Raw genomic sequence first — 127,795 nt, 5'->3', positions numbered from 1 at the left:
AAGAATGCACCTATTTCAACCTCCTTCTGTTTCAGCCTTTTTGTAGGTCTCTTTACCACATGATGGTAGAAGGGCTAGAGTTTGGAATGACAGTACTGAAAAGTGAAAGCTTCTATAAAAGAGGAATCTTAACTTTTTCCCAAAAAAATCCTATGTAATCTTTGCTTTCGTTTTGTTGAATCCCATGACAAGAAACTATCCAGTAAACAGTTTACTATTGCTAAATGTCAGGACTAAATAACAAGAGCCATGGAGAAGATAACCACCATCATAAAGGTTGACTAAAGCCATATATTAACAAAGGCTTCTCAGACAACCTGCATATTTTTGTACGTGTCCCATCAGCAAAAAAAGCCATGGCATGGCTGCAGTCCTCAAGTTCAGTACAGCTGCTAAACTGTAATTGGTTATGAACCTGTGTAAGAAGCTGTCCCACCCTGGTGAATAATCATCTCATCTCACTCACTGGTAACTCAGTTGGGTTAGAGTGAAGGGGATATGGTAACATGCACAGCAGTAATTTTGGCACTGAAGACTTGCAGCATAGACAGGAGAATGCTGTGTATTCTCAGAGATGGAGGATACAGCTCATCTGATCTTCTGCGTCTTCTGTTCTTTGCTCTACCTATTCAAAGAATAATAAATTGGTATCAGTATTCTGCTCTATTTTCTCTAGGCACTCCAAGAATGAGATTTGAAGTACTTAAGATATCTACTAAAGCTCAGAAATAAAACATAGGTTATCTAGACCAATGGGTCTTTCTGCAGTAAGAGCAAATCTTAACCATGACAGTGTTTTCTTTGGAAACAGTTCAGCCCTGTCTCAGAAACCACAGATAAAGAACATAAGTATCCATATTTGTGTGCATGTGTGTGTAAACCAAAATAAAAATGCCAAAACAAAGCAAGTTGACTTGCTTCTTCCCAGCTCCACATAGAATCATAGAACTACATGGATAGCAGTTGTGTTGCTTTGTGCATGCCTGAGGTGTGGTCAGGAATCAATATAGAAATGCATTAAAATAGAATGGAAAAAAGAAACTAATGTGCAGAAATGTCTTGCTGCTATTTTGTTTGCCTCTAAATGTTGTTGTAAATAAATGAGTATGTGCCGTTGGTCATGGATTATCCTTTATACTAAAAACTCAATTTGGAACAAGTTTTAAAGCAGACTTCATAACTTCTTTGGATTTTTAAAACTTTTTAATAACTTGGCATATGAATTTATGAGTGTACTGTCGTACTGTCATCAAAAAGAAGATCAAAATAGTGACTAGAATAAGTGAAAAGGAGATAGAACTGGCACAAAATCTGTACGGAACAAAGAAGTTACATTTATTATTCAAAGTACAACTCCCGTTGGGAACTTGCCTAGGTATCATATAAATCATGATGGAATAGGTCCTCTAATGAAGGACCATTATGATGGGAAGCAGGTAGTCTCCATTTGAAATAAAAAGCTAGGCACAATTATACTGGTTGTTAGCGAGCAAGCAGCTAAAAGAGCCCTGTGTGGTATTAGGCACTTACCCTTACTACCTGAAGTGGAATTGTCTGATAGGAAAATTGGGTGGGACTTTCTGAAGAAAAAAATGCAAATTGTGTACAAAGTTGTCTGTATGAGTCTTACGACTGATTTTAGTGGTTTAAGGTTAAGTTTTCTTGGTAATGAAAGAAGTATTTTGGCTCTTCCTGAGGACTGTAAACTTTATTAAGCGCATGCATGACAAGTACTCTGATAGCAAACTATGTCTTCTTTGCCTCCCTAGTCCCTTAAACGTTGGCTGAATCCCTTCATCTGAGACAGGCATTGCTTTTACTGTTGTTGCTATGACGGATGAATATGAATGGTGAATCTATCTTTGGAAGGCAGAAGATGAGATGCATTGTCTTTTAGCGGTCAAGTCTGATAGACATGCATTTTTATGTGTCAGTATTGAGTCTTAGAAAAGATTTTTCAAAGGGAAAATAAGTTTTCCTGAGAGAGAAAGATAAGAAATAAAGGATTAGTAACTCCTACTGTGAAAGTCTAGCCCTATTTCTAATGCTAGGTTAATAGTTGGTATTTGTGATCCTAAAGGCCTCTGATTCTAATGAGAGATTTGCTCCTGACTTCAGGATGATCACAGTTTTACTCCTATGGAGCAGTTGGCCTTTCCTAGGAAAGCTAATGTATAAAATACAGCCTCTGCCAGCACATCATGAATGCAACATGACGGGAAGAGGATAACATTGAATGACGTCCATAACCAATAATAGCTGCTGTGATCATCCTGTCAATGGGTGTACTAATGTTAGTCACCAGCTTGATTAATGACATGGAAACACTCACTCTTTTCTCTGAATAATGTCTGAGTGCCTCCTGCCAGAGCAGTGGAGATCACCTTCTGCTGAGCTTATACATGTGTGCAGGAATAGAGCCATTATGGGTGCTTCAGTGCATTGTGTAATAGCCTCTTCCAAATGAAGGGGGCTCTGAGGCACCATTCAGTTTGTACCTGCCTGTATTTGTTTGCACGTGTAAAATCAGCTGACTCTCAGACCAAGTGGTGCCTTGTAGTTTTAAGCTCAGCAGTGGCTGTAGTCTGTGTTAGGGAGTTTTTCTGTCTCTATGAAAGAGAAAGCAAGACTCATACTAAAGATGGCCCCAGAATTTCTTTGCAATGATCCTCCCTGAGAAACTTGAAGTTTCTTGATCAAAAATGGGAAAACACTTGAAGAAATGTGTGTACGTGGTAGAGAGAACTTGAGAAGGCAAGAAAAGGATTTCATTGAATAATTTACAAAAAGTAAAAAAGAATTATTTATATCAAACCAGAGGGAAACAGAACAGTAGTGTGAGGGGACAGAGTCCTTTTACTGTCTGAAAGTACTGGAAATTTTACTCAAGACTGGGCAAAGTTCTGCATTGTGGTATTAGATGTCAACATTCTGAGATACTCAGCTTGGCACAGTGAGACCACTTCATTGCCTCATTTCATGCTAGTGTGTTTCAGGATGTGTGCTAAATATGTCCAGAACTTGGCTTTTTATTCTATGTGCAATAGATTAAATTCTCCTGTTTTGACAGGGAATATCTTTAACAGTATGCCCTGAAATGCCTTAGGGATTCAAGCTGTCCCTTAATCAATGCTGCAGATGAAGCAGTTTTGATTTTTTTTTTTCTCTAATATATGAACTATGACACTAGTTTCATCCTGGCATACATCTGTCAGACAGACTGAAAGCATTCAGTTAGAGCCACTTCATTACCAGCACAGAGCCAACAAATAGGGGACAATCTAAAAAAGGGGAATTGAAATATAGCATAGATGAGAAATATATCTCAAAATAAGGTCATAATGGAGGATATGAATTGCACAGCAATCCAGACAGCAACAGGACATCCTCAAAACAGGCTACAGCATCTGCATACTGATACTGACTTTTACAAATATGCAACAAATACAGATTGTTTGTGAAATGAACAGCTATAGGTCAAGATGTAACATAACAGAAAAAACAACTTTGCAAATATAAATATTTATTATTAGTGGACAATAATTGCTTCCTGCTAAAATTGGCAAGAATTATGAACCCAACCCCCTTTAGTACTTATTAGAGAATTAGAAGGCTAATGAGAAAATGTAGCAAAAAAACCTCTTCTGCCTTCTAGAAAAATCAGCAAAGCTAGACCATAATGAAGAATACTCTAGTGTATTGAGAGCTACTGGGCTGCAGATCCACCACTAAAAATCTCCGGTGCTTGATACTGAACGAAGAAAAGAAAAATACAAAACGAAAAATCCTGCATTGGCTGAAGGACGTGCAGAATTCTTTCCCATCTCTATTTGTTGTGATTGTTAATACTTGTGTGAAACACTGCTGGACTGCCATACAGCAAATTACCAGCAAGAGATTAACGTGTCTGGTTTGATCTTCGGGCTTCTTTGATAAGATGCAGGTAAGAGTTAATGTCATCTCTATATATTGTGGCATGTTTAACATCTGCTATTCCTTTCTGGGTTTGCTTGCTGTTTCACTCCTTAACTTATGACCTTGTCTTTTTTTAATTTAGCCATTGATTACACCCCAGGATATGTGATTCATTTCAACTGCAAAATCCGTATTTCTTGTGGTACTAATAAGCATTGTGCCTAGTGAAAGCTGTAGCAGAAGAGAAAGGGAGAAGGCCTAACAGGCTTGACACTGCCTTTTGTCTGTGTTGCAGCAAGGGGAGAAGGAAAGATGTATAGGAATTGTCTTATCATCATGCACATATATACATGTACATAAGCATTTTTAGTTGTTTATCTAATCTCTTGGATGCTTTTTCAATGCCTGTCTTAACCCTTTGTTCTTGAAGTAAGCAAGGAAAAACTATTTGACAGGCATTTAATTTTTTTCTTTCCCAAGAACAGCTAGTGTCCCTTGTGCTGAGAAGAAAATGGGACTATGTGGAAAGCTAAATTTCAATTAACACATCAAAGGGCAGTTTGTGGTGGTTTGCCTATAACTAGGGTTTAACTGAGTTGCAGGACTCTGGGAATTTTGTGTTTTCCTGTAGGCTCACTTACTGCATTCTTAACTCTCCTACTTTTCTGCTCTTCCTCTGCTTCTCTGAAGGGGACAGATGAAAGCAGTATAATCTTGTTGAATATGGTTCTTGCTGATGAATTAGATGAACAGCTGCTGGGAACAGTCTAGGAATACAATTTGGTAAAAAAAAGAGATGAGATACAAAAAAAATCCCTTATGATACCATTCATTCTTTATTCAGTATTATACCATATTGGTGGAAAAATGGGAAGGCCTAAAACTCAATTTCATTTCAAGCTGGTTTAAAAAGAAGCAATTCTACATACATTGTAGCCACAAAAACATATATTTATAAGTACAGACTTTTACTTTGTAGGTAGCAACTGCACAGCTGTATACATTTGATTTTTTGCATGCATAAGAACTTTTAGAGGCAAACTATTGTACTTTCTTCTCAGTATTACCCAAACAGTTATGCTAATTCTTACATTAAGTAGTTCATCTTTTTTCTTTGTGCTTTAAACCAGCTTGGGAAGGAGGAAAAAATCCTACATTTTGGCATGCAGGACAATCAAAAATTCAATCCAGAAAATGGAAAAGTCATTGGTGTGTCAGTGTTCCTGCAATATCCTCCAGCTCCCATTTTTGTATTGTAAAAACCCAGCATGCAAATGTGTGTTAAGGTTGGAAATTAGAGCTAATCTCCTCAGTTGCCTTATGAATGTTATACACCAAGTGAAGTGATAGCATTCTGCTTTCTTGTCTTGCTAGTTTAGCGAATTCTTTCAAAGTTCTTTTTCACCTAGCAGAGTCTGGGAAACACGCAAAGAATTCAACACACCTGTCTGCAGAAATGGGAAAGAATTATATTGATCTTGGATCAATTACCATTTAGTGTCGTTCTAATAATTCGCATATTTTGGAAAGGTTGATGAGGATCTTGGTAATAGGGAACCTGCTAAAGCCTTTGGCCATGCATCCCATATTTTGAACCAGATGTCTGTGGTTTACTGACTTGTTTTCTTTCATCCCACTGCAGGCCAGTGGTAGGAGTTGGATTCTTTTCTTGATTGGTGAGTTTAAAACAACTGAAAACCTTCTTATGCTATGTACATTTTGTAAACTGCAAGCTTGGTCTGAAAACATAACCATTTTAGAGTTTTAGGCAAGTAATTTTAAATAAATAATTTAAAATGTTATTCTGGAACAGAATCTTTTTCATGCTTAGAAAAATGGAAGAGGTCTTCTCGATAGTTACAAAAAATTGAAAAAGAAACATGCATTTTTTAAAAAATTAACTCTTAGAAATATCTAAAAGTTTAATAGTAGTCATGAAGATTTCAACATAAGTGATGTTTTGGGGTTTTTTTACCAGGGATTGCATGCATTCTTGGGATGGGATTGCCATCAGATCAACTGTAACTATAGCTTGACACTCTGTGTGTCTGTGCATGTGCATAGCTTGATTTGATCTAAGGAGCAGTAACAGTGATACCTAAAGCTACTGTGGATAAACACAGGTTTCTGGTGACAGCATCTTAAGTACAGGAGAAAAGCTCTTGTGCAGGTTATGTTTATAATACCATCATATCCCTTAGGTTCTGACAGAGCTTCATTCACAGTTTTTCTGTGCATTGTTTTTCTGTGTTTCACATTTCACTTCTCTTTCCTGATGAAAATCATTGATATTCCTTTGCTTTAAATAATGACATTAAGAATTAACATAATAATAACTTTTAGTACCCTGGTTATTTTAAAAGAATTCAAAATCTCAATTTGACTTCTTAATGGTTGTAAAAGGTATGTTTTGGACAATAGAATTGTATTTTAAGAAATAATGTAATTAATACATAATAATTATTTGTGACACGTATATGTATAAAAAGTGCTAAAGCTAGTTTTCTTTTTTTTTTTATTTTCTGAATTTTTATCTTATTGGGAGGTTTGTTTTATTTTACTAAGGCCTTGCCTCCCCAGTTGTAACAGTTGTACTGCTTGATCTGTAGCAACCAAGTTAAATGAAACAGGTTCTCCAGTCATGAAATCATTACAGTGGGAAAACAGAAACAAAAACGAAAACAAAACAAAACAAAAAAAACCAACAACAAAAAAAAGAAGGTCCAGTCTATCCCTGTTGTGGCAGGAAATGGGTAAATAGGTCATCCGTGACAGATGTTTGTATAGGCTGCTGTTAAAAACCACAAATGAAGGGGATTCCACAACCTCATAAATCTATTCCATCTAATCTAGACTTTAGGTTAAAAGGATTTTTTTTTGTTGCTGTTGTTTCATTTTTTTGTATCTAGACTACTCTTCTTTGATACAAATTAAGCAGTTACTTGTTATAATTCAGGTGTGTACAAAGATCTGTTCACCATGACTTTCTGTATGCAACCTTTTATGCATTTTACACCAAGTCTTCCTTTTTCTGAGGAAGCAAAGCCGCATTTCTTCAACCTTTCCTTGAAAGTCATATACTCAAAATATCATTCTTGTTGATTTCATTTCAACTCCCTCCAAATTGTTGAAATTGTTCTTGGAGTGCATTGCCCAAAATTGCACAGAATGCTCCAGCTGAGACCTCAGCAGCACTGAAGATTGCAAAATAATTAGGTTCTGCATCTCACATACTGCACACTTCCTAATACATCTTGGAACGTGAAATGCCTTTCTGCAACATCATCATGTTGACTCATATTTAGTTTGAAATGCACTTGAATCTTCCTATCCTTCTTTGCAATCCTGTTGCCTTGTTAAAGCATCATCAGGTTATATTAATATACTCTGTCTTATTTTTCTCAATTTCAGCCTGTCTAGTATGAGCTTATTGCAGTTGTAGTTTCTCACAGTATCTATAAATATTTTGGATTCTGATCTGCTTACCTGTGTTTGCAACCCCCCTCCAGATTTTTTGCAAATCTTACAAGTTTACTCCCTTTTCTATTTTCCAGACTGTTCAATGAAAATTTGAGTAGAATAGGATGGATGAGAAGTCCCTGAAGGATGTTACTGCAGTGCCATCCTACTCTGTCAGAAAACCGTTAAATAAATACTTTTTGGAAGAAATACTTAACTACTTGTGTGTCAACTGTTACTTGACTTCGTCTACACCATTTTTTGTATTGCAGGCAAAATTAGAGAGGACCCAAATAAAGACTTTGTTAAAGTACAGACAGGACATTTACTGCTTCCTTCTTATTCAATAGGCCTGCTGCCCTTTCTAGGAAGGAAATTGGAGAGGTTTGACACAATAATGATCCTAAGATTAGATTTTAAAGTCTTACTACCTAATTGTTTTCTATCATATTGTTCTCTTCATGCCTATACTAACTGCCTAATAACCTATGACAGTATCTCTCAGAGATGCATTGTTATTTATGAGAGGCCAATGGCATTTTATTTCCTAAGCCAGTATTTTCATCATTTCTAGTCTTCTTGGACCTTTCTTGCACTTCATGAATTCTCAAAAAACCCAAACCAAAACAAAAACCCCCTCCAGAACACTCGCCCCCTGCTCCCATTCCAGAATCATGATACAGAGATTATTTTATCATTTAAGTGCTCCAGGCTAATTTTTAGCACATTTTCCTACAGAAACACAGTTTATACGATCCCACATATGACCAGTCAGGCCACATCATGCCTTTTGAACTTGTTGCTTACTCTTCAGCTGAAGTGGACCAAGTAGTTGTGGTCTCAGAGATATCACATTTCTAATATCTATTTCTTATTTTGTGAAAATAAGCAGGTAAATAGAGAGCCTTCCATGGCAACAAGGAATTCATTGTAAATGAAACCCTGATATCAGGTACTAGAAAACTCACAGAAGAATGTTATGAATATTCCAGCCATAAATTTCAGTCATAGTTTTTGCTCTGGGCTAATGCAATCAGGAGACACAAGGATACAGGGAGGCTGGCTTTATCCATTGCTTTCTGAACTACATGTTTAAGTCAGCAGGATTGGAAACTGGCATTTCTTGATATTGCTTAACACATTCCTTCCCTTTTCTGGTCTGCGTGTCTTAGACCTTTGTTGAAATTAATTGCTTTGCATGTCTGACACTAAGGTATTTTGTAGACACATTAGGCAAATAAGCTTTGAATATTTCAGAATTCTTCATGTCACATTATTTGCTGTCTTTTACTTCGATAGTCTTTTACTTAGATCCTTTCCTAGATTAACTCATATAGCCTCTTAGCCTTCATCCTTTGTTCCTTGTGTGAGTTTTCTATTCTTTTAAACTCATTTTTAGTAATCAGTTCTTGTTTTCACTGTTTTGTGTGATTCCTTCCTGTTTTTCAGTTAACCAAATAGCTCCTGATGAAGCCTTGCTGCTCTCTTTCAGTGCTTACTTTACATCAGGGTAGTCTGCTGTTGTGCCTTTAATACACTTCTTTCAGTAACTGTTGGCTCTCCTGTGCTCCTGTTTCCTTGTGACTTTCTTCCAAAAGATCTACCCACCTGTTCATTCCGTAAGCCAAGAAAAATCCACTTTTGGAAAGCCATACTCTTTCCATCACTCTATGCTTTCTTTGGCATCATTAATTTTATTGTTTTGCGATCAGTTTCGTATTTATATCTTCCACCTTTGTCTCATTAGGAAGCATTAACTGATGAGCTAAATATGCAAAGTAGCCTTTCCTCTCTTATCTTTTTAACTGTCTCAGTACCCTGAAAGAAAGGTTGCTCAAAATCTGCTGACTATGGCTGTTATCTTTTTCTGGAGGTGTGCTTGGACAGAGTAAAGGGTAGGACACTGAACTGAGTGGGTGGAGCAAAGCAGCTCCCCTATTCCCAGCACAGGGGGCATTGCAGAACGATGCAGCAGACCAGCTCATCTGGAGCTGGAAGGGAACAGAGGCAGAGAATCTGGAATTAAAATACTGTTATTTTAGCATCTAATATTTAATTATCTGTCAGGCTTATTGTTGGTGTTTTGTGGCCAAAATTTGAAGGCCTTATTCAACAATTACAAAAAAACCCCAAACCAACAACCCTAAACTGGTAAGCCTGTTGCCTGAAAAAAGCATCAAGACATGCCCCATTGCTATTGGAAACCATATACAGACATGGCTCTCTGCAAACACTGTCTGTCTCTAATGGCTTAAAATCAAAGGCAACAAAATAAGCTCCAGGCAAGACAGATACTTCAGGAAAGAAGATATAAGGTGTAAAGAGTGAGACAGAACTATGAAAGACGTGTGGGAAAGCATGAGCTTAAAAAAAACATAGAGAGGAAGCCTGACAGATAAGAGGGGCCTGTTTACCTGAGAGCAGCATTGTAAAAGGAATAGTCTGAGTGTAGAAAAAAATTACAGGGAAGAGCAGACAAGTGGATTGCAAGGGACATGGGAAGGAAAGTAATATAATAGAATGAAAACAGACAGATGGGGAGAAAGAAAATGAATGTAGCATCCATCCAGACTTTTTTTTATTTCTTCACCAGGGAACATTTAAAACCAAATTATTTTTTATTAAAATGACATAAACAAGAAGATTGCAAAACTGTCCGAGATTCTGACTGGAATGTAGCTAATAATCAAAGTAGCTAGAGCTGGAGTAAAAAAGGAACATTTTCATGGCAAAAAAAAAAAAATCCCCCAATTTCCATTTAATTTTTGTGTTTGGATTGACAGGAAATTGTTTGCAGGCTTCTTGGAGATTTGGAACAAAAATCATTATAGCAGAGGTGGATCGCTGGATCTGACTAATGGTGATGATATTAAAGGTATAATAATTGCAGTTTATGACAATTACATAAATGATAAAAATATAGCTGTGTTTACACAGTGTTTGTGTCTAGTTCTTAAATGTAGGCCTAATGTGATAACATTGTTTTCATTTTAGCTTCTCTGCATCCTGATAAGCTGGTAGGGAAGATATTTTTGCTAGTGTATTATTTAAGCATGTTTTTGCTACCTTGCAACTCAGAGTTTCCAGCAAGTGCCATATTAAAAAAATTGTAAAGCAGGTAGTGCAGTATATGGCTTAAGAATACAGCTCTAATTCAGTGAGTCTCAGAATTGATTTGAGTTCCAAATAACTTTTTCCTATAAAGTGTTATTTCACTGAACCAGTTTTAGAAAACTTCAACTAAACTTTAAAATCAATGTTAGTACAATTGCAACATTCCTATTTGCTCATAAATAGAAATGCTTTGTGAGAAACAGGTGCAGAAGCTGTTTCAATCTGAGATGGTGTTGTATCACAGCAATGCACTTGCTGCTACAGTCACGTGGCATTTTACATTGCAGTTGTGCCATAATTGCATTCTGAATCTTCTGACCTACAGAACACAGACTGGAAGATTGTAGTCATTATCCCAACCCAGCCTGGCCAGGAGCATGTTGCTCTGATCCAGGGAGGGTCCATACATGTGCTCAGCTGTGTTAGCAGGAGGAAGGACAGAGTGTTTGAGCTAAAATTTCCAGCATTCACCAAGATAGAAGACAGTATTTTTTCTCTTATGTTTTTGCAGCATATTGCATTACATCTAACCTAGAACTGTCATAAATACATCATTTTGATGATGAAATAATTTCAGCATTTTCTACACAAGGTGCTATACCAGCGTGTCTCTTTAGTTGCAATAATATTTTTCTACTACGTTAGTTAAATCAGATTGGTGCTGGTGTTGGCATAGTTATAGGATGTGTGTAGGTCTTTCTATATATGGGGTAGGTGAGTGCATGTGTATGCATATTTTTATGTATAAAATTCATAAATATTGGCAAATATGCAGTGAGGCATACTGTAAAAGCTTATGCTTTAAAAAAATAGTGGCTGACAAGGAACTAACAAAGAATTTGACACCTCCATTTCACTGGTATTACAAATAATTGAGGAGATAAATCAAAGGATACTAAGTCTTGGTTGCTCTACTGTCTTGTGCCAAGTCCAAGGAGATGGCAGAAGAGATATGTAAAATATGTAAAAAAGCATCAGAGGTAAAGACCCTAATGATCTCTGACTCCTGGCATTTCCCTGATTTGTAGCTGACAGAGACTGATTTCAGTTTGGAAGCATATGGTTTAGCATGTAGTTTCGAGCACATAGTTTACTACTTTCCAAGGATATTGTAATTTCTTGTAACACTTCACTGTCCTTCCTAAAAGAACCAGCCTGCTAAATCAATTTCCTCTTCTATCTCTACTTCCAATCATCTCTTGAATTGGAGGCCTTCCTTCTAATTATTGACATAATTTTTAAATGGTCCTATTTGGAACCTATATGTAAACATACTTTGTTCATATAATCAGTTACCTGGTGTGGTCAGTCGTTACACTTTGGTATTGCAGTATCTGCTGCTTGCATGAAACCTAAGCCAGCTAATAGCAAACTGACTTTGGTGGGAAAAACAGAAGATATATGCAGTTATTAACAACGTGTGATATTTGATGTTATTAGATACAAATCTTTCATGAGGACACCAAAATGTATTTGGTGCCTGTGAACAATGAAGGTGAAGGTCTCGGAACAGGGAAAGAACTGCTGTATCTCTGTAACTTGCCCCACAGTCACAGCATATTCTTCCTTAAGAACATGTGGGATAAACTCTGGATTTTAAGTGTAATGTTTGAAATTATGTCTCTTTGTTCTCTAAAGGATGTATGTGGAAATTTTGTAATGGACATTTGACCTGAGCGCACAATAATCTTTATAGATGCAAGGTAGATGTCTCCAAAAACTCGTTCCTGCTGTAATCTTCCTTATTGTCACTATTCAGACCATTAATTCTTTCCTTTAAGGACCTTCCTTTGCTGTCTGCCAGTTAACTTCTCTTACTTCCTAGAGACTGTGAACTTACTGTGATAAAAGTTTCTTGCATAGATAATACCAGTGACAAAATTGAAAGCTCTTAGAATTTTAATGCTTTTCGGGATTTTGTTGCTTACATTTTTTTCATCTTTGGAATAAGGAAAATTCCTTATGCTTTTCTGTTCTTCAACTGTCCTCAAATAGTTACTACTGCCATAAATGTTGCTAACTTTCATTTGACACATTCTTATGAGAAAAACAGCACACAGGCTTCTTACTCCTCTCTGTTCTGATCTGAGTTTTGAGGCCCACTTCCTAAGGAATTAGCAAAACTAAATCAGTTTTCTGGGACTTCACCTGGAATCGAGTTTTCCCATGTAGGTAGGTATGTGGGACCTTATTCATTGTTATTCAGAGCAATCCCACTAAAAGTTGATTCCCTCTATCTACTACCTCAAGTTATGCCTGATGTTAATGGTATGCAGTGTTCACATAAACCTTGATAGAAGACTATTCTGTTCCTAAAAACTAGAAGGCAAAGAGAAAGATTTAATATTTATTATATTTTAAAAAACAATTAGTAATACTTAGTACTATTTGAGTTGGATTTCATATTTATTATTCATATTTATTATTTTGGGCAGGTGATGCTGACTGACTGCTCACCACTGTGAGAGAAAGGCCATCTCTCTGGCCACTGGATCATAAAGTTTTATTGGAAAATAAAGACAGGGCATTCAAGGAAAAGCATTATGTACATTTACAATGCTATTTGATACGGGAAGTCTTTTGAAATTTCTGAAAAGTACTAAGGAAGGTGTTCTCTCCTGCCATGATACTATTAAATTCATAACACTGAAGCAATGTGGCTTTACAAATAAAGAGGTACATTAAAATCAGTGTCAGCTCTAACTCAGTAAGAAAGTAGGTTTTCTGTAAACTAAAGAGAGGAATATACCCAGTTTCATGTATTCTTGAAGTTATATATGTTGTCTCATCTGGAGATGATCTATATAACTCACACTCTGCTTTCAATCTCTACATCAACAACTCATGAAACCAATATATACAGCTCTACTATATTACAAAATGCAGACTCAACCCATATTTTGCAGCAGGTACTGTGCTCTGCTGGGAAGTTCTGCAGTATGTGCCCACTTACTCCTGGTCCCTCAATGAGGTGTTGTCTAACACATTATGAGATGGCAAAGATCTGATTATTTTTCATAGTGTTAATGTTTGAAAATATAAAAGACACTTCAGCATTTTTATAATATTTAATCTGCATGTCTTATAGAGGAAGTAATGAATTGGAACTTCTTTATGATGTCCTGTTCCCCCTAATCAAAGCAAATAATGCTTTATTTGAACAAGTCTCAGCTGTGTCAGTGGAATGATTTGTAGGCAACAGTTTGTAAGCAAAACTGGAAGAAAGAATGCTTGCTTATGTATAGTTTTGTAAGGATAGCAGGGGTTTGTATTAAGTGGATGCAAAGGGCTATAAATGAAGAGACACTTTCTTTCACTTACTGCTTTTTACTTGGCAGATTTTAAAAGCAGCATGCTGCAGCATGATATATTCATCAGGAAACCAGGTGCATGTTCACTTATGCTATCATATGGATTGTGGGATTATGAGTATGTTTTAGTTTTTAGCTAGCAAGAATATTCTATACCTGCTGATAAGTATTAATGCAGTCAGAGTGAACTAGCACTGTTTTACTTCATTCCCAAGTATTGGAAATTTCCTGATGTACTTTGCTTACATAAAGTCTGAAAAGTCTTTAAGATCAAGTCCTTGTTGAAATATCAGATCACATCTTAAAAAAAAAAAAAAGAAGAAGATATAATATGATATATATTAGCTGTTACTAGATATATGCCTTGGAACAGACTTGTTTAACAAGTAAACATACTAATTTTTACTTTAAGTTAATACCAAACTGCAAGGAAACTTCCAGCTATGCTGTATACTTGTGGGAGGTGAAGATCTTAGATAATTTCACAGATGTCACTTTAAAAGGAAGAGACAGAATTAGTAATGTGTGTGTTGTGCAGAGAGCTGCAATCCAACATTAGTAATCTATTCCTGTCATTCTCAAATAGAGGGGAAAGTAGGTTAGTAAAGATGGACAGGATGTCTCCACACAACAACCACAAAATAAGCGCCATGCCTGAACGATGAAGATACTCTTCATGTACACAAAGTGCAATATATCTGCAACCCGAGATCTTTTGTAAGTAGCCAAAGTCATTGTTATCCCTGTTATATACATAAATATATATAAAATATATTTACTAGTTGCACTGGTAAGTTAAAAGCCTATGTTTCAGAAGTGACTTTCCATATATCTCACATTCTCAGTCATGATTATGTTAATTTTAAGGAAGGAATAACTGAAAAATTCGGCTAAGTTTGCACTTTAGTCTCTAAACTCAAGGCAGAGAGGGACGTTTTGAAATTTGTCAGGTCGGCGTTGGTGCCCACCTGGGAGCCCCAGCCTGGTGGTTGAAGCGGGTGAGGTGGTGGGCCTGGTAAATGGCTCCTGCCCGACTTCCAGTTCATCCGATGGGAGCTCCCGCTCCTCAGCGAAGCGGGTTGCGGCTGGCGGCCAAAGCCTTCTCCCTCCGGACATCAGCTTCTCCCGGGTGCCCCCGAGTCTCTGCTGCCACACCGTCCCGTCCGGGAAAAGAACGCTGAGAAGCGGCAGGAGCCCAAGAGCCCCCGGAGATGCTGCCTGAACAACGTTCACCTGGACCGCGCTGGGAAGAGCCCGCTCAGCCCCGCCGCTGCCGCCCGCACTCTCGCAGCAGCGGGCTGGGCTCGCCCTGCGCGGCCGCACGCCGGGGAGGTGCCGGGCGGCGCGGCTCCGGCTCCGGCCGCGGCAGCCGCGCGTACCGTCTCCGCCGCCGCTCCCGCCCCCGCCGCCCCGCCCCGACACCACCATGGCCGTGGCGGCGGGGAGCGGGGGAAGGCGCGGCGGCACGGGCGGACCGCGCCGCCGAGGAAACCGAGACGGAGGGGAACGCCGCGGCCTCAGGGGACCTAGCTCCAGCCGGGCCGGGGCGGCCAACGGAGGGCCGCCCGCGGCGCGGAAGGTGCGCGCTTGGGCAAGGCAGGGGGGTATCGCCGCGGGACGGGCGTGCACGGGGAGAAGGGTCAGCCGGCGGGCGGCTGCGAGCCGGCCCGGGGTCGGAGCCCGGAGGCGGGAGCAGCCGGCGCGCTCGGGCCGCGCGGCGCAGCGGTGCTGGGGGCAGGTGCGCGCGCGGCTGGCGCCGCTCCCGCCGGCCGCCCCTGGGCGGCTCCGGCTCGGCGGGGCTCGGCTGGGCGCCGGCGGAGCGCGGCGCTCGCTCGGCTCGCGATCGTGTTTGCGCATGACCCCTCCCCGCCTGCGCCCTCCCCTCCCCTCCCCGGCGGCAGCGGCGGCGGCGGCGGCGGGGAAGGTTGGCCTCAGACACAGGCGGCTGCTCGGCGGCGGCGGCGACGCAGTGCAGAGGTGCGGGCAGGTTGCGCTGGCCCCGCGCCCCGTCTCTCCCGCGCCCCGCCTGCCTCCGGAGCTCGCTCCCAGCCGGCGGCCTCCCCGCGCCGGTGTCGGGCCGGCCCCCCGGCCATGAGCGCGGCGCTGGGTGTCCCCCCGCCGCGCCGCCTTCCCCGCCGCCCCCGGCGGCTGCCGGGCTCCAGGAAAGTAGCTTGATGAGTGTCCAAAGTAGCAGTGGAAGTTTGGAGGGGCCGCCATCTTGGTCCCGGCTCTCCACGTCCCCACCGAGCCTGCAGGGCTGCTCCGCGGCGGCGGCGGCCTCCCAGCTGCACGGCGCGCCGCCCGGCAAGCCGCCCAAGGAAGGTAACCAGCGCGCCGCGGGACTGCGCGGGGGGCCCGGCCCTTGGGGAGGGGCCCAGCCGCCGCCGCCGGAGGCCGGTCCCGGGCCGCTGGGAAGCGGCGGCGGGAGAGGCCGGTGCCCCCGGCGGCGGCGCGGGGTCAGCGCTGGGCCCGGTGGTGGTGAGCGGAACCTCGGTCGCTGGGCGAGCGGGGCCCCGCCGCCCCCGCCCGCTCGTCAGCGCGGCGGCGCTTCGTTGTTACCCCCCGCGCCGGGCCGCGGAGGGGGACCCGCCGTGCTCCCTCCGTCCCCGGGCCGTCCGCCTGCCGCAGCCGCTCGCGTCTCATCGGGCGGCCGCTCGCCGCGTCCTCCCCGAAATAGGCTCCCCTCCGCCAGCGGCTAAGTAGAAGTGCTGCGCCGGAGGATGCGGCCGCTGTTGCGGGAGGGAGTTGGACACTTTTGGCATCATGGAGGTGGGAAGAGAGGGGCCGGAGGTTCGTCCCCGTGGGGCAAGCGCCCTGGGGGGCGGCCGGTTTTGCGGCCAGAAGTGACAGGGCGCCTTGCGGCCGCCACGGAATGACTGCAACTTTCTCCTGTCCTCCATCACGCCTTCGATGATAATATTTTTCTCCTCCCTCCCCTGCTCCTCCCCTCTTGTGTTACACCGACAGCGACAGCAGGGTGTTGTGGGTGTTTGCAGGGAATATCTGTATGAAGGTTATGAGCAAACAAGTCCCTTCGCTGTTCCCTTTCGGGTATTGTCTGCTTTTCCTCCTTGTGTTGTGTTGCCACAAGATGTAGCAGTTATACAGCTAGTGAGTTGCTCGGCGCTTTTAGCTAAAATAACTACTTGCTGAACGCCAGTTAGTGGCGGAGGAGAACTTTTATGCACAGATACTTGCATACCGAACAGTTGTATAATTTTAATTGATTTGCCCCAGATTAATGAATACCATGTAGCATTTCTTGTAGCATCTGCAAAACGTCATCGCCCAAGCAGGAAACTTGCTAACTTAAAATAGAAATAGTTGCGAAGATGGAGAGTCTTTGTTTTTTAGGTCTTCCTGTGGTTGCTTGCTTGCTTTTTGGGTTTTTTTTTTATTTGGTTGATAAGCAATGTAGGGACTTAGTAACAGGGATTCGACATCCTGAAAATGTATAATGCAGTCTGGTTTCTCCATTTTCCACACCAGTAGTTGTCAGACTTGTATCACTCTGTGTCACTTTTGCACACGCTCCTGCAGGTAGATTGACATGAAATGCTCTAGAAAATACCTGGGAAGGAATTATGGTATATGTTAAAGATGCTGAGTAAAGTGGCAGGCATTTTGTGCTCGTCTTCTCTGGGAAGCCAAAGCTGTTAGAAAAACCACTAGCAGCAGCCAAATTCATAGTTTTAAGTTTATTGAGAGCAGGTTTCTTTACTGTTGCAACTCTTGTTATGAATATGCATGCAGGTAATATGTATATGTAGGATATTTTTGGATGTATTTCACATACCTACCATACAAGTTTGAAATTATTATTGCAATATAAATCATGTATCTATTTTAACAAAAAATGGTGGTCCTTGGGTAGCTCTGTTGAGACAAGAGAAATATTTTTGGGAAGCTCATTTTTAATATGATGATTATGCTATTTACATTTTTCTTTCTTAAAACTCACGCTGTTGGATTTTCTGTAATTTGCATCCTCTAATACAGATTGTGGGTTAAAAATAATCAAAACCTTGGTGTTTGCTTGGCACTGTAATGTGTTGTATTTGCATGGTGTTCCTGGGTTGTGTTTAAATTGCGTGTCCTCGCTAGGTAGCTCTCTTTGAAAACGAGCATAAGCTGCCATGCTTGGGTTATGTTTTGCCTTCATGCTTATGGGATGTTGTCAAGGCATCTTACTTTATGTATATATGTTTTACAAAGAAATATCTTGCCAGAAATCAATAGGCCCTGAAATAAAAATACATTTCTATGTTCATAGACATTGGCTTATGTGTATGAAAGATTGATGCCAGCTCAAACTGATAAGCAAAGAATATTTGCAGTGCAGTGTGTTTATGGGAGCCTGGGCCATTGTCAATTCTAAACTTGTGATACCTGGTGATGTTAATGGAGCTTGTGAGTTTTGGAGCAGTGCACGAGGCTGCCGGCCCATACTGGATCACAGCTGCATTGCTGCTGGTGCCAGTTTTGAGTGGGTAATATTTACCGATACTGCACATTTGGCACTTGTGCAGAGCCTCTTTCCCAGCCTGGCCTTCTTGTTTGTGGATTAAAATCCCTTTGGTTGGCTCCCGTGAGAATAATGTCCCTGTTGCCTTTGGAAGTGCAGACCTTCGCAGAGTGTGCCACATGTGCTGTGGTTGATCTGACCTCACCTGTGAAGGTCTGGTATCAGCTCACATGTCTCACATGGGCGTTTGAAGATTCTGGTTTATTGAGAACAGAGACCCTCAGTACCTTGATTTAGGAAGTTCTAAAAATACTTTTGGAATCTCTAATAAGAAAAAAGCAGAAAAGGAAAGCTCTGGCAAGTATAACAACTGCACAAACATGTTTTAAGAAAATGGCAATATCTTATCAGTATCAAGAGACTACTTGGAAAATATGGGTGAAATTAGAGGAAATAATATTTTAAAAATATTTTAATCTTTCAAAATGCGCTGCAACATTGCAGCAACATGTTCCATTGGATGCTATCTTCTATATCTTGATCTAGAGTGGCCTCATGGCTTCACTGTATTGACTTGAATTTATGTTTTGAGGTTTTGAAATTAAAAGACTGGGATGGACTTGAATACAGTTGCAGCTGTACACTTTTACTGTATAAGAACTATCTCTTGTTTGCATTTTAGTGTAGCTTGTAAATGTCTGTCATTCTGTCAGCTGTTTTATATTCCCATAACTTATGTGTGGTATATGTGGTCACTTAAGAGCTCTGCAGTAGATGTTATCAGGAATTTAGGAGGACTGTTATGCGGTATTGTTTTACATACTGTATGTGTGGTTGTGTGACTAAATCTTGTGCCATAGCTCACATAATTGCAGTCACACAATTTCCTGTTTGAAGTTTCTTTACTTTTATCTGCTTTATGTGTGTAGCTAAAAATATTAAACACATACCTGCAAAGTGCTGTTTTGCAAATGGAGGATGTTGAGGCCAGTGCTGACAAGGCAGAGTCAGAAGAGATTCTATGGACTGCCTTGCCTTGGAAGAGACTGTAGAGATCATCTAGTTCCAAGCCCCTGCCATGGGCAAGGACACCTCCTACTAGACCAGGTAGCCCCATTCAGCTTGGCCTTGAACACTTCCAGGCATGTGGCAGGTGCAACTCCACAGCTACTGGAGGGTCAGCCTGTTCTAGAGTCTCACCACCCCCAAGAAAATAAATTATTCCTAATACCTAATCTAAATCTACTCTGTATCCATTTAAAGCTGTTGTCCCTTGTCATGTCCCTTCATGCTCTTGTAAAAAGTCTCTGTCCAACTTTCTTATAGGCCCCCTTTAGGTACTGGAAGGTGCTGTATGGTCTCCTCAGAGCCTTCTCTTCTCCAGGCTGAACAGCACCAGCGCTCTTAGCCTGTCTCCATAGCAGAGATGCTCCAGCCCTCTGATCATTTTTGTGGCCTTTCTCTGGGTTCTTCTAGCAGTTCTATGTCTTTCATTGCTCTCCAGGTGGGGTCTCAGCAGAGTGGAGTAGAGGGGCAGAATCCCCTCCCTTCACATTGGCGACATGCTGCTTTTGGTGCAGCCCAGGACATGGTTGGCTCACTGGGTGGTGCTGCAGTGTCTGGTAATTAAGCATAATGCTTTGTAAGTTATTTTTTGTGTGTGCTGTTGGCTTTCAATACTCTGCTAAAAGCAAAATAGAATGCCAAATAGAACTCTGAATTAACACAACAGAAATGCAAATTTCAGTCCAAATTTATATATGATGGCAAAATGGTAAATAAACTTATGCCATGTATTTGACAGTCTTTGAAGAAGTTACGTTGTACGGGTAGTGAATTGTTTTGGTGATGTTTTTACTAAAATTTGATAAATGTGTATTGTTTGTATTTATTGTCACCTAAAATGTGATGGTAGTTGTGTGTCTAAGCACAAAGGTACAGTTTATTTCCTCCTTAAGTTTCCAGTCTAGAAAATGCTTCTAGATGCCAGGCTATATCTGTATGCTACATACAATAGATTAGTCCATGAGCATGAAAGGAACCTGAATCTTATTAAAACTTCCAGGGTTGTTGTTTTCTGTTTGCATGTAGTAAAACCTCAGCTACTTTATTTGCTTTAACAGGAAGTTCTCAGTAAGTTTGTTGGCTTTTATCATTCAACTGTAGATTTAAAATTCTATGGATTTGGCCAATTTATATGGGGGCAGAGAAGAACAGGAACACTTTTTGTATTTAAAAATGATGGCGTATTTTTACTCAGAATGAGCACAGCAATCATAAAAGGTTATTTAGGCTGGCTGTAGCTTGAGAAGGTGATGTCTGAGATTAATGTTGTGCCAGTGATACACACAAATTCTAGCTTGTGATATTATTGCTGGTTTTGTTGAAGATGTGATTCTCATAGTAAGCTGATGCTTATGCCAAATTCTTTGGAGATCTTGTAGCATGTCCAAATGAGAAATGGGAAGGGAAACCTTTTTTAATACAAATCCTTTTTTGAATCTGGTTTTCTAAAATGCAACTGCTGTAGCAAATAGTGTAAATTAGTTCTTGGCCAACTGTTGTGTTTTAATTCTGTTTTATTCTGCCTGGAATGGAATTTCCCATTAACCTATTCCATTTTAAATCGAGAGAGGGAATCGACATAGGGACAGGATGTTTATATTTATTATCTCCATTCAAGTAAAAAACTTGTTGTTTCTCTCATTCTTTTTTTCCCCTCTATGTTTTTTCTTGTTTGCTTTTTCTTTCAGGAAGTGTTTTTTTCCTCCACCAAGCTGAAGTAAACTTGCTTGTTAGTGATAACTGTAGTCTGCAGTTAGTATTGACATTTCTTTGGATTTTCTTAGAGCCTGATAATCCTAAATGATTGCAAAATACTGTTGTGACTGCTGGGAAACACTACCATGTATATGTGCATCATGATCTAAGTTAGTTCTATAGAATTTTGCTACCTTAAGAATTGAGATTATGGACACATGACAGGCTTAAATAGTCCTTTATGCTTTTTATGTTCTTGGTATAAGGTTGTGTTTTGTAGTAGTTGCTCCAAATCCATTTACTCCCATACTAAATTTTTTGCTTCCATGCTGAGCTTTTTTTCACAAGAAAAAATATTGAAGTTAGTAAATTGTTTTTATGCAGTAGAGTAGTTCTTGAATTGTAGCTAAAAAGCATAAAAGCACACAAGTGGGAGGAAGAAAAGCTTTATGAACTTCTTTCTGTTTGGCTTGGTGTGTTTCAGTTATAAAAGAGGAAAAGACAGATTGGGGTTGCCAAATTGCTCTTAGTGGATATGAAGGTGGGTAGAGGAAGAAGAGTGGTCGGGGTTTCTGTTGAAAATGCCAGTACTTCAGTTATGATCGTTGGAGAGCGGTTAAACAGAAGCTGGCCACCATAATATAACCCAGTTTTTCAGGTGTTGCAAGTGGAAAACTTCTAATAGTTGCTGAAAATAACAAGAAACAAGTACTGCACTTTAGGTTCAGTACTTAAGGACAAAGTTCTCTGGGAGTAGGGAAGCATTAGGGAGCATCAGAAGGTATTTTGGATCCTACATTTCCCATCATCTTGACTCCATCCTTATTGAGATGCTTTGTTTGGGGTAGGAAGTAAGGGTCTGCTTCCTTCCCAGGCACCTTCTCTCTGGAGGTCTTACTCCTTGCTTTCATTCCTGAGCAGAGCAATGGGATATACTAGCAGAAAAATCTTGGCACCTCGGCTTTTCCTGGGGAGGATGTGGTAGGTGGCAGGAACATGACTGCTTGTAAGCTTTAATTCATCTCAAGTTTAGTCCTGGAAGAAGGGAACAGAAGGTCTTAAGTCAAGTTGGACATGCTGAAGATGCTAGGGGAAGACTTGGGACTCAGCGACCCTTTGGGATGGGTCTGCTGGAGGGATTGACTGAAATCAGAGTGACTGTATTATTAATCATGACTTAAATCAGTGAGCAGGAAACCCTGATTAAATAATTGTTTTTAATTTTATTTTGCATTTGTGCTTAATTATTTTTCCTAAAGAAAAGTTGATTCTAATTGGTCTAATTTGATCATACCTCTTGCTAGGCAGGAGGGGACATATCTATATGCATTTATTTAAGGAGTTACACTGCTTAGATTCCTAATGTTTAAGAAATGTATTTCCCCATGCTTTAAACAGCTTTTAGCTAACTTTGTTAGTTAAATACAGTGAATTCTAATTGTGATACGTACATAATAAGAAACAAATATATCCAAATGTGCTTTGCATTTTAACCAGATAAAGGAGAATTAGTTTGTGAAATGAGTAAATTATTTCCGGTCACCGTGCCTTGTGAAATTTGGAGTTAATAGATCAAATTCAGTCACCAGTTCTTTGTGTTCATCATTTGGAAGAGAAAGCCAGGCGTTCCTGCTTTCCAGAAAAGTTGTCGGTTGCTCTTCAGCAGTTCTGAGTAAACCAACTGCTGAAGTGGTTGAGCAAACAAAAATGGCCAAAGCAGTTGCTGGTGAAAGCTGATGGAGTGCTTCAGAACTCCAATTCAGGCAGCTCACCCACAGCTTCCAGTGATGTGATGGTCTGTCTGCCAACAGAGCATTCAAGTTTATAATGTTTGAATATTTTTCTCTTTTATGAATTTAATAGATCATAAACTTTAAACCTCACCATAGATTCTTATTGCTCCAAGCTTCGATTAAACATTTGGTGTTGAAGCATATTTTTAAAATACACAAATAAGAAAAATTGCCTGCCCTTGTGGTTAGTAACTTTAGCTGGAAAGGCTCTGAAGCTGACAACTGTCCTCCAAGGATTAGAGGGACAGCTAGTGATTGTGGAGTGACTACACAACCGCAACAGGAATCTGGTCACTTTGGAGTGGGAAAGTTAATTTACTGGAGCTTTTATGTGAACCTGGACATCATGGAGAAGGTTGGTATTCCCTAGGACCACCTCTGCTTGCTGAGAGGTGGCAGCAGGAGCATTAAGCAGTGTATCTCGCCTCGTATCTGCTGTTTTAAGTAGGTGGAAACTTAAGGCTGCAATGCTTTCTTTATAATGTCCTTAAGAACAAAGCAGTCTGACCTTCATATTTTAAGAGATGGGGATGGTGGTAAGAAACTCCAGAGTGCCTTTTACAGGAAATGAAGCCTGACCATAGTTATTTGGGGGATTGAGGTGTACTAGATTCCATTTCTATGGACTTCTAATAGATCTATACCTATAAGAGAAAAATAACTTTTTTTTTTTTTTTGAGGAGTGAAGGAAATCCTGATGCTTTTAGGAAAATCTGTTGTATGATGTCACATACTCCCCGACTTATAGCTATTTAATTTTGTAACTACCTTGAACTGAAAGCATGTAGATACTTCAAACACTGTGTCTTGCAGCTGTAACTTTTGGTGGATTGCTTTTTTTTTTTTTTTTTAATAAGTAAACGAACTTCTGAACTATATGCTGAAGGGCAAGAAATTGGAAAGTAATCTTACAAGTAAATATAGGAGTTTCACAAGTCCTGCAAATCTGAAACAGTATAATTTAGATCCTGATTTTCCCACTGTGGGACTGTGATGCTCTTAGACTGTGTAGACTGACAAACAGGGGTGTTTCCCCTTTCTGTTCTCCACCATGGAACTCTCTGGCCTCTTGGTTCTATGGAGACAAACTCAGATGATGCTACTAGTAGGATTTGTAATACTTCTTTTTTTCGCTCCTGTGGCTTAGACTAATCCAACCTGTACACTGTTTAACTGTATTTGGTAAATACTGTTTTTTGTTCTAGTTAATGCTATGTTCTCATAGGTTCCACAATTTTGTCTTTAATTTTGCAACAGTACTTTAGCCAATTTTAGTGTGTATCCTAATCCCCTCTTGCAAACTACTTTGCTTCTCAAGGATGTTCAAGCCTTTTCTATTTCTTAGATTATTCTTAGTAGAAGTGATGAGAAAAGTAGTGTCCTTTAAGAAGTAGATATTTTCATTGTAAAGCAATCGAAAATAAAATCCACACGTTATCAATATTAATTATTTCAACATCTGTAGAATAGTCAAGAGTGGTGGTGGTCTAGGGAATGTGACTATTTAATAAAGTAAGTTTTTTTTATTTTAACTGTGGTAGCAGTGATTATAAAGAGTGGTTTTATTGGTATTACTAGGGTTTTTTGTTTTTTTTTTTCAGGGTTTTTTGGCAATTCTGTTATTTCTTGGTCTGTTTGGGAGTGGTTGCTGTGTCTTTGATACATGTTTTAGAAGCTTCTTGACTATTAAATTAATGTCATGGTTTAGTTTCAGTAGCTTTAGTCGCAGTACTAAGGTTTGGTAAGAGGCTCTCTTGTAAGCTCTCTACAAGCTTTAACTTTGAATAAAGTGGAGTAATTCTTCTTATAGTACCTGTGTTCTTAGACTTATGAAGGGTCATTATGAGGGGTGGGATTTTAATATTTTAAAGTTACTAGTAGGATTCAAATAGAAGTAATTCCTGAAGATGCAGGTTTAGAATTTCTAAATGAGAGTTTAAAGTACTTTCTGCTGTGCATGTTATGGCCTCAGTTTGCTTTTCTGAAGTTCATTGCTTATTGAATTTACTTATACAATCAGATTGCATATTGCCTCTTTGTAATTAAATTGTATTTTTAAATGCTTGTGATACAAATTATGCTTACACCAGTATTCAAACTCAAAAGCAAATGTCATGTTGGTCTTCCTTGTTAGGTGGTATTTTGTATTCTGCATCTATACATTATTTTTTCTCAGTTGCTGGCTTGATACATGCTACTGTATCCAGACCATGCAAGTGGTTGCTATTAAGGAAGCAGCAGTTTTATATGTCCTGAATTTACACATTTTTATATATACACAAACCATTTTCTCAGTGAACTGTTTTGTCATCAGGAGTACTAATGTTGCTGTTAGGACCCTGCATTTCTCAAAGCAGTCACATAAACAAGCGAAACTTACACAAAGATTTCAGCTGCCTTTTAGTAAAAATGTTCTAAATTCCTATTGTTTATTATTACATACCTCTTAAAAACTTGTTTCATTTTTTCAAATACGTAATTTTGTTAAATTTGAGGATGATTGCAGATGGTACAAAGATTGGCAGCTGGATTAATCATGCTAGTTTTGCCATATCATGAGTTTCAGTTTTTGGTTGCTTTTAAGCAGAGGAACAGAAACGTGTAAAGTTCACAACAGCCCGGTTGTATATTAGATGATACATTAATACTGTGTTTCTTGTATTTTCTCCCTGTTTCTTATACTTGCAACATATATCATAATTTGGGTACAAAATAGTGAAGCCATGACAATGAAATTTCCAGTGAATTACCCTAATAGTGGCAGGGTTTGGCTTTTCTTCTCCCCATGTTGTGTGATTACTAGTTGACCTGATTTGTTCTCTTGGCTAAATCACAACGTGCTGTTCTCTAAGCCTTTCGCTTGTTTTTTCTCTTCCAGAGAAGTGCAAACAACAGGCACCAGTCTCTGCCAGTGTCTGACACCACTTTCCTGCTGTTTCCTTTAAATCTTTCTCTTCAAGTTTGTTCAAACAAAAAAAAAAAAAAAAAAAAAGAAAAAAAAAAAAGAAAAATTTCAGCTATTTTTACTATTTTTTGTATGTTGTTCTTGTGGGTTTAAAATCCCATCTTTCTAAGGGAAACAAGCAATGAGGCAGCAAATACCAGTAACTATCAGAAGTTGCAGAATTTGGTAGTATGCCACCAATCCCTGCTGTCCCTGGATGGGATGTGTGCTCTCTTCTACACCACCAGCACACTCAGCCTGCCTTCTCCCACTGCCAGTTTCCCTTCCTGACTGGTGCTGGACTGCATGGGTGACCTCCAGTCCTATCCTGCTTCTCTGCTTCCCCCGTGCTTCTCTGAGCAGTGCTTCTCCTGCTCAGTTTTCGTCTGTGCGTGCTGTTGATATTGCTGGCGGAGGGCAGTCTTTGGGTGCCAGGAGTGGGTGGGTGCGGTAGAGGCAGGAACCGTCTGGATGTTCCACTTGCCACGCTCGGCTGGAGCTGTGCTCAGTGAGACCGTGGTCCAAGGATGTGCCCTGGAGTCTCCTCCCGTGTCCTGCAGCTCATCACCATCAGGAGCTCTCTTGCTTAGTGTTGGCAGCAAGGGCTTTGTGCACTTAGGATTTTGCAGTCACAGGCACCTTTGTCTAGGAAGACCGAAGAGGAATGCTTGTTTATTTGAGGTGTCAAAGTTCTCACTGACCACAGTTACCACTTGAGAAAAGGTGAAATCCAGTTTTAAGTGGGTAATTACCCAGTTTTTGTGGGTAATAGTCCAAATGAGAAATTTTTGGGAAATAACGGATGTTCTTAGTGTTTTTTCAGTCTTTAATGAGATTGCGCATGATTTTTCAGGTTTAAGTTAAGACAGGTTGTTACAAATGTTTTTTGTTACATCCACTGAGTCGTGGAATTTATTTGGTTCATTGTATCAACATTCTAAAGATAGTGAGTGGAAGTGCTTATTTCTGAAAAAAGAAGCCATTTTTAGTGGAGTTCTTTCAGTTGGTAAGTAATCTTGTTAGTAGGTACTACTCACAGGACAGCATTTTGTTGAGTGAAAGCAGTAGATGAAAGCAGTGACTCAATGTTTCAGGTATAGGTAGCATGACTATCTATTAGGGATGGAAAGGGTTTCATTGGAGATTAGACTGATTTTATTTTAACAGTTAGACCCAAACCTGCCCCATGTACTCACTTATTTGTGTTGAAAGGGACCTAGATGCCAGCTCTGGGGGCATGTGGTGTGTGTTGGCCCTGCCCGCAGTGGTAGCTCCTGCTGGGCACAGGCAGGGCGAGGAGGGCAGCTTCTAGCTCAGGCTGCTTGTTCTTCAGAGAACTGCTGTTGGTGAAACCCCTTTACTGATGTGTTTTTATTCAATGGCTTTGAGTAGTGCTTAAGTTGTTGTCCCTGAGACAGCTCACTAAAACAGCAGTCTGGGGTGGGGAGTGCAGTGCATGTGGCAGATACCCCCATGCACCTGGAGACTTGTCAGGGCCTTGGCTATGTCTGACTGTAGGTAGTGGTCTCATTTGGACTGTTCGTGTTTTCTTACTGATGGAAGTGAGCCTGGTCTGGTTCTGGGTCCTCTCTTAAGTCCATCATCTGTTTGGTGATACATGTATTCAGTTTTAAAGCATTTTCCATGTGGTTAGCTGGTGCTTAGTTACCCCAAAGTGGATCAGTTGTGTTAAATGTGCACCAGATAAAAGGCATCCCAGTTTATCAGATGTTGGGTAGGTGTGCTGCTGCCTCCCAGTAGCATGGTCTGTTCTGTCTCTGTTAAGTTGGCTGCAGGAAGTAGGCTCCACAAAGCCCGCTTTAACCATCCAAGGGATTCATGGTACTTCCCTGTCTCTGGTGTGAGCTATTTGTCGGAGAAATCCTGCTTTATCTCCTGTCAGATGGGGAGGAGAGGTTGGATCATTCTTTCTTTTGCTAAAATTATGCCTGCAGTGGTCCACAGAAGGCAGTGTAACATCCTTATCCCGTGAGAATAAAAGGATAGTAGTACTGTGAGCGTTCAGGTGCTTCTGCGTGGTGGATGATGTTAATTACAGATGAGTATTTTTACTGATGTCTCAAAGTATGTTGTGAACATATACCTGAAAATGTTATTTTGAGTCTCAGTTTGTGGTATCAAAGACTTATAACTCTGCTCTTTCCTAATTTCTGGTTGCCCCTAGGGCTTTAACTGCATTTTTGAAGTTTTATTCATGTGATTGCAGACTGTGTTCCACGAGGTTCGCTTAGCCAGCAAGATGGGCACTTCTTAGGAAGGGACTGTGTTGAAAGGAATGAAAATCCCTTCTGTTTTTTTTCTTCTAAAACTTGAATGAAAGTGATAGTATAGCAGAAAAGAAAGCTGGTTTAAATTTAGGCAATGAGCTTTGGATAGGAGAAATGGCTGTAATGCAAATTTCTTTAATGATAATGCTGAGCAAAACTGAAACTGAATTTTTGACAGATGATTACATAGGATGTTTCTTTGTGTGTGAACTGAGTGGGTTTTAAATTTTTAAAAATGTTCAGTACTCAAAGTTGCAACTGAATTCAGTGTATACTGTTGGTATCAACAGGCTTTGTAGCTGTGCTGTAAGGAGTCAAAGGCTTGAAATATTCACTCCCCCCCATAGCCTTAAACCTAATTTTTTACAGATTCATGTGTCATTTCATGTAAGTCTTTTTTTTCCCCTCTATCTGTAGAATGGGAGCAATGCTACGAGGTCGCACAGAAATGTAGGTGTAGTCATTACCGTGTCAGCTCTGCGTGTGTGTAATTTGTCTAGCCATGTTCTGAGAGTCTCCTCTCTACAAGGGACTTTGAGGAAATGAGTTTCTTCCCGTGTTCAGTGAAACTTGGATTGTTTAAAATGTAAATTTAAGAAAACAAACCAACCAAGGTTTGGTTCCAACCTGATGGAGCAGTAGCTGGTTGCCAGCTTCTCTGAGCACCACCTAGACAGGGTGCCTCCAAGAGAATACAGTGAGCCGTTTCACAGGTAGCACGGCCTGCTCAGCATCCTGCACAGGATCCCTGTTGCACAGGCCCTCTGGTGGTGTGGTGGTTTGTCTGAATCTTGTGGTTCTGCAGTCTAAATATCTTAATATATGTTATTTTTGTTTCTTTTTTGCGGTTTCTGTGCTGTGTGGGGCATACAGGTATTTTGAAAAAGGAGGAAATCAATGGTGTTACTGGAGGTAAATACCTTTTTCTTAAAATGGTATAGTGCAAAAGCCAAAATATTCCATGTATCTTGTAATTACAATTAGTGGTGAGTTTACTGTCCTAGTTTAATCTTAGAGGTGTAATGAGCTTTTTTTTCATGTTGGATGTTAAAATTCTGTGGAGGCTGATGTTCTAGGTGGTCACAATGTAATAAGTGAAATAGATGAATATATTTAGAAATACTTTTGATTTGCTTTTTTATTTAGTTTCTTACTTAAAACATGTCCATGTAACAGCAAAAGCAATAGAGATGGAGAGTTAGGTACTGCGGTCAGCAGTTTGTCCTGTGTGCTCCAGGGAGCAGAGCACTTGCCTTGAGGATCAGTGGGCTGTCTGTTCTTGGGAGATTTTGAAGATCATGAGGGTAGAAATGGCAGTAGGAGCTACAGAAGTAAGGAGATTAGGAAGTTCAAGGAATTAACAACTGAAATACACTTCTCTTGACACAAATGCAGCTTTCAGATACTAAATGATTGGTATTGTAACTCAGAAAAAGAAATTTATTCTATTAAATTGTTGAGGGGTTTTGGCTGCCTCTCTACTTTATGGGTAACTTCAAAAAAATTATTTGGGGAAAAGCTGCAGCATCTTGTATTTCTTCCTTCATAGTTCACTTTTTCTGAGGAGGGTGAGAACCAAAAGCCCTGTGGGAAGAGACATTCCTTGCTCTGTTCCTGCTCAATAGGTGACCTCTGCTTTTAGCTTCCTTTCCACTCCTTCTTCAGATAGCAGAAGCTACTGTTTGTTTTTGATATGTACAAAAGGCTTGTGCCATTTTAAATTCTTGCAGAACAGCCATTTCGTGGACGCAAGTGCTTAGAGCTCTCGGTTTGCCTCCTTATAACTGAAATCTGCAAATAAAATATGCTGTACTTTCTGGTATTTCTCTAGATAGATGTTTCTTCTTCAGGGCCACTCCTGGCTTTTCATCCTTTTCAGCACAGAAATAAATGGAGGGATGGAATGTAGTGAGCCTTTGGTTCAGAGTGGCGTGATTTGAGGGTATCACAGAACTGGTGTTGTCTTGTGACCTGTTAGTCTGCATCACCAACAAGTGACCCATGAACTTGCAGCATGTTTCTCCCTGCTTGCTGCCTCTTCCCCAAGGGGACGGGGAGCGTTTGGTTTTGGCAGCAAATGAAGCTGAAATGGGCAAATTCTGCTGCTCTCTTTCTGTTTTGGATACCTTTTGCAGAGTTGCCTGGAAGCAAGAGAATTGCTGCACATTTCTCTACATAGATGAAGAGGGAGATGTAGAGATAGGCAGGCAGCGCGTCACCTGCACGTGTGCAGCCCAGGCTGTTTGGTTTTATCTCTCTTGACATAATGTTGTGTTCGAGGCAGATGTTTGCTACGTAGCCAGGCAGTCTTTTAGTGTTCTGCCACAGATGTCTTGTTAACTTTGGCCAAGACAATAGGTACTTTCTGAAAAATATAAACAGGTTTTTCTTACCTTATAGAGGGATTGTAAGCGTAAACTTGTCTGTTTGTTGTAGTGGGAGTAGCACAGTGTAATACATCAACATTTATACTGCTCTATAGGACACTAGCAAGGACTTGTTTTACTTTTGATTGACAAAGGCAACCCAAAGGGGTGCCATCATATTTTTTTTTAACTTTTCTTCTAACTTTGTAGCATACAGTCATAAAGTGATGTATTTAGTGGCGTTTTTTCTTAACCAGAACATTGATTTTAAATCTGAAGAAAGAAAAGTTACTGCTTTTGACCTTATAACTGTGTAGTAAATATTCCCTTTCCAGGAAAAAGCTGCATGGAACCTAGATAGGATTGTTTAAGGCCTTTTGGGAGATTTTAGAGAGGTTAGGATCATATTTATGCATGCACAGACTATAGTGGTCGGAGATGACAAGAAACATGAGGTGGATGTGTTAGCTGGCTATCCAGTTGCTGCCAAAACTGACAGTTGTCTGGAACAAAACTTTATTAAAAGCACTTTAAAAGAGAGCTTTGTATCTCTGATTATTCCGTCACTGTAGCAGATGTTCAAATCAGATGCTGTCATTAAAAATGAGTTTTCCTGAAGATGCATTTGTTTTTCAGTATCTATATATTTGTTCTAAATGGGCTAAATGCTTAGAGCAGTGTTTTAGACAGTGAGAGTTGACTAAACCTGGTCTCTATTATCACTTTCTTTAGCAATGAAGAGTGCAAAATTGTCAACGAGGACTGCCTTAACAAACCTATTTTTTTCTGTTTCTTTGTAACATTCAGGCTCTGGCAGCTTGCTATTAAGTGGTGGAAGTTGGCATTGTTGAAAAAACACCAAAATCCTTCTGCCAAATCAGAACTTGCTTTTGGTAGTTCAGAATAATATAGAGAGCAGTTGCAAGTGAGGAATCCAGACCTTTTAAAAAAACAAGTAAATGTGACACTTGGGATGATATAGCAACAAATTTCAAAGAAATGGATGCCATTCTTTGTCATGAACATGTTCAGGATATCACCTGTGTAGTTGGTATATGTTCAGCATGTTGACTTGTCAGGCTTGTTCTGTATGTGGTATTGTAGCCAACAACTCGAAATAGCTGGTTTTAGCAAACTTTTTATTATTTAAACTGTTAATTGTATGAGTTCAGAATAAGCTTTATAAATGAGGGCATTTCCAGAAGGAATATTATTCACTGTTGATACTTTCTCAAGTGGTAATTTTTTTTTTTGTAACAGCTTTTCTGTTTTATTGCTATAAGGAAGGGTTTTGTGATGGTGAAAGATACTGCAGACTGGGATTTTGACATAGGAAGTGCTGTCTGATGTTGCCTAACTCAATACTGTTTATAAGAGCCTAAAAGGCATTACTGGACATGGAAAGTGATTTTGGATGTGGGGAATTATTCTTCCGAGTGGACTGTTCTGCAGTGGGGCACAGCATGTGTTTCTGTTACAGTGCCCCTGAGCTGATCTATTGAATTCAGTAAAGGTGTGCGAAGGAGAGGAGAGAATACAGTGATAACAGTGTTCAGAGTGTAGCCTCCTAAGTGCCATTGAGGGGTGGCAATTCCAGACAAACAGTTTTTGATCTGTTAGTAATTCAGAAATATGGAATCATCAAGGTTGGAAGAGACCTTCAAGATCATCCAGTCCAACCATTAGCCTTGCAATGTCATTGAAACCATTTTATATCACTCAGATCTAGACACCTCTTAAACATCTCCAGGGCTGGTGAATCCACCACCTCCCTGGGCAAATTATTCCAGTGCCTGACCACTCTAAAAGTGAAAAAGAGTTTTCTCATATTTAATCTGAATTTCCCCTGTCTCAGCTTAAAGCCATTTCTTTGAGTCTTCTCGCTGAAGGCACCTTGGAAGAGCCTGGCCCCCACCTCGCTACAGCCTTCCTTAAGGGAGTTGTACAGAGTGATGGGGTCCCTCCTGAGCCTTCTCAAGACTAAACGACTCCCTTCCCCACAGCATAGGTTTTCTAGACCTTTCACAAGCCTTGTTGGCCTTTATTTGACATGTTCCCACACCTCAATGTCCTTTTTAAAGTGAGAAGCCTAGAACTGAACGCAGTATTCCAAGGTGTGGCCTCACCAATGCTGAGTACAAGGAGAAATGCACTGCATGTTCTTTCAATTGTTGTTTGTCCCTTCATTCCCTTCATTCATCACATGAAGCATTATTCAACAGACTCAGGAAGGACCTTGCCGTGGTTCTGTTGCTCATAGCAGTATTTGCTATGCTAACGCTTCCTGTACACAATGCACATGGAGTTCTATTGAAAGGCTGGGAAATGGGTAGATAGATACCATGCTGAATATTCTGTGCTATATCTTATTTTCTCTTTATTTATTAGTTCATACTTGCCAACTCCTATCCCTAATATAAAAAAAACCCATCCTGCAAAAATAATGGCATCATAATTCCTGGGGCAAGATGAGAAAAGTTTGATTGGTGAAGAATTCCTTCAAGAAGAGCTGCCAGAAAGAAAAATCTGGCTGAAAACTGACCTATTATATGGTTTTACATGCCAAATAAAACTAAATGTTGATTCATTTTCTGAATAATGAATAAAATTGAAATGAGACACAGCATACCATTGTTTGAATGAGAATTGTGAAAAAAGTAGCTTTCAGACCATCAGCATCATTAATTTAGATTTCAGTCTTGAAAACTGTCTTAGACATACAGGTTTTACCATTTTTTATGCTTAGATATAATTTTTAAAGGCACTCAGTCAGTTGTGGCTTTTTTTTTTTATTTTTTTTATTTTTTTTTTACTTTTCAGGTCTTTCTCTTACATTACTGCTTGTCTCTCTTGGGTACTGCACTACACCTCAAACAGGTTGTATTTACACCTGTGCAGTTGTTGCCTGTGGAATTGAAGGACAGTGTAATTTCTTGTATGCATACATAGGGGAAATACTGTCACTCAGAAATTTCTGAGAATTCTTTATTGATTCAAGCATTAGTCTTGAGCCAGGTGTGTCTTTCAGGCAATTCAGTTGTACTTGCAGGGGGTAGGATTGGTAGAGGGACTAGTCAGAAATGAGGTGTTGCCTAGGACAGTGTTGCATGCCAGGTTAAGCCCCAGGTACAATAGAGTAGACCCCGGGGATCTGTTGTCCTCTCTGTTGTTTGAATCACTTGCTCCCTGAGCTCTCAATGAGCCATTCTGAGCTACCATCCTTGTGGCATATACGCACTCACATGAGTACATTTGTTGGCCTTTGGCCAAATTAAAGCATTGGTAAGCAACTTGTAAATTCATCTCTGCCTCTGCTGCCTACAGCCATCTGATGAGACACATAATCCTCAGGAGATCCCTGGAATACAGCGCCGAGCTGAAGGCAGGGAGAACTAAACATTCTTAAATTGTTACCCACAAATGTCTCCTAGCTGGTCTGGAGTTGGCCCAAGTGCTTTATTCATAACTCTTTTTTCAAGGTGTTGGCAGGGGTTCCCTCAGGAACATATTTCTCAGTAATTCTCTTTTCCAGGTTGTTGGCCACAAAATTGAAATCAAAAACTGGCAGCACAAACATGAGGTCTTAAGATCATTACGATTTTTTTTTTAACGTTAAAGAATTGATTTCTGTTATAGAATGATTAGCAGAAAATTACTTATCTATCCAGCAGCCAAAGTTTTCTTTATTTTAGATCAAGTTTCTGGACTGTTGAACTGTTGGGAAAAGTGAAGTAAACAACATTCGAGAGCTACTGTAAATTTAAAGATTTCCAAAAGGAAATAGACTGCTGCATCTTGAGGACAGAAGGGACATGGAATATTTTCCTGTTCTTTGATTAACCCAGCAATCTATCCAAAATACATTTCCTTGTCAACTTTTTAGTCCATGGGAAATTGGTTAGAAGTTACTGTGTTCAGGGATATTTTTTTCCACATCAGAAAAACCTTTAAATTCTCTGCTTAGTATTTTAATATGTATAATATTTGTCAAAAACTGCTGTCTTTTTGTGTTCATAGGAAAGGGTTTATTTCTTATACTTTTAAATTTTCCACAGTTGTGCTTTTTTAGGCTAAAATTTGGCAGTTAGATTATTTCCCTCCCACAGGTTTTATGTAGACCAAAGCCTGATCTGTCTGCTAATTATCTGTCTTTTACCCCTCAGTCTCCTTTAGATTAACAAGAACAGCCTGTTAAGTTCATCTAGGCACCTTTGCAGTGGTAGGGAGGTGTCTGCTGTGTTATGTGCTTCAGTGTTCTCAGGTGCTGAGAAATACTGCTTTTTCACTGTGCTTTAAAATGACTCTTGATTAATTAAACGGATTCTGTTTTTTCTTTACCCTGGGCTTCGATATGTCTTTCTGTTATTAGGATTTTCTTACCTCTTATGATCTTTTCAAAAGGCTACTTTCACTTGAACATAAGGATATATTTTTATCCTTTCCTGTTTCATCTACTGCCACTGTTAGTTTCAGATACAGCTATGGTTTTCAACTTGAATGTAGTACCTTGAACTTTTTCAGGTTACCTGTTGTTTGGAGGTTATAGTAGCTACACAGTCTTCTGTAAAAGAGGTTAATCCTGTTCCTTGGGAAGTCAATGCATTTAAGCATTTCTAAACTGTCAGGTTAAACTTTGTCATGAGTAATCTGAAGCTGTTAAGTATTTTGGAAGAGCTGTAACCCTGGGGCATTGGTAAGTAGTGTTCTTTAGGACTTGGAGTGTCTGGACATAAATATAGTTCTGGGATTTTGTTTTATTTGCTTTGCTTTAAATGTCAGAGATTGTCTCTTTTTCTCTGCCCTACTGACTGCTCATTTCGATTCAGTGGGACCTTCTTGACGTCAGGATTGTGATTCACATTGTTGGTGATGTACTTCAAAGGCTTCTGCTAAGAATGGGCTGTATTTTTGCTGTTACCTTGAAATTGAACTCTTCTCAAATTAAAACTGCTTGGCTTTATGCCATTATACTAGCATCTCAACTTGATTTCTTAGCACATTACTCATTTTCAAGGCTGTTTCCAGTTCTGTTCTCCATGATTCCCAAAACACACAGTGGAAGAGAGACTATTTGAGACATGGTTTTGCAACACAAGTCAATTTTGTGACTTCGTTTTTTTTTTGTTTTAACAATTTCTCAACCCCACCGCCCAAATGTTCTATTTTAAATTGAACAGGTGTCATTTTCCAACTTAGAAATCAAGATTTCCATTCATTCCATACAGTTTGATGTTAGTTGGTTTGTCTTGCTTTTTCACATGGCCAAACTCGTATTTTAGTGCTCCCTCTGTTCCTTGACTGACACCTTGTCCTGGGTCACTTTATTCTCCGTTGCCTTTTATAAGGCACTGAAAGTATAATCTGGAAGAGACCCGGATCAACATTTACCTAACTACATAATAGTTTATTACCAAATAGTTTGTTTTATTTGAGGCAGAAATATTAGCTTCATTAGCCTATTTTCTTGGAAATTAAGAAATCCTTTCTGGTTGGTTCTGCAGTAAGGAAAACTCAGACTTTCAGAAAGATAGGGAAGAAAAAGGAAGTTGAGTGCATAGTTTGATTGGTTTGGTTTTGGGTTTGGTCTGGGCTGTTTTTTTTCCCTAAAGGAAGGAAGAGAAGAGCTCAATTAAAAGGAAATACATGTGGATGAAAATCTGTATCTTCATGTTGGTGAACGGAGAAAAGTAGTTGTGTGGCCTAGTTTTTAAGAGACTGCTTAAGGGTTTAAAAATCTGGGTTTAGTAATTTTCTGTAGTCTGTTCTGCAGTTGATATTTTAAAGCTTTTCTTTTACCTGCTTGCTGGTAAATGTGTATTCTAGAATGACAAGAGCTATCATACTCAATTTTTATGAAGTTAAATTATTGGAGCATCAACATAGTGGGTGGGATAAAACCATATTTAGGATATTCCAAATTGAAAGAAACAGTTACTTAAGGACTTCAAGGATTGCATTGCAGTGTTGTTAAATTGTGGTTACTATGCTTAAAGTCTGGTTTGATACCTTTAAAGGAATCTTGATGAAAAAAAAGATAAGGGAGTGAGGGCAAAAAAAAAACCCCTGCTTTCCAGGCTGCTTTTCCTGCTGTTGAGAATGTGTACGCTGCTTCTCTGCCTCCTTTTTTGCCCCTTGCCCTTTTAGCTGGATATTAGTTAGAATTACTGTTCTAAAGGATGCTACTGCCATTGAGGAAGACTACATGGCACCAATATTATCAACGTTAATGTGAAGTTTTCCTAAAAATACGCTGCACAGAACTCTCATACTGTGTGCGTTACCATAAAATCTGAGTGCCTACTAAGAGCACATCAGGAAATTCAATTTACATTTGGGCTATTGTTAAACTGTCTTTTTCTATTCAACAGATAGGTCTCTGTGTTGAGGTATTTTGCTTTGGCATTAAAAGCTATATGCATATAAATGCATTAAAGAAACCAGACCAAACCAGTTTGGCTTTCACTTAAGTGAAAGGTGGTTTGTGCTGGCCTTGAATTCAGGAGAAGGGGGCCTCAATCTGGAGAGTTGTTCTAAGAAGAATTTGGCTTCTGCATAATGAACTTCATCTTCATTGTAGAAAGCTGACAATGTGTGAAGCTGTTATCTTTCTTAATTTCAAAGCTGTAATTGATGGCCAGATAATAAGAGCCAATTCAGGGTAATAAGAGTTAAAGATAAATACTGAGTTGTGGAGCTTGATTCCATATTTAATGGAAAAGAAAAATAATCTGATCTGTCAGCCCTTTGTGTTTGGATCTGCAGTGCTGTTCTGTGTAGTCTACCAGTGTTCAAGATGGAGGTTGTAGTACAAGACTGTCACAAAAGATGCAGTTTTAGAAGGTGAATAATTGCAGCTGCAACTCTGCTAAACTTTTTCTCCTCAAATACCAATTTTATTGAGGCCTGGACAAGTGCTTGGTTTAATCAGTGGATCATTTGCAAGTGTTCCTGTATTTGAGGGTGTAGAGCCTTGGGATACAAGTGTAACTGCACTTCACCGTTTTTTGGTTACTGGTTCTGAAGTGTTCTAACTACCATCAAGAATCCTTTGAGATTTTACATCTCTGTTTTGCTAAGGTAGAGTACCATATAATACATTATACCAAATGCCATGAAAAAGCTTGCAGATTGCTTCTCCGACTTAGAATTTTGACTTTAGACATACCCCATTGCTTGAGAAATTCTCAGAGGAATTGGGAGTTCTTTTAAAAAAAATTCCTGCTAAAAGCATCCTTTTCAGGGCAAGGTATCTGTATATATTATATTAGAGGCTGTCTATCAGTCTGACAAACTAATGTGGAGGATACCACCATTCCCCAAAAAAACAAAAGTGAGAAAATGTTGGTAATTAAAAAAAAATATCAGAAGAAGCATTCGGAATCTGTAGTAGTTACAAGAAATAAAGAAATGTAGTTTTTTAGGACTCTTCCATGAATTTCAGGTTGGACTCCAGGTGTTCTTTGGAAGATAGTACAAGTTTGAATAGTAGTGGGTGGTAGCAATGCCAGTCTTTCTTTCAGCATCATGGTAAATGTGCTGTAAATACTTGTGTAATGTGATTGGATGTCCCTTGAGTTACTGAGTTGGCCTTCAGGTGTAGGACGGTGGAGGACATTAGTTCAAATTGGAAGTCTGGGTATATTTTCAGGACTGTAAGTTATGTCAGTCTCGTTGGTAGCAAGGTATTCTGTGAGTAGGAGAATTTATAAAGTCTAATGCTTAAAAACAGTTGTATGTCCCTTAAATTTAATATGTAATTTTTATAATTTAAAAAAAATCCCTCACTTGAAACGCTTTAAAACTGCCAGTACCTTTAAAAGTAGGTAACTTGTGCTGAGAACTGAAGGTACAGAGCTGCTTGTTTTTGATAAAACAGCTGTGTGTTTGGATGTGGGTGGTGTATTTAAATTATAACATGAAGGAGGAAGATAGTTCTTGGGATCCTTTCTGGGATTTCTCTCTGTGGAAATAGGGTTTGAATCCAGCTTTTCTGTCTTGTCCTTTAAATCACGAAGATAGCAGCGTGCGTGTTGCTTTTCAGTTTTGAATATTTAACAATAACAAAACCCAAACCAAAATAAACCCCCCGAACATAATAGCAAAAAACCACTTCAGCAGAAGTAGTGAAGAGAATGCAGTATGTTCATTAGTGTGTATAGGCTCCAGAATCTGAGCAGAAAAAGAAAGGGTTGTATTTTGTCTGTGCTGTGGATTGCCCCTTTACATGCTACATCACCATTCTGACCAGTGAGTTAACCCAGGGGTACTGATCTCTTTAGTGCTTTAGTATCTAGACATCATACATGAGACCTGCAGTACTTCAGATGAGCCTTAGCTATCCACAGTGATTATTGCTTTACCACATTTCATAAAATAAACAATGTAAGGTATGGTAGTATCTATTTCTGTAATAAACACATGGTTTTGTAATTGCTGGAGTTACATCAGTAATTTTAAGTGATCACTGAACTTTTGTGGGCAGTGACTATCAAATAGGCTAATAAATCAAAATATTGCTAGACCTGCTTCATTAAATGGTTTACTTTGCTAAACTAAAATGCTTTTTTTTCAGAGTGGCATACACTTAGAAACTTTTACTGTTATAAAGCAAAATAGTAATAATTTAAACTTTTCTGACAAATCTGTTGTGATTAATTTCTTATGCTTTTTCAGAGCAATACTTTCCCATTAAGGTACAGATTATATCCATACATACTGGGAAAAATATGCTGAACATATCTGCTTAAAAAAAATCCTTACTGCACAGTCCATTAATATAAGAAATATTTTTTATACGTATAAAAAGTGTTCATTTTGTTGTAGAAACCCTTGAAGGCAGTTCACAAGCACAATTTAGGGAGCAAGAGTTTAAAGAGGATTCCTGATTGTTCTGCACTCAGCGTACATGTGTATACACAAGCAGTTTTAAACTCAGGGAATTTACAATGTAAAGGATTTAGAAATTGGAGAAATTTTTACTAGGCAAGTTCAGTAGCAGTGTTACAACTGCAGAGAAGCCAGCTGCAGTTTCAAACTGTGTAATTCCCCAGCGTTGTTGGAAGAGTCCTCCAGCTCTATATATGGCTGCATTTGGGTGTAGTAACAAAATGTGGTATCTCCAACCTGCCACTCACGGTTTGATTTTTCAAAAGAAGACTCTGCCACAAACACATTTCCTGAATGTTTCCTTCCCAGCTGTTTATGTCTTGGTGTGATTTTCTTCCATTGGAGAAGGTCTGTTACCAGTTCCTGTGGTAAAGGAGCGCTAACACCTCACTTGCTATCTTCTGCCTTCCTACAGGAGAAAGGGCAACTTGAATTAGCCAAATAGCAGAAGCAGTGCTTTCCCTACCAGAGGGGTTAGCTCCATGGCCAGGAGTGGCCAAAATGGTGGTAGAAAGATCTGTCTAGGGCTTGAATGCTGGAAATGTTTGGATACCCAAGAGTCCCATAAGAAAGTATCTTTTGACTTATTAATAGCAAGGGAATAGCTACATCGATGCATTGGTTAGAATGTTAAGCTGATAGGTAGAGATTTATTGCAGCAGTTAAACTTTGAAAACTAGTTTACACAGAAACAGAATTTCAAAAGCTTTTTTTCATGGCACCATTCTTTGCTGAACTGCTGTGTTGTCCTGTGGGACTGAAAAGCACCAACTTGTTGTGTCTTAGTTGGAAAAATTGAGGCTATTTTGCTATGTGGTACTTGAAGGATGTGCTATTACAGTAGTGCATTAAGACTTCAACATGAAATATCTTATTTAAAATAAAGAAACTGAAATGCTTCCAATTGAAGATAAACTGAATGTTTAAGTAGTTGAGAAGGTAAAAACACAGAATGCAGTTTGTGTAAATACAAAAGACTTATTTGTCTACATCATCTTTCAGACTCATTAAACAGCCATAAGTGATTTAAATACAAATTAGGAAGCTGCACATCATGTTGCAGCCTACTCATGTAGGCTGAGCTCATCAGAAACCCCTATTGTTCCTCTATTTCCTTCCACCTTACTTTCCCTGCAGATGCCAGCAGCACTGCTTTGCTCCATTTACAGGGCTCTGTTGAAGCCATCACCTCTGCAAGTCTCTGTTATTCTTGGTTCCTTTTTCATTGCTGATCCTGCTCCTTTTTTCTCTGACCTTTGGACCTCCATGTAACGCTGCATTCCTGTGCATGAGTTGAGGACTGCGATCTACCTTCTGATTTTCCATTTTTTCCACTGTAATTCCTGCTTGTTGATCTTTGACACTGATAGTCTAACATTTAAATAATACAGAAAACGAGCACTGCAGAATGTATTGCAGAATTGGGAGGTTTTAGGCTGGAAAATACTTTGTTCCTGTCAGCTAGTTTTTAATCTATAAATAATTGCCGGGTTGGCGTATTGCATACTGCAGGCTCTATGTCTCTTCCATGCCTCTAACAGGTTCTCATTTTCAACCAGAATTGACAAGGCTATTCTGATACGCAGAACTTGCCACAACATTTTTCTAATTCCTTGAGTGCTTTGGTTATTAGGTAACACGCGGTGTGTCATTGTCAACTTGAGGGTACAAATCCTTCGTTCGCGTAGGCCACTGGTATGTTTGGCTTGTTTGTGAAAGGTTCCACTGCAAATATTAGGAAATGTAATGAGTTTGTATATGTATTTTTTTAGGAGCAATGGATGAACTTCATAGCCTGGACCCAAGAAGACAAGAATTGTTAGAGGCAAGATTCACAGGAGTAGTAAGTGGCAGCACGGGGAGTACTGGAAGTTGCAGTGTTGGAGCTAAAGTAAGTCCTAAGAGCAGTCATTCATATCTGCCATCTTTGAAGTACTAATGTATCTCACACCATCTCATTTTCATATTTTCAATGTGATTTACTTGTAAAAGCATTGGGTTGGAAGAGGCTCTCAGAAAAATCCCTGTTTGTCTGTTGTTTTGCTTTGAGGTACAATTGTGCATCCTAACCTTTCTGTGATATGGATGTTGAATTGTCCTTAAAAACACTGAAGAATGAGCTTATACTGGCTCTTTTGTGGCTTTGCTGTAGTGCACATGTGATCAGAGATGGAAGATTTTCTCATTATCTAGGTGGAGTTGTCCCTGCTGCAGATGACCATCTACTTACGGAGTCTGCTGTGACATCTTTTTTAGTATTAAACTTTTTTTGAAGATTAATACATATAGATAAACAAATTATTTCAACATTTCCAGACATGTATATCAGTTTCTCTTACTTTCATTGTAGAATTCCTGTCCTTTAGTATCTAAGCCAGGATGCAACATTTTAGGAAGAACATTATGAACACTGAATAATTACTTTCCATATGTTGTATATTTCCTTTCAGTTAATATATCTGCAAAATAATTTTGTCTTTGTTGCATATTCTGTTCAAGTTACTAAGTTCAGCTTCCAAGACTGATTTCTGCAATACTGTTGCCTAGCCAGAGGTACTCCATTTTGTATTTGTGTATTGGAATGTTCTCCATCAAGTATAGTACTTAATAGACTGATATTAAAAAGGTGTCATACTAATTTTTTTAGGTGCGTTTCCCTCATGACTAAATTACTTCTGAGGTCTGTTTCCAAACTGTTTGCAGTGTCCTCATGTTTTAAGTGCTTTACACAAACTTGTAGTATTTTTAGCTTCCTATGCTAAAATAGATCCAGTATAGATTACAGAACCAATACTTCCTGATAGAAGACATTGATGAAATTTCTGAAGACATGTCATGTATCGATGGCTATGAACAGACTACACAGAATTGAAATTATTATATAGTGATCTTGCATCATATCTTAATTTGCTTTGGAGAATGATGTGAAGGTAGCTGTCACAAAGCTGTAAAAAGGTGACAAACTTGTTACTACCATTTAAACCAAGAAGTGAGTTAAATAATCAGGGGAAGAAATGAGCTTGGATTGACACAGTGACATTGATGCACTGTCTAATTGTCTTCTCATTATAATTGCAAAATTGTGTATTTACCATATCTTATGCTTAAAATTAGAAAGAGGCAAACACAATGATTCTGGCCTGTTTTGTTTATTTATTCCTTGGATTGTCTAGTGCTGCTTACTCCCCTAATTAATTAACTCATTTTAATAGCTCAGGTATTTGCTCATAGTTCACATTACTATTTATCCTTTTTTATTACTAAACCTGTACTTCTAACTTGATTGAACTTTTAATTTTTGATACAGCTGTTTTGGTCCATTGCTTTGTTGCAAATTTTCCCTCATAATCTGTCTGCTGCTGTATGTGTAATATATTTTTTTAAAGGCATTATCAAGTTTCTTGGGGATCCTCTTCTTTAAAATTTGATTCCTGTGAGTCACTGCTTACCATTTCCATAAATCTACTGAAGTCTTTTTCTTGTTGTCTGTTTTTCAGCTGATTTCAGCTGTTAGCCAAATTACATTCCACTTTCACATTCTCAGTTTGTTCATCCAAGTTAGCCAGAAAAAAAAATTTAAAATAACTAATTTCCTTTTTCACTCTGCCATGGAAAAAATACATTTCTTGTCCCTAGTACGTTCCAAGATTTGTATCTCATCCAGTTGGTTTCAAAATGAATATCTAGATGAAGTGGCGTTTTTTTAATACTACCAAATGCTTTGATAAATGTTTGCAGAAGATATTGTTACCACTGTTTCTTACTGATGCAGATCCTCATCTAAGACACTGTTGTTCTTACCTTCTAGTCCTGTGATTTGTTACACCATCAGTACACCAACAATTACATCAGTTTTGTTTGTATTTCTTTTGTTTGTGAGCATTCAGTGTATCCATGCAGATAATGTGAAGTGTAGTAGCTGATCTGGGCTATGTTTGAAAAGAAATGCTTTTTAAAAAATATGGTCTGTAGTCTTGGTGGGGGATGTTCGGACATCGTTTTTTTATTAAAAAAACTGATAAAACATTTTTGATCTGATGTGCAGAGGCAACTGGGAAAATATGAGGTATAAATGTAATATCCATTGGTCTGCATTCACTTTGAAGGCCAAAATGAGAAAACTTCTTTGTGTACAATCCCAAATACCCATGTTCCAGATTCTAATTTTCCTAAACTAGCAAGAGAATACAGAGCTTGCAACTTTAATAGTAATTTTTTTTTTAAATATTCTGGGTTATTATATCGTTCTGGTGATTAAATTGAAAGGGATTCTTATTTATTGGAAATACTTTTTTGAAAGGCTGTCCTCACCATATGTGTTGCTGAAGGGTTTTGGAATTTCTGGGGGGAAAAAAGCCCATCATGTTCAAGCTTTTTCAGTAAGCAAGGTTGGAAATAGAAATGTAGGTTACTGATATTATTGTTGTATCTGATGTGGGTGACTGGATACTGACACAGGGGAAGGGAGAACTACATAGAGACATTTCTGTACTGGAGACTGCCCTGGGGGTGAAAACATACATGGAAAATTTGTGTTTAACTAACATTTCTCTGGACATTGTAATTCAGAGATGATCTAGTTATTCAGATGTCACAGATGAGTACTGTCCTGCAAACTGATACTGGGCTGGAATTTAATGCTCAGGAGCAAACTGCCTTGGAACTGTTTCACTTCAAAGTGTTTGTTCTGCCTTCTTATAGAGAAGAGACAGGTCCATCAGTATAAGAATCTTGGTGGGTTTTTTTAATAAAAAGACGCTCAGCTGATGATGACTCATTAACATGTCCTCGTGACATGCTGTGTTCAAAAAATCTCTGAATAAATCAGCCTTAGTAAATTTCTAAAAAAATATTGTAATTTGGGACTGTATCAGTACTTGAGTTTGTTGTTGTTTTTTCTTCCCTCACTAAGGTAAATTTATTGTGTTGGGGAAATTTGTTTAAGAATGTAGAATAATACTGTCAGTGGGTTTTAATTTTCTCCAAGACAGACTAGACTATGGCAATGATTATTTTTTAAATCTATTCCATGACAGCAAATTAAAACCTGTTTTAATTAACGCCTCTTTTTCTTCAAAAACTGAAAAATTCTAGTAGTCTCTAGAACTTTCTCCAGTGGTTTTGAATATGCTAGGGTTTTACTTGGCTCAAAAGCAATGGAAATTCAAAATTTACTGTGCCCTGTCAAAATAACCACCTGTCAAACTTATTATCCCCCTTTCCAGTCACAAGTGCTCTATAGTTAATTTTTCCATGAGAGCATGAAATGGCTGTTACTGATTGTAACTGTGAGTGGTAACAGTGGATTATGTTTTATAATTCTGTGTTTAATGTTGAGTATTTTATTTGTCTTGGTAGGCCTCAACAAACAACGAGAGCTCAAATCACAGCTTTGGAAGCTTGGGATCTTTAAGTGATAAAGAATCAGAGGTAAGTGTATGGGGCAGATTCATTATTACCTCAGAATTTTAATGCTAACAAATAATTTATTTTTATTCTACTTTGATGCCTTATTTTGTATAGAGGCTTTTAAAGTAAAATGCAGACTACTCAGATAGGTGAGAAAGAGCATAAATTACTGAAAGACACTATCTCTTGGAACAGGAACCATGGCCGGAAGAAATGAATTTCTTTGGATTTTTGGTCATGAGCTGCTTCTGTTTCTCTGTTATCTATGTAGTCATGGTCTGAGGATGCATACAGCTTTTGGAGCTGAAAATGTGTATATAGTTTGCTGTCTTTTGTTTCATAAGTAATAAGTGTTTCATCAGCACAGATAATTTTGAATGATCTTTGGATGAATCCTTGAAAATATTCTAGAAACTAGTTTACTGTGTTTTCTTTCCAAATATGGATTTATGCCAAGGACAGACATCCTTAGTAGAAGTCATCTTTATTTGTAAAAGCTGCAGATGTCACTGCATATTTTCTTACCTAAATCCAGTTTGTAATCCAAGAAAAGGATTCATGTTTTTATTAGGTTTAAATGTGCAGAGCTCAGACTTCCCTTGAGTAGAATATTTTCCTCTTAGTGCTGAGCATTGATATAGTGCACTGGTCCTACAGCTCTTAGAATGTACCTATTTTGGGGTCGGTGAGTCTCTCTGACGCTTTTGCCTCTGTGTGTCACAGATTGCGTGGATAAGATTTTATCCTTCGTAACCAAGAGTGGATTTCTGGCCTAGGCTAGACCCTGTGTGACAGGGTGTCGTGCTGGAGAGATGGTTATTTGGACTGTGCAGTTGGTTTTATTTTCACATCAGAGCTTTACCTTGGGGCCTGATTGTTCGTTTGCTCAGTCACTACAAGACGCTTTTTTTACTGGGCTGTCAGCAGGTGAATTTAATTGGTTTCCAAAGCTGATACCGTATAAATAAAAGTTCTGTATGTGTGATTTGCTTTTCTTGTTGGAAAAAGCTTGGCTATGTTTTTTGTCCCCTCACCTTTCCCAGCTGGATTATGCATCCAATTGCACAGGCTGTTTTCTTAGCCAGAAGATTCTGTCTGCCTGTTGTTTTTATTCATGGCTTTTCCTAGAAATAATCTGGGCAGTGATGCAGTTCTGATGTAGGTGTGGGAATGGAAATGTGCTGCAGTAGCCTGAAGGTTATGATGCATTATTGCAATTCCTTGACAGAAAACCATGTCTCTGAGTAGTTGAGTGAGCTCAGAACACTGACTATATGTGCAGTAAGTTTTCGGTGTAGGAAAATGTTATTTTACAGTTCTATACATGAGATACAGAGGCAAAGCTTTTCCAAGGCATGTGAGTTTGAAAGTCTCTGCACAGTGTTTTAACCTCAAGTCTTGCTTCTGGGTGAGGATAATATTTTGTCTTTTAAATATTCTAAGACTTGTATTCTAAAATAGACATATTTTTTGAAAATGTCCCTGCACAGAAGTCCCCTGTACTCTATTGCACAGTGAAAGATGAGTCTTAATGACATTGAATAGCAAAATACATTTTCTTGACTCTTTTTCGGGAGTTGTTAGTTGTATTCACTTAAATTATAATTGTAATAGCAAGTATGTTAATAAATTTTTACGCTTCTTAGAATTCCATCTGGTTACTTACATGCTAAAGTACCATAAAAACTAAGCTGTAGATCTTAGTACTGCAAACAGGTTGCGGGATTGTTTTGTTGTGTTGGTTTTTGTTTGTTTTAATAGCATGCCCTTGAAGGTTTCATAGTAACAGTGATGGTAGTATGGAAATCAGACTTGCTCACTGGGGAGGCAGTGCCATCATTTGACGTTGGAAGAGCACTGTTGTTTTACATTAGGTCTTGGGAGAAAAAAAAAGTAGATATGCAAATCTCAGAATCATTGAAATTAATTTCTAGCAAGAATGTCAATTTCTGATCAAACCCTGATGATGTATTCATGTCATTACTCTGTGCTTTCATCATGAAGTGGCACATTTAATCTGTGAATGTGAAGGGAAGACTCAGGGGAAGCACAGTGAAATTGAGGGGAAAACTAGCATCAAGACCAAGATGTATGAAGCTCTGCTAGTATGCCAAGCTGTGTGTGACTTTAATATAACTTCACAATCTAGCATTGGGTAACCTTAAAAGTATTTTATCATGCTTATGAAGTAGTAAGATTTTAATCTAAATCTTGGCTATATGTAAATACTTTGGCAGCTACAGAAAGTAGCTTCAGTCTTCATTTATCAGGGAGATACTCCCCAGCCCCATTAGTCTTCAGTTTCTTGTAATTCATGGGACTCCATTCATTAGGAAGGATTTTGGAGTACATTTTCTAGTGATTGATGTGTGCTGTACATTATCATGTGAATTTTGTGCTTAGAAAAGGGGAACATGACCTTGTTGAGTAACCTCATTAATAACCTCATTAGTGTGCTAGTACTTTCTGGTTTGGAAGGTTAAATTAAACACTGAAAGAAATCAGAAGAGCTTAAGGAAATAGACATTTACGAATTACCTGAGTTTTAAAACTATAAACCTCTTTAAGTGGATGATTTTACAAGACACAGCAGCTGGAAACTAGTTTTGGTGGGGGAAATCTTACGTGTTTCATCATTAATTAGGTTTTAAACTTTTTTTTTTCTTGATGTGGTAGGTAAAAATTACTACATTAGAATGTAACTGCAGAATTGAAAGTTGGAAAACAAGAATAACATGAAAATGCTTGGTTAAGTAGTTTCAATTTAGTTCATGGAAAGGTAGCTTAATGTTACCTATTTACCTGGCAGTAATTCCAAATTATTAAAATTGAATTTCTAAGCTATGCTTTCTGCTTTTAGAATCAATAGTCTTGAGGTAACTCCATTTCCAGGAGTCAGTTTTGTATACTTCGCTAATGTATGATAGCCCTGTAGAAGATGCAGATGTCAGTTGGATAAGTTTATTTCAAATAAAATATATTAAATTTAAACTTAATTTACAGCCTGATAATACAACATTTATGGTTGTAAAACTTCCAAAGATATCTTTATGAAGCTACACATGGAGTCAAAAGACATAAAAAATACATGGTATAGGTAAGGAAGACCTTTCTTGTCCTGCTGATTCTTTTATAGAGTAATAATTTTCTAGGGATCACAGGTAGCTTAAAGTGGTTCTTACCAACATAAGTACTGTTGGGTATTTGTAGTAAATTCATGATTGAGCATATCCACACAAAGATTTTGGAATTTAAAGGTCTTTGAAATGATTTACTGATGATTGAAATTTGAATGTTGATATATTTGCTGTGTTAAGAAAGTATACTTGGAGCACCAAATGACAGATACAATAAAATGAGAAAATGAAGGTATCCTGAGAGAATGAAGCATCTTGTCACTGATCTCAGATTTAGTCTGAGCTTTTAAGGACCTTTGGTTTTACTGGTAAAGTAGTTCATGTAATGTCTCCTGTGCTTTCTCCAGTTACGTATGAGGCACCATGAAGAATACACACACACAGAGCTGCAACATGCTGAACGAGAGCAGCTTTTATTATTTAAATTGGGGAGACTAACTGGTTTGAATCCTCAGATCAAAGAGGAGCAAATATAATTTAGAGATGCTTCTGATCACAGCCCTTTCTTGTTGTACATGGTGATTGTAATTTCCAGGCAACTGTATGGAAAAATTTATTCCAGAAATATTAACAGATCTGTATTTTTTCACTTACCATTGATACTTCTCTTTTTCCTTGAGATAAAAGTATATGGCGAGGACGACACTTTCTAAGTGGATAACTATTAACATTTTGAGCAATTTTTGCACTCTACTTTTTCCTCTTTTTCTTTCTTTTTAATTCTCAGCAGATTCTAGAAATCCATGCAATTTTTGTTAGTTTTGAAATATCTTTTACACTTTTTCATAAGTGTAACATTATTGGCTTCCTATTGAAGTACTGGAACTTTGTGTTTATGCTACAGCAATGTGTAGAAAACATCATCCAGAATCAGATTATTTCACTTAAGTATTAAGCTTTAAAACACATGCACTAAAATACAGACATCTTGGTAAAATATAAACATAAATGAAGCAAAAATGGGTGTTCATAAACCCCAGAATAAATGAAAAGGAGTAATTGCTTAAAAATTAATATGTGGATTTGCCTTTTGGGAAATAATTTAAGAATTACTTCTCACTTTCTTAAATACCTCTTCTAGCTTGTACTTGATTGACCAAAGATCATATTATCTAGTTTAACTACGATCTGAAATTGCATCCCTGCTGAATTGTGAAATCATGTTTTATGGATGAGGATTTAAATTTATTTCATAATAATACAGCAATAATACAAATAAATAGAGCCTATGTTGCATCATGTTCTTTTTGTTGTTTGTAGACTCCAGAGAAGAAGCAGTCAGAACCTTCCAGAGGAAGAAAAAGAAAAGCAGACGCTCAGAGTGAAAGCAGCCAAGGTAAATGAAAATGTAAATTGACTAGGTAGTGATTGCATGTAATACAGTTTTGACTGTTAGCCTTAAAAATTCTGTGTTTTCACTTACGTAAGATGGCTGTTGTGTTTTGGGTGATAAATTATGTATTCTTGTCACCCTCCCATTTGTCACTGGAAGGGATGGGCAAGTAAAACATGGATGGGACTGGTAATTACCCAAAGGAATGATGAGCTGCTGCGTGTGTAACTTGCAGCTATGATACAACTCTGTAATCTTTTAAAGAATTACAGCAGTTCTTCTCATGCAAAATACCTTGTGGTTTGAATTTCTTTTCAGTAGATAAGGGGAGAAAAGGATTACTGATTACAATATCTGATGCTTGTTATACAGGTATAGGTAAGAACTTAATTTTATTCTTCCTTTTTTTGTGGAAGATTGCACTAGTCTAGAGGGGTGGGGAAGTCATGATGAGATTGATTTCTAATTTAATATTTACAAAGTTTATTTTTTGTCATTCCTCTCTTTTGGGTGAGAACTGGTGGAAATTTAACCTCAAGACAAAAATTCATTAGAAGGGGAACGGAAATAGTTCTGATAACATCTGTATCAGCTTAATTTTTAATTCTAACAGAGCTAGAAAACGTCACTTCAGATATAAAGCAATGGTCTCCATATCTGGAAGTCTTTGTGATGCAGCATGCTATTAGTAGAATAATCATGTTCTTGGATTAAAATTAATTTCTTCCTAAGTGTTGCTTTGTAGACACCTGCTTTGTTAAAAGAACCTGAATGAATTTTCCTATTTCCATTGTTCTAGTAGCTTATCCTTCCTCTTACTGATGAGTGTTGAAATTAGAGATGATGGAAATTTTTGGGCCTTTTTAATATAGAAAACATGATTATAGTATCTTATCACTGTTTTCCTGTAGGAAGCAGTAAAAATGAGTAGTCTGCACTGCAATATTCTCAAGGAGCTGGCCTAAGAAACTGCAGCTTCTTGGAGTGGTACAGTACAGTTGAAGCACAGCAAAAAACCTCCTATTGTATTGGAAAAAAGAAACAAGAAGTCAATCTCTTGTATATTGCATACCCAGGATATTGACTTTTTAATATGTAAATTAATCCATAAATGTTGAAGAAAAGGGTTGTTTAGAACATAGAACTAATTGGAAGGTGGTATAAATCAGTGTAAATCTATTCATAATCGGCTCTGCCAAACTAATTTGACATATTTCTTCAGTGTAGCTCTGTAACATGACATCAAATAGATTTTTCTATACTGAAGAAGAATGCAGTCTGTCTCATTTACCTGCATGAAAGCAAATTTGATAAAGTGATATATGAGAATTAGGCATGAGGACAAATCACTAGCAGAATTACAGGGTAGGTAAAGAATTGGCTGGAGGGAAGTAGCAGCAATGCATGCACTGATTGGGTAACTACTGGAGAAGTTGGCTGTGTGCTGTTCTAGGTCTTGGAATTATTTTATCTATTTTTTTCTGTTAAAAGTCTTGACACAAAAAGGGCTGCCAAATGTTTCTGGTTTTTTATGTTACTTCTTAGTGACACAGCTTTATGCAGCAGTGTCAGTACAGAGGTATGTTGAACTAGAGAGAATTCATCAGGGTTGAAACAATAGAAAAGCTTGAAAATCTTTGCTAAAAAGTGGAAATCAAATTTATGGATCTATGGGTAATGATGTCCTAATACATTGCCAAAATTTTTTTCTCTAAAGTAAAAAGCTTTGAAAAGTAGTCCATTTCCAAGATGTTTCCTAACAGGTTGTCTGAGTTCTACAGGAGAAAAGCCTAGTCTTAAGATTTATTGGTCATCTTAGGTCCAAACAGAAGAAGACATCTGTGCATTGGATAAGGTATAGGTGCAATCTCTGGAATGCCACGTATGGGTCAGGTCCTCCTGTTGAAGAAATACAATTCATGATAGTTCTCCTGAAGTCTCAATCCATTTAAGATAAATTCTAATCTCAATCTCTGGTGTTTTATTTCCCTAGTTAACATTGTGAGTTACCCAGTTCATTATCAGGTTAAGAGAACTGGAAATACTTGGCATTCTCTATGTCCTCATTGTTACTGGCACCTAGGAAAATCCTTGGGCAGAATATTTGGGCATAATAACTCGCCTGGAGTATGTAATGTTAGTAGACTTGGTCAATCTGATACTTTGAGATAGTCCTTGAAAAGGGGAGGGACTTAGAGCTGAAGGTTTGATCTGTAGAATGAGGGATGAATTTTGTGTTATTTTTAAGAGGTCTAGGATTTCTGTAAAGTCTACTCTAAACTGGTTTAGGAATTGAGAGTGACTTAATATCTGATTTCTCAATGAATGGAATATGCAAATTCCTTTGTTTTGGCAATCCCTTAATTACCTATATAGGGACATCAAGTATTACCACATCAAAGAAAACCAATTAACAAGTGGTAAGATTTTACTATCATTGTTTTATAGCTAAAAATGTAAGACACCTCCACAAGTAATTTATTTAACCAATTCTAATGTATTGCTGCATTTATTTCAGGAAAGAATATTGGGGGACGTGGTCACAAGATTAGTGACTATTTTGAGGTAAGAATTTTGTAAATTTTACTTTGCTTTGAAAACTTTCTTCTAAAATATCCTTTTAGCTTTTTTTGGATGGTACAACATTTTTTGTTATAATGGTTATAAACCATTGTAGATGTTATAAAGAGGTTATAAACCTCTTGAAAGGTTACTTCTTTTTTTCTTTATGTATGCTTCTGAGTATTAAACCTTGAAGTGGAGATGCAGTCATCTCTTGGCGGAGATGAACTGAACTAAAATACAAAACCCATTATCTTTCACACTGTTCCTTAAACAGCTAAAGGTTGCACTGATAAAAGTAATACAGTCTGATTTACAAATTCTGTGTACAGATGAGCTGTAGAATGTACTGTGTACTTTCAGTAGATGTATAATGTGTTTTGAGAAGATTGACTAACTGGAGGTCCATGTGTGCTCGGCAGTACCAAGGTGGAAACGGCTCGAGTCCGGTGCGAGGCGTACCTCCTGCAATCCGCTCTCCTCAGAACTCACATTCCGCTCCTTCTTCTGTAAGTCTGGGAACTCCGTCACTGCACGACATAGTTTTATAGCCTAAAAATAGCAAAACTGAAAAGAATCTGTATTCAAGGGGGAAGTTTTCAAAGGAAGGAGTCCTGGGAAAGAATTTGTTCTTCCAACAGGAAAGAAAGAAATCAAATTAAGTATTAAAACTAAATTTTTCTAATAACACTAGGCTGTTTTCTCTTAAACATCTTTTTCAATACAAGGTATTTATGTAGAATGTCGAATAAATGTTAAAATGTTGTAATGATGTCTATTCATAGGCCTCACACAAAAAAGGGAGTTTTTTGTTACTTATAGAGAAACTTGGACCCCTAGCTTGGGACTTTAAAGGCTGAGCTTTTGATAAATTGTAAGTTATTTTCAATAATTGATACCTAATCTGCCTCTAAAATTCTCTTTGGTTGTGCTAATTCCTTTTTTTGCTTCTCATAAGCACAATTTCATTGCTCAGCTCAACGTGCTAAATGGCTAAACAAATTTTGCCAGTTACAGAAAAGATTTGTTTTCTCTGAAGGTAGAACTCAGCTTTTATTCCATGTGCTTTCAACTTCAGGCATCCTCTTGGTCTTGCCAACAATATGGAGTGTAATACAGATTTTGGAATTCAGCTTGAAAAAGGTCTCATTGACACAAACTAGGTTCATTAACAGGATTTGCTTTCTGATTTGCACTAGCTTCCCCTCTCAGGTTCTCCCAGGAGAACTAAACATTCCAAAAATAACTCATATTATTCTTGAGTTGTGAAAACTCAGAATCAGAAAAATAAGTCTTTGTAAGACTAACATCACCTTATGTCAGTCTTGTATTGTCTTAAATCTTTCAGTCTGTTTCCCAAAAGTGACAGTCTTAGTTTTCTCAGAGAATATATTGCATCCTTCCTGAACTGCAAGTGGTATGCAACTCCAGACAGATAGTTCTCAATGCAGTGCTCCAAGTAGTAGCTTGTGTACAAAAATACCTTATTTCTGTGTTTCTTTGAGATGTTCCTGCCAGGAGTTGTACCAAGGCTGTGTTCATAATTAGATATTACAGCTGTATCTAAAATACTTTGCTTTCATGCCTTTCAGGTTCGACAGAATAGTCCTTCTCCTACTTCATTAGCTTTTGGGGACCACCCTCTCACACAACCAAAGCAGTTATCTATTAAAATTACTCAGGTAACTTTTTGAGTAGATCACTTTACATTGCAGGAAAAAAAAAAAAAAAAAAAGTAGTTATGTTTATTTCTTTGACTTTTAACTGTTTATAAACTCTTAAAGACTTTGAAAAACTTTGCTTTTTAAAATTGCCAAAGCATTCTTCGGTCAAGTTCAGCAGCTCGTAATTTAAATATCTCTGGTGAGTTTTGTATTCTGCACTTGCTCAGCTCCCAGCATGGCACTTCATGATTACATAGATGACCATGGCATTGGTAGGTTTTTGCTCAAAATTTTAGCTGTTGTGTGATTTTAGAAGTAGAAGCTGCTTTTTCAGGCAGTATTTGAATTGACAGCTGCCATTGTCATACTGCATTTAAAATCTGACATTGAAGAAGAAAAATTAGATGGATGAGATGGCAGTCAAAATGATCAACACAATTCTGACATGACTTTTAAAAGCTGAAATCAACTGTTTCATTCTCTCTGCCATTTCTGATGTGATCTGTTCTTTCACATTAGTCAGAAAAAGGTTGTTTCACCTGTTGACTGATACAGAGAAATTAATTAGTTGACGTTTACATTCTTGCCCTGTTTTTTATGCTTTTTTATGAACAGTAACTTCTCAGTTGGTGATGAAATCTTTTAATACTGTTAATGGTTTGTCCCAACTGTTCACATTTGTCCTCATGAAGAGGAAAAGTGATTTTGAATAAGAACCTTTAATGATACTTCCAAACACCTGAAAATAAGATTTTTCTGGTCTTGTTGAATGTTTTAAAGTAGTTTATTTCTCTGCCTAACAAGCATAAAAAGAATAGTGCTGTAGTAGTAAAAGGAAAGGATAAATATTTCAAAATGTTCTTTCTAGACTGATCTCACAATGCTGAAATTAGCTGCACTAGAAAGTAATAAAAATCAAGACTTGGAAAAGAAAGAAGGTCGTATAGATGACTTACTCAGGGTAAGTGTTGGACATGGGTGAAGGTATTTATTCAGAATATCGGACTGAATATGAGGACAATTTTTTAGATTTTTAAAGAATTACTTAAATAAAAACTTTAAAACAAGTTTTTAATTTTTGTAATTTTTTTTCTTAAATCTAAGAAGTTTGTCTAATGAAATGTAGATGTTTTTTCAGCTTCTGTGCTACAACTTGTTAATGATTAAATATGTTTATAGACTTCTGCAGGTGCAAAGAAAGCCAGCGCCATTTGCAGGCAGTTGATTAATTCTTTAAATTCATATTAGAATTCACCTAACGGGTGGTTTTGGGTTTTTTTTTTTTTTTTTGTTCTAATTATGAATAGCCATTATCTGTGGATATTGGCATTTTCACAGTGGAGGTGATTGTGACAGAAATAAATACAGGCAATGAATAACTGCTTTCAATAAGAAAACCATACTATACTCTAAGACCTGTTTTCAGAAAAAAAAATTCTTAATGCTTATGCTCTCAAAGGAAACACTGGAGAGGGGATATACAGAAATATGAAATACAAAACAAACCTGTATTTCACAATTTGTAGTCTGTTTAGTGTTTGTATGTATACAATATACATATGTTCAATACATAAAAATATTAACCCATGCAATGATTTACTATGAAATTGTATTTGCAGATTGTTCTAACAGATGTTCAACAGTATGGGATAGACAAGCCTAAACTATTTTTAAACTTTTTTTTTAATCAAAATAATATTGTGGGATTTTTAAGGTGTAATAAGTTAAATATAATTGGAACACAGGGAATTTGTTAAACTTCCTACTCAGATCATTGAACTTTTATAATTGTGAAATTTTTGCTTTCTTTTAAATTGAAGATGTTGGGATTCACATGACTTGAGAATCATATATAAAGATCTGATGCTAAAATTTTCCAGTTTGAATGTAAGTGGAGCCCTCAGTGGAGAGCTGAACATGAGATTGGTACAGAGTTTTTATATATTCTCATTATGCTGCATGCTCTGTAATACAGAATGCAGGACAATGTAAACAAAATAAAAAAGAATCAAGTCATCCTTCTATAGATAGGGATATATCTGTGAAATGAAATTTTTATTAAGAGAAATAGATGTGTTTATGCATGTATGTTCCTTACTTTAGTCATGTGAAATTAGATGTTTTTATTTTCTGTGAGAGCTGAATTAGAAGCAGTATTTCAATATATCTCTTCATATTTTGTATATATTTGTTAGGCTAATTGTGATCTTAGAAGACAAATAGATGAACAACAAAAACTACTTGAAAAATACAAAGAAAGGTTAAACAAATGTATTTCGATGAGCAAGAAGCTTCTAATTGAAAAGGTAAGTTTACTGCTCTTAAAATCTTTGTGGTAAAAGCTGGGAGATTGCTGTAAAACTCCATTATGATTCCTTCATTTTATCTTCAACTTTTTCACATTTGTCACTTGAGATTGAAACTTTGTATCTATGGTCTCTATCTGGCAATATTTTTATAAACCTGAATAAGCTAAATAAAACATTTAACCTTTTTCAGATTGTGGAAAATGTACCTTTTTTAATTTTAGGATTTACCCATCGTAAGTAATTCAAAATAGCAAATCATGGAAGTTATGAATGTATGAATTTAATATATGGCATATTTTCTGGGAAAATGGTAAGATCACAGTGGATAAAAGAATTTTTCAACATAATCTATTGTGAAGAGGAGATGGATAACATCTCTTTGCGAGACACTTAAGTGGCTACAGTAATTTTTGATGTAAAATGATAAAATGCCTTGTTAGCTCAGAATTAATGGAAGAAAGGAAATTAAGATGACTGCCTTCATACTACCATTAATGAAAGAATCACTTTTTAAAAATTTCATGCCAATTATATTAAACCAGTAGCAATTTATTAGAAGGCAAGGATACCTTGTTTTTCTCTCCCTCTTCTTTAAAATAGCCTAAATTTAAAAAAATCTTAAAAAGTTAGTAGCAAATCATGTTATTAGAGATTAAGGCACAAAAAAGTTCAAGATTAACAGCCCCAGTGCCTTCCCTAGTGCATGCTGCTGGATCCTGCTGACATACGCAATGGCTCAAAGCGAGCCACTGGAGGATTCAGGAGAGTTTTCTCACTAGCATGTCATAAATAAATGATTGCAGAACTTTTTAAGTTCCAGCATGAGGGGAATGCAGGGAAAAGATGCATCAGATCTGTTTGGCATGATAGTAAGTGCATACCTTCAGACTGAGAATACCACAAGGGATGTTTCCTGTGAAAGGCCCTTCTTCAGTCTAGAAGTCTGCTTGTAAAAAGAGCCTTAATTCTGACAACTTCACACTTTTTGTGTTTGTGATTTTGGGTCGTAGACATTTGTTGTGAAGCAAGCACTTGTAGCAATCAAAGAGGTTTCCTTGCATTAGGTGTTCATAGTGCTCTTTCTTTGAGGGAGAGCAGGCAGACTCCGTTGGTTGTCACATCCCAAGGGTGCTTGGGGTAGCAGTGCTGCTTCTAAGAAGGGCATCTGCTTCTGTCACTGCAAGCGAATATCTGAGTGCAGTTAAGCCTGCCAACAGTGCATTGCCACACAGAGGTCCCTGCCCAGGTCACTTGGTACAAGCACTAACGTGGATGCTCTGGCAAGGAAGTTTCCAGGCCAAGTATAGGAAGTGCTTTCTTTATGATATCTGAGTCAGTTCATTTGTTGTAGTAGACATGTACAGATAGAATCTTAATTATATCCTCTATGATGCTGATACTCTAAATAAAGTGCTTTTTTAATCATTAAGAGCAGCAAACTTCATAGGGAAAAGGAGCCAAACTCAGGGGGGCTTTTAGTGCATAAATTGTCCTCTAGCACTGGTTCTGGCAACTGCAGATGCTTGAGTTCTGTAGAAATTAGAATAAATGGGGTAAATACTACAACATGTTTTTGTCGACACTCCTCTTAAAAGGCTGTTGGAGGAGAAAAAAACCCTAAGTGTTTTATTGACTTTTTGAACATTTTAGTGTTACTAAATATGAAATTTTTTGTTGTTTTCTTAGAGCACACAGGAGAAGCTGGCAAGCAGAGAGAAGAGCATGCAAGACAGATTACGCCTGGGGCATTTTACAACAGTTCGTCATGGTGCTTCATTTACTGAACAGTGGACAGATGGCTTTGCATTTCAAAATCTTGTGAAGTTAGTCAATGCTATGTTCTTAAAGTTCTCACTAATTGTTACTTCCCTCTAGTGGACTTTTTTATTACTAATGTTCTAGGATTGAAGCAGCATTTCATATATTGTATTTTGCTTTGCCTTTTGAAGACTGAGAGTAGAGTATAGAACTCCATTAATCAGGTGAGGCAATGCTACCGTTGTGTGTCTTTAAAAAACAGTTTGGTTCCACTTTGTTTTAACCATCTTTACAAAAGCATGGATGTTGTAAATAAGCAGCACATAGTTATTCAACTCAGCTGTTAGAATTATAAAGGTAAATCAGGGATTTTTCAGGAAGCTAGCCAAGTATCACTGGTGGTCGTTGGGACAGATGAGGTCTGTGAAGTTCTCACTGGTCACATAGGTGCTACCTGCACATCTTCATGGCAGCAGCTTTTTCTGGCATCCAGCTCCTTAGTGCTGTGAAGGAGCAGTGACAAATCTGGCAGCCTCAGATAGGATCTAGTGCAAGTGGATAGGAGAGAGGAACCACCTGGGAAAGAGCTGCCAGAGCAGGTATTTCAGCAGAGATGGGGCCAAGGAAAAGGGCTCTGCAAGACTCTCAGCGATGGTGGTAAAATAATTATGCAGTGCTTCCAAAGGAGTTATTTGGTAATTAATCTGATTAATTTGAAATACAGATAGATTTATAGATAGAAGAATACATATATTTAAAGAAGTAATTCACCAGAGTTTTGTTTTTGAAGGGCTTAGCATTGTGGGATTGCCTGCGACACTGTTTTTCTAAACAGTCTTTAAAACAGTCTGTAGATGTATTTTGCATAAAAGCTGTAATCATTTGCCATACAACCAAACTGATGATTTATTTGGGAATGGCCAGATAAAATTGAGTACTTGGCCTGTAAAAATCAGGTGCTCTCTATTGATGCTGTCAGGGAATGTTTTTGATGGTATAAAATAAGATATCCACCAGCTCAGATAGATGGTTTTTTTCTTGTGCAGAAGTCATGCATAGCACTTTCAAAAACAAAACAAAAAAATGAAAAATAAAAACCCACAAAACCCCAAAACAACAACAAAAACCAAACAATCCCCCTGAAACCACCATATACTTAAAAAGTAAATTGTGCCATAACTTTAGCAAAATTTTTCCACTGCATGAAGAACACTGGTGTTCATTCTCCTAGGAAACATTTTCACATGTTTAGTAAGTTTTTTAAAATTTCTAAATGCCTTATCAGTTAAAAAGATAGTTCTTGAAAAAATGCTAATCGATGAAACTTTAATAAAGCTTTTTTTGGGGTTTACAGGCAGCAAGAGTGGGTGAATCAACAAAGGGAAGACATTGAAAGGCAGAGAAAGCTCCTGGCCAAGCGAAAGCCTCCAACTACAAATAATTCTCAGGCACCATCTGCCAATTCTGAACCCAAGCAGAGGAAAAATAAAGCTGTGAATGGGGCAGAAAACGATCCCTTTGTTAGACCAAATTTACCACAGCTGTAAGTTTAACATTTCAATCAGTCTTTTACATAAATTCTGAGATATTGTCTGTGTGTGTTCTATTCAAATAACAGCATAAAAAGACACTCGGTATATTCAGCAGCTATATTCTCACTAAGGACTTGCTGATGTTAGGGAAATTTGCACCACTGTCTATGAAGTTGTTATACAATTGCACTGTCTATGAAGTTGTTGTACAATTTATTTTTGGTAAAGTCACCAGAGAAGGGCCCATTCTGGCGATAGGCAATGCTCCTTATGTTATCCTGATCTAGAAGTCTCCTTATCCTGGCTTCTTAGTTTTCTGATGTCACTGGTACTGATTGGACTTTTCTTTATCCACTTTGGTTTAAGAGCTTCTCTTTTAGTTGGAGATTATTCTTTTCCATATAACAGTATCTAGTTGACCAAAAAAAAAAAAATTCAGCCTTTAGTATGTGAAGACATGTCTTAAAACAAATAGAAATATCTTTTCTCTCCTTCTGAATGCCACATTCTGAGACCAACTATCAGAAGTTACTGATCCCATTTCACCTATTAACAGTGTTCTCATTTTTTGTCATTGAAACATAAAAATTGCAAGTTCTTTGAGATCTCTCTCTTTTTTTTGGGGGGGACATCTTTTTCCTGCAGACAGAAAGGGTATAATTCAAGGGACACAAGGATGTGTTCTTGACATTTAATTTGAATATTTTATGAAATTGCTGCTTCAAGATATTAGTTACTGCCCTTTAGGCTAAGATGCTGCAGCTGATAGTGTATCCGTTCCTAGTTTATTTTTAAGTAAGAAGTAAATAATTAGGCTTGAAAAGAGTAGCAATTAATCTGTGTTACTTTGCAGAAGTAAGCTGCCTGTAGTGAGCATAGTCACTTGCCACCTCTCGCGCGTGGAGGCAATAATTTATACCTCCAGGGATGTAGGGTATATGAATTCCTCTGGTTAGATCTGCTAAATAAATACATTTGGACCATCCCTTTGAAGACAGCTGCATGTGTTTTGCATAATGCATCATTCTTAAAATTCACATTGTGAAATTGTTTTACTGTGACAAGAATACCATGAAAATACAGTAGTAAGGCTGGCAATGTAAGCAAATCTTGGTTAGCATTACTTGTGTTTTGGTAGAGAGCTGAAGAGTCATTGCTCATTGTGACTTTTTAGTAATGCTTAGTGCCTGTGTTTCTTCTCAGACCATAATTAGTACTTGAGAATAGTACAGTAAATATTGCTGTTGTGTTAAAAATATATTGCTGTGTGTTTGACTGTAATCCCTCCTGTTATTAAAAGTAACATTAAGTAATGGAAAATACATGAAAATTTACAGAAATTTTTATTTGCTAACTTTTGGCTGGTTATACTCCCATAATCTTATTGCTCCTTTGAGAGATGATGAAATATAAATTGGGAGAAAAATACAGACAATATGTTCTAATTTTTAAGTAGGACAAGATGAATTCCTGGTAATAAACTTCAGAATATTTTCTGGTGTTACATGGTGTTAAATAATTTCCAGTTTACCAAAGACTGCAAATTTTCTTTTAATCCGCCTTAACCAGTTACATGTTAAATGACACATGAAAATGCTTGCTTGTTATGGAATCGTCAGGAGAACAATCAAAATTGTCCTTTTGTATCTAATGCTAGCAAAAATGTAAGCAGTAATTGAATCAAAATTGTTTTGCATTTAAGTATCATAGTTTGATCATTCCATAATCTAGGTATGAGACTACTTGCTTGTATCATAAGCTTATAAATTTTGTTTCAGATCTTTGAGAGATCACAGAGTCATTTAGCCACATTACACTCTTAGGCCTTTACTTGAAAGGGTTTTTTTGTATTTAGGATTTGTTACAACTTTATATTGTAGTATTGTGTTGACTCCTTTCTGCTTCTCAGTACAGAATTAATTGTTTTGTGTATCTTGGTAAGACATTAATTATGCACTTCCATTTTAGAGTAAATTTGTCATGTGCTCTGTGTGATTCTCTCCCATTACATTGCTTATCACTGTTTCTGCATTACTTTGACAGTAATGATCTTAATTAGTATAGTCAAATGGAAAAGGTTCTGTTTTTATGAGGCATGAGGAAATGCAGAGCTGCTTGAGATTAATGAGCTAAAACCAGTAGAGAATTAATACAACATACATGCAAGTGATCAAGCAGGTTTGTTTAAAACATACAAACGACTTGCTGGGGTTTGTTACCAACAGGTGTCTTTAACACTGCATTGTTTGCTGTAAAAAATATATCTAGCTTCTGGTATTGATGAAACAAAATGATCTACAGCTTTGTAACAATCAGGAGTATTGAAGCTTTTTCTGCAAACTGGTGTCAGCTATTTTGAAGCAAACTGAAGGTGTTGCCTGAGGCATTCTTAATAAGGACATTGTTTGAGTTTAGCTGAATTTACTGTGGTGTCTGATAGGAATGTAAAAGCAGACTTTTTGGTCTGAAGTTGTTGTTATAAAAGTGGCCAGTTTGCCAGTGTCTTATGAGTGAATGGTGGTTTTGGTGCTTCCAGTAACATGGAACACATGATTCTAAACACTGTCCTGGTTTTCCATCATTCTTTCCCTTTTTGTGGCCTAAGCCAGAACTAAAAAATAGTTTCAATTTTGAGAGTTCTGTTTTCTACTGAGCAAAGTAATTTTATTAGTCTTATGTGAAATGAATAAATTTAAATATATTTAGAGAAAAAAAATTTATTTGAAGTAGAGGTTGCCTTTTTAGACCTGGAAAAAAATCTGTTTGAAAACTCTCTTGTAAATTCTTTGGAGATGTGAGGGAGGATTCTGTAAGAGTATAATGCAAGTCCCCACCTTTTGGAAGCAGCTCTTATTTCATGAGACAGCTGTTTCTAGGAGCAATGTTTTATTTGGTTTAGATGGTGGAATCCTTCCTCTGCAGCTTCAGCCATTTCAGTTGTATTCACTTCCCTGTCACCTCTTCAAGTGCTTCCCAGTTCCTCCGTGGTAGCCTGAATGCGTTCTTGTCCCTGCGTGCAGTTTGGACTAGGAGAGCAGAGAGAGCTGGCAGGGTTTGTAACTGTGGCTGAACAAAGGCATCATAGCAGGAGCATTCTGTTCTGTATGAAACAAATAAAAATATTTTCAGGAACTTTTTCAGGCTGAAGTGCCAACAATGTGTCTGGGCTTTACTGGACAAGTAAAGACAGCTTCTTTCCTGAGGCAGTCTATTTCTAAGGCAAACATGAAAACAGTGGGTGAAAAGACGTCATGAAAGGTTTTGACTTGGTTGAAGTTTATTCATCCTTGCAGAAATTTGGGGAACTGGGGTGAGAATAAGCTTGGACCAAAAGGGAAGAGAAATTGTAGCCAGAAAACTCGTATTGGATGTGTATATGGCTGTTTGGGAGCATGGCTGCATTCTGCTGTGCCTGTGTACCCAGGATGATTTTCCAGCAGGGCAGAGGTGGGAAGAGAGATGTTTGTAAACGTTCCAGGCTTGCTCATGGTGAGAACCAAGGAACACATGGCTTGTTTGGGTTTTTTGTCTTGTCTGTACCCACTAGTAAAAGAATTTTGATTGTAGAAGGTTTTGTCTGCACTTGTGAGGAAGAAGTAAAAAGAAGACGGGTTATGTCAACGCATGTATATTGTGTCAAAACCTTTGAAATTTGATGGTGGAAAGATAAGCCTCTGAAAGACCTATTCTTTCTAATTAAAAAAAAGTTTTAATTGGTGATAATCAAGTCTTTCAGGCCAGGAAAGCTATCTACTTTCTTCTGGCAACAAGTAAGAGAGGCACATCGTGGCCCGTCATGTTTCTGAAGAATTATGCTTCATACACAGAATATGTCCAGTGCATTTTGAGGACTTTCTGGAATTTATTGCGTGTGTTTCAGAGTTTATTTGGCTGCAGACAGCAGCCAAATTAAAATTATTAGTATATAGCATTTATTGTACAGTAATTTTGTGCAGAAAAGATCATGGTCAGGATGAGAGTGTTGCCATATTAATTCATGCAACCTGTTCCCAGCTGCCCTTCTTCCCAAGTGCTCCTCAGATTAGCCCCAGGCCGGACTATCCAGCTTAAGATGGCAGCAGCCTTGTTTCTGGTTGATGTCCCTACCCTGTGCTCCTCAACTTCCCTCCACGTCTGATGAGACCTGTCTGTCTCAGGTGATAAAGGAGCAATCCCTTCTGCAGGAAACTATGGTGTGTTGTAGGTGCCTTGGGTGGTGCTCTGAGCAACCAGATCTAGTAGGTGGCATCCCTGCCCATGACAGGAGGGTTGGGAACAGATGATCTTTAAGGTCCCTTCCGACCCAGGCATTGTGTGATTCTGTAATTCTGTTTTCAAAAGGTGCCTCCAGTGTGCCACTGCCCTGCAAAAGGTGTGGTGAGTGCATGCAGGTAGAAAGTGGTGGGCTGATGGGGAGCAGTCTCTAGGCTGGTAGGATGTTTTCAGACTATGCAGTGGCCTACAGCCAGAAAACAGATGCTGTTACTGGCTTACTGCTGTTAGCTGTGTGCTATTTTAATACAAAGTACACTGTATTTTTAAATAAAAACTAATAAACTCCTAAAAAAAAGTGTTTCCGAGTATGAGAGAATAAAGTTTTGTTTTTCAGAAGTAAATGAACAAAATCCAAAGTGGCTGTGTCTGTGTACAGCTCTGTGTTTTATATGCCTTTCTCCAAAATGTGGTGGTCAGTAATGACAGATTTAGATTGCTGTGAAACATGCTGTGCTTCTAATAGAGTTAGATTTGTAAGGAAATAGAAAAATGGAAAACAATCATTTATTGGGTTGTGGCATAGAAACATGGAAAGAGTGACTTTGAATCTTAATGTTTTCAATATGACGTCCAAGTTGTGCTCTGTGCTCAAGAGTGCTGTCTCAGGACTTTCTGAAAGGCAATACTTGCTAGGGGGGGTCTGTGCACTTTGTGTGGACACCTCAGGTTTTATACAAAGGACTGAATTTTCCATATTATGTTAGTTTTTAAGGGGATCTGTGGTTTTAGGGCTCTCAGGGTAATCCAGAACTGAAAGCTCTGATAGGTCATGTCATAAACTTTGTATTTTGGGTGTGTTTTACTGGTGGTTCAGCTTTGCAAAGCCACTTAAAATACTCTTTTTCTTGAGAAAGACAAGCTTTACTGTCTGTATTTCTGGAAACCTATAGTTTGTATTGTAGACAAGAATCTGGAAACTACAATATTCAGCCTTGTAAACGTTGGCATTGGTCTTTTTTAACTGAGAAATTAATCCACTGGTGTTTTAATAGAAGTATTGAAAATGTGTTGGGGATATTGTTTAAAGTCATCTAGCATGGTCTGTGTTTCTTTGCTAGTGCTAGTAGATGTATTACAGCAGGAATTGGAGCATTTGTTTCTTATGTTTCTTGCTGTTGCTTGGACTGTACAAAGTCCAAGTACATTGCCAATATTCCTAGCTATGGAGACAGCCCATTTTACATTTGCATCTTCTTTTAAGATGTAGCATACGTTGTCTAAACCCAGAGGAGATTTTGCTAGGAAAAGAATATAAATGTTAGGTCCCAAAATCTGGTAGTAAGAGACCTTTGGCCTTTCTCGGAGAGGCAAATTTCCTCCCTCCATTGCCTTCGGAGTGTTTGGGGATGTCGATTGACTGTAATACAAGACTGCTCTGAATTCCAGCAAGAAAAAAATTATGCAGGGTAACTTTGTATGACATGTCTTAAAAGAAACGATTGCTTGCTTCTCAGTTTCTGACAGGATAGGTGCTTTTGACACCTGATCTGAGTGTTTTCTATATGTTACAGACTCAGAAGGCTGATGAAATAACTACAGTCTTGTGAGGATCTTTCCAATTGCTTGAACTTTTAGATGGTGAGGTCAAAAAAACCTTCCATAATTTCACTGAGATGTGGTTGAATCAGTTTTCTGTTCTGGTCAAATCAGAAAATGGTCAGTGAAATTCTGTATTTATAATAACAGGAATGGAAAGGGCTCTATGAAAGCTTCAGAACCACCAGATTTTATCTGAAAAAGATGCGCTCCTTTATCAACAACTTTTGAGATGCAATAAGAATACAGGTGTTGGAATTGTGAAAACTGTGGTAAACTTGAAGTTTAAAAGGGAGGAAGAAGTCTCATAATCTATTAGATTTCAGCAAATTTTGTTTTTGGTTGGCATTTGCTGTAAGAGAAATCTGAATTAGTCCCTCATCTCTGGGAAGACTACTGGTGAATCTCAAGACATTCCAGTCCTCAGACTTGCAATATAAGCAGCATGTGTAGCCCTCTAACCACCTTGTGTAACGATCTTCCCAGCTGATAGCTGAACCCACAGAAGTGTGGACTTTGTGAGAACATATTATACTGTGAGTTTTACCTTTATATCATGCAAGAAGTATTAGGTCTAGGCAAAACAATAAAAAGTATAATTTTAATTTGTGTGAACCCTTTCAAGGAGGCCATACCTCTTTCTCCTTCTGTATCCCCTGTTTCTCTTCCTCATATGTGCATGGTTTCTTATCTGGAACTTAAGTCTCTTGGGTCTATTTTTTGGGTGGTTTGTCTTTTTTGTTCATCACATGGATACTGCATGCAATAAGTTCACAGGTTTCTTAGTTACTAATCTGTGCAAACAGTCCAGATTCTCTGCATGATAACTGAGCAAGTCTATAGACAGTGAGGGAGCACTGAATTATTTGTAGCCAGAAATTGCCAAGAAAAGGAAGATGCAAAGAGAACAAGCAGGAGAGTCACGTGTGAATTCAAAGCTGAATTTGTGGTTTCATGCCAAGTGTAGTGCTAATGAACTTGAAATGTATGGTTTTGCACTACTGTCTGTAAATCACAGCTCAGAAATCCAGTGTTATCATTCTTGTCTAATTTCTGAATGAGTTACAGTTGAGAACCAAGCAGTGGAGTAGCATCAGCTAAAATCTGGGATGGTGATATGATTCAAGATGCATCTAGGTAATTAAGAGGCTATCTGGAAGAAGCAAAATAGTTCAATGGGACAGGCAGTTAGTATTGCAGAATACCAAATATAGGCATTCTGTAGGTATGTTTTGACCCTGAAATGACAAATCCAAGATTTTCAGATGGTTCAGAAATGTACTTCTAGTACTTCTAGTGACTTCTAAATAACAAGATGCTGAATACACTGTAGTTTTTAAGTAAAAATGCTATTGATTGTTTGCCACCATATAAAAGCTATAATTACATGATTATTTCACTTTTCAGTTTGACTCTAGCAGAGTACCATGAACAGGAAGAAATTTTCAAGCTTCGATTAGGACATCTCAAAAAGGTATGTTTCTTTAATCACGGCCAAACCCATAAAACCTAGTACTGTCAAAATGAAGAGATGGGTTGTTGGGAGCTGTCTGATTACAAAACCCAATACTAAAAGTGCTGTACTACTTTATGCCTAATAGTGGCCTTCCTTTTGTTTCTGTTTGTGCAACTTTTCATAAACATTGGGATTACAGGGGAACAATAATGAGTCCATCCAGTGTAACACTGTCCTGGTTCCTTAAATCCTTCTAAGAGTGCTAACAGTGATGATGGCCCCCGATCCTGCCCTTCCCCTTCCACTTTCTGAGCTCTTGTTTCACAGCTCAGTGAGCCAGCCACGTTTGATGCATGGGCTCTTTATTTCTGCAGTCAGATATTTTACTCTTGTTTTTGACTTTTGAAAAAAACCTTTTCTTGAACCCCATCATTCTAATAAATCTGTGTAGTGAGATAATTATTATATGAGGAAACTTGCTCATTCAAGCAAAGATTTTGAGGAATAACCTGTAAAATGGAATGGCAGTTGATGCAGACAGAAATATCTCGACAAGAGTGAAAGAAAAGGATTTCTATGTGCTGAGTAGTAGTTCCTGAGCTGGTGAGTCAAAACAGGTCGCAGTGTTTTCCCCTTGAAATGTTGCAAGTCTGTTTCAGGCGTGTTCTCTTCAAATGTACAAGCCACCTGTTATAAATCCTACTGTAATAAACTGAACTGAGCCCCTTGAGAAAGCTGCAGCTGTTCCTAAAGAATATGACAGGAAAGTACTTGAATCTGTAGTAGGAAATCTGCATATAATTTGCTGGCACTGGTGAAGTAGACTGCCCATATTGTTCTTCATTGTTAATGGTTTAGAAGCTCCAGCTTCACATGAAATTCTGTTAGGAAATTCTGTAGGATTTTTTTACATGCTTTAACTTTGGAAGTCTAATGGGAATTTCAAATGACAGATGAAATAAACTGTTGCAGGATCATTTAATACCGGAATTTTGGTTTTACCTTGAGCATCAATGCTGGAGTACTTTGCAAAAGATGAAAATTCCTTGACTAAATGCCAGGGGTAAAACAAATGTTATTCTTAGCAAATCATACTTGACTATATCTGAAGAAAATAATAAAAATACATTCTTACATTATCATTCTTATTTGTGATGCAGATTTTCTCATTAACTAAGAGCACCAATTTTGTTACTTTCATTTTACATGGCTGAATTTCTTCCCTGAGCTTCGTTGCTATTTACATTTCTTTTCTTCATTCCTTCAGCATATGCTGTTTTGCTGACTGCTTCTCTTCCTTTTCACTCTTGAGATGCTTTCCTGGTGCACTTATTTTTGATGCCCTGTACATGCTGCCACCACCAGTTTTCTTTTCCTACTGCTACCCAGGAAATTCTTTTCCAGCTAGTTGCTTTGGTCCTGGAGAGAGGCTCTTGTTTTCTCACTTCTTTTTATATAGCAGTGACCTGAGGCAGCTAAGCTGGTTTATTCTTGCTTAAAGGTATTCACAGCCTGAGTGTCCTAAATAACAGCTGGAAACAATGCAACCAGCCAGTTCTCTTTGGACTAACATTGGCCTATGAACCACATTTTGAGAACCACTGAATTGCATAATATATGAACAAAAAGGTCCAAAAGAGGCATAACTGATGGATTTTTTTTTTTTGTTAGCCTTTGGGAAGAACATAGACAATTGTGTGTAAAAGTGTGTGGCCTTTTGTGAGGGCAGAAGGACTGAAATTCTTTATAAAGGACTACTGGGTTATGAGGAACTGCCTATCATTTCAGGGTATTTAGCAGAGACCTGCAGGGATATGTGTAAATATAGAAAAAAGGAGTTTGACATTATATAAACAGGAAAAAAAACCAACTCTTGACATTGTATCTTAGGAAAAATAAGTGGTCCACCCAGATCTGCTGGCAGATCCGTGCTACTTAGTCCAGCTTTTAAATTATTAGGAATTTGATTTTCATTTCCTCTATGGAAGTTCATCTCATGCCTTGTTTTGGGATGAGAAGTTTTTTCCATTGCTTATGGGGATGGTTTCAGGGTGTTCACTGAAATCATCTAGTCCAGACTCCTCAATTCATTGGACATGTGGTCATTTAATATGTGTTTCAGATCATCCATATACAGTTGTTTTTTCAGGATATGGGTTTATGAAAATGCTATGTCATTATGGCATTTACTCTCTACCTTGCTGACTTGTGCCTCCATCCCCTTGTGCCATGGCTTGTTGCCCTGTTGCTTTTAACAGCACCACTGGGTTGTACAGTCAGAGAATAAATTGGATTGGAGAACTGATCTGGCTTCTTTCAAAAAACAAATACGTAATTTTTTTCTGATGCTTGTTTCTTTTTTTTCTTTTCTTTCTTCTGATTTTTTTTATTCCTTAAAGAAAAGATTGATTAGTATTCCAGTGTGGTATACCATGTGGCTGTGAAAAAGGCTGTGCCAGAATAACAAGAGGTGGTGACGGGTGCTGCTACTAAAAAAAATATGTATCAGATGCCAGGCCTTTTTCCTTTTCAGCTGAAATAATTCCATAATTACGAGCTTTCTGATATGGACTAATTTTGTCTCTCCTTTCCTCAAATTTTCAAGTTCTAGAAGCACTAACTCTGAAATCAATATAACCCTGTCTGCAGTATCTTTCAATGAGTATGTTTCTCAGTTTGATTATAGATACATAGGTTTCCACAAATTAGGCATCATGAAGTCTTTATGATTTTAGAGGACCTGAATAAATAATTATTTCATTGTTTCCTAATGCATAGAATTAAGATGAGATAAAATTAGGTGCTGAAATTAGTTAAGGAATGTGCTCCTACCTGACATGCTTCTTTTGAGGTTGCACTTAAAATCTTATGCAATACACATTCTTTATTTGTAATTTTAATAAGATACAAATGGAAAAATCTTTTCTAATTAGATTGGTTTTGGAGTCTTGTATCAGCACCTTAAAAATGTTTCTGCTGTAATGATGCGCTCTTTTATTCTTTGACTTGATTTGCACTTCAGCCTTAAAATCTTTCACGTTTCTTTTCTTAATCTGTTGGTTTGTACAGAATCTATAATTGCCCATATCTCAGTTTTTTTCTTTTTTTTTGTACATCAATTTCAGACCGCTTCCCAGATAATTTATCTCCTTGGCTGAGGTACAAAACCCAGCTGCCTCTCATTTGAAATAGCATCCCTACAGTGCAGAACAAAACCATGACCATCCCATTACCTGTGGGTTCATGAACAGAAGAAATTCTTGAAACAGGCTTTTTGCCTTATCTTTCTGAATTTTTCTGGCTTTAAGAGAAAAGCAGTTCTTTCTTCTAGTTCAGCAGGGTTTTGTAATGTAATGTTCCTCCATCACCACTAGTATTGATGCAGGGGTAAAAATACCCTTTTCAAATGGGAAGTAAATGAGCTTTTATATTTCCTTCTTTTCATTTGCAGGAGGAAGCTGAAATACAAGCAGAACTTGAACGTTTGGAAAGAGTTAGGAATCTTCACATTAGAGAACTGAAAAGAATAAATAATGAAGATAATTCCCAGTAAGAGTCTTTACTGTCTTAATTTTGTATGTCTGTTTTTAAAGTAATTCTCTAGTATCATATAAGAAGAAGAGAGACTTGTTCATAATTCTTTTTGGTTTTCTGTGTTTATATATGTATTTTAAACACCAATTTATTTAACCTTAACTAAAATTTCAAACAATTTGGTACATTTTTTAATGCTTTTGTTGAATATGCAAGAAAAAACATACCTACCCAGCTTATAGTGAAGAGCTGAAACTTGCTAGACCTAAGCGAAAAAAACCACCTGTGAGATAACTTAATGCAGTTCACTTAGTTGACAATAATGCAAGAGGTTTGATGCACCAGCAGCAATTTTGTGCTGCACTTAGAATTAGTTTTGTGTTTATGGCTGTGTGATTTAATTCCTACTAGGTATAGGTACCTAGCTGGAAAAAGCTGTATTATATTGGTACTTTGTATTTCACCTTGAATGGCGGTGTATCACAATGTTAAATTGCCACATAATGTGAACTGTTACTATGTAGTTTTGAAAGTAATAATTACATAACTTAATTAAGTCTGTTTTCCATCATGACAAATTCAGACACTACAGTTTCACTAACACTTTCAGCTGGCACTGTTGCTTGAAAGGAACTGGTTCTGCCTCTCCCTGGCTACTTTAGCCCTGTTTTCTTTCACATGCTTGCAATGGCATTTCTTTACTGAACCAATGCTGGAAATCAATCCAAATTAAAACCAGCTCCTGTGGTTTATTTTTCTGGATTATTTTTAATCCAGGATCAATTTCCTGGTCTAGTCTTTGCCCAGTTGCAAAAATGTTTATGCTGCCATGAGGAGAGAGGGCAGTGCAAGGGTGGAATGAGCCAGGGGGAAGGACATGATGGGACTGGACTTCTCACTTTCTGCGCTAGGAAATGTTTATGAAACAGTAGCCTTAAGCCTTCAGTATTTATTTTTTACTTTTTAGACACAATAGAATTGTGCATACACTAAAGCTTTTAAATATTAAAAGAAAAAGGTGTGTAATTGTGCCTAACTGTTCTGATGGTACCTACCATGCAGTAATACAGAAACTATTTGTTACCATGTGGCTTTAGTGCTAATTGATAGCTAAATTGTTCTCTGTTTTGGATATGAAGAATAATAGGTGTTGATACTTACATATGGCAGAGTATTTTCTTTTTTAAAAATCTATATTTGAAAATAAAAATATGCAATATTATTTTAAATAAATGTCCTACAACAAACAAACAGGTTAAATGACAAGCTTTATAAATCTTCAGTGTTTGCGTTAGAACAGGTTTAGGTTTTTTTTAAAAAAGGATCCTTACACAGTAAGGAATAAGTGTCACAGAAAAATGACAGGCTTTGACTATGAAAATAGTGCATATGTGGGGCAGAGAATGTCAGCATTACAGTCACAGCTGAAAACAGTCACAGGACATGGACAAGCTTCAGTCCATGGTGCAGCTTCATACTGATCGTCTGCAGTCAATGCTAATCCACTTTATGGTACAGAATGGAAAGCTTTAAACTGTGTGTTCATGTTTTTGTGGGAGTTTGGATGAGTACTTCTATATATTTTAGGAGAGAGTATGGTCCTTTTTCTTGGTCTAGCAGTATCATTTTATATTTGGGAGAAGTGTTTTCATGTTGCTTTTGCTTAGCGTTTGAGCAGATAGTTTTTTTGTGTGTTTTCCCCATATTGCTGTTTCTGATCTGTTTTAACTTCTTAGTGTTATATAAAATCAATTTTTTAAAAAAGAGGCAGGCAGTAATATACTTAGCTGATCATGCTTTGTGTGAAATTGGAAGAAAGTTCTTGTTGTCTGTTCCAGAAAGTTGAAATGCGAGTCTTCTCTAAAATTTGGCACAACGAAAGAGAGACCCATGTATCACATGTTTAAATTCAAGCATGCTTTTCTTATCTTCAGAAAATAGAGAAAAATAACAAAATGTTTGCCAGGATTGATTGTTTGGATGACAGTGTTGTGATAGTATGTGTAAACTAAATGGTCAAAAGGTATTGGTCATGTTGTACAGTTGTGTTATAAGATTTCTTGTGGTGTAATATTGCTCAGCATGTTATATGTTGTTTCTGAAAGAAAATTTTATTTGATGAGTAATACTAATAAATTTGTGTTTTAGAAGCTACTTGTTTACCTTAAACAGAATAAAACTATTTTTTTTTCTTTCAAGATTTAAAGATCACCCCACATTGAATGAACGGTATTTGTTACTCCATTTACTTGGCCGAGGTGGCTTCAGTGAAGTATACAAGGTAGGCTTTGTTGAGTCTGATAAATATAATTTTTGAGCCATGTACATTTAACTGGGAGGGGAACAAAATGTGATCTAATTAAGTAGAAAGACTGTAAGGGGTTGACCAGGCTTCGATTAACCTGTGGAGGAGAGGTAGCATGACAGTAGCCTTGTCAATAGATTTGTGAATTACATGCCATCTTTTTTCCTCACTTTACTGGGTGTTATTTTTATCACCTTTGGTTATAACTTTGCCATATTCATGCATTTCTTTTTTTAGGCTTTTGATCTTTATGAACAAAGATATGCTGCTGTGAAGATTCACCAGCTTAACAAAAGCTGGAGGGATGAAAAGAAAGAAAACTACCACAAGTAAATACTAATTACTTACGCTTCATATGTTAAGCTTAATAGCATTTTGTTGACTGTAGAAGGCTAATGTATCCATCTTCTTTTAGACATGCTTGCAGAGAGTATAGAATACACAAAGAACTGGATCACCCCCGAATAGTTAAACTGTATGACTACTTCTCCCTGGATACAGATACGTAAGTAGAACTTGGCAAGGATTTTAGTGCTGTATATTAGATAAACAGAAGTGAAGAGTATTTGAACAAAAATAACGTATGTTCTTGCTTTCAGCCAAAACATTTGAAAAAACCCCATACTAGTTGCAGAATTTTGTCTGCTAAATATTGCAGGCTTTCTATAAGGTGATGAGAAAAGAGTGTTTTGCAACACCTGACTGGCATCAAAAGGCTGCCATACTTTAGACAATTTTCCGAGACTAAATGGCATCAGGAGCATTACTAGCCTAGGCATAGCCCCTGGTGACTGGGCTGTACCTCTCTGCATTAAATTGTGACATCTTAAGGGATAGTTAAGGCATTTTGATTTTGAGAAATGTGTCTACTATAAATAAAGAGGCTTTTCTTAATTTCTCATCCATATGGATGCGTTTTCTCTTTTGGTATGAATATTCTGATTTACATCAGTTTTCATGAGCTAATAGTTACAACATGTGTTCTATGAACAATTTCATTCATGTATTTTAATATTCAGGCAGCCATTCTTAAACTTGTCAGAATGGAACTAGGTTGTCATGTCTGTTTCTGATCGTGCAGTATGATACATTCTTTCATTTTGTGCCTCTAAATTCTATCCTAGGTTTTGCACGGTTTTAGAATACTGTGAAGGCAATGACTTGGATTTCTATCTCAAGCAACATAAATTGATGTCAGAGAAAGAAGCTAGGTCCATTGTAATGCAAATAGTAAATGCACTACGGTATCTCAATGAGATCAAGCCCCCTATTATACACTATGATCTTAAACCAGGTAAGTGAGAAATGTTATGATTGAAAATGTGATTTATTTTTTATTCTTTATTTTGTTTGTAATTCATGCCTGAAAATGCCAGCGTTATCGTCTATGTGTCAGAGTTATTGTGAACAACTGCAAAAAGTATGTACTTTTCTTCAGAATTTCATTGCCAGAATAATCTGCCTTTTCTGTGGAAAATGTTTGTTACAATTTTTCTACTTTGCCTTATTTTGATTTGAATTTGTAGGAAAAAATCATATAGCTAATAGATACATGCATTGGTAGTTAGCAGTATAAACAGATAAGATCATTAATAGGCTCATTCCTGTCTGGTAATTGTGGAATGCTGATGTGTAATTAATTTTTCCCATATGGTTTTTTTAAACCTGTAAATATGTAATCAGTCACTTTCAGCATCCCAGTATAAGCATTTCAAAACAAGACTTTACAGAGAGTTTTCTTTAGAATGAATAATAAATACATTTATAAACAATATTTGTCTTGATTCCATTGTCTTTGTTTTACCATCTTGCATGAATGATGCTTATATTTTTCATGTGCTTTAATCTGCTACACTTCCAAGTATGTGGTTTGTAAAGTAATTCTTAGTGCCAGGCTGTTTGCTTTCTGTTCTGTAATAAACTGTTCACACAGGTTTATTTTGTCTTATGAAATTGTATAGAATGTATTCTTAGTCTTATTATTTTTTGTTCTCAGAGGAACTTTATCAAATAATTTCTATATCAAGAAATTATTGTACAACTTCAACCCATGGAGTAAGATTAGTGGGATTGCAGCAATTTCTTGGCACAATTCTGTGGCATATGCAAACTGTGAAAACTGTAGTGTAGGGTTTGTTCTGGCAGAAAAATAATGAAATTTATTTGTAACTAGTATACGGCTGCTTTCTGATATTTCCTCACTCCATTTTGGTGTTTCTTTGCTGACCAACCAGCCCCCAGATGAGAGAGCCATTTCAGATCATCATGGTAACCTAGAGAGTTGCTGAAACTGCACAGAAACTTGTCGTAGTCAAGTTACTCTAGACTTGAGGATGTAAAGATTATGGAAATGTTTCTCAGTTGGTTCAAGCATGGTGCTAATAACACCAAGGCTGTGAGTTTGGTCATGGGTCCCTTTTTACCCAGGCTGTTTTATTGTTCTGAGTCTTTGATTCTGTAAAATTGTCACTTACCCTCATGAAGTTAGATGCTCTTGAAAATTGAACCTGGTTTTGAAAATAAAGCATTCTGTTAGCTTTTTTGAAGTAATTTTTCTTTTCTTTTCCCCCTGAATAGGTAATATCCTTCTTGTTGATGGAACAGCATGTGGAGAAATAAAAATTACTGATTTTGGTCTGTCCAAAATAATGGATGATGATAGCTATGGGGTGGATGGAATGGATTTAACTTCACAGGGAGCAGGAACTTACTGGTAAGCCCTGGTTTGATTTTGCTATTTAAACTTTGGATCATTGTTCAGATTTTATAAATGCAGTCTTAAAAGGAAATTTGGAGAGACAGCTAGGACTAAAAATGTTAAAATGGATGGCAGACAAAGTCTTTGTGCACTACTGTGATGTTGATATTCCCAAATGTTAGAAGAATCTAACTTAACAAGTAAAATAAGAGTGTGTGTGTTATTTTTTTATAAGTATGTACATATATAAATATATAAATAAATGTGGAGATGATCACTGTGATTTAGAAACATGGTAACCTCTGAAGAGGCAGGTGTTATTTCTTTGGCTGCTGGTGGTTGGAGACATTTGATGATTAATTGTAGGTGCTTAGTATTTGGAAATTGTAGAACAGGTATTACCAACAGGTAATGTCCTTAGGACAAAAGAGTATTCACTCTTCCTTCCTAAACATTAATGACAGCCCAGCAACTGTGATTTATTTTTGGTGTACTTGCATGCTTATTCAAAACACTGGAGTTCTACAGCTGCCATAGCATAGGTATGACACTAAGCATTTCATTGCCTTCAGAAAATCTGTTTTTAGAATCTCAAAGATGCAGATTCTTCATGGCACAGTAGCTCTTTCAGCCTGGGTATGAGCTGGCTGTGTCAGGGTGGGTGGATTAGAAATCCTGGGCTGGGCAGGTTGTTACAAGTCATTTGCTCTACAGAGAAGCCAGTATCGTTCCCATTTGCTTTGCACCTCTTCCTATATTCAGGAGTTGGATGTAATAAAGTTTGTGCCTTTTCCTTCCGAGTTTTTAGAAAAGGAAACACATACTCTTGCACAAATTCCACTGCGTGCGTGCTGTGAGAAAATGATTACTCAAGTTGAAGCGTTTTAGAAGTGTTAGGCTTTTGCTACTCTTTTTAATGCTTTACCTATTTAAACATCAGTTTAAATGTTTTATTTTAGGAATATATATCAGAAAAATTTTTGCTTTTGGATTTCATCCAGAATGCCTCAGGCACTAGTGGTGCTGGAAACTTAAAAGTAAAAAGAGATCTGTAATCATTATAGATTCATGATGAATCTCTGCATTTCTAATTCATGCTTTCTCTGGGCCCAAAATCTTCATTAGGGAGGGAAAAACTTTGAGTGAGTTTGAGTTTGGGAATGAGTCTGTTTAGAGTACATTGCACAAACTGTCAGCAGCGTAGCCCTGGAAGGGATTTCCTCAGTCACTGGGTTCAGTTACCTGCCTTCCCAGGCAGTTAGGTTATATAATCTCTTTGGTAAACTTCTAGATGTTTATAATAAATTTAGTTAGTGTTTTGGCCCCAGTAATCTGATTTGAAATGTCTTCTGTAACCTCGGTTCTCTGATCATTAGAAATCTAATCCTCTAATTTGCAGACTGTCTATATTTGTGGCTAGTTTATACTTGTTTGTTCCTGTGCTAACATTGTCCTCCCTCAAGTAGGTTGTGGCCCTTTCTTAGTACTTGCCCCTTAGTGTTTTTGTAGCCTTCACTTTTTTTCCCTCTGAACTGTAGGCTATCCATTCTTCAGATCATTTTAGCAACCTTCTTTGCATTTGTATAACTTTAAGATCACTTGTCTTGATTGTTGTAATTAGAAATGTAAACAAGTATTCCAAAAGAGAGTTTGTGGTACTGCTTAAAATTGTTGCATTTTTATTTCCTTTTTCTGTCTATTTCTATTTCTACAAATATTTCTTTGAAGTTTTTCTTCAAGTCTTATGTGATGTTGACGACAGAGTGCCTGTTCTGTAGTTGCCCTAACAGTTGTTTTGCATTTTTCAATTTTAACTATTACAGTCAATAATACTTGACTGCCCTTAAATTAATACATATGGAAGGTTTTGTTTGCTTTTTAAAGGAATGGAACTTTAAAGGAAGTTCCATTTCATCTGTTATTCTGTAATTCAGGAATGGCATGGAAACTTCCTCAACTTTCATTAGGTAAAGTTCCCTTTCTGGAAAATATAGGGACAGAAATAGTAATCACCTTTGTCTATCATACACGCCTCTGGGTAATGTTACCAATTTTACTAAAAACTTGGGTAAAGGGTCTTTAAGCCATATCTTTCTTTGATTCCTAACGAGATCTTGCTGTAAAATGCCCTATTTGTCTTTCATCTTTTCTTGCTTTGATAGATGGTTTTATCTTTAACCTGGGGTCCCAATTTCAAAAGAAATTATAATTGGCAGTTTAGGTAAAAAATGTTTGTATTTGTGCCTGTGTTAAATAAACCCCTCTATTTGACTAACTGTATAGAAACTGTAATATCAGTTTTGGTGGGTTGCAAGGTGTTGGAATGCAGATTGTAGGGCAACTGTACAATAGTCAAAAGCCCAGAGATGTGTAGGTGAGGTGTTTGTACAGTTGGATAATTGAGCACGTTCTAGTGATGCCATACTTACAGACTGAAATGCCTGTTTTGTTTTCCAGGTACTTGCCTCCAGAGTGTTTTGTAGTTGGCAAAGAGCCACCAAAGATTTCTAATAAGGTTGATGTGTGGTCAGTTGGAGTAATCTTTTTCCAATGCCTTTATGGTAGAAAGGTAAGAAAAGCTTTAGGAAATCTAAAGAGTTTTAGAGTAGGTGCCTATTCTCACTAGACTGTGAAGACATGAATCTACATGGAAAATTACTTGTGTTACTTCTTGGTGGTGTACATTGATTTTGCAAAATATTACAGAATCTCGCCTGTAACTTTTTTATTTGCAGAATAGTTGGCAGTTTGTATTAACACTGCAACAACTTACTATAGGATAAATATTTACGAAATCAAAGTAGTTGGATAAATCTCCTGAAAAAAAATCATGTGCTTGTTTTGCAGCCATTTGGCCACAATCAATCACAGCAAGATATCCTACAAGAAAATACAATATTAAAAGCCACAGAAGTTCAATTCCCTGTCAAACCTGTTGTAAGCAATGAAGCCAAGGTAACTTTAATCTCTGAGTAAAACATTCATCTTAAAGGATTCAACTGTAAAATTTTTGTTAACCCAAGAATGATGTAGGACATAATAACTATGTAGAAAAACTTACTTGAGAGCTAGTATGTGGATGTTTTTATTTAAGCAACCTTATTCTGGGACTTCTCAAACTCATGTACTTCAAAGCAAAACTATATATATATTCCAGAAATTTGCACGTGGTTTCTAAGTAGGCCACCTCAAAAATGGTCTGCTTTACTTTTTCTCAGAGGACCTTATGTGTCTCATTCAGGCTGTCTTACTAGAAGTTCTTGTGAAATGCTGCTGCCAACAGTAGCAAGCTCTTTCTGAAAATAGTGGATGTTATTCTCTGCAGCTGTATTGGCTGGAAGAACTACTCGACTACCAAGTGCCTGAAGGATATGACCTCTAATACTCTTCCCTTTGAAAGGTTGTAGTATGTGTGTATTAACTTAAATCTGAGTTTAGAAACATGAATTTTTGAGATTAAGAATCTAGAAGATATTTTGATGCTGATTCAGGAAATAAGACTGCCAAAATAGTTGTTCTGCCACAAAGGTGTCAATTCCTCTACACAGACTGGCTATTCAGAAACAGATGAAGGTGGTTTCCTAAATGATTACTATTGTGAGCATCTGTAACACAAATCCAATTCTGTGAAAGTGGAAAAAAATATTATATGTTACTTCCTTGTAAAAACTCTCCCAATTTTCAAAAGATATATTCATGACCAGATGCAATAGATGTGCTCTTTGAGAAAAAAATGCCAAGATAGTAGAATGCTTATTCAAGTTTCAGCAACTAATTAAACATACTTAGATTTGGGACACACCAAAAATTTAGCAATGTTAAGATTCAACTTCTAAAGATGAAAAGAAACTTATTTCTAGAGGCAGTAGCTTTCCAATAAAGGTAGTCTTTTGGGTACATAAACTTGCTGTTACAAGTGTTGGTATATTTCTGTTAATTATATTTTCTAAAAGTATTGTTAGTGAGAGAGTTGCAGTAAAAGTTATGAAAAACTGGTTGAAGAATTGTAGTTAGACCTGGGGGGGGTTTGATTGAGGTTTTTGTTTGCTGTTGGTTTTTCACTGGCATTTGAATGCAGTTGACCAACACACATCATATTGATGATACCTTTACATAGAAAGAGTTTACATCTGTGTCTTTTAACTTTGCATTTCTTTGTCATTAATAGTTCTTATACAGAGGATGTTAGGAAGGAGTAGAGAGTTCAGCATGGAGAATTGGCAACTTTTTGCATTCTCTGTGTATTTGCATGCTCTGTTTGTTTGAAAGACTAAAATAAACTTCCAGTATTCTCCACTCGTATTAACCATTGTCATGATAGCTGTGAGAGAGAGGGAGAAATTATTCTCTGGTGGAAATGCTATAAAACAATTTCCGACTAACTTCTTAATGTGGACCATTTACAATGACTGTGTAGAATCCAAATTGTTTTTCAGATTTATAGGCCTGGCAGTTGGAAAAGAACAGCTTGTAAACTGAAATTTTGATTTGGAAAACACGGAGATTAAATAAATATGGAACCTCAAATGACACTGTTAGTTAATTTTCAGACTGTAACTGTCCTTTGATCCTCCTCACTGTTTCCTGTTTTGTGCAGTGGTCTCCTTTGCTTCACACTAGTGTGACTACAGTGCCACAAAACTGTGAAGTATTTTAAAAACATTTCAGACACAAACTGTTACTCTGAGGATCTTGAGAATAACTGTTTACAGTTCATTTATTTTGAAGGATTTACTGTGAAGAATTTGATTAAAATCTGTAATATCCAAGAACATGTGAATATCTACTAACAGATGTGCATGATTTTTATATTGTACCTCGTTCATGCTGGATATGCAAATGTTAGAAGTAAATTCTAGCCTGATTCTTTGGAACTTGTATCACAGATTTTCTCCTTTAATCTCCAGATTTTAATTGGAGCAAAGAACAAACAGCTGAACAGATTTATCAAAGAAGACATATGTAATTCTTTTAAATTAAGTTCTAAATTAAGTAATGATGTGCTAATCAGTTCTGTAGCAATAATAAGGATTTTCTATCATTAAATGTTGAAGCCCAGGCTCTCAGGAGACCAAATGTTCTGTGTGTGCCAGACATAGAACTTGACAGAAACTTTCAGCATAAAATGATTGGCATAGGTCATATGGACCTAAATGTAGGGATGACATAGTGAATTTAGCTACAGAGGTTTTCAATTGATTAGATAATTTTAAGCAGGTGTGATTGAGTTTTTCATGGGAAGAGTTTCAGCAAGGTAGTGGTTTCCTAAATATTCTTTCTATAATGCCTGTTGAGCATGGCAACCATCAATGTCAATTTCATGTTTTGCTATATCCTGTCATGGCACATGTGGAAATGCTTGTTTTCAAAAATCACCTAGAGCATTGAAATTCTGTCTCTGCATCATCCACCTATTCTTCCCAACTCAATGGTTTTAGAAGCTCATTGGAGAAAGTAGAAAGGTCTCCTTTTTCAATCCTCTGACACTTGCTCCTGGTTTTTATTCGTCTGTTCAGGCATAAAACATGCAAAAACCTAATTGGGTGAGGTGCTAATGTTTTACTTGTAAATATAGTTCCCAGACATGGAAATAAATATTTGAAGTGTGATTATTTGAAGCAAATTAATTTCCTGATTTTTTCTTTCTGCCATGATGTTACATTTTTTCAGTGGGCTCAGCAGCAAAATGTTACATTGTCATTTGAATTGAATTATTTAAGAAAAACCATTTGATTAGAAGCTAGACTTGCCTATTTGCCTGAAAGCAAATATAAGTATTTGGAATGTTACTGTAACTTTCTACATTTCTTTTCTAGGCCTTTATCAGACGCTGTTTAGCATACCGAAAAGAGGATAGATTTGATGTCCACCAGCTGGCTAATGATCCTTATCTTCTCCCTCATATGAGGAGATCAAATTCTTCAGGAAACTTGCATATGACTGGCCTAGCAGCATCCCCTACACCACCTACTTCAAGCATTATTTCGTACTGAAATTTCTCCAGCTGAGGAATGGGATGATACCTTTGTTTAGTTTTCAGATGCAGACTTGAGCTTTGAAAGCATTTGAGTGTTTTTACACAGGACGAGTTTGATAACGATGTTTTCAGACTGAAGTCCTCCTACATAGTGTCATTGTATGATTGGAGTGGATCATGGACTGTGAATAAATGTGCCCTTCTGAGAAACACCATTAAACATTGAAGGATGAAGGATGACACTTCCTGTTGCAAATGAACAGGTATACTGTGTTTAAGACTGAAGAAAAGGATTTTAGTTTTTTTCTGGGGAACATTGTAAATAATCTTTTTAATACTTTAAAGTACATTCGGTGGATACTGGAAAGTTCTAACATGAAGGGTAGTTTTTCATTATTTAAATAAAAAAGGGTAGTGAGCAAATTTGAAAACACAGGAAAAATTTTGTGCCTGGTTATGAAGTAAATGAGCTGCCATCTTTCCAAGACATTGATCTTTCAAAACCAAAGTAAGGAATGTGAGATGGTGGAAGATAATGTTCAGCATCAGATTTCTCAAAAAAAAATGGAATATTTTATTTGGCTACTCAGGCTTGTACCTATAAAAATGTGGTGGTGTTCCACTGAATTTAGATTGGAAGGGTGATATGGAATTCCTGGTACTTACTTCTCAAATAGATTGCTAATTTTGAAATCCATTCAGTTCTTTTAAAATACTATACTTGCTGTGGTATTGAAACTTGTGAAACCTTCCAGGCTTCTAATAAAAGCAAGCAACAGTATGAAACCAAATGCAAACAGGTCATGTATAATGTTCTATGCAGGAATAATGATAAATTCCCTTCTAGCTCTACTGTAAATTGTTGTACAGATGTCACATTTTCAGTTAAATTTCAGCAACTTATTCCTGTACAAATGTTTAAAGTATGGCTTTTTCTAATTGGATATTGTATTTTTTTTAAGTCTCCCTCAAGGCGCTTTTAATTGCTGCTAAATGACGTTGCTTTTACTTTCACAAGAGTCAAATGACCTCCTTCAGGTGCGAGTCAGCTGTACGAGAGATGGAGCATCGGCAATCCGTTCACAATCAAGGCATGGAAAGCAGATCTGTGTTGGCAATTTACAGTGCAGTTCTTTCAGTCCGTTTATTGCGTTCTCGTCCTGCAGAGCGCATTGATAATAGATTTAGAAGTTGCTCATGGTTATTCTCTATTTCTGGAAGTTCCTATCAACAAGGAAATGTTTCTTGTGGCTTGTACAGATATTTTAAAATGTGAAACATTTTCTAACTGCCTTGTATGGTAGAAACTTATTTTTCAGAACAGTGTATCTCTCTCCTGTTCACTATTCTTTTTACTGTCCCATTCTTGATGCTGAATACCTATATGTAATTTTGTCCATGTTGCAGAAAGAGGAGGCTGTATTACCACAGGTTTTCATTTAGTATTGTACAGTTAAACTGTTGCTCTTGTTTCTGATGTTGCAAGCCATTTTGTTTTCATTGTATATAAAGAAATGTTAACTGTCTCTTTAAAATGCTGCTGAAATTGTAGAGAATGTAGCCAAAACAGTAATAAACAACAGGCAGTTGAAATTTCAAGGTTTTCATTGTGTGTTTTTACATTTCAGCGAAGGGCAAATCACATAACCATATCAGTGAGCAACACAAAAATATTTAAAGCAAACTCTTCTTAATTACAAACAAAAGGCCAATAATACAATAATTAATTAAAGTTACATTGGAGGCAAAAAAGGAAAAAGGGGAAAATTCATGAAACTTAAAACATCTGTCGTGGTGAGGTAACCGAAACTTCATTTGATTGAACAGACCGCACAGTAACAACTCGTAAGTATTTCAGTGATTCTTTTAAAAATATTGAGTTGTGGGATAACATTAGCTCATAGAATTATTAGAAAATTAGACTCGAACGGAATACTGGGACTCCATCCTTTCCACTCTCTACAGCAGTCTGAGTGCAGAGTTCTAGGAGAATGTGCTATAGTTGTAAGTTCACATTAAATTTCATTCCTTCTTATTCTGCATGTTGGTAACTGAAATAGAATTGATGGTTTTACCACATGAAAATACGTTGGATAGTGGAAATTGCGTTTTTATTTTGTGGAGGCTGGTCAATATTTTGACTTTCTGGAAAGTGCTTTTGAGTCTGGTGGGAAGTCGGGAAATGCATGGCGGCAGTGCGGGCCCTGAACAGCGCGGCCCGGGGAGCTCCGCGCTGCTGCCACCCGTGCGGCAGCCTGAGCAGGCCACTGTGTTTTGAAATCAGCAACCCCGAACAGGAAAGCGCGGTTTGGAATTTAAAGCATCCTGCGTGTTCCCTCTCCTGCTTTGATGTCTTCCGGCTTGTAGGAAAAGCGCAGGTCTGAGGCGGGGCCACCAGCCCGGCCAGGCGGGACACGGCGCGTCCAGCCTGGGGAGGGGATGCGGGTCCCCAGCAGCGCTGCTGCTCCAGCCGTGCCCCGCGTTCCCGCCTGGCTGCGGCTGGAGCCGCTGCTGCGGGGCTGAGGAGCTGCGGCCCGCGGGGCCTCGGCTGGGCGGGTGCAGCGCCGCCCCCGCGGCCAGCTTGTGTGGAGGAGCGTTTTGGCATCGGAGTGGAGTTGCCAGCAAGGTGGGAAGTGTCTTTTGGTCTTTTATTACTCTTCAAAGAGCCCTCAGGACTTGGTGCTCTTCTCCTGAAGTGGGATATTGCATTGGGAAGGGAGACTGGAGAGCCTGGCCTGGTGGGGTAGGGACCTGGGCAGTGTATCAGGACAGGAGAGCCTCAAAATTAGGCACCACTGTTATTGGACATTGTCCTTATATCAACGTCTAAAATACTCGAGTCTCACAATTGCTATTGCATTTTTCAAAACTCTTTTTTTTCTCAGTATCAGCTACAGCCAGAGTGAGGACTCTGGTTTCGTAGCTGAGGGGTGTCGGGCAGCAGGGACTGGTGGTGTTTCCCCTGCACAGCCCCACGCTCGGTGAGCCAGCCAGCCCAGCATGTCCATCTGCCACCACATCACAGGGACCAGGGCACTGTTGGGTCCCAGCGTGAGCCTGCCGTGGGCCTCAGGATGTTAATACCCTTCCTGAGGCCTGGACCAAACCTCCAGGCAGCCATGGGCTGTAGAGTTGAGGACTGTGTTGCCTTTGTAGGAAAGGTAAGACTGCACATTTTTCGGAGAAATAATGAATGTTCCAGAAATCTCATGTCTTTGTGATCACAGATTGGTGAAAGGAGTCCAGTGAGATACATAGAGCTCCCCAAGTCACCATCCTGAGGGTCTGTCTGGCATTACATACCTGCTGCCTGAGGCCAGTGTGTTTCTAAGCACCCCTTCCACAAACAAAGCAGGTTTTACTCAGTCCTTAAAGCTTCCTAGGCAAGGATCCCTGAAAAGCTCTCTAACCTCTTCCAATACCTAAGTTTGGCTCAAGTTTACTTATGTCCTGACAAATTTGTCCACCTTAAAGATGCCTCTCAATGATGGCTGCATTACTTATCCAAGTAATCTATTCTAATTTTTCCTAGCATCCTGTCTTTTTTACTGCTCTTTAAGCCTAATATTTCCAGTCCTGGGCACTGTGGCACAAAAACCAGTATCCTGCCATGTCTAGTACATGAGCTTTGCTTTCTATACAGTCACCATATATTTAATTTTGAACTTCATGTGTATCTTTTGAAATTAAGATTATTATCCTCTGACTAAGTGAGGTTCTTGTAGTAATAATTTCAGATATTCAACTCCTTAACAGAATGTTTGAGAAACTTGCTGTCAGAGAATTTTTTTCTTTTTTGCTGGAAGAAATCAAGTCACCTTGCAATCTTTTCACTGTGCTATGTTTCCCAAGCCAGTAAAATTCTGCATGTAAATCAAGGAAAAATGCTTTCCCTAGAAATCTCATTTTGTATCTAGTGTCTCAAGAGCTAATTTGGTATCATTAAGAAATTACAGGATGTTTAAATTTCAGAATCCCCTTGCACAGATCTATGGGTATCTTTTTTCTCTGCACCATTCAAACACACCCAGAGACTTTCTCTCTAAACAGTGGAGGAGATCAAAGCCACATTTGCTGTGTCCTCAGAAGATGTGCACACCTGCAGGTCAGCCAGCCAAGTGAAATGTTTTCTTGCTCTTGTGTGAAAGCTATGCCACAGTATTCAGCCGAGTACGGCTCTGCAGACCAATGGAACAAGAGCTTCCTGGGAAGAGAATGCCATGGCTTCAGCCCCATGCTTCTGTTTCTGTAGTTTTGCAGTTGTACTTACAGTGTAAAAACCAAGCAGTCCCTGGATGTCACCCTTGTGTCTGCTGTTACTCTTAGGAAACCTGTTTACCCATATGCAAAGTTTCAATCATTTTGCAGGTGGCCTGGCGTTGTGGCTTCCTGTTATTTGTAGTATTGATGTGCAGGGGAGTTGTGTAATTACTCCCTTCTCCAAAACTGGAAGCACAATCCTTAGCAGAGTTATTGTCTCCAGTGAGGTCTGGGAGCAGCCATAGCTCCAAGAGGCATAAGCACTATCCAGCACTTCAGAGCCTAGAAGGGCCTGACAGTACCTTACTGAATCAATAGAGTATTTTTGATGTTGGAATACTGAAATATTTCTAGTTCAGGACAGAAGACGTGTTCAAACCAGCTTCTTCTGAATGTTGTTCACTGATAGAGAACTATGATGGTTTAAAATATCAGTGGTAAATGGCTTTGTCAAAGGCAGTGCATTATGTCAAATACATTGGCTGTATGTACAAACATGGTGGGGTTTTTTTTATGGTTCTAGTTGAAGGGATGAAAAATGCCACACACATCTACAGGTTCATGGCTTTTATATAATATATGCAAATATTACAATTCACTTTGTAGTACTCTTAGGTAGGATCTGGCAATATGTGTCTCCTATTGCTCAAATGAATTTTAACTTAAATTTATATATGATCTGCACACCTTTCACTGCAATGGAATAGTTGGAACTGGGGCTTGTAGAGAATGAGGTCCTGTGATACTTTAATGTGCATCTTCCAGCCCTCTGGCCTTCCAGACACTGGCCTTGCAGCTTCTAGAGCAGCTGGTGCTGTGTCCAGCAGTGCTCCACTATGTCACCATGCAGCCATGGTACACGATGTGGGGAATGAAATGAAAATTTCTCCTGAAATGTGCAGTGGTTAACAATTGGATGGATGGTGAGGATTCCTGTAAGAATCCGTGTAACAGTGAGGTGATGTGTGCAGGGCCTTCAGAAACACTATTTTAATGCACAGAAATGTATTTTACAGCATGAGTTCTTTCCTGTTCATATCCCACTAATGCTTCCACAAAAGAGTTGTCAAAATGCAAGACAAAGACAGGAGAGATGGTTACTTGTGCTTTGTGTCTAAACTTGTTGGTCCACTCATGGGTTTAACAGGCCTGGAATGAAAGCTGGAAAAGGGAGCTGTGATTGTATGTTAGCGTTGTCAAAAGCTTTGGGGGAAAGAGCATCAAGAACTGCTTTCCTCTGTGCATTTGCGAGCAGATCCAGTAGACCTTCACTTGCCTTCATTGGTAGAACAGCAGTTTCCACTAAAGCTGATAGAACTAGCAAAGATTAAAAGGGATCAGAGAAGCAGAACACGCCCCATGCTCCCAGAATTCTGCCATCTACCTCCTCTGCCTTGGGCTGGGCACGGCAGGGGAACAGGACTTGCCAAACAGTCGCATACACGGGGCTGACCTAGGAGATTTTCTTTCATTCCCCTAGATTTGTCCCTATAAAAAGCCACATGAAGAGCTGTTGCACAGCTTTGTATATTTGCATAATGTACAACTTCCTTCACAACAGACGTAATCACCCTAACTACGACACAAATTGTTGGTTTCAGGCTTGCAGCTGTGGCTCATTGGCCGATGGCTGAGCTCTCCTCGCTGATTTGAGCACTGCAGTACCTTCCCTGCCTGCCCTTCTATTGCAAAGACAAGTAAGTAACCCATTAGTTGGCAAACTGCACTTGCCCATGGTGGATTTGCAGCATCTGTTCCATTGGTTAAATGGCAATTAATACACATTTATATGATACCACGAATCCTCATGCTGCTCGTAGGGTTACATAAAATTTATCAGGTGCTGAGCTGATCTCATTAATTGTCTTCTTAGAGCTGTCAGGTTAGTTTTATTACTGAGCCCAAACACATTCCAATCTAACAAATTACCATATCCTAAAGGTTACTGCCCCTCACCCAATTGAAAAAACCTTTACACATAAAATAGAAGAATTACTCCTGTGTCATCCTTTATCATCTGTCAGGATTCCTGTGTTTTTAATGACCCTAATCCTTTTCCACTTAAATTAATACTTTCATATATTGCTAAAATGAAAATCTTTATATGTAGGTATTACATCCAACAAGACATGGTCCTAATGGTGAAAACTCTAAAGATTGCTGTTTTTTCTCCTTATCTCAGAGGCCACTGAGGGGAGTTTCAGCTGAATTACATTGCAATAGCCCTTGCTATGTGGAAGAATGCTTTCATGCACTCTGTTAACATGAGGCAGCAATGTGAAGGCCTCTTTTCCTTTTTTTTTTTTTTTTTTTTTTTTCCCTCCTTTCAGGTTTTGCAAAAGATTACTGAGGTTGCAAAGAATTTTGGTCGTTTTGTGCTAAGGAGCAACACAGATGAGCACAGAGATCATGGGGAAAAGCCAGTGTAAGCCATTCCTATTTGAAACCGGGGAAAAGCAACCAGGACTCGGCTGGGCAGGGCTCCAGAGGGATGGCGTGACTGAAATAACACTTCAGCTGTACTTGCATAGGTAACTAGATGTGTGTCCAGGACACTTTCAGACTCAGCCACTATGCACTGGGGGGATAGAAGGTAACTTGCTATAATGGCTAGTGGCAAAGTTTCATGTTGTGCTTCATATTTAAATATACAGAAAACAAACCCATTTTTCAGTGCCATTTCTGCCTGATTGTCTCCAGGGTGTAGGAGTTATGAAAACCCACCACCATTTTTAAGCATTCCTTGACTAAACTAATGCAGGAAGAACCTGGTGTTCTAATAATTCCATATCCCAGGGTTACTAAAGTGTAGTTTCTCTACATGCTGCATGAATTCAAACAGCTGAAGCTCAAATCTAATACTGCATCTGTGTTCATTAACCTTTGGACACACAAATCTGAGGTGACAGAGCATCAAATTTGCACTCTATGACTAAGCAATGACATCTGTTCTTGGCAGATACATACCAATCGAGGATGCAAGTGTAAAATGCTTTCCTAAGGCAATAAACTTGAGTTTTGAGGACAGTAAAATTCTCACTCAATAGTTTTTATACGTGGTTCAATTAATTAATAGTATTTCTGAGTCAAACAAAACCACTGATAAAGGATTAGCAAATACTGAGGCCATGGTACAGAGTATGTTTGCACTCTGTGCTTTTAGAAATGCTGATGATGTTTTCAAATCTTTGTCTTTTTAGATGCAGCTTCTTAACTGAATTTTTAAGCAGACCTAGAAGGAAAATAGGTATTTGCATCTTCCCTCCCTGCCCCATTCCTTCCTTTTAGAATGGCTGGTGCAGAAGTGCTTGTTTAAACCCCACCTTTCTCAAACGGAAGACATCCTCATTGACATTTTGGACAGTTACTCTGCATGTGAACTAAGAATAGGCTCCTTCTCTGTGAGCAGAGATCTGTCTCTGGGGGCATTTTCTTCAGGGAGTAGGGGAGTGGGTCTCCTCTCTTTCTCAGGTGGACCCCTGGGTAGAAGTCACAGATTACTGTAGTTTATTGTGGGAGTGGGAAGCTTGTGGAGCTGTGCTGTGGCTTGTGTGACAGCACCTTTGATGAGCTTTCTGTGAGAGTTGAGAATTACTGAAGTGTACAAAATGAAGGGCTTATGTAGCCAACACCTTTGTGGAAGCGTATTGCAAGAATTTAAGGGTTTGTTAGCCAATACCTTTTTAGTCTGAGCAGTGGTCTGGTTGCTACAGTTATGGCAACTGTACAATAAAAGCATAAATGTTCCTGACACCTGGTCTGGTGCCTTTGTTCAGCCTGATGAGAGTTTATAATGAACATCATGATAGGTCACAACAACAAGCATATGGAACATACTCTGCCTCTGCTTTGTTAAGAATATAGAAACCCATGGCAGGCACTCTCTCCATGTGTACACACAGACCCAGCACAGGAAGCTCAGAAGTCACTTGAGACCTCTGGGCTCTCACAGCAGTGCAAATATAAAACATAAGCCATTGCTTAACCAAGATTTTTCACTTGCAAGGGATGAAGTGTCAGCATCTTTTCTATTTATGACTCAAGCAGACAGGTCCTTAAAACTGTTGATCTCATAGGAGAGAGGAGTATTAGATGTGAAGAGGATTACAACAGGGGAAGCAAACACTTGCCCTTGTGAATTTGTATGAACTATATTTAGAATTTAAATCCAAGCATAATTAAACAGTGCTAATGAGACAGAGGGACTTATCTTCATTTGGTGTATAATTGGTATCACTGATTTCCTCATTCATTTTTTCCTAGTTTTAAAGCCTTCTTGTTTCAGTGAGATTAAATGGTAAAAGCTACCCTGCAGAGACAAAGCATGTGGCCTGGAGCTAAAATTCAGTTGGAAGCCTTTTAAAAGATGCTGCTTTCTTGATAGCATCGATAACTGACAGCAAAGACACCTGTGAACTTGTAGCCAACAGTCAAGCAAGGCAATCTTTGTGCAGTGTACCCTTGAAAAAAATGCACACAATTTTACAAAGACCACAATGGGGAAGAAATTCACCCTTTCCAGTAAGGGAAACAAAATACAGTAAGAGTTTTAATAGTTGTAGGTATATAATGCACCACTACTAACTGAAGTTTGAATATTCCTTCTCAAAAATATGCTCCAACTCATCCAGGAATGTAAAGCTTGCATAGGAACTTTTGGTGACATTTTATGGTGGGCACACTGCAGCAGGTCTGGGTTGAAGATGGTAATGGTCTTGTCCAACTTAAGTAGCTCTGAGCCCATAACCAGAACGGCAGCCTCTGTTTCAGCTCCGTGCCAATAGCTGATTATATTTCTGAGCAAAGGACAACTACCTGCAGCTGCAGGGGCTCGACTTCTTTTTTTAGCTAGTCAAAGCCAGTAAAGAAGTGGCCGCAATAGGCAAAGTCAGGCGACCAAAGTTCCATTTTTGCTTTCAGTTCAGTTTTGTCTTTGGTTGGATTCAGGCTCCTTTTAATTATGACTCAAATGGATACCATTTTTTTTTTTTGAGGGTTTAAGCCACATCTGTTGTTTCAAACTGCAGCAAAATCAGCTGTTTCCTGAGGGGTAGCACAACAATGACTATGCCTGTACCTTTCAGTGCTGCCATGCATGCCAGGGTGCTTGTGCTTACATTTCAGTGCTGCCATGCATGCCAGGGTGCTTGTGCTTATCGGGTCACAGGGGTGCTCAGGAGCATGAGACTTTGCTATGCATCACATCCCAGCGGGAGTACTTGCAGCCAGCTGGAATCTGTTCTCAGTGACTGCCTGTAAAGATTCTTCAAACCCTTCTCCCTCCAAAGTGACCACCACTAACCAAATGCCTGTCCACCCACTGAGCCACACGAGTTCAAAGAGGAGCACTACAATGTCTGTGAGTAAGCTCTGCTGGATAGGAAGAGAATAGAGTGAGATGAATCCCACAAAACAACAAATGTTTTTCATCATAGTCCAGTAATTCAGCACAGACTTATCCTTTGGGTTGCTGAACCCAAGACTTTGTTTTGTCCTTTTCTGGAAGGGGATTTGAACACTTCCCTGCTAAGACTGCTATGCAGATTAATGTAAGACATAGGAATTGTTACAAACATTTGGTCTCAATTTCCCTTTACTCAGTTTCACTGGACCACTCTGACTATGTCACCCTCTTAAATACCCCTCTCTCTTTTGGAGACTGTCTCTTTTGACTACTTGGTGCCCTGTTTGCTGTTCCATAAGGTGAGATTTGCAGCTTCCTGTTCGTCATTGCCTAGCTAGGTGATTCGGTCAGCCCTCTGGCTACTGACTGATAGTCAGAAATACTGGCTTTAACTTTCCAGGGGAACACATCATTTTAGAAGCTGTTCTGCACCCCAAAAATACCTCCATCTGCTTATATATTTCACAGAATGGCATGTCTGCTTTTGCTGCTTTTTCACAGTAACAGTCCAAGTGTTCAAGCTCTTAACACTGCCTTGTGGTTGAACAGCATTGAGAAAACACCACTGGTAACCAGAACTGAGAGCAGCAGCAAGTACAGCTGCTCCACTTGTGAGCAGTCCAGAGCCACAGCCACTTGTCCACTGACTCCTGCTGAGAAGATGCCCTTTTTCAAAAGCAGGATTTCTTTCTGACTGAGCTATGAAACAGAGATCCTGACTGTCTACAGCCATGAAAAATTCCATGACTCTCAAAGTGTCAGAGACTGGAGACTTAAAAAAATTGACAAGTCTTATCACTGCTTTCTGCTGCCTTAAACATAATTTTCAATTATGTTCTGAACCATCTTAGCTTAACTGCTGGCGAGTCCCACTGTCAGGATTAAACAGATGTTTTATTTCTTGCTGAAGGTGGGTGAAATAATAATCACCAGCTCTGCTTCATTGGCCACCATGTGGTCTGAAAAGGTGCCATATGCCCAGCACTCAGACTGCTGCAGACAGGAGGCTGGGGGCATTATTTATTATTTGCCTATCAATTTAATACTGTATTTCTTTCAGAAAGCACATTTCTAGTCTTTATAAGGAGATATGTACAGGACTCATCAAGCAGCCTTCTCTAGTGAAGTGCATCTTCTGTTTAAACAGCCAGTATTCTGCTTGCACAGCATATGGGGCTAGAAGCAAAGACCTTGCACTTGGAGCTGCAGTGCATGAGCTTTGCTCATCACAATCAGTTGTAAATGTTGTTGAAATTTAACCTCAATAACAACAATTTTCATTTAATACTTTTAAAGAGCTCTCCTTGAAGGGATTGTGGTGCCTCTCCTCCAGCACGCAAAACGGTGTGGGCGGAGCAAGCCGCTTCCAGAGGCTGACCTGCCTCTGGAAAACTGCTGCTGCACCTTCACAGTGACAGCATGTGGTGTCTCAGGTGGCAGGCGTGGAGCAGTGCCTCTCTCCCACCACAGACTTCGGATCCTCTCGCAGGCCAGCCCACATCTTCCACAGAAGCTGCTCTGAGGTGAGCACAGGCTGGGGCTGGATGGGTGGTGACCAGTGTGCAGAGCATGCCAGGCACTGGATGTGGGTGGCAACTTCTTTCTTGGGAGTTCCAAGGAGAAGCAGTTGAAAATGCATGGGCACTCCTAGTGAGAGTATGGTAAATGAGGAATCCCCCGCAAGAGGCTGTAGGACCCCTCTGCTCCATGGAGTAGCCAAGTAGCAGAGTGCCAAACGCAGTGATTAGTGAGAAGACAGCCATCTGGCTTCTGTCCTTTAACAGCTCTCTTTCACCATCTCTCTTCCTATATACCACAAGAAATTTCCCTGTGTTTTTGGCAAGCCATTGTAGCCTGTCTGAATCATACTACAAGGTCCAATCTACAAATGACAGGTAGAGTAAGGTGGAGAGAGAAAAAGGGGAGTAAGCTGAAAAAGTGGACAAGAACCTGAGAGGTCTTCAGGCCTTATCTTGAAGTATTACCTCGGTAGTGCTGGTTGTGGCAGCAACCACCAAGGCAGCAAGTCTTTAGAGCAGGAGCTAGTAATGTACTTACTGAGGGAGGGTGTTGAGTTGTCAGAGGCAGAAGTTTGTAGGCTGACAAGTAGGCATTGTGAAGACAGGAGTAAAGAATGACACAAGCCCTTCTGCAAATTGATGAGGGACTGGGGAGCAACTTATACTGAACTCCAGCAGTGCATACCTGCAGGTAAGGATGCATGAGTACGCTTGCATGTGAGTGACATTGGCAGCTTCCAAGGAGTGTTTGAAAAATATTTGGTTCAGTTCCCCACAGTCCTTAATATTTTACCCTGAATTTCTCCAAGTCTTTCTATTCCTTTTTGATGCATACTTTTAGGCTAAAAATATTCTGAAGCACAATGCAATACATAAGTACATTATTTTTGTTACTCTTAGTAGTCAGGAATGAAAACAGTCAGGAACTGGGTTAGGAACAGTAAATTCCTTTTCATTATTAAACAGTTAGTGCCAGACGAGCGTGGTTTTGGGTTGTGGAGCTTTTTTGTCTTTTCTCTGAAGAGGTATTACTGGTAAAATAGGTAAGAAACCTGTTTCAAATAAAAATGAAGCTTTGAAACAAATGTAACTGTTTCACAAATTCAGTAATTTCTAGTACACGACATGTTATTTGGCAATACAAATACTTCCATTTGCTTTCTTTTTTTAAGAAGTTGTAGTTGCACTCTTAAAAGATTTACCTAAGTACTGTTTATATTTGCAAAAACATCTCCTATTGTCAGACTTCTGAGCCTTAGTAAAGCAGTGTCACTGCCTGAGACCACACTTTTTCTGTTCCCTGTTTCATGTGAACACATATTTATTTACCTGAGGGCATAAGCAGTATTGTGAAATAGTTATTCATATATTTTCTTACAGTTCTAACTTTTAGTGTCATAGCTGATAATAATTGACTGATCACTCAGTTAATACTGAGCTGCTGTTTGCAAAAATTGCAACTTTTGCTGACAAGTTCTGATGTTTCTTAAAGAAGTTGCACTGTTCCTCTGAGCTGGCTTCAGTGCCCTGATTCTCTCTTTCATGTGTGTAAGCACTGCTGGTATGTGCACAGCTCCAAGCCCATGCAATGGATAGGTACTTTGAAATGCCTGGATGGGAGGTTTAAAATCTTCAGTTTGATTTTAAAGACCATTTTGAAAACTCACTAAACAGAATTTCAGGGGAAATCAGCTTGAAAGATAAGAGTGAGATGGCAGCAAAATGGTCACTGAGAAGTCTTAGCTATTGAAGTGTCTGTCTGCTCTCTGTGTACAGTACCAAGAACTGGAAGCTATTTCTATTATGGCAACTGAGAATGTAATGGGCTTTCCTGAAGATTGGCTATTTGTCTTCATCATTCATTTAGAAGCAAGATCACTGAAATGAACTGTTTGTTCTTGAAAGCTGCCAGCAGCTGAACTCTGGAGCGGCGGGAAAAGATGTGTTCAGGAAGCAGGGCCTGGGCAGTGCTATAATGTCCTTTCTGCACATCAGAAGGTCCAGACGAGTCAACCCTCAGTGAGTCTCATTACCTCCAGTGCCCCTCATCAAACACAAAGCTCATAGCTCTGTGTTGCCTTTGCTAATACTATGATCATCCACTGCAGGCTTTTCTCACATAGCTAGCCAGCCTGTGTTGACTATGGGTTTTGCAGCTTGAGTTCACTCATGTTTCCTATGTTTTCAGCTTCTGTTGGGGTTTCATAGCTCACCTAACCTGCAGGGGCCATGAACAAAGTATGTGAATATGCAACCACTTGCTGGCAGAGTAAACAGCTCTCAGACAAGAGGGTTGTTATTAAAACATTGTTCTGTTGGCAGAATAGGCTTTCCTGGTTGCCCAAGGTGAGCCTGGCCTCTGTGGCTGTTGAAGCTCTCTTGCGGGCGAGCTGAGCAATGCTGGAGTGTAGCTTTTAAGATGGATTAACTGTGAACCTAACAAAGGAAACAGTTCAAAGAGAGTAAAAACTTTACATTGCACAACTAAGGATGAAATGTAACTTTTGATCCTGGAGGACAAAAGTTCCAAGACTGAGAATATGATTATTTGATAGGCTCACAGTCTTTTCAGTGCAGAATAATGTTTGCAGCCTTCTCCTAGGACAGAATTCTTCCTTTCCAGGTGCAAGAGCAGGAGCGGAGAGGCAGGCACGTGGCCAGAGGACAGAGACTGCACTCTGCTGCTGTGAGTAAAGTAACAAAATCACGTACACCACCTCACCCCTTCCACCCAAAGCAGGTCCCCACAGGCCGTATTCTAGCCTTTGAACTCATTAGTCTTGATGCAGTTTCACATGCACAAACCCGGAACTTTGTTACTAAACTGAAAGCATGTGCACAGGCTGTTCCTAAGAAATACCAGTCATCTACCCAAGTAAAATTCTGAACTGCTAACCGCATGTTGGCCTAAGGATAAACATGAATGGAGCTTTCAGGAAAAGGAGGTGTTTGCTCCTGGCTCAGCTCAGTAGCTTCTAGCCACCATCTGCAAATCTCTCAGATATTCCATAAAATGGCAGATTACTATCCTTTAACTCTTTCACCAGGGCTGCAGGGCAGAAGTGCTGGAGATTCACATGAGCTAAATGAAGTTTTCTTGTTTGATCGAGGCTGTGGATTTGGTTTTGGTTTATTCTGAGATTAGTTCTTGCACTTTAGGTATTTAATACTGTGCTGTGAGAGGTGTTGGCTCTGACTGCAGCTAAAAAACCCAGTTTCTCTACAGATATTACTGGGAAATCAGTTTGAAGATTTAAATTTTCTGACCTACATAGATTTTTTAGATTGCTGCACTAGGAGGTGCAGCGCTGTGCAAGACACTGTGCTGGACTACACAAATATATATTAAGCCTTTGTACTACCATGAAGAATGTACAGAGTAGGATTACAAAAATTAGTTATGAACCACAGACACTTAAAAATGAAGAAACACTTCTGCGGTCTAATTCTTGCCTAACATTACAGGATTCAAATCTAAAATGAAACAGATTCTAGGTGTCTAAGTTCAAGTGAAGCACCAAAAAATCTGAGCTTGGTGCCAGCTAGACCCCTGTGCTACATTGTGAACACTTGTTTGACTAGTACAGACAAAGCCTGTGTATAATCAGGGAAGACACAGTGCCACAATCAAACATCCCTGATCCTTATCTTGCCCCGTTCAACTTAATTCCACAATCAGCACTTAGATCACAGAGAGGCTGGAACTATTATCCAGGCCTCTCCTTCAGCATTACAGCATCTCAAACAAGTCTCTGCCTGTAAGGATTTGCTTTCTTCAAAACTTTCACTCAGTCCCATGCTTAATGTAAGTCAGCAAACTGCCAACAAAACTCTGAAATTTAGAAATAGCTTAAGCTCAGCCCATTTCTGCCTTCAGATCAGTTGGTTTTACAGTTCCCAAGCACCATCATTCTGCATCCAGCTGGCATCCATTTGACTACAGTTGCTGCTGGTGGGGGGGCAGGAACCAACCACCCTCGTTGCTGAGTCTTATCCTGTAAATTCAGCTGAAAGAAACTAGTGCACGCCATCTCGTGGCCCTGCACAGCTATTTCCTGGGAACGAAGGGAGCTCCAATTGCGACGAGGTTTGATGTGGACAGGATTTAAAAGATGGCTTTCAGAGGCTCAGACACAGCCCCACCTTCTGACCCCACCCCCCCCACCCCGCTAAGAAACGTTCACCATTAGTGCTTTGTCCACACTCCTGCCTTGACCTTGCAGCCTGAGCAGCTGTCTCCTGGAGCAGCAGCAGAGCATCAACTGCAAAAGGCACTTCTTCAGCACATGCTCACATGGCTGCCGAGGCAACCCTGTCCTCACAAATCCAGGGTGCCAGTGAACACAGCTCTCAGACCAGCTTTTGGTGGAGCAGAATATTACCATATTCATTTTAAAGTAGGTCATACACATGTAAATAATTTTTTATTATATGCAAGGTTGGGGATGTTCATGGTACATCTATTTTCATCTGCTGTCAAGACTTGTTACAGAACTCCATGTGTCAATGCTTTAAATAAAGCTAATGTGCCTGTTCCTAACTGTTCATTAACAGCTGAATATATGAACTCATGAAAATAAGGTTACATCAGCTGTCAGTCCTTTGGTGTAGCTTAAGTAAGTTCCTTTTCCTCCTTACTCTCTCTTTTTGATGGGAAAATCAAGTCATTAAGAGACCCTTGCCAGAAGTGATTAAGGTGATTAACAATCTCATCACATCAAGTTGAGAAAATTAGATAAAGAGGGACAGCGTACAACAGTATGACTTCATGGCCTGTGTTTTCATTTTAAGTAGTAGGTGTTCAACTTCGCAATGTTTATGACTTTTTAGCTAAGAGATTACAGTTTAAATCTGCACCACTGAATCGTCTCCAAATGTGAAGTCACATTTTCTTCAGCAGAAGTGCTGATGGTAACACTGCCTTACTTCCACTGCTCTCATAGCTGTCAAAAGGCTGGATATATAGTTAGCAACAAGGGATTTAAAATAGCTAACAGAAATGTTAAACTTCAGACTAAGCATCTTCTTTTGTCTGCTACCAGAGACAAGTGCACAAGACCTATGAAAGTTTGCAGCTTGCTGTTGCAAAGTGTAGAATCGTGCCAGAGAGCACTGTGCCATACTGCAAGAACAAAAACATCTACCCAAGGACTCTAGTTAAAAAACATCTGATTACAATCAGCAACTGCTCTAAATTTGGTTTGTGATAGACATATTTTTACTCTTCTTGCGTTGGAAGTGTGTTGGAACAAAGTTGCAGGAAAGGCTGTTGGACCTGTGAGACTCAAAGAAGCATGATACCAACGTACTTTCTCTGTTAGAGGAAAGAAAAGAGGGAACATCCTTCTTCTCAGGTCAAGGTTTAATTCTGAGGTATACGACACTGGATTTACAAAGGTAAATAAAAATACATTCTGAGAAACAGCAAGTGCCCCACTTAGCAAGGCAGAGGGACTTCCCACTCCAAGCAGCTGAGAAAAGGAACTGCTTACAGTATGAAAAAGTATTGGGGTCTGTATTGGACTGCTTTTGCCATAACAGATGATGAGAAATGTGCAGCAGTGGGGCAGAGGAAAGACAAATACTTAGGTGATAAAGATAAGACAGGACAACAGGTATTAGATAAGGCTTCCACTTGAACTAATTATTTGAGACATTATCATTATGATCAGAAGTCAGAAGCAACTACTGTTCCAAACAGTACTCAGGCAAGCTACACTGCCAAAATTAATTACACAGCTGTTGAGACAAACTTCAGCAAAAGCCTGCTGATGATATGGGTAAGTTTGCATATGCTTGTAGCAACCACATATAAATGAAATCCCAGTAATACAGAAGGACTGGAGTGGTACAGAAGAGTTTTCCACATCAACTGTACCTGATAACAAAAGCAAATGCTATCACCTGGAGTACAGCGCACATAACAGTTTCTACAAGTGTATAATCTACAGTTAATCTGCAATTTTTGTCCTAAATATGCATTTCAAAAGTCAAGTATGAATCATATGCAGGCAGATTTAATGACTCATTGCTGCAATGGATTTAACCACAAGTGCTGATCCTGCCTGCCATTAAGATGTCTGGCATTCCCTCTTGGATCCATTCCTCTGGAAGGGGGCCCTTTCACAGATCTGTGCTTGAGAGAGCTAAGCTACAAAGTTAAATGAGATTTAAAGAATTTTTTAAAAAAAGCTATTTTGTGACACGAAGAATAAAATTCCAGGAATTTATTGCTGTATGTATGCTTAATCCATTAATTCATCTTACAGTAGTCATGAAGTGCCAAATTGTGTGCTACATTTAACATTCCATGTATTCCCTTCCAAATGCCGTTTTACAGTGGGTGTATGAAACAACGCAGCAGTGGTCATGAAACATGGCTTGAGCATCTCTCAAGAGCTTAAAGACAAAGATTTGTGTACAAGCTGAATAACAACATGTCAGTTAACAGGCCACTCAGCAATTTGAACAGAAATACCTTTAGGCAGAAGTTTTGCAGTGTTAAAATTCACAACTCAGACTAAACGTTCTCATCCCCACTGTAGAAACAAGATACTTGCAAAGAACAAGAACTATGGTACGTAAATGTCACACACAGGACCCGCTTCATTTCTGTCAGAAGCAAAAATTGCTGATTATAAGCAAGGACAAGCCTAGCAGGGTATGGCTGCCAGCCTATATTAAAAACATATACCTCAGAGTTGGCAGTGGAACTCTATTTACCACCTTGACTTTTTTTTGGTAACATACAAGTTCTTCCTCCCCCCCACACTTTATAAATCCCCTTTTATTTTATTATACCTCCATATTATTTACAGGACTTCTAAAGATTAAGTACAAACTAGTATGAAATTAATGAGAGCTTGCTTTTCAAATATGTATCCCATGGCTAAATAAATACCAAGCCAATCCAACAGAGTGATCTGGAGTTATGATTCAGAAGCTTGTGTATCTGTGATTCCAGCTGTTTTTTCATTAGCTGCAGAGGATTCATTTGATCTGTCAACAATAGTTGCCCTGGAAGTTGGAGTAGCACTATCCAAGGTCAGTGCAGAGGTCTCCTCTACATTTTCAGGAGTGCCAGGGTTGACGGTAAAGCTTCCAGCTTGAGTAATAGAGGGAAGCAAATCTGTAGGCACTGTAGATGCCTCTGTGACCAAAGGAAGCATAGGAACACACTTGGGTGGCACTGACAGAGGCGTTATTCCCATTAGATGCAGAGGCGGCAAGGGGGGAAGGGGTTGCAAACCTAAAGAGAAAAAAGGGGAAAAAAAAGGCAGTGAGCTGCTGCACAGCACAGACAGCTCAAATGGTGTTTGTGCAGCACTGACTCAGCAGGCTCATTTCAAGCCTGACACTTTTCAGATTTCAGAATTGAAGAACCAGAGTAAATTCAAGGTTGCTTGTACCTCCCCAGAAGACTAGGTATTTAATGCATTAACACTGATGACTAGGTTTTTCTGGCCTTCACTGAAACTGTCAGAAACAAGAAGTTAACAAAAACCATATTCGACACAAGCTTCCAATACGTTTTTGCTTGTTCCATGAGCACCTTCAGCAGTTTTGCTGAATTCAAAACTGTAAATCTAATATTAGTTCATAATTCTGGCATTCAGTTCAGGGAGCTCCAATCTCCTCATCTATCTTACAAGGAAACACTTCATATTTTCTTTTACCCCAAAATAATATTCTTTCACTTTTGCCACAGTCTCTTCTGAGATATATGTCAGGTAATAAAAAACTGAAACATCTAAACACAGACACAGGTTTAGAATTAGTTTATCTAAAGACATATTCCTCATCTACCTGATCTGGGCACTAACCTCCACTCCCATCTCAGGCAAACATTTAATTTATCCCCTTCAGGACTCCCTCAAATGAGTCTAAATTAGACTGTCAAGGATAACTCTAATCACAGAGTTTCAGTTTGCAGAAGCACATACCAGGCTGTATCATTTCTGGAACAATCTGTGGTGCAGGTAAATTAAGTTTGGACAGATCAGTCAGGTTAGGAAGCCCTGCTGGTAATGGCATCAGACCTAAGAGAAGAGTGGAACAGTTACAGCTGAAAACTTAAAATTTTATTTTTCTAACTGTTTCTTAGATATTGTTGATAATTTAAAATGTGCTTTAAATCTTGATTATAATTTTTACATGGAAGAATGCAAATTCACCTGAATTTCAGCTTTTAAGTTGCACAGTGAGAACAGATACCTACTGCAGGAAATCTGGACTAGCAAATACATAATCCCAAACGTTTCAGATTTTTCTGAGGAAAGCAAAATCTTATTTCAGAATTAGAAGGCTTGCATTCCAAGTTCAGCTTTCAACGAAGGTAGTTGTTTCACCACAGCACTATACCAGAAGTTCTCCATTCCCAATTTGAGTGGCAAACAATAATAATATGATTAAATACACAGTATTCCCTCATCCCTAATATTGATCACTATTATAAGTCTTTTCTACTTAGTTCATGACAAGAGTTAATCACAAAAATGTATATCAAAAGGCAAGACAAAGGAACTTTCTAAGTCAGAAAGGACTGAAAGTAGAAGAGAAACATACAATGAATGCAACACATGCCCTTCCATCACTGTGTTTGCTATGGAACATCCTTCTTCTCCTGAATTTTCCACTTTAGAAGAGCTTCATTTCTGGGACAAGGGCTCTATTTGTACTTGGCGTTTATTTCAGAAAAGGCTAATTCAGAAATAAACTGTTGATACTACAGTATGAAGACAGAGAGGAGAAAAGTCTTAAAGCAAGGCCACTGTATAGATTTTGAATAAAATCCAGCCATCTTTACCTACCCATGAATTCATTTGCCATAATGAATTGACATAATCTGATTAGGTCAGCTACATGCAAATTTGTTTTGTGGGGTTTTTTTAACTGAAAAAAACTGAACTTCATACAAATTCACTCAAATTTTAAGTCTCCAGTATATTTAGTAAGAACAATTTCACTAGTACGTCCATGCAAATTGCAAGAAATATTCTAATTTTCTTTTTAAAAAGCAATGATACTATTCAGAGAAAAAGGTGAATAGAAACCTTGTATTTGCAGAGTTTAGGGAAGGCGTGGATTAAGCAGCTGGGGAAGAAAAAGATTATTGTCCTTTTCTTCCTAGATAAAATAGAAAACTATTAACAAGTTCAGCTTCTATGAGAGTTCTCTGCCCTTGTTTGCATGCAGTGAGCTCTACTGCACATCTTTTCTGTGTTAGAGGCTGTACCTCCAAGCATTATGTAATAGATACATCTTTATCTACTTCTCATAACAAGCAAAACATAAAATACAACTCCTGTCCTGGAGTCCTGAAAGGCACAACTGAGTCCTGTACCAGCACACCAATGCCACAGCAAAATCCTATACAATCCTTATTTTACCTCTCGTGAATACTTCTGGAATAGTAGTGTTTGAAATGTTCATTATTATCAGGAAACAACCACGCTGTAGAAAGACTCTTACTTGTACTCGACCAGTTGAATTCCTATATAATTCAGAAACAGGAACTGCAACATAAATTCTATATTGCTAGCCCTGTATTTATACTAGAATAGTGATCAAGCTGAGTATTTAAAAATGGGTTTCCTAAAATGCTGCAAATAGCAAAGCAAAACCTTCCTGAGAAATCCTGAATACTGCATCCACTGTGCAGGGAACCCTAAAAGGTAAACTTGTAATTCTTGTTGCCAGGTCACTCCTCTGTGCCACAGGAGTGCTGTGAACATACTCCAAGAAAAATAGTTCTTCACACTGTCGAGGTTGCATAAAGAGAGATCTTACATGAAATGAGTAAGTTGTATGAAGTTATACCTTCCCCAAAAAGCAGTGGAAAAGGCAGCTCTCCTCCCTTGTTCCTGTAAGATTTTTGTTTCAGAAATGTTTTAAGGAATTTTACCTACTCACCTGGTAATGCAGTTGCTGGGTTAACTGGTGGCACAGAGGTAAGGGACTGACTGACTTGTGGTGGTAATAATGGAACTGTTGGAACACCTGGTGGGGTACACAGGGAAACAACATTGATTTAAGCATACAACACTTCATCTTCTTTCCCTAAGGAGTACAAATAAATAAAGCCTACACGAGAATTACTATTTGCCTTAACATTAAAATGCTGATAAACCAAATAGTATTCTAAGCAATACACATGGTATTTTTAATAGAAGGTGTTAGCAACTATTTTGTGAGCAAGTAAGGCACAACTCTAGTACATTAGCCTTCTTTGCTGAGAAAAATTTAGGAGAAAGTTTTATTCTCTCTTCTGCCATCTATTCAGTTAATTACAAATACCTGTGAGAACAAAAGCGTCAAAAAAGCCATGCACCTCAGGTCAGTTCCTTACAATACCAACCTGTGCTGAGAACATTACTGACAGTAGTTGAAGGTGAGCTAATAGAAAGTCCTGAGAGACTCTGCTCAAGGCCTGCTGACCCAGGAGGGAGGGTGGTTGAGGGATTAACTGATGACAGCTGAACCTTATTGAAAGAGGAAAGAAAGTTGCAACATTAGGGTTTGTTTCTGCATGAACCAAGAGAGGCAGAAAAGCAGTAAACATCATCATCCATTTTTACCAAGCCGAAGGAGAGAGACCACAACTTACCTCTGTGAAACCATCTTTGAGGGGGCTGAGAGACGCACTAGGCAACTGCCCTGGGAGAGAAATTTTCTTTCCCTCTTCAAATGGGCGAGTAGGTATCCTATGCAAATATCCATAACCAATGCCACATCCTAGGCTTTTAAAATACAAATATTTTTAAGTCAGGTAAGTGACTTTACAGCTACAGATTATAGCAAGCAACGCATGAACAACCCAAGACACCAACAAGTTTCAATGTAAATGCTGTACAACCTTCCTCTCCTGCCCCCACGTTGCCTCACTTTCTACAGAGAAATAATCAATACAAAACAATTGAAAAGAAATTCTGTAGCTTTAGCAATAAATACTCAGCACAAAATAAAATTCATTATTATTTAAACCAAGCAGCTATACCAGGTATACAGCTTGGAATTCAACTCTCAGTTGTTACTTGCAGTGCTGTGTTCTGGCTTCAAGGATATACCACAAGCTAATGACTCTTTGGAATTTAATGCAGAAAGAACCATTGCACTTTATGCACTTCTGCACTAGCTAATTTACTGATTAACACCTCTCTGATTAGTAAGTGTGTCTGAATTTCAAGTAAATATATAATATAATTTGAGGAGAAACACTTTTGACATAACAACACTCTTTCCCTGTCTTTGCGGAAAAGTTTAATCCAGCGGTTTTCAGGCTGGTGCTATAAGAAAGTCGCCCCTGTAACACATTGTCTCCTTACCTGCCTTCTCCACCCCAGGCAGAATTTGGAGTAATCACCACTTCCCGACAATTATCTGTGTCTGTGTTGTACACATAAAGTTTTAATGGCTTTGCTTCATGTGTTTCAATAAGGGAAAAGAGATCTTCAGACTGCAAAAAGATAAAAATGAGTAAGGGCTTTCTTGTCCTTATTTTATCATTTGGCATTAGATCGATCATCCTAGTCCTGCCTTTCTGTAATGGACTCTGGTAACAGCCACATGGCAGTTTTCGCAGTGCTGTTGTTTTATCAAAAGGCCAACTTTAAAATGTGTTTTGCTAGCACAACTCAGAAGACGTGGCACAACCCAGCTTTCAAATCTGCTATTCAAAATATTAATTTTAGAGTACAAAAGTTTGTATCTGACTTCATGAGGACATTTAAGAGCAGTTCTTATTTTCCAGGATTGCCTCTAAGAAGAGGCACCCTGCCAGAGCTCTTTCCTCTTTGCATCTGATTTCCATTCACACTGAACAGCGACAGAGCCAGGGATGTTTCAAACTGCCCTGGTATAATTGCGTTTTTAGTTTTTAAAAAATAAAGACCTTATTTTTTATACTTACCTCATTCATGACAGTATCTGCTCCAATTATATAGTCACTATGAGGTCTAAGTCCAGCTAATGCAGCAGGAGAATTTGGCTCCACTTCCTAGTTTTAAGATGGAAAGTTACAAAACACTATGTAAGTGTCAGGGTACAGCAGAACAGACAGATACCCACTTCACACAAGCTCTGCATCAGACAAACTGGTCAAGTTTTCAACACAGTAACGAACTCATGAAACACTGGCTCCATGGCAGTCTCTTGCCATATGGTTCTGGTGTTGTCCCAAATACAGTATCTGAGTATTGTACAAACCCATTCAAATACAAGACTTGACAATACAGTCACAAATGTACATTTGTGTGGGAAATGAATTTGTAGAGAATTCTCAAAGCCTGACAGAAGGTTCAAAGAAGGTTCAAAAGTCTTCCCAAACCCAAAATGAATCAAAGCCAGTTTGATCAATGAGACCAGTTTGATCTCATGACTTGTTGACCTTCACATCCTGTGCAAGTTACTTTTCAACAGAAAGACAGAAACACGAGTAATGAGAATACTTCCAAGTCCATACGTACCAAGACATGCCAGACATTTTCATTAGCCCCATCAAAGCTGCAGAAGCGAATGCTCACTCCCAGCAGGCCCTGCCCACCCCACATGTTGCTGGGGGTTACGGATGTTTCTCTCAGTTCCAGTGTTTTGCTACTGTACACAAGCATTTTTACAGGTTTTTCAACGTTTGCTTTCAGCAGGTCCTTGAGAGTGTCATTGTCTTTATTCTGCAAATGTTTAAAAAAGAGCTTGGGTCAGTGTTTGACAGAACAAGAATTCAGTTCTACAGCAACACCTGCATTCCACAGGTGCTGCTACACTGCGCATTACCAAAACATGCATTAACAGCTGCTTTGTAACAACTTTCCAGTCCCTTCATAATTTTAGAATACAACTCTGGAAAACCCCTGGGACTTCACAGTAACAGGTCATACTTTCCAAAAATGAAAACACTCCAGCTGGTTCAGAGGCTTCCTTGAATCCAGGCATCCTGGCACAGAGTTTCCCACAGCTGTTTTTTCCACAGCTATGATGGTCTGTTGTTTGACGATAGCCCTGCTTGGAAGCTCCCCCCATGCCTCCTGCCCAGCCAACAGCTCTGACAGCAGCTTTCCACTCAGCCTGTTTGGACTACGGGAAGTTTGTGAATTCTCATGGCAGCAAACAGAACTAGGAGGGCATGAGCATAAGCCATGAGGGGTGGATCAGTAGGTAATTCTGTCTTGGTACAGATGAGTGCAGAGAGCATGTCTGTCTTATCCTTCAGCTAAACTCAACAGAACTCTTCCTACCGGGTGAAGGAAATCAATTCCTGATGCCTTCCTCATATTAAAGTAAGAAGAAATACTTTATATACATTTAAATAAAACAAATCCATTGCTTTACCTATAAATATCAGATTTTCAACACATTGTTTATATTCAAAGTTATAAAATAGCAACACACTTACCAATCTTGAACCATTAATGGACACGATAAAATCAAAGAACGGCTCCAATCCAGCTCTATGCCCTGGTGAGTTTTCTTGTACCTAACAAAGGTAAACAAGAATTTAGTAAAAGAGTTCCAATGCTGATGCACAGATAAGAATTATACTTCTACTTTTGCCAACTGTAGTTCTAGAAGCTACTAATGTTTGTATATACAATTTTAAAATATTAAAATATAATCATATAATCAATAGAAACAAAAAATCCCTCCCTTAAAAAAATAAAATACAGATATTTCAAAAGAATTAGTAATTTATAAATTGAGGAATGACACAGCAGTAGCCACTCCCTGGGAAAAGCGGTGCTTAACAGTTGCATCAGATAAGTTGTAAGTATTTGTTTCAAGAAAGGAGATTATAGTGAAAGGACAAGGTTAATGAATTCTGAAAAGATTGGTTAAAAAGTATTATCTTTCCACAGTAATACCAACATTGGACCTTGCTTTTTATCTTATGCTTACTAAAGGAATAGCAGAGTCACATCTGTAAGCACAGGCTGTTATCTCGTGATTAAACATCACCTGGTGACATTCCTGAGACACAGAGGGCATCTGTACAACCAGTGATTTCATTAACAGACCTTCAAGTAGCAGGAAAAGGGACACGCAATTTCACAGCCATGGCAGCTCAAATAATCCAACCACTCCACTAAGACAAGGCCTAAGTTTCAGATCCACACTACTCCCAGAAGCTAAAAGCATGCTTTTAATTCCAAATGGAATGACTGAGACATATTTTGCCAACATTATTTTTTCACTATTGCTTGCATTGCTGACAATGAAAAGTAACTCTAACATGGCTGTCAGATTTTTCCTACAGCTTTCTTGGCAAGGACACTCTTTTTCTGTGTGGAAGCTGATTCATTTTACCCACTAGTTTTTTCTTTTATGTATTACAATCACCTTCCATAAAAGATCTAAAAAACCATTCCCCTTTACAGTGAGGTTCCTTACATTACATATTATTCTACCTGACAGTATTTGATTGTTCAATACTGACCTGATTCTGCAGGAACTAAATTTTCTTAATATTTTCATTCTTATCTAGAAGAAAATACTCTAATATGGAATTTTAAAAGTGCTTATTACTAATAAAACTGTTCTTCAATAATTTTATTTATCTCTGCCCAACACGTTCACAAAATCAGAGCTTGGAAAAAACTCAGATTACCTGTGGGTAACAGATGCCCAAAGCTTAGAACATTAGTCACATAACCTAAGTCTGGAATTAGTAATTCCAGAGTCACATCACACACACATTGATTGCTGCCCAAGATTTGTAAAGCAGCAAAAAAAGTATGAAATCAACAATATCCTAAAGTAATAAGAATCACTGAGGCAACAATAACATCCCCAAAGTCCACATTTATAATTTCTAATGAGGACCTGAAGTGTGTCTGTAAAAGTGTCTCTTCGAGATGTCTGTATGCTCCTTGGAAATAACATCCCACAGCTGGGGTACAGGTATTCTCCCTCTCCAAGTATTAAGTATATGGAATCACATCTTCCAATCACCAAATATCCTGCAGTCCCTCTACAGAGATCCAAACTCTTGTCTCCATGTTACTTACTCAACCTGTCTGTTCCAGATGCCACTCACCCAGAACAGCCAGAGATCAGACACCCAACTGTACACCAGGTAATAAGGTAAAAGTATAAGCTAAGCTGCATGGGGCAGACACCCTGGTTCCAGCTGCACAGAAATGCCCAGCACATTGTGGATGTGACTCTGGCATTTGTGGACTGTTTCTAGCACTCATTCTATCACTATTACAACAAACTGAAGCACACAAACAGGAGTGGGAAATCTAAACTTTGGGCACTGCTGCTCATTATCTTTTAGGCAGAACACCATATAACATGGCAGCATACTAATTTCTCCCACGTAAGAATTCTTACATAGAATCTTACAACAATTTCGTTTGGAAAAGACCTGTATGATCATTGAGTCCAACCACTAACCCAGCACTGTCAAGCCCACCATTAAATCTAACCCAAAGGCCACATCTACACGTGTTCTGAATGTTTTCAGGGATGGTGAGTAAACCACTTCCCTGGGCAGCCTATTCCAATGCCTGGCCATCCTTTCCTAAAATCCAGTCTCTAAATCTCTCCTGGTGTAACCTGAAGCTCTTTCCTCTTGTTTCATAACTTGTTACCTAGGAGAAGAGGCTGACTCCCACTTCACTGCACCCTCCTCTCAGGGAGTTGTGGAGAGCCATGAGGTCTCCCCAGAGCTCCTCTTCTCCAGGCTAAACACCCCCAGCTCCTTCAGCTGCTCCTCACAGCTCTGGAGTTGTGCTCCAGAGCCTTCAACGTCTGTCTTGTACCGAGGAGCCCAGAACTGGACACAGCACTCAAGGTGTGACCCCACCAGTGCCCAGAACAGGAGGACAATCACTGTCCTGGCCCTGCTGGCCACACTATTCCTGATACAGGCCAGGATGCCACTGGCCTTGGCCACCTGGGCACACACAGTGGCTCATGTTCAGCTGCTGTCAACCAGCACCACTGGACCTTTTCCACTGGATCACTTTCCAGTCACTCTGCCCGCAGCCGTTGGGATGTTGTGACATCTTCTAATAGCTGAAGAAACTGTCAGGTCATCATCAGCCTGGGCAAACTACAGCAGTTTCACACTGCTGAGCAAGAAAATTACTCAAAATTTTCCTTCATTCTGTTTTGAAGAGCAGAAACAAACACATACTGAGCGATACACAGAGTCAGCCAGTTGGTCTAATCAGCCACACTCCTTATGTTAAAGGAAACTCGAGGAGAATTGCTTCAAACAAATGACTCATTACTAGGTCTACTTATGAAGAGACTTGGGCAACAGAACGCTTGGCAAATATTTCTCCCTTATAAAAAAAAAACCAAAAAACCAAAAAGCCACAAAAACAACAAAAAAACCCCTCCTACATTTTAATGTCTAGAACACCAACAATGCAACCCAGAGCAACTTCTGCTGTCGAGTATGCATATGATGAAATTCCTTTCCTTTGACAGTGCCTCAGCCCTGGAGGGTTCCTAATTCCCGTTACAACCGCACTGCTGATAAAGCTCACAGTGAAAGCAACACTGCACTGAATACCAGCAGAAGTAGCCAAAAGAATTAAATAATCTGCAAATCTTACATTGAAAATTGATGATGGTAGTGTTCACTTGTTGCATGTATTTCTGCTCCTGTTTGAAGGGAGCAGAGAGAGAGGCTTTGTACTGGTTTTGTGGGGAGACAGCATGTACAGTCTAGAAGTCTCACTGTAAAAAACCTGTAACTCGCAACAGTCGCAGTCTGCTCATCCCTCTGGCAACTCGTGCTTGGCTCCTACAGTCACACTGAACAATGTAATCTCTATTTCATGGTCGTTTAACACATATTTTCATTTATCTGCCTTACCCAGACAATTTCTTCCAGTAATTGAAAGTTTTTCTGACGTTTCTCTAATTTTCCCACAGGTAATGAAATCTTTTAAACAATCATTTTACATTATTTACAGAAGTTTGGTGTTATCAAAGAAATCTGATCTTACTCGAATTAGATCTGTAACACTGGAAGACTGCTGCTGTTTTCCTCCTTCCATTCTCATTTACTTCATTAAAGTACCGAGCTCAGAAGGAAAATGTACTTGAGAGTAAATTAGAACAAAACAGCAGTTTTGCCTGACCCCAAGTTCTACTGAAGGTCAATCCATGCAGACAAAGCACTTGCAGAGCTCCTCTACCAGTGCAAGCCCATCGCTGTCTGTAACAAACTTACTACAGAAGGGCAACTGGAAAATTAAACTCAGAAAAACTACAGAGAGAAATTCCAGTCACATTCATGCATGCCACATGCATTTCAATAAAAGCATCCTAAATTATAACTGTCAGGCTGGGATCGTGATGCAGGTTTAAGATGCCTGTCCACAGAAAAACAGTAATCACTCGTTATTGTGGCATCTCAGGATATCACTAAGAAGACAAGGCAGTGAAAAATAGAGATACCAGTCTTTTTAAGACAGCAGGCAGGTCCTTTCCTGCATCTAATGTAAATAAGGATGTCCTCTTGGAAATCAACTCCTTTAATGTGCACCTCTAAATTACATTTACATAGACTGGCAATCAAACACTGCAATTTTGGGTCATAGCAAAAACATTACAACAAAAAAGATCCTAAATGAAAACAAAAGGCACCAGACCCAAGCAAGATTACAAGAAAAAATGAGTAGATTCTACTTCATAAGAGATCAATCTCAATTTATTAACATGCTTTAATCAAACAGTATGAACTCATAAATCTGATGTAACTGGTACTCTAACTGCAAAGTACATACTGGTTTTACAAGTCTCCAAAGTAAAAAGCTAATAAAATTTACACTGTACTATGCTAAAAAATAAAATAAAATAAAAAATATGCCAGTTTTACCAACCTGCAGGAAAGTTTTTGTGGGGGAAAAGGAGAAGAAAAAGTGAACTAACATAAATTAGTAATGCTGGACTTTTATATACCATTAATGTCAAAAGGGAGGATAAAATGCACTATGACTTAATCCATATAAAAATTTTAACAGAATGTTTGGAGTTGATCAGAACATCAGTATGTGTTTCTCAAAAACAGAGAACTTATCCCAAAGGCTCCAATCCCAACAAACACAGCAGCCCAGCACGGTACCCAGAGTGAGCGCACTCACACCGCGGCTGCAGAGGCAAAGGCACCGTGCTGTGGGCTGGGACTGACTGCAGCAAAGTCCCTGTAGCCCAGTGCCTCAGCACGAGCCGGGAACCCTTTGCTGTTCACTGAAAGCAAAAGGAAAGGCTTCCAAAAGGCTGTTCACAGAACCTCACGAATGCAGCCCAATTAAGTATTTTGGATTTCGCATACAAAGTTTTGTGGCCACAATGCGAACAAAACCAATGTGCCTATGAAAAACAGTACATTCACTGGAGGTGCAGCCCCCAGGTGTGCTGTCATGAGAACACCTTGATCCGACCCCCTGAACTACTGCGGAGCGGCAGCGGCTACCGTCCAGTCCATCCATGGTGCAGCGACCAGGACAAGCCCGACGCGTTATCCCGGGAGCACGGGAGCACAGCCCAGACTGGCGGGCCGGGGTGTGAACAGCGTCTGCTGGAGGAGAGGCCGCCTCGCCCCCAAAGGCTGCCCAAAGCCAGCATCGCCTCCCGTGCGCCGGCCTGGCCTGCTCTAACTGAGGCACAAACTGGCGGCAGACCCGGCCCGGGCATTTGTTCATTCGGGACCAATTCTCCCCCACACTTCCCCAGTCCGGGAGCGGCAGCGCGGGCCCGGCGCGCCTCACCGCTCCCACGAGCGGCGGCGGAGCCCCGGCGGCCCCGGGGCCGAGCGGGGAGCGCGGCGGGGCCGCCCGGGAGCCCCCGGGCCGCTCCAGCGCGGCCCCACGGCAGGACAGGCCCCGCGCCCACGGGCCGCCGCCGGGCCGAGTGTCGGGGGCGCCCGGCGGGGCCGCGCCGCCCTTACCCGCAGGACGTGGTAGCCCTCGGTGCCGCCGCCGGGGATGTCGATGCTCTGCGAGGCGCCCATGGCCGAATCGCGCCGCGACGGGGACGTGGCACCGCGCGCTGCCCCCGCCCCGCGCCGGGCGGGCCTACGGCGGCCGCGAGGGGCCACGGCCGCGCGCTCCCGCCTGGAGCCGTGCCGCCCCCTAGCGGCCGAGGGCGGCGGCGCCGTGCGCGGGGCGGGGGCTCCCGGCGGTGGCGGACGGGAAGAGTTAATGAATTTATTAGCGCTAGCTACGTGAATGAGGTGTGGTGCGTGTGTGCACCGAGCATAAAGGCGGCAGGTCATAACCTATGCTGCCTTCTCTACTCCCACAGCTCTCTGGAGCTCCGAGCGCCGCCGCCCCTGCGAGGCCGAGCCGGTCGGGGCTGCGGGGCGGCGCCGGCAGCACAAGAACCGAGCGGGAGCTGGAGCGGGAGGAGCAGCGCACCGGTACACAGAAGAGAGAAATGCTGCCCAGGGGCCGAATTTGGGATTAACCCGTTTCAGGCACGAACCGCAATCTGGAGGGCGATAACGGGGTCGATCCTCGCTGCCGGGCAGCGGCAGGGACCTGCCGGAGCCGCCCCGCGCCCGCAGGGACAGCCTGCCCCGAGCCAGCGGGATGCCTCGGAACGGCCGCAGAAGGCGCACGGTGAGCTACCGGGGAGCGCTACAAATCTCAGATTCAGATCTTCCCTCTCCGCGAGTTCTTTGTTCCTGGAAGGCTTTTACACGGCTTGCCCATGCAGAGCAGTGCGTCCTGGTTCCGATCCCGCAGACCTCCAGAGAGGTGACCTCTTTAAGGAATGCTGCTGTCACCGGTCTTTTAATGATGCAGAAACACTATTTATTAGTGAACTGCAGTGATAAAAATTCTTAATGGAGTGTGGAAAGGATATTCAGATTAGCGTACTTCACTTCTTTTGGACTCATTTCCCTCTGTATTATCATAGTACTTCACTGCTCAGTATTAAAAGCCTCTGCTCACTGTGCTTGGGATTGACCCCGGTGCTGCCTGCAGAGATGACCAGCCCCTTTCCACCCTTACCCACCTCACTGTGCTCAGCTGTTTCCACTGGAGCAGACAGACAGTGCTTCTCCAGGCACTCTCACCAGGCATGGCCAGTTCAGGACTCCACAAAATAGACACTGCAAAATCGACACTGCAAAATATCAATTAGAAGACCCTTCCCATGTCAATGAAAACTGTAAAGAAAAGATCTAAAATTTTCCTTCTTTGGAAAAATGGAAAACCTTTATAGTTTAGCCCAGCAACACTAGGACCAAAAAGAGTATCAGTGTTTTGCCATTAAGAAGTTGACGCTTTAATGAATATGCATTTGAAAATCTGTGATGTGAATACTAGCCTTTCACACACTTCCATTTAGCCTCTAAACATGTAAACAACCTTTAAACTGGGATTGGCCACATTACACAGTGCTGATTTTACGCACCTAACTTCTAATGACACAGTTCCCAGTACGTAGCAAAGCCAAACCCACCACATATAAACTTAAAGGTGAAAAATGCCTCTGTCTTTGGCAGTAACGCTTCTGTGGCTGAATTCTGCTCCTGTGACCATTGAGAGGTGTCTGAGGGGCTGAGGGAGAGCACTCTGGCAATTTGCAGCAGCTATTGCATCCAACTGTTTGTGGAAGGAAATACAAATGATATCTACTCTGACTGCAATTGCAAGAGTGTAGTATTATCAAAGGAGGAATGCCCTTCACATTTCCTAAAGGTGCTGGTGGTGAAACAAGGCAACAGATTGTGCAGCTCCTTGAGTCTGCTCAGACATTTGACCCTCTGAGACCCAGGCAGTGCCATTGCACCAGCAGTCAGTTTGTCTTATTTCCACAGCAACAAAAAATTCCATTTCCCTCTTCCTCAGGAGGTCTGTAGCCGTTTCATGCCTGCATGTGATAAACTCAAAAATAGGCAGCTATGTTTTATTCTAACTATCCACTTAGAAAAAAATAAACTCTATCCCAGCCAAACCAGGACAATCACCCAAGTCAGCCCTTCAGAGAAATCTGAACCTGGCCCCTCCCTGGAGACATAAACTACATCCATCACTGCAAGACCTGGAATTCTTTTCCTTCAGAACTTTTGCCTCACCACAGCATCTCAGCTCTCCATCAAAGTGCTGTCACTCTTTCTGGGATAGTTCCACTTCAGCAAAGAAAGAGGCCACCTAGCTGTCCGTCAATTCCCTTTAAGGGCTCAACTGAAACACACAGGTTTATTTGAAGAAATATCTTTGAATTTGATCCAATGTTCTATGGCAAAAGACTAGTCTGTAAAAAAACCAAACGAATTTTAGAACCCGCTTAGACAAAAAAGACAAATCTTTCCTAAGAAAGAGGGAACAAGACTGCCTGAAAGTATCACTTAAGACCTAATGACAACAAACCCTATTTGCAGAAATTAACTAACAAATATAACCTACCTATTCTTTTACATTTGTATCTCAGCAGCTGCATTTCAAAAGTAATTAAAGTTAATGAGCTGTGCTTTATGGTAGAATCATGAAAACCTAATTGGAATAATTAGTTGTGAGATAGCAAGTGCATCTTCCTGGCTAACAACATGTCATCATTTGAGAAGAATAATAATGAATTTAATAAATAGAGCAGGGCCCTTCTAATATGTTAATAAAATAACAAAGTAGAAGGCACACATGTGCAAATGATGAATTATTAGTTTGGAGACTGCTCACAATTGTCTGAGGAAGATGGATGGGGAAGTGGCCTTCTTGAAACTGTCAGCTAGAGCTGCTGGCTGAAATCCAGTTTGCAATAGATGGAGCAGCCACGCTGACCTTTGCAGAGGATGTGCTGCAAATGCTTCCAGCGGGTCAGCATCCTTCTGCAGAGCAGGATATGCAGTGCACGAAGAAAAGCAACTGTGCTTTCTTTTCTTCTCCTTTAACCGTTCTGGGGGTTATTATTGGTGCTGAGCAAACAGGAATGAAAATGGACAGAAACCCAGGCATGTGTGGCAGGAAGGGAGCTACAGTGAACTAATCAGTCTATTTGACCCAAATCACTTAGAGGCTAAGACAGGCAGAAAATTATGATTTATTGCAGAAATGGTTTTAAGCTCAAACATAGACACGCACACCACAACAAAAGCTTCCGAGGCATTATTAAGATCAGTAAACAGAATACTTTTAATTAATGGGTGCCTTTAAAATTAAAATAAGTGAATACTGCCAGAGTAATGGGAAGGCCTACAGTAATAAAAGAGATTGTCCCAGTAAGCAAACACTGAAGGAAGGAAGGAGGGCAGGCTACAGTTTCAGGTGGAAATAGAGCAGCAGTATGCAGTGACTAAGAAGCAGATGGGTCATAATATAACTGTGAGTTTTATCCCCCAGTCAATATATGACCTTGTTCATTTCAGCTCTTAATGTAATGCCCGATATGAGGAATTGCAGTTCAGAATATCTGCTTGTTGACTTCAATGCCAGCAGAGCAGGACTGGGCTTGGTAGGAGCCATAAAGAGTCTGATGTATGTCTAAGATCAAGTCGCATGTTAGCAGTGCCCAAGGAGATTTTATCTCCATTGCAAGCACATGGGGAATAACCTACTGCTACCTGGAAGGCATCCACCTAGCTGTGCAATACTTAGAACTTCACAGTAACAGAAGACCTAAAGCACAGGCCCTTCAGCTCTACAAAAACAAAAATGTAGCTCTAGATCACAGAAATGGCTGGTAAAAACCTGCTGGCAACAGGGAAGCCATACACCCATCCACTGGCTGCAGGAGTACTCACAAACACTTCCCATAGTTTTAGACAAAGGAGACCAGGAGCAGTAGATGCTTTGGAACTGAGGCAATGTGAGAAGAAATAGGATAGCAATGGTCAGCGTACCTGCAAATGTCAGGGGCTGTGAGACTGAACCTGTTCTTGACCTGCTGCTGGGAACAGCTGTGGAAAGATCAGACCATGTGTGAATGTTAAGAGAAATTAACAGTGAAGTACTTTGAATGGAAGCCAAGGGTTAGTGAGTCTCTGACCAAACAAGAAACCTTGAAACTCAGCAGGTTATGGTTGAATACTACGGTCTGATGCTCTAAAAGTTAATTAAGTCCAGAAGTAATGTGGGGCTTTTGTAAAGCTGGTTTCATGGACGTTAGTTGCTATGCAGCTAACAGGGAATGAAATGCAAGGGAAGAAGGCACTAGCTGGACAAATTGCTCTTAGGCAGCATTCCCGGTGAGAATGCTGCAGGGCTGGTTCTCCCCTGGTGCTCCACGAGGCACAAAAGACCATGCCAAACTCAAAGAGCCTAGTTTTGACCACTTGACATTTTTTACCACTCCAAATATCTATCAATTTCCATTGCATTATGGCTGATTTACAGTAATGCAGAAGGGAGGGGAAGCAGTTTCACTGAGACAATTAAGAATGACTTGTATCCAGCAAGGAAGGAGCTGGAGTTCATAAACCTTCAGTTGAAAACTCTAAATTGGTGCTATTGCAACTCACAGCAGCCTTCTCTGCATCAGGAGGGAAGGGCCAGGATCCCAGGATCAGCTTGAGCACACTGCATCTCTGTGAGGGGAGTGCTCTGTGGCAGACAGCTGCCAGAATTGCTCTCTGCTTTTCCCCCAGAGCTCCCAGCATGGGCACATGTTAGAGCTGTAGTCGGTGTTGTCATGCTCTGGTTATTATCAGGAACAGTTCCTCTGGCTGCTGTAATTTGCACCAAGGACTGCAGATGCCATCAACGGATCAGAGAATTGTAAAGGTAATCTACAGCTCTCTTCCCCAAGTCAGTTGAGACCAGAATCAAGGCTTTTGTTTCAGAAACCAGAAACTCAGCAAAACTAATTTGTGGAGGTCCTATTAATAGGACACAGGAAATTACCTAAAGCCTTCATTACTTTAACTCATAAAAGCGATTGACTGGGCTGTAACACAGTTAAACTCTATCTTCCCAAAGCTGCTGAAGACCCAGTAGCTCTGAGTTAGCCACTGGTAAGTAGTTTTCACACAGATCTGAGAGGCACAGCTTTGACTGGGAAAGATATTATAGCCATAGGTTTCTGAGAGAATGGTTTGTTATACAATTTTTACTTGCTACAGGGGTTTCATCTGAGACTTTAAGACTGATTAAGCTCAAAAATAGATGTCTTCTGCTCCTAAAAAGCTTTGAAAATGTGTGCCTGAATATTGGAATGGGCTTAGTAAAATCAATGTCCTCTCTTTGTTGCCTCCATAAGTACTTTAAACTTGCAGTCCTGACTCTAGCTTGTTGTCCCACTTCACACAGACAACAAATTCTGGCCTGAAGCATAGTGTTAAGAATTTTTATGGAGTGTATTATGAAGAGGAGACATAATACAGGAGAATAACCTATAAATAGATGTATTCACAGTAAACGATGCACTGGTGAATGGTTAAGAGAGGGCACAGAGTTTATGACAAATGTCAGAATGTTTCAAAGATTCACTTCATTATTAACCAGGAAATAACACAATGTATGTGAAATCACTGCTAAAAAAGAAAAGCAGTCTCTTTAAAATGTACTGAGCTGAAAACAGGGTTTATTATAGAAACACAGATAGAATCTTAATTATAGAAGCTATTGCACAGACTAAGGTTCTGGCCACCCAATTTAGGAATCACAATGCAAGTATTTAAGAGGCTTAATGTGCCTGCTACTGTTCAGCTGTAGATAGCAGCTGGCTTTGGGAGTAGTGCAGCTAGGGATGTTGAGAAGAAGGGTTCATAATGAAGGATCAATTAAGTAATTTTCAACCAATTCATTACATGATACTTACATGCATTGTCAGTCATTTTTGACCCAAGTGGTTAGCCTAAAATCTGGAGTTTTGGAAACTGCTTGTACTAAGAGACTTTGTTGATAGTCAAAGATTTGCTGCTGCACTCCTTTTTATTTACCAAGGATGTTTAAAATCCTGTTTTCTTATAGACAACAAATCAAATGAGAAATTTTATTGCTCACAGAATCCATTCTGCATTGTCTTGGGTGCTCAGTACTTTGTATAGTGATGTGTACTACTTCAGCTTTAGTTCTATAAAGCATTTAAAATTCTTTTATCATGAATTAAGAAGTCAGCTCTACATTTTGCTTTATCTACAGTTTCTCTAGAGCCCTTTATCTAAAGTACAGACTGAAACAATAATGACAGATGTTGGTCCATGTAAAAAAAAATCCAAACCAAAAAATTTACTTTGGAGTTTCCCAACTCAAATTTTACAGTTTGAGATAAAAGACTAGTAAGACAGGAAAGCAAATTTACAGCTTGACAGTAATACCAAACTGCCAGAGTCCACTGAGGATGTTTAGAACAGCTGTTGATGAAGACTCTTCTAGAAGAAATCAGTACTGGAGAAAGTCTTACACTACAAACCCCCTGTATTTAAAAATGTGTCATATATTAAATCCTTTAGTGTCCTGTCCTGAACAGGGTCCCATTTATTTAGCCTGACATGAAGGTCCTTCTTGGAAAAAAGTTCAGACCTTTTCTGTAGGCTTTACAGAGTTATTGCAAACAGATTGAACATTAAAAAGAGAAATTACACCTGCCCTGACAGATTTGACCAAGCAGAAATGCCAAATATAGTTCTTGAATATCAGGGATAAAAGAAATCCCTGTGATGGTTTCATCCACAGTATTTGATTTTATAGCTTTGGCCTTCATAGGTTTGGTTGTCAGAGTACAGGAGCAGTTCTAAAAGCTGTGAGGAACAGAAACCACCTTTGTACCAAGGCAGTTACCAGAGAGCTGCCTCTCCCAGAAGCCCTGGCATTTTCTTCTGCATCCCTAAGTCCAGAACAGGGGCCTTCTGAAACCAGGCACTCTTTAAACACGGTCCTCTGCTGCACATGTGCTCTTACTGGGCTACTACTCTTTTGGCTAACCTGTGACATGTGAATAGGGTGAAAAAGGAAGAAATACAAAGGTCCTAGAAGGTTCTTCACAGAAAGAAGGAATAAAACAAATATTATCACAGGGAATTTGAGGTAAACAGGACAAATGCTGCACTCAGACTCTGACACAAGGATGATCTGGCCCCATGGGCTATACATGTTCACAATACTCCTCTTTCCTGCCCACAGAGCTCCAGCTCTCTGACAGCCCTCCTAAGTGCTTTCATTAGTCACAGAAGGACACATTCCTCCATCTTCTGGACAGCTACAAACTAAGCACCATTAGCCTCTTTCCAGCCATACTCGGAACAATACATTGCTCGCTCAGAGAAAGCTCAATATGCTTTAGCCTCGGGAAAAGACCCTTTTAGTCTTTGTTAGATTTTTGAATTGTTTTCATTCTGACATGAAATATGAAATGTTCCACAACTATGCATTTCTTAAGTTATTTTTAATCCCCCCTTCAGAAAAAAACCCAACAAAAACCAACATTCCCTGTCCTTTATCTTTTCTTGTCCTGAGAAGTCTTTTGTGATTAATTTTCTTCTGCCTCAATAGCTGATAACTTCTTTTCCTGCAAGTCTTAAGGAGAAGGATTCTATTTTTCACAATAAGGAAATGTATTTTTTGAGCTTCTGCTGGTATTTATCACATCTCTGAGAAGGCAGGAGGCCTCTCCTTGTGAACATTATTTATTTTTAGATTAGGTTTGGGAGTTTGAATACAATTTAAAAAACTGGTAATGTAATACATACCATGAGAGTGGCAATCCTCAAATAATGGCCTTAAAATCCTAGGAAGAATACGACTGGGTAGAATTATTCTGTAGGTGGAGTTTGTTAAAGCCAGATGACTGTTCTCGTAATGAGCTCTTGCTGGAGGGGGCAAATAAAATTGATTAAGAAGAGAGCAAAATCCTAGGATATAATCAGATCCTATAGGCCTAGCCGGAAAGCAGTAGTGTCAACCCAATGCAGCACGCAACCTTTCTCCAAAAAAATATTGGAATTTCTGTTCTCTGATGTGTACTAATGAGAGCAGCTAGAAGCTGGAGCTTAGGTTCATCCTTCTTTTGCTGGCTGTATGAGTGCTCTTGGCACCACTTCCATAGAGGAAATGCTAAAGGACTTCCTGGGTGATTAGCAAAACCAGTGAGTTATAGCACGAGAAAAAGTGCCAGAAGCCATTTTCACAGCTACCTAGATATGTTAAACTAAGTTAAAGAACAGTTTATTACAAGAATCACTGTCCCTGGAAAAGCATCTGTTTGACGTGCTTTCCATTTCACTGCAGGCAGATGAAGCTCTCCCTGCTTCCTGCAGTGTCCCGAGGGCAGCAACTGAGGATGTCACCCATGTGTTGAGCTTAAAAATCAAACGAGCAGTTTGTCATCTGAAATCACTGCACTGAAAGCCAAATGACACAGAACAACAATGCTTTCCCATACTGCTGACAAGAATGATTCAATGGCCCTTGCTAATGCCACCTGATCAGATCAATTTCTCAGCAAGCACAAAGTTTGGGAAACAAGAGCTGGTGGGCCCAGCTGGATGTGCTGGAATAGCTTTTATTTATTTTGAGATGAGATTTGCAGGCGTCAGTGCAATTGACAGGACTGGTGATATGGCACCACTTGGAAAGACCCAGCCAGTTTCTGGAGCTGCCCCTCTATTCCTGCTGGCACTGACTCCTCCTCTAGCTGTTCTGTGTAGATCACTGTGAGAGCCAAGGGGTTTGAGTCCTGCAATACCTCCTTGAATGTATGGACCAGCTTTTATTCTATAACACACTGTGAACAGTGTGGTGTTATTCACATAAATGACTGAACCTTAACCATGAGGGCTTCCTTCCTCCTGAAGGAATAGGGATCCCTTATGGGATAGTGTTAGGGTGTGACTTTAGAGAGAAGTGATGTACAAGGCATTAGCTGGGACTTTCAAAGATGTTTCTGGAAGATGCTTTATTTGTTTTCGGGGACAGACATCACCTACCAAGTGTATTTCTTTGAGAGTCTTTTCTTGATATGGTGTCAGATTCAGTGAACTGTGTGATGTTACATGGGGCTTTTAACCTCCAACACAAACTTGGATGTTGTCCTAGGCCCAGACACTCCTGGAACAGGGACTTGGGCCAATAATCTGCTAAGCAAGACAACACCAAGGATAGAAAGAGTTAAATGGCTGAAGAAGATTGAGAACAGATGATCATTTGAAATGTTTTCCTACTTAAGTCAGCATGAAGGGGAAAAATTGCGGTCACCGTAAAGAGACTAACAAACAGAAGCACAGAGGAAATTGCTGCAGCCAAAAATGAGCAGAGGAAAGGCAGTTTACCCACTGGTTTTGATGGAAGCCACAGAACTGCTTAGAAAAGGAACACAAGTGCTGCAAGAACCAGACATTGCAGGCTAAGGCCCAGATCCAGCGGGAGCTGGAAACAGCACAGGCTTACAGCCACAGGCCTACCTACAGGCAATTCTCAGATCCAGGTCTTGAGGTGAGACCTGCCTTCATCTCTACCCCTGTGTGCTCAGTTTTGCTCCCCTGGCCTTCTCTCCAACTGCTTCTTCTTGCTGCTTCTCTTCAGTGACTACTGAAAGCCCAGTGGGAAACAGAAAATCTACTGACTGGGGGCTACTGACACAAGCTTTAGAGTTGTACTTTTTCATGTTAGAATATCGAAGGCAGTGGGTCTATTTCCAATTTGTCTCCATTTTGTACCAGCCCATTTTGTCTTTTAAAATATACAATGTAAGATTTGTAGGGGGTTTCTAGCTCATCTCAGTTTAACCTTGTTTTATCTCCTTGTACCTTCCCTAATAAAACTGGCTACTCCCTTTTTCTCAATCTTTAAAATGTCCCTTATGCAAGGACTAAGCTGGGAAAATGTGAACTGGAAAGTAGCAATTTTAAAGTCTGATCAGTGCAAAATGAGAACTTACTGACATCTTGGAACAGTGACTCTTATTTGTTACAGATGTTTCTTTTTTTTTTTTTTATTATATACACAATTCATGACCTAACTCTGTCATAATGAGGAACAGATATTAGAGAACTTTTGAATTAATTACTGTAATATGGGTAACAGCTCAGATAATCCTACTCAGTTAAAAAGCAAACTAAAGAAAAAGACAGGTTTGTTTCTAGTTGCCCTGAAAAGCTAGAGTTGCAAATTGTTTAGTGCAAAGTGTTAGCAAAGCTGTTGAAACAGAGACACAACACAACTACTTTAAGAACACAAACAGAGTTTTGGAAGACTGTCTCAGCCATTACCAGTCATTCGTGAAGAAGTCCAAGCACATCAGGCACAGAGGACCTCATCTCCTTCCTCTTCCTGGCTCTGTATAAGAGGGTTCCAATGGTTAAATCTTATAAAAATATTAAGATGATCAAGGGGAATTATTTTATTTCTCCATTGTAAATACACAATACAATTCTTTATCACCTGTGAGATATTTCCGGCATGTTTAGCATTATATTTGTTCAGGCCAAATAAATATAAAAGATAATAGATCTAAACCTTGAAATTTGATTCTTGTGATACCTGGAAAGGAGATGAAAATATTTTGTCTTCTTTTTCACTGGATCTCTTCTGGTTGGTTAGGGTTGGGGGATGTTTGTTTGTCTGTTTGTTTGGGGGGAGGGTTGTTTTGGTTTATTTTTTGTAGGTCTCTAGATTTTAAGGTAGTTTAGATTTTTTTATTTAATACTCAAGTCTCCCTCCTAGCTGCAAGTGGAATAATCTACTCTCACTTCCAGGTATGTCATCAGGCTTGACCATCACATACAGAAGGAAAACAGGAGACACCAGATATCAGATTCCTCCTCAGTCTTCATCCTTAGAGATATTCAAAAGAAATCTGGACATGATCCTGAATAGGGGTCTTGGATAACATAAGCTGAGTAGTCACAGAGGAATTACAGTGCCCGTCATTCTTATACCATTACGTGCAGCTGTGCCACAAAAGCAAAGTTTGGCAGGTTAAAGTTTTTTGATGTTCAGCCATGAAATATGACCCTGAAATTGTAGCTGGAAACCAAGGTGCAGGCTGACAAAAGGAATGCAGAGCATTGTGATCACCCTGACCTTATTTTTCCTTAAACTACTTTTTTCTTCTACTATAGTCACATCCCTTTTAGAACCAGGGCAGTACACCTGCTTCTAGTTCATTCAGTTTCACCTTAATTTTCCTTAGTGTAACTGCACTAAAATTCAATAGCATTACACCAGGGTGAAGTCACTTTTTTTTTTATGTTAGGTTCTAAACTACCTCTTTATTTGTGCTGTTAAGTCTTGATCTGTTAGAGAGCCATCAACAGATTACAACATAACTGCATAAATTAGGAATGTAATTTATCAAAGGTTTCCTGTTTTGTCGTTGTTGTTGTTTTTAAATAACAAACCAGCTAAATCACAGGAATTACGGTCAACTGCAAAACAATTGCAACCATTACAGAACCAGCTAAAAGCAGTTCAACAGCTGCATCTTATAAAATGTTACCAAGTCCAGAGACCCAGAAATAATACAGGCTCATGAAACCAGCTACAATTACAATGTGGCTTATAGAGCATGGATAAATACAAAAGAAATTATAAAGCTCCTCAATTTATAAGGTAGTTTAAAAGCTATTTGTTGGATGTAGAGTATAACAAAAGAATGTAAAATCAAAATACTCTGGGTAAAATATTTCTAACACTTGATGTATTTTTATATGCATGCTTTAAATCTATTATTTTACATTGTTTTCTTCATTTCTTATTTAATAACTGATTAAGATATTTGGTCTGATTTAGAGATATGTATCCAGTTCTCCACGAGAAGATTCTGCATAACTTACTATGTAAAAGATTTCCAAACAGTAATTGATTTATTTTAAAAAATTGTCAAAGTCTGAATATGACTTGGTTTTAGTGGACAAGAATCTACCAAATCACATCTCCCATTCACAACTAGAGACAAAAGCCTGATTTTACAGTGTAATAGGGAAATGGGCCTCAATTTTTCTAAATCCTTGGTATTCTTTGTTGTAGCTGCGGAACAGCTGCTCAGATTGCTGAATCTGCATTTCAGAGAGCACATCAGACTCAAATCACATAGAGACAGAATGATCTGTTAGCTCAGATTACTTTTTTCTACACGTCTGCTTCTATGCAGTTTATTTTTCACTGTTTAACTTTGCCCTTTGCCATTTCAAATTATTTTAGTAATAAAACTTGTATTATTTAGCCTAGGAAACCAACACACAATTTTACAGACATCAACACTATTAGAAAATTTAACTGGCTTAACATAGATAAACATAAGTAAAAAAGGTGGGTAGAAGAAAACTTTACCTCTCTACATAATTCCTCTAAGTACCCTTTGCTGAGTGATGTAGATGGTAAAAAAGGTTCCTAGTGCCTGTGGATGTAATGAAAAAATATTACTGCCAGAAAAACCTTATGCATCTAAAACTATATAAGTAAGCAGTTAGGACTGATAGATGTTAATCTACATTTCTATTTATTCCTACAAAATAACATACTCTGTGTTGGTGTCTATTTCAAATCATATGCAATGGACATCACTTAAGTGGTATCAAATTATTTCTTGGCTTGTTCTGATGTTTTACCACTTTGTAAATTATTCAGCCAGAGGTGTACTGTACATTTCCTTTCTGCCTGCTGGGCAACTTTACTGTTTCAAAATTAGCCCTGTGTGACTGTTCTTTGGTGTACCAGTTCTCTTTCCCTTTTAATTTGTACCCAAGAAACCCTGTGGTTTTTTTTCTCATGTTAGAACAATCTCACAATCTGGTCTTCCATTCAAAGATAGGCATAAGGGACTGGTTTGGCAACTTGGCACAGCAGCTTTCCTTGTACACTATCTCCCCTATACACACATTTGAAAGGATCTATTGATTCATTCACTGGAAGGATGAGAAATATGGAATGCTAGGAAGACAGATAATATAGAAAACATTATTTACTTCTAAAATTTAGTTGATGTCCTGCATTTGCATAATAATAATTTGTTGTTACAAGCCTAGTGACTGTCCTGGTTTAAGGCAAATTTGGGAGAAAACCTCCAAAGGGGTTCCTCTAGAAAGCAGATTCAAGCAGCTCCTCCCCCAGCTGGTTTGGGAAAAGATTTCCGTGGAGAAAAGTGGGAAAAAAACCCTATTTATTTAACAGGCAAAGCATTCACCAGCACAAAAAATGAACAATATTAAACAATAAAACCTCTTGCTGTTCTGAAGAGATGGCAAGTTCAGGAAGGCCTTGTCATGGTCTGTAACTCTGCTCACTCAGTCTGTTATCAGTCCCTCTGGTGCTGGAATGCAGCGCCCAGGCCCTGGTGGCCACAGGTGTGAGCTCCTGATGCTCTTCTGGGTTTTCAGTGCAGAGCAGGTTTGAACAGTTCCAAGAAAAACTAAAACCACAGTCCAGGGAAATTCACTGCCTCAGCTAGCTAAAAACTAACTAAAAGCACAGGAGTGCTCTCTCTCACTGTCCGTGCTGCAGACAGCACAGTCCAGGAGAAGGATGCAGCTTCTGATAACAAATTCTGGGATTCTTCTCCCCGCTTCGCTCTCAAAACCAGTCTTCAAGGTGCAAAACTTATTTTTGGGCTGAACAGACGGATGGGGATACAAGCATCATAAAAGTCACCCCAGGACAAGATGTACACTTGTATTGTGCCTTTTTAGAAATTACCTAGGCAGATGGATGAGTTAGTAGCTCACTACATAAACCCTAAACTGAGGGCATGGTCCCAAGTAAGGGCCCTTTATTTGTTGAAGCTCTTTAAACCAAATCTGTTTGCTAAAAGACTAGAGGGGAACAGACATTCCTTTGGGAATTCAAGCCATGTACATTTTTCTGAGAATCCAACCAATTGTCTGTAGTATAATCCAGTGATTTCAGTGACTTTTTTGGCCACTTTGCCAGCTTAATGGAGACAGCTCTGATCTGAGCTACAGAATTAATGAGAGAGCCTTCAAACTCCCCTGAGAACCTCTATTCCACCTCTGGCCTGCTTCCAGTACAGCAGTAATTGTACAATTATAGCAGCATTATATATAGAAAATTAACATGAGTTCTTAAGTCGTTCAACAATAGCTAAGCATAATTATTTACACTGTAGTCACAGAATTTCTGAGAGGGAAAAAACGCTAGGCTTTTAGGGATGGAAAATTGTAGCAATTACTGGCCTGGTAGTTCTTTTAAAAATAACGTTGATGTATTTGAAAGGAAGAATTTTTTAAACTTCTGTAACCTACAACACAAGCTCTAATGCTGGAATCGGTCTGCACACACTCACTTCGGGAAGTAGAGGGAGCTGTCTGATGGCAATTACAGTTCTTACTGCCAGGGGGCCAGGTCACAATTAGCAATCTGGGACTTCACATCATAGCTTGCAAAAAGACAGGCCTCATGTGCTTGGGAAGACAAAAGGATGTGCATCACATTATGCTGTAAGATAAAGCTGGTATTTAATTTACACCTACAGAATAATCACATTTACATTTGCTATGACTGAGTAAAAACTAACAACTACTCACTGATACGGGGTATTTACAGCACGGAAACTAAACTTGATTCTTTTGTAGTGGGAAAATCCCCCACACCTCTTCTTGGAAAATTGTAGACTAATAGAAGAGCCATGATATTCAGAGCAGAAGAAATACAGTACCCCTGAAACATAACTGGGTCAGGTACAAGTAACAGACTTTTAAAGTGCAACCAAGATACGTGAACACAGTGAATTATTGTAGCAGCACATTCACATCCTGCTGTAATCAAAACAACTCTGGTTCTTTAGTTCAGCACTGTTAAACCCAGCATGTGGAGATCTGCTGCCTGCTTCCCAGTGAAGCTGTACTCCTTGGGATAATCAAGAGCTGTGCTAGTGTGTTTAGTGATGGCCAGTGCTGGGAGTGTGGCAGGAGAGTGATCACCTGAAAGAGACAGTCAATAAGGGCTTTGTCTTCAGAGGGTGCTCGCAGCCAGAAAATGCAGCAAGGAACCACAAAAAGCCTCAACCCAATGGAAATACAGAATTTATCTAGTGGTAAGACTGGATGTATACCCACAAGAATGAATGTCAGTCTTACCCTGCGGGCAACCTTCCCAAAAGTAAAGGAAGAAGCTTAATTGAGATTAATGGCCTCTTTTGCTGAGGCCCATGGGAAGTCCTAAAAAGGCAGTGTGTTAAACAGTGAATGTAATTTATAATACATGCAATCTTTGGAAGCTACAAATAGCTTATGACACTGAATGAGAAATGTCTTATGCCTTTCCCATGTTGCTTTTTAGAGACACTTTCACCTGGTGGATTTAAAGTAGCATTCGAGTTTCTATGTTTTGGAAGGCAAACATGCCTGCTCTATGCACCAGCATAATTGAAACTCTTAATGATGTCACACTGAGTAGAAATTGCTTTGAACCAGCTTACACTGTGCTCACAGATGATAGACTTCCATAATCTAAGCTAAAGTAATTGTACTTACATGTGTTGATTTTGCTTGAAGTGACATTTTTCTAGGTTTTCTTGAATATTAAACTTAGTTTTTCTCCATTTCCTATCATCTGCATTGATCTTACATATTTGTGCTCACACAGTCATGACATAACATCTTTCCACAAAAAACAAGGCCATAAATTTTTATACAGTAATTCCTGCATCAAACCAACCATTTGCAGATGAACCAGACTGGTATCCTGTTCAAAGGTATGTAATTGGAGAATTTCATATGAGACAGATTTAACCATTTATATAAATATCCAAGGCACACATACTTTTAAGGGTAGGGGAAAATAATTTACTGTTTCCTTCACTATATACTTGTTATTATACTTCAACTGTCCTGAAAAATCCTAGACAAAACAGTCATCATCATGCAAAACTGAATTTTTTCTGATACACACTGAGTATGTAAGCCACGTACACATTCTTCTCATTTATACCAACACATATAAATACACTCACAAATACACATCTCAAGTATACTTATCCAATCTGAAATAATTACATTCAGATGCTGAACAGAGTACTTATACATAGCAGAAATAACTCAAGGTCTTCAGCTTTTTCTGTTATCATCATTACTAAACAATGTTCCATTTTCCCCCAGTAGAGAGATCTATTAAAGCAGAGAACCAGAACTTTTCTCTGTCTTTACCAGGTCTACTTAATATCCTCTTCTTGCATCTTACCTTTTCTTCTAACCAAAATTTTAAAAAGTCCAAAAGTCTGATTCTTTTAAATACTCAAAGGAAACAGAAATCTTTCTGTGTTTTGCAGCCATCCTTTTTCTCATCTTTTGCTTTAGTGCTTGCATCTTCTCATCTCCTCCTCACTTAGTTGCTGTTCTTGAGTGAGCAGTACTCCCAATTAATGTATCATCACCCTCAGCATAACTGTCATAACTTGCAAATTATAAAACACTACAAAAGAAATCCAGGCAAGTGTAATTCTGTTGACCCCAGAGAGCTGTGCTAGCTACACACAGCCTGGTTGTGGTCCTTATGTTTTACTGAACAGTCTGTGTGTAAGCTGAACACTCCTTAATACTCACACCATACAATCATCTCCCATCATTTTTAGTGCTTTACATGATGGTATTTGTATGCTACACTAATTGACTGAATAGGTTTTTTTGTATGTATTTTTCTCAAGACTAATTTGCTTCATAAAATATTTTAACTTGGAAATAAAACTGTTCTTAAGAAAACTCGTCCTAGTTGAAGGATGTTCATCCTATCCTAAAGCACTCAAAATAAAATTTCTTATATACTGTTAAAATCAATGACAGTTCTATAGATAATGCATAGAGCAGTAATTAATCAGAATTTATCTATACCATGAAAAAAATAATTTTGTACTTTAATGAATTCAAAACGTACTCTTATTTTTCAATCTATTTGGTGTAAAAAAACCTAAAATTATTTTATCTCCTACAAGAGAATAGTGGGTTACCCCAAAGCATGGTCTAGAACCCAAGATTT

The 127,795-nt window shown here is 39.0% G+C and overlaps 2 protein-coding genes across 4 annotated transcripts; one reads left to right on the top strand and one right to left on the bottom strand.

The window, feature by feature from the left end:
* The first annotated feature begins 15,227 nt into the window (after positions 1-15,227).
* On the top strand, positions 15,228-82,385 carry TLK1 (tousled like kinase 1). 2 transcript variants are annotated; one of them, XM_038141755.1, is made up of 21 exons: positions 15,228-15,378; positions 41,074-41,192; positions 44,660-44,731; positions 49,108-49,183; positions 51,699-51,745; positions 52,165-52,251; positions 53,335-53,424; positions 54,275-54,367; positions 55,602-55,712; positions 57,402-57,538; positions 58,828-59,016; positions 66,224-66,290; positions 69,724-69,821; positions 72,006-72,087; positions 72,349-72,440; positions 72,527-72,616; positions 73,236-73,405; positions 74,689-74,824; positions 77,267-77,378; positions 77,657-77,764; positions 80,626-82,385. In XM_038141755.1, exons 2-21 carry the CDS (start codon positions 41,079-41,081, stop codon positions 80,800-80,802), a joined length of 2,148 nt encoding a protein of 715 aa, XP_037997683.1. In that variant the 5' UTR covers positions 15,228-15,378; positions 41,074-41,078; the 3' UTR covers positions 80,803-82,385. The 2 variants fall into 2 exon arrangements, with proteins under 2 accessions (XP_037997683.1, XP_037997682.1); XM_038141754.1 differs by lacking the exon at positions 15,228-15,378 and adding an exon at positions 15,699-16,121.
* A 14,929-nt stretch (positions 82,386-97,314) lies between these two features.
* On the bottom strand, positions 97,315-111,019 carry GORASP2 (golgi reassembly stacking protein 2). 2 transcript variants are annotated; one of them, XM_038141767.1, is made up of 11 exons: positions 110,875-110,969; positions 108,533-108,581; positions 105,361-105,441; positions 104,435-104,638; positions 103,879-103,965; positions 103,295-103,425; positions 102,577-102,709; positions 102,328-102,451; positions 101,883-101,969; positions 99,914-100,009; positions 97,315-99,219 (listed from the first exon to the last, which is right to left on the bottom strand). In XM_038141767.1, the coding sequence occupies exons 4-11, from the start codon at positions 104,576-104,578 to the stop codon at positions 98,900-98,902; spliced, it is 1,122 nt and encodes a 373-aa protein (XP_037997695.1). In that variant the 5' UTR covers positions 104,579-104,638; positions 105,361-105,441; positions 108,533-108,581; positions 110,875-110,969; the 3' UTR covers positions 97,315-98,899. The 2 variants fall into 2 exon arrangements, with proteins under 2 accessions (XP_037997695.1, XP_037997694.1); XM_038141766.1 differs by lacking the exon at positions 108,533-108,581 and having other exon boundaries at positions 110,875-111,019.
* Between the last annotated feature and the right edge of the window lie 16,776 nt (positions 111,020-127,795).

Source organism: Motacilla alba, chromosome 7 (genome assembly GCF_015832195.1).
Source record: "Motacilla alba alba isolate MOTALB_02 chromosome 7, Motacilla_alba_V1.0_pri, whole genome shotgun sequence".
Classification (NCBI taxonomy): Eukaryota; Metazoa; Chordata; class Aves; order Passeriformes; family Motacillidae; genus Motacilla; species Motacilla alba.
This window is presented reverse-complemented; position numbering and strand designations above follow the sequence as displayed.

Excerpts from the sequence above, each read along its gene's own strand:
- TLK1 (XM_038141754.1), top strand. The coding sequence starts at position 15,974 with ATGAGTGTCCAAAGTAGCAGTGGAAGTTTGGAGGGGCCGCCATCTTGG. Across the intron at positions 72,441-72,526 it reads AAGAAAGAAAACTACCACAA|ACATGCTTGCAGAGAGTATA; the intron begins GTAAATACTAAT and ends ATCTTCTTTTAG. Across the intron at positions 72,617-73,235 it reads TTCTCCCTGGATACAGATAC|GTTTTGCACGGTTTTAGAAT; the intron begins GTAAGTAGAACT and ends ATTCTATCCTAG.
- GORASP2 (XM_038141766.1), bottom strand. The coding sequence starts at position 110,937 with ATGGGCGCCTCGCAGAGCATCGACATCCCCGGCGGCGGCACCGAGGGC. Across the intron at positions 103,426-103,878 it reads CAGATACTGTCATGAATGAG|TCTGAAGATCTCTTTTCCCT; the intron begins GTAAGTATAAAA and ends ATCTTTTTGCAG. Across the intron at positions 101,970-102,327 it reads CAGTAATGTTCTCAGCACAG|GTGTTCCAACAGTTCCATTA; the intron begins GTTGGTATTGTA and ends GTACCCCACCAG.